Below are 144,179 nucleotides of genomic sequence, written 5' to 3' on the forward strand. Positions count from 1 at the left end.
AGATGTTAGTCATTAGTATTGGTTGAAGCCATGGCTGAAGGTAGAACCTCCCCAAAAGATTATCCAGAGTGAAAAGAAAAGAGGACAGAGTGTGGATTTGTGGCAACAGCAAAAACTAAAGAGGAGGGAAGAGGAGGAGGTACTCGTAAAGGAGATTGAAGAGTTGCCGGATAAGTAGAAGGAAAGAGTTGCCAGATAAGTAGAAGCACCAAGAGGTGCTCTCTCTATGAGTTATATCAAATGCATACATCTGTTGACTGAATAAATGTCCCCGATAAATCCTTGGAAAGTATCCTCTGGAATTTATAATTATTTGCATTTATTTGGTTAAAAATATATAAATTTGCCTTTGTAATACTTGGTAGACATATTAAATGAGTCCAATACAAGACAGGAATGAAACACAAGCGTTGCTTTTCTACTCACACATAGCGGTATATGTGCTACACTTTGACTCACAGCTCAAATGGTTGCTTCATCATTACAGTCCATGTGCCCATCCTATACTGTCTGTTGCCACAAGTAACCACATATTCACAGCATCCACTTATTCTTCCAGTACTTATTTTTTAAATAAAAACTAATTGTAAGCTTTCATATACTGTATTGATATATTATAAAGTACAGCTTCTATCTCCTCCATTCTTATATTTGCTCCCTCTTCTCCATTCAAATTGGCACGTGACGTTGTTGCGCTCATCAAATGAGTCATTTGAAGTGGGAATATGAATTTAACAGGTTAAGCCATCTCAGAAAGAACTGCATTCCACTCTTTTATATTGATGACAAATATAACTGCAGAATGAAGTGTAAATTCACAACGCTTAGTGGTTTGGACTGGTAATACATTTCCACCATCATAATTTTACAAGTAGATTTTTTTTATTTTTGGTGACACTTTGCTTTGTGTTTCTCTTGTAAACATCATTATGTTTCAATGAGATCTATCCAGGTGGTATATCTGTGTCAATTGAAATGTACCCCTAAAAAGATATGAAGTGGAAGTTACTCTACTTTTTAGGATTAGTTAAATGGTTGGATGCACAGCAATATAATGAAAATTACGTAAACTAAGGATGTGTACAAGCCTCATCATGTATAGTGTTGAGGATTTCTTCTTTTACTATTTTCTTTTGACCTTGGATTTTAAATGTATAAACTTTTATTTTTGAGTTAAAATTCTAATATATGTTCACTGTAGAAAACTTGGAAAATACAGAATAGCACAAAGAAGCAAATGAAATCATCTATAATCTCACTATCCTCTTGTCATTTCCTTTATATACATGTATGTAATTGAAACAAAAGATATCACACTGTATATACATAGAGTTTTGATTTTTAAAATTAATATATTATGCACATTTCCCCTTATAATACATATTCTTAGATACCATTTTAGTGGCCTTGTGATTTGCCTTGACATTGACTTACCGTCTTTTATTTTCTCAGATTCTGCTGTGCAAATGAGTATTTTAAATGACAATACAAAGTTACTTAATTGTTCTAGTTGGCATTACAAATGACTGACAGTACTACAGAGGATCAAATGGGGGTAATACACATGGAACACTCTGAAAAGGCATGAAAGCAATTCTGAAAATGTTGTAAGTGAATCAGGAAAGTAAACATATCAAAGGTAAGAAAGGCAAAGTGGAATAAAACTCTGACTCAAGTGAAGTTTTAAAAAGGAATAGTTCTCTATAATGTCCTGTAAGTGGAATAAGCATACACTGAATTTTCTGAGATGATTTTGGCTTTATATATTCTGTCTTGTTGACCACCCACTAACCATCAAATGTCCAAAATTCTCAATATTTAAGCACTCAAACTATCTCTCAGACTGCTCTTTGCACCTGGAAGCAGCACAAACACCAGTGGATTTTAACATGGGGATTAGAAAATATGATTTTCATATAGGCATGAAACAGCCCAAAGTTGACTGTGCTTCTATTTTCCTTAGAAGATTATAATTATAAGATTATAAATACGATTTTCATATAGGCATGAAACAGCCCAAAGTTGACTGTGCTTCTATTTTCCTTAGATTATAATGTTAAAAAGTAATTATTACCGGGCTTCCCTGGTGGCGCAGTGGTTGAGTCTGCCTGCCGATGCAGGGGACATGGGTTCATGCCCCAGTCCAGGAAGATCCCACATGCCGCGGAGCAGCTGGGCCTGTGAGCCATGGCCGCTGAGCCTGCGCGTCCGGAGCCTGTGCTCCACGACGGGAGAGGCCACAACAGTGAGAGTCCCGCGTACCGCAAAAAAAAAAAAAAAAAAGTAATTATTACCTATATGTATTTAAATTTTTTCTACAATGAATACATTATTATTTGTGTAATTTTAAAAAGTTATATATTGTCAGAGACTGTATTTTCCAATGATGGCCATAACAGTATCTCCCATTCTACATTCTCTTGTTAAAATGTACTTTGCCACTCCCTCATTGAGAGGTGAAGTCTATGTTCCCTCCTCCTGAAGCCAGGTGAACTTCTATGGCTATATAGACCAGTAGAATATAGCAGAAGTGAAGCCATATTACTTCCAAGACGAGGTTATAAAAGGCAATAGAGCTTTCATCTGGCTCTTTCTCTCTGGGATACCTGCCCTTGGAACCTAACTGCCATGCTGTGAGGGACTCTAGGCAATATAGAGGGGTCATATGTTCACGTTCTGGCCAACAGTTCCAGCTGAGGTCCCAGTCAACTGCCAGTATCACCACCAGCCATGTGAGTGAGGAAGACTTTGAGATGAGTCCAACTACCTGCATGCAGCTGAACAAGAAACTCTGAGCAAGAAGTGCCCAGCTGAGTTCAGTGAACCTCAGAAATGTGAAGTAATAATAGTAATAATAATAGATGATCCTTGCTGGTTTACACCACTAAGTGTGGAGTGGTTGTTATGCAGTAATGGACAGCCAGAACTTACATAAACAAATAAATTTAAAAGGGGGCCATAAAACATTATCAGTTTGCCTGCATTGATGAAATGCTTGTGCTAATCCAGTCCTACTTTACAGTGGTAGGCAACAGACACTCCAACCCCTATCGAATGGAGAACTGAAGTAACCACAAACTGAGAAGGCAAAGGGACCTTTTAAAAAACACTGTTAATCACAGCTACAAGAGAGGACAACATTGCTGGGCATGGCTGGAGAACACTAGCAGCTGCTGGACAGGGCTGGCAAAAATCTGAAAGGTGCAGGAGAACCCAGTTTGAACGATAGCCTGAAGACAGCAGTGTCTCTGAGAGGCAGGGTAGAGAACCAAGTGACTCTGCAAACAGTGGTCACAGCTGCAAATCAAAGAGCCATTTCACAGTTGGATTTTGGCCATATGATGGTCATTTTTTTCAACACTCATGCATATGATCATGAGGAGACAGCTATCATTGGTTCAAACCAGTACTTGGAATGTTAACATTCCATCAGGCATATTTCTTTAGTAGGGTGGTGCTCTGCATAACCTTATCCACACTTTTTCTTTTTAACCCATTAAACAAAGAGCACAGCCTAAAATGAGGCAAAACTGTTCTTGAAGGATCATACAGGTATGAGGGAGATTCTGGAAACTGGGTCACAAAGGGTATGTCACAGGAATACCAGTCTTCAGTGACAGTAGGCTCTAAGGAGGAGCCTCAGGGTCTATGAAATCAAGGGCAACAACTGAGAGCTGGGAAAGTAGATCTGGAGAGTGTATAAAGTTGGGTCACAGACTACAGAGAGAAAACAAACAAGGGCAATTTGGAAACTACTTGAACATTTGTCCATCTCTTCATCCTTAAATTTGGCACTAAGTCTTTTGTAAGGCTAGGGATTAATTCTTAAAGGGCAAGTCATGATCTCCTGGCTCCCAGAGCCATGCTAGGCTTTCTTTGAGTTCATCCAATGGTAGATTTCACACACTTAAAAGTTTGTTTGAGGTAGAATGAGTAATCAGGTTGATTCTTCTGTCCACACTTTTCCATCTCATGGTTTGTCAGTCTGGGGAACTATCTCAGGAAATTCACTGTGTGCTTATCCTAATTCTAGGACATTGTAGAGGACTATTTCTTTCTAAAACTTCACTTAATTCAGAGCTTTATGCCACTATACCTTTCTTCTCTTTGATGTGTTTGCTTTCCTGATTCACTTAAAAGAGCATTTTCAAGTTTCTTTTATGCCTGTTCAAAGTGTTCCACATGCATTACCCCCTGCACTGAATATTATTAGCCACCTTTTTAATTGCTGGGAACCAAGTGAGAGGTGGGCTTCTATGAGGCCTGGCAACATAGAGAATGTTGAAATACAAAGTGTGTGCATACTTGTGGTGGTGATAAGCTGGACATAGTGAACAATCAGGTTGACTGCCTATGTGACTCAGAGTTACATGTTGGGCTCACTGGGAAGCAGACTCTAAGAGAGACATTAGCTTGCAGGAGGTTTATTGGGGAGTGTTCTACAGATCAAAACCTGGAGGGTAAGGGAAGGAAGTGTACCTGGCAGAGGGAGAATTTGGGTGTTAATACAGTCTTAAAAGAGACTTCAACCAACACCACAGGGAGTACTGAACCCTGATGGGCTGCCCCACATTACAATAAAGGGGCTATGTGTTTATACTTCCCCATTATGCTCATGGGATGCAGGTTGCCCCCGGGAAAGACACATGACCTTAAGCGGAGCAGCTCTTTCCAACTACAATTTTTGGAGAGGGCTGACAGCTGACAACTGTCCCTTGGCTGCATTACCAGAAGCTGAGGGAATGAAGAGGGATCTAGATGGCACAACACAGTATCTACCATACTTAGAATGGATCCGAGGACACATCTTCAAGCTTGTGCCAAATGTGGTTGATGCATTTGGCCTGAGAACAAGTGCTTGGGAGGAAAGGGGAAGAAAGGAAAGCAGTTGCTGCCCTGACTACATTCTCTCAAAGTGGAATCTTTAAATGCTTCTCAAGATATAGCTATAAGTTGAAAAAATATTAGAGGAAACAGTTTGAGATATCTGAGGGAAACACCAGTGTTCAGACCATGAGATGAGTAGAGATGGTAGTCAAAGGGTGGTGCCTCGTATATGAATGGTCTGTAAAGGAAATCCATTAGAAATGGAAGAGGAGAAGCACAGAAGAATTATGTCATGAAAGCCAAAATAAAAGATAGTTTTAAGAAGGAAAGTGTGTTCAGCAGTATCAAATTTCAAGAACTTCCCCCCACCCCCAAATTAAAGGGCTCAGAAAGTAGGCTGATAGTGGTCACTTTGGACAAAATCATTTCAGATGAATGGTTGGGGCAAAAGTCAGACTGCAGTGGATTAAAGTGTGAGTATAAAATTGAGAAGAAATATGAGAGCAAATCACTTTTTTTTTTCAGTATTGCGGAGGGAGAAAATATGGGCTCATCACTTATATTGAGATTTTGGTCTGAGGAAAGTTTGCTTTTGAAAATGGGAATGAAGGGAACATGGGTATAGACTGAGAGGAAGGAGCTAGGGGGAAAGGAAAGTTGAAGATAAAGACAGTTAAGGATAATCGATAAGTTCTAGTCCTGAAGCTGATAGGAGGCAATGGAATCCATGGTGCACGTTTAGGAGTTAGATTTGGATGGTGATCCCCCTCTTCAGAAGCAAAATAAAAAGAGGGAAATATAATTGTTTTAAATATTCATGAATGATACCACTATAACCTCTTATTTATTAAGGAATAAGTAAGAAAGACTACCACACAGCAAGGATGGCCTTAAGCTAATAAGAAACAATATGGCTGCCTCATGGTTCCTTAAGCTCATTTAAGAAGTAGGTGACTTATTTAGGATTATAATACTGCATCAAGCATACACTTGTCATTATCCATGTGCTTGGCTGGGATATTAGTTATTAATAAAATTATACAATTTTAAAGAAGAAAGGGACTATTTTAGACAACTATGACCATCATAAGGTTTATTAAGGAAAATGGCCTAGGCAGTTTCAGATGCTCAGATGACCTTGTTGTGTACCATGTGATTCCCATATGCCTGGCCTCAGCTGCCTGGACTGGGGAAACCATCCAACTCTAAAGCAGCCAAACTATAGGCTATCTAGTGATTTACTGGCCTAGAGGTGCTAAGAGTCCCAGTGGCCTGTGAGAACATTGTCTATCAGGGATGATGATGATGGATTGAATCAATTTAATCTCCTTCAGTTACATTTAAAGATTCTACTTCTCAGCTTCTTATTCCTTCTTGGAATAAGAAACAAAAGGAAAGAACAGGAAAATTGTTAGTGGCAGCAGAATCTGAAAGAAATACAAAGAGAAGGCTGGTAAGAGAGGCCCCAAGGCAACTTGGACTGTGAGGGACTCGTGGATGAGAGGAAGGTAGGAATAAGGAGGAACTAGAAAACATACAGAGAAGAGAGTGAAGTCAATGTAATTCTAAGTGCTTGGCCCAAGGTCACAAACTTAGTGACTAGCAAAATCTGAATCAGAATACTATTTAGCCATTTTTCTTTCTGTTTCTGTAACAAACAAATGCCTTCGACTATCCCACAGTGCCTTCCAAATCTGGCTGTGAATCAGAATCACTGAAAAACTTTTGAAAAAATATTCGATACATTGCTGATCCCTAGGCCTCACTTCTGGTAATTCTTCTCCATGAAGTCTGGCTGTAACCTTTGGGTCTGTACTTTTGACAAGTTCTGCAGGTGATTCTGATGTGAGAGGTCAACTGACCTGTGTCTGGGAATCACTTTCCCAGAACATAGCTCTGTACTGAAGGACTCTTAGGTACTCATTTTAAATTCAGGTCCAGGAAGACTCCATTGTTACTATGGTGACAGAGCAGGCGTTAATAGGAATATTTATATTACTAAATTGGAAATGAAGGGAATTGCATCACTGGCATAGCAATTACTCTTTCCTGGGCTGGCATCAAACCTAGAAGCTCCTGTTTAGAAAGCAGATCATGCATTCCTTCCCCTGAGTCTATAGCAAAATGACTAAGCCTGAGTTTCCACTGCATTTTTGTGATTTTTCACATCTTTGTAAGCATACCTGTACATAGGAAAGTATTTTTCAGGAGAGTCTTCCACAGAATGAAGTCTTAATGGAATTACGTTTGAAATTTATGGCAAATATATGGGCCACATCAGAAGAGAACCTGTGCATATGGAATGGATATTTAAAGAATAGAACCTTTTTTGTTTTAAACACTGTATCCTATATCTTTTGTATCTACATACCTACACAGCACGATCAGAACTCAATAAGTCACTTATTGATTGATTGATTAGGTCCTCAGGTCAAAGTATGGTAGTCTTATTTTCATCTCCTTTCTGCCATTACCATTTACTCTTCTTCCTTCTCCAGATAAAATGGAAATCAAGTGAACCAGTATCTTGTAATTTGGAGGCCTCCAAGTAGTCCTTCAAGTCCTACAAGTCCTCCAAGCAAACCATGCCTTCTCAATGGAGGTGATATCACCTCCAAGGGGGCACAAACTTGTTCTTGGTAGGGCCAAAAAAATCTTAGATATTATAATGATTTGTGGCCATCCAATGGGCCACATACTACATAAACAGATACACAGTGACTCCAGTATTAAAATTTCGTGGTGTGGGGGGGTTATTTGGGCAAATATGTCTAAAAAAGTCTCCTTAGGTGGGGAGTGATAAATCAAAAAAAGGCTGAGGAACACTTTTAAGGACACTACAAAGTCCTGGCCACCTAGCACCTAGGCTTTGTCTCAGTGCACAAACAGATTACTATGAGGAGTTTCACTGGTGGATTGGCTCCCTGGCTGACGATTAAAGACTCCTTGGGCAGCAACACATTAGCAACCAAGCAGCCAAGTGTTCTGTTTGAGGAGTACTTGAAGAGTTAGCACTCTTCAGAGGAGCCTGAAGGATTTAATACAATGAACAGGATTTCAAAGGATGGCTGGGCTTTTATAGATAGAGTTCCCTAATTCACGTCTACAAGAGGAAAAGGGAATCAACTGGAAGCATTAGAGTAGCGGAATAGCCAACTGGTAAATGAGTTATTGAAAACATTATTCATCCAGAGATGCTTCAAGGAATGGAAGAGAGAGACAAAAGCCTAGAAGTAAATTAACCCAAACATGACTTCGTTGAATATGTTGAGTCCAAAAGTTATTAATGCAGCAGAAATAATGCATCTGAATAGTGTCTGGAAGCATTTCTATCTGAAAATCTCCGATGGAGTATTTTTTGCTTTTTTTTGTTGTCTGTAAATGCACCAGTTAATTTTTTTTTATTTTAAAACATCTTTATTGGAAAATAATTGCTTTACAGTGGTGTGTTAGTTTCTGCTTCCTCTAAGTGGGAGGAAGCAGAAATCCTTCCTCCCTCTTGCGTCTCCCTCCCACCCTCCCTATCCCACCCCTCTAGGTGGTCACAAAGCACTGAGCTGATCTCCCTGTGCTATGTGGCTGCTTCCCACTAGCTATCTATTTTACATTTGATAGTGAATATATGTCCATGCCAATCTCTCACATCGTCCCAGCTTACCCTTCCCCCTCCCCGTGTCCTCAAGTCCATTCTCTACATCTGCATCTTTATTCCTGTCCTGCCCCTAGGTTGATCAAAACCTTTTTTTTTTTTTTAGATTCCATATATATGTGTTAGCATACGGTATTTGTTTTTCTCTTTCTGACTCACTTCACTCTGTATGACAGACTCTAGGTCCATTCACCTCACTACAAATAATTCAATTTCATTTCTTTTTATGGCTGAGTAATATTCCATTGTATATATGTGCCACATCTTCTTTATCCATTCATCTGTCGATGGACACTTCGGTTGCTTCCATTTCCTGGCTATTGTAAATAGAGCTGCAATGAACATTGTGGTACATGAGTCTTTTTGAATTATGGTTTTCTCAGGGTATATGCCCAATAGTGGGATTGCTGGGTCATATGGTTGTTCTATTTTTAGTTTTTTAAGGAACTTCCATACTGTTCTCCATAGTGGGTGTATCAATGTACATTCCCACCAACAGGGCAAGAGTGTTCCCTTTTCTCCACATGCTCTCCAGCATTTATTGTTTGTAGATTTTTTGATGATGGCCATTCTGACTGGTGTGAGGTGATACCTCATTGTAGTTCTGATTTGCATTTCTCTAATGCTCAGTGATGTTGAGCATTCTTTCATGTGTTTGTTGGCAATCTGTATATCTTCTGTGGAGAAATGTCTATTTAGGTCTTCTGCCCATTTTTGGATTGGGCTGTTTGTTTTTTTTGTTATTGAGCTGCATGAGCTGCTTGTAAATTTTGGAGATTAATCCTTTGTCAGTTGCTTCATTGGCAAATATTTTCTCCCATTCTGAGGGTTGTCTTTTCATCTTGTTTATGGTTTCCCTTGCTGTGCAAAAGCTTTGAAGTTTCATTAGCTCCCATTTGTTTATTTTTGTTTTTATTTCCATTTCTCTAGGACATGGGTCAAAAAGTATCTTCTTGTGATTTATGTCATACGGTGTTCTGCCTATGTTTTCCTCTAAGAGTTTTATAGTGTCTGGCCTTACATTTAGGTCTTTAATCCATTTTAAGTTTATTCTTGTGTATGGTGTTAGGGAGTGTTCTAGTTTCATTCCTTTACATGTAGCTGTGCAGTTTTCCCAGCACTGCTTATTGAAGAGGCTGTCTTTTCTCTGTTGTATATTCTTGCCTCCTTTATCAAAGATAAGGTGACTATATGTGTGTGGGGTTTATCTCTGGGCTTTCTATCCTGTTCCGTTGATCTATATTTCTGTTTTTGTGCCAGTACCATACTGTCTTGATTACTGTAGCTTTGTAGTATAGTCCGAAGTCTGGGAGCCTGATTCCACCAGCTTTGTTTTTCTTTCTCAAGATTGCTTTGGCTATTCAGGGTCTTTTGTGTTTTCATACAAATTGTGAAATTTTTTGTTCTAGTTCTGTGAAAAATGCCATTGGTAGTTTGATAGGGATTGCATTGAATCTGTAGATTGCTTTGGGTAGTAGAGTCATTTTCACAATGTTGATTCTTCCAATCCAAGAACACGGTATATCTCTCCATCTGTTTGTATCATCTTTAATTTCTTTCATCAGTGTCTTATAGTTTTCTGCATACAGGTCTTTTGTCTCCTTAGGTAGGTTTATTCCTAGGTATTTTATTCTTTTTCTTTCAGTGGTAAATGGGAGTGCTTCCTTAATTTCTCTTTCAGATTTTTCATCATTAGTGTATAGCAATGCAAGAGATTCCTGTGCATTAATTTTGCATCCTGCTACTTTATCAAATTCATTGATTAGCTTTAGTAGTTTTCTGGTAGCATCTTTAGGATTCTCTATGTATAGTATCCGATGCAGTATTTATTTGATTATTCAGGTAACTTCATGATGTAGAGTTAAGTGAATTTTAAGTTATTTTTGTCAGATTATTGACTTTTTGTAATCAAGACTAAACCAGTTGTGTTAATATGAACAATGCATTAAATTAAAGTTATAATTACTATTTACATAGCGACATTTTGGGAAACATAATAAGAAATTAAAGATTAAGTTACAAATATATTTAAGTTTTTCAAAATGTGTTAATGCAGACTCTGAACTGCACATTAATCTCCTAAAACAGATTATTTCACTTCATGCATGTCTAATATGTTGTTGCTAAATACCTGTGATCTATTAAACCAGTATAGTTCTGGGATGCTGAATTTTCTGATAATAGTTTAGCAGTGCATCATAACTGTAGACTACCATATTTACAATACAGTATACTATTTATTATGCAGTTTACTTAAATTGTTATATTCATGGTAGAGTACATGCTGTATTAATCTTGCCTTGCACATTAAGACATGAAGAGGTCTTGGCATTATCATTAATGTCCAGAAACATCCAATGGTGAGGCAGGGCTGCTCGGCTGAATGTCTTACTTGTGCTCTTTTATATCCCATATCCTTGTATTACTCTACCTGCTACTCTGTGCCCAGGGAGGCTGACCTCTGCAGACTGCCTTAGTAAGTTCCCTTGCCCTTTGGCTTCCCATTTGGCCAACAGGAGGCACCTGCAAGAAATAGGAAAGTGGGAGGAATAGAAACGAGGGTATTTATCCCCTGGCTCCTTCTCTGACTAGTCACCAGGAGCTCACTGCTTCCCTCTAACTGCAGGCCATAGCTGTCTCCATATAGATACTCTCCCCAGCTTCTAGTAATGACTCCCTCCCCTTGTTTCTTCAGGCTTCAGATTCCCACACCTTTGTAAATGGTCCAATCCTTAAATTCTCCTCCATTACCCAGTTTGAGTGTGCTATCTCTTTCTTCAGGAACCTGGGACACCACACCATAGTGGACTATAATATTATGTCAGATCATTGACCTTTTACTGTATTATGCTCTCTACAAGCTAAATTGCTAGAAAAGGACATTTGACTTTCTAAGCCCCAGATATCAGTAAATGAATTAGTTATAGCCCAGCTGTGAAAGCTGGAATATTATGCAAAGGTTGGCACTACTGCAGTGCAGAATACTGTTGTATGCCATTTAAGACAAATTGAGGTGCCCATTAATTGTGAAGAAGAGCTGTCGGTAATGCAAATATTTTACCTTCAATTTGAAACAAGCAGAATAAACAATGGACATTTTGGAAGGTACTAGCAAAACACTGGATCCAAAGAGCTTTGCCTTTATTACTAAGTAAGGTAACAAAATTAATTTCCTGTGGAGACTGAATAATTTTTATTACTTCCCTTAAGTCAGAATTAATAATTTAGAGTGGTTCAGAATAGCCTTAAAAATACCTCAAACTTGGTGTGGACTTATATAGCAATATTCATATCTACCTATCAATGTGCAAGTTTTCAAATATAGAAAATACAGGTAAGAGTTTATTTCCATATATAGGTAGCTCTAAAGCTAATAGGCTAGTGCTAATTCAGGTTTGCTCTTTTATCCTGAAAAGTGTACATGGGACTACCACTGACTGTGCCTGCCACTGAGAAATATTAAGCAATAAATTTCAGAGCAAAGGAAACTTAGAAAATTGTCATCACTTTGCATTTGGAAATCCCTTAATTCAGCTTTGTTCCATAGAGAACTGAGAGGACACTGGGTTATCTCTTTATGCCTTCCTTTTTGTAATCAGATTCATCTGAAACTGCCGAATACATTCTAAGTGTCAACATTATTACCCTTCATTTTTTTGCAGAGGAAAATTAAATGTGCATATTTTTTCTATAGTGACGGTTGTGGTTTGTTGACATTCTCTAAACATCTTATTGCAGAGAGCTCTATAAGAAGGTCTTTGGCACAGGCAAAGGCAGATCTATCAGACAGATGTACCTCTTATTCGCACTGGAATTCCTCTAGGGTCATATATGTCTACATAAGGCAGATGGCTTAATAATTACTTCTGAAGAGTTCAGGCAGACCAGCAATTCAAGGTCAGTGGGGGTGCTGGAAATTTCCATATTGATGAATACATTCCACAGTAGTAGTATGGGCAGATAGAGTGATTGTCCTTATTTGGTCCGCTACCCCCAGCTGGGCCTAGCTCACTGTGGACACTTGATGAATATTAACTGAGGTGGAAATTAATTGAAGCAATGTACTCCCATTGAGGGAGAAGGACAAGGACTGAGAGCATGCTATCAATTGACATGTGATGGGTTTTCCTTTTTTCCTGGAACCCTAGAAGAAGTAGATTCAAGACCTAGTCATTTTCCCCTACTGGCGGCTCCATTTGGCATCCACGTAAAGAGGTATGTAATGCAACCTTTTGTTTTGCAGTGATACAGAATCTGGCACTGGGTTTCCATGGGGGTTAGTCAGTGGAGAAGCCCTTCAAGTGGACTCCCACAGCTAGAGTGGCAAAGAGCCTTTGCTAATCTTTTTCGTCTCTATGGGTTTAGCCCTTTGAATTATGGGACCAAGCCATAACTCGGCATGCAAAAGCCATAATAATGATGATTTCATCTCAGGCTGTTTGTAGAACTCTGACTTCCCTCTAGAGCATGAGAGTTAGGGGAAAGACAGGTTACATAACAGGGAGAAGTAAACACAGATTGGCTGGCTGTAGTATCTGGGGTTTTCATTGGTATGAGTAGAAAAATATTTGTTCTGTGAAGAAAAGCAAGAGAGCCTTTTTCATTTATATCATTTTGGCATTTTGTTCTGAGGTCTTTTCTAACACTCAAACTATTATACTGCCAGAGTTTTTTTTTTTCCTCCAAGAGCAAAAAGCACTGTGTACACATTCTCTCTGTCTCTGTCTCTCTCTCCCCCTCTCTCTTGAACTGCTTGGGTGTATTTGTGATATACAGGTTTCCATAGTCTTTTTATTTTATAGTTCAGGTTTTTTGTCCTATTGTTCTATATTTCACATGACAACATTTTGGACAATTCTTAAGCATGTTTTACTGAATTATATTATTCCAGCTGACCTTGTCTGAATGTGTTGAAATATGTAGACTCACCAAACTGCTTGTTTTGTGATGATACCAAGTGAGGCATTTAATGCCTCCATCTCACCCCCATCCTGTGCCATTATCACACAATTAATAATGAAACAAGTTTGACATATAAAAGGTACAGAAAATCTTAATTTAAATATTGTTATCCCAGTTTATTAATAATATACATACTTTATTATTTTCTTAAAAGTGAAAAAAGATGGAAATATTTAAATTCATCCAGTCCCCTGGATCATTAAGTGAAAAACCTCTGTTTAGAGGTGACAAGACACTTTCAGACCACAAGATAATCATCAAAGACGCTGAAATCTTGGTGATTTACCCAGTGAACCTAAGAACACTCAGATTTGTCTTAATGGTTGCTTTACAGACAGCGAGAAGATGGTACCTTAGAATCTGAGAGTTGATTTCATGTTGAGGTTATTTACTATGAGAGAATCAGAACTGAAGTGAGCCTACTCTCAAAGCATCAGATACTTTAATACCTCCTTTTCACCTTCCTCAAGTGCATAGAGCATATTTTTAAAAGGAGACCTCTGGAAAATAAACAAGCAAAGAATCCCACCTCTGCCCATCCCATGATTTGAAATCAAGCACAGCCATACCAGGATAATGCTCCCAATTTCTTTTCTTTTCATTGAGGATGGCTGTGCACTGTGTCATAATTCAGTTCTGAATAGAACATATCGTTTAGCTTTCATGGGAAATCAGTTTGCTTCCTGCTTTGGAATAATATTAAGTTGTGTTTTTCCCATCTGTGCCTGTGAGTACAGACCAATGAAGGATTCAATGGAAAAGTTTTCAGAGATTTGATTCACATAAATCTTCTATAGTTGGGTACACATTTAAAGCTTATATAAGACTTAGTGAATTAGCATATGGCCAAAGTTGTATGTCTCTAATCCTTAAAGATGTGCATAGACAGATATAGTGGATATTTCCCCACAGGTATTTCATGAGCATCTTTAACTCAACATATTTCAAACTGAACTCATTACCCCACCTCCCTCCAAGCAAACCTATATTCCTTAATGCTACCACCAATCATCCAGTTAGCTAATCTGAATGTTGGGAATTACTCTAAGATCTTTTCTTTCCCTCACTGATTATGTTGAGACTTCTAGGTGTTTTCCAAAATCCATTTCTTTTTCTTCCTGGGCATGTAGTTAGACTATATTTCCCAGACTTCAGTAAGATGTGGCCATGGTGCTAAGTACTAGTGAGTGGAATATGTGTGGAAGTGTTATGAGCCATTTCCTAGCCAAAGCTTTTCAAATGAGGGTGTGCCCCTTTCACATTCTCCCTCGCCTTTTGCTGACTATCACGAAGTTCTAATGGATATTGGAACCATAATATGGAAGGAGACTGGATTCTTTTCTTTTTTTTTTTTGAGACTGGATTCTTGAATCATCAAATGAAGGAGAGCCTCCAGCTGACAAGGAACATCTTTCTTAGAGAGTTAGCAAGAAATAAACTTTTATATTGTTTGCACCATTGTATATATTTGGGTCTTTTTTTTTTTTACTGCAACTTAGCCTTCCTAACTAATACGCTGCTATTCCTAAGTTCGTCGGTACTGTCTTGTAGATAGCTCTTGAATTCTTCCCATCACCTCCAGTCCAGCTGTCCTTTCTTTTACCTGTGTTCACACCCTCCTTAGGCTGAGACTCTACAATAGTCCTGAATTCGTTTTCTGGCCTGCCTTTGGCCTTACTTCTCTACAAAGCGTTATCTCAAACTGTCAATAATTACCTATTAAATAGGAATACATTCCCAGCTTGAAAACTGTTCAATGATCCTCATCATCTGTATTACAAATTCTATGCCCTTGGCTCAGCACTGAAGGCTCTTCATTGTCCCCTGCCTTCTCTTCTGGTCATACCTCTTGCCTCATTACCACCCTGTACCCTGGGATCTGTCTTCACTGATCTGCTTCCAGTTCCAAGAAGATGCTTATTCTGCTCCTTCTCTTCTGAATGCCCTTCTTCTCTCTGTTCAGTCCTTTGGTGTGGAGGGGCAGTTCATAGAATATGTCACTGCTTCCACTTCCAAGGAGGAGGAGTATTACTATTGTCACTCAGATCTTTTTTTTTTGGCTGCGCCGAGAGTATTGTGGGATCTTAGTTCCCCAACCAGGGATTGAACCTGCATCCTCAGGAGTGAAAGAGCAGAGTCCTAACCACTGGACCTCCAGGGAATTCCATCACTCAGGTCTTTTTGAGCTCTTCCAAACTGAAACTCCATTCACATAAAATGATTAGTGAATAATGAAAGTTGTATCAAGTATTTCAAAGGGGACTTATAGGAGAGAAGTTTTAGTTCACAACACACAGCAGTCATTGAAATAAGTCTCTATTCGATGCTTTGATTCTTGCTCCAAATCTTTCTTCAGGCACTCTAGCAGTCAGGGGCCTCATCTCCTTGATCCTTCCCCCAGGAAATTCCCAAACTTGTTCTTATTTAATATGCAGTGACCCTCTCTCATTTCTGATGAAACTTGAGCAATCTGAGAATTATTTCTACCCCATGGTGAGCTTATCAAAGCCCCTTTTAATAAAACTGTTCTTTCCCTACAAAATGTTCTTATACCACCTGCTAAAAAAATGAAATGTTTTCTCACATAATTCATATATGTCATTCAAGTTCAAGGATGCAAACTGAGACGTGTTCAGAGAATGGGATTTTAGTGGGAGTGATAGAAATAGAACACTGTTGGGACAAACACTTTTGTTGTTCTTCCTCTTAGGAACACCAAGAGCAGCCCCATCAATTTTTCACTCTTTTTCTTCCAATACTACATCTACTTCTATGGCTTCTATTACTACCATCTAAGTATTAGCAATTGACAACATTTAATGAGCTCTCATAGTGTGCTAGGCATTTTTCTAAGGCATTTACATCTTATAATATATATTTATTGATTTTTTTGATCCTCCTTTAATCCTAATATTTATTTCTGTGGGGAACTGGATAATATGGTAAATTAAACTGAAAACTCTCCTACAGCGTAATAGTTAGAAAATACAGGTAAACTATTATAAACATTATTAGAGTCATAGCTGAGCTTGCGAGTGAGGGAAACCTTTAGACATCAAAAATGAAGGAGAAGTGGAAAACCGGTGGGTGGGCACTCTAAAGTATATAGTATATAACTCTACAGGATAACTGACGTGGTCTCCCAGAAATTCCCAGCAGGATTCTGTCCCAGTTACCCACCATGGTCATTTGCTCAATAATGTACTCTTTATTGGCCTTCGTCCCTTTCCTGTCTCCCCTGGAGCTTCCTGGAGTCACTTCTCAAATAAACTACCTGCACTCAAATCCTCCACTCAGACTCTGTTTCTGAGGGAAACCAAACTAAGACAGGCTTTCACTCATCTGTTCATTTTCAGTATATTGTGATATCTTGTACTTTAAATGTGCTCTAATTATGATCACTATTATATTAATCTAATCATAGTCCAGATGACCCTCACAAAATTGACAAATAGTTTAAAAGATTTCTCTGAAGAATAACAACAACAACAACAATTCAGGCACAAATGAATAAAAAGAAAATGGAAGTGTTCTTTAAGAATTAAATACAGGGAATTCCCTGGCGGTCCAGTGGTTAGGACTCCATGCTTCTACCGCAGGGGGCACAGGTTCAATCCCTGGTTGGGGAACTAATATCCCGCATGCCGAGGGGCATGTCCAAAAGAAAAAAAAAAAAAAGGAAAAGAAAAGAAAAGAATTGAATACAATGATAATTTAATCAGTTTTGGCCGAAGTCAACCCCTAAAATTATTTGATAGACTATTTGAAATATGGATTTAGGTACATGCACTCTGATGATGAAGTATGACTTACCTATATTGTGTGCCTCAAGATACTAATGGTAGCTGGGAATGTATAGTATGTATAAGGAGGTTTGGTAAGGGAAAGTGTGTCAACAGCCAGCCTGCTGAGTGCTACCTCGCTTCTGTATCCTGAAGTGAGGGCTGCCATTTAATGGTGTCCTACTCACAACTAAAAGTTGTTAGCTCTTTGATTATTCAGAGAAGTGGCTTTAGAGCACAATAAATGTGCAACCAAGGACCATCCTATATTTGAGAAAAGCCAACAGCACAAAAGTGAATAAACAAAGCAAATAAGTCTACAGTGGAATCAGATAATTCACAGAAGAGAAGTTTAAAAAAATTTAATGAGTATCATCAGAGACATTTGAGAAGAGGTTTTATACAAAACAAAATTCATCTAAGAAAAAAGTTATCAGAGTACAAATAAGAGCAACATAGAAGTTTGAAATATTATTGTCAAAATTATAAAATGAATAAAAAGACAGGAATAAAATAATCAAAGAAATCTTCTGTAACAGAGGAGAAAGATGAAGAATGTAATAATATGAGAAAAAGGAAAAGAAGATTGATCCATGCTAAATTCCTAGAAATAAGACAGAGGTAATGAGGGGATAAAATTATGGGGAAATAATATAATAATATTTCTAAGAGCTGAAGAAAAATTGTAATGTTCAGATTCAAAGAAACCCCTCTAATGTCCAGCAAGATAAAGTAGACATATTCTTATGCAATTTCAGAATGTCAAAGATAAAGAAAACATAAAATATTTTAGAGAGGAAAAAACATGTTAGCTACAAAAGAATCACAATAAAATTGTATTAGTCAATTATTAGGAGGCAATAGAGAAACACCTTCAGATTTCTAATGGAAATTATTATTACTATTATTATTAGCATTAAAAATTTTTAAATTGTGTAAAATGCACATAACACAAAATTTACCATCATAACCATTTTTAAGTGTATGGATCAGTGATGTTAAGTACATTCACATTATTGTCCAACCAAATTCCGGGACTTTTTAATCTTGAAAAACTGCAACTCTATACCCATTAAACAATAACTCCCCATTTCCCCCTACCACAGCTCCTGGCAAGTACCATTCTACTTTCTGTCTCTATGAATTCAACTAATCTGGGCACTTCATATAAAAGGAATCATACAGCATTTATCTTTTTATGACTGGATTATTTCACTTAATAAAATGCCCTCAAGTTTCATCCATGTTGAAGCCTGTGTCAGAATTTCCTTCCTTTTAAAGGCTGAATAATATTCCATTGTATGTACATCCTCCATTTTGTTTACCCATTTGTCCATTGATGAACAGGTGAGTTGCTTTCACCGTTTGGCTATTGTGAGTAATGCTGTTGTGAACATGGGTGTACAGATATCTTTTTGAGAACTTGCTTTCAATTCTTTTGGAGATATATCCAGAAATGAAATTACTAGATCATATGGCAGTTTTATTTTTAACTTTTTGAGGAACCACCATACTGTTTTCCATGGTGGCTGCACCATTTTATTACATTCCCACCAACAGTGTACAAAGATTGCAATTTATCTACATCCTCACCAACACTTATTATTTTCTTTCTTTTTTGTTTTTTATATTAGTCATTCTAACAGGTACATGGTGATTTCTCATGTGGTTTTGATTTGTATTTCCCTAATGACTAGTGGTGTTGAACATCTTTTCATATGCTTGCAGACCATTTGTGTATCTTCTTTGGATAAATGTCTTTTCAAGTTCTTTGCTCATCTTTTTTTTTTTTTTTTTTTTTTTTTTTTTGGCCATACCACATGACTTGCGGGATCTCAGTTCCCTGACTAGGGATTGAACCCAGGCCATGGCAGTGAAAGTACCAAATTCTAACCACAAGACCACCAGGGAACTCCCCCCTCATCTTTTAATTGGGTTATTTTGTTGTTGTTGAGTTGTAGGAGCGCTTTATATATCTAGATATCAACGCCCTATCAGATATATGATTTGAAAATATTTTCTCCCATTCTGTAGGTTGCCTTAACACTTGGCTGATTGTGTCCTTTGATGCACAGAAGTTTTAAATTTTCAAGTAGCCCTGGAAAATTATTTTCAACCTAGAATTCTATATACACCTAAAATAGCAATCATTTATGAAGGCAAAATAAAGACATTTTCAGATTTGCAAAGGTTCAGATAATTTTCCATTCTGGAAATACTTATTTGAGTTTGCTTTGAAGTAACATGAAGTTGAGAAGAGGGTGCTTCTAAGAAGCAATAGAATAATATAGGGTTATACTAAAAAGAAGCTCCCAGGATGCAGCAGACCCAGAAAGTAGTAGTATGACTAGGAAATTGCATGATCTTAGTGACATAGTAATAAAGGTACATATTTTATGCTCATTAAGATAAAAGAAATTCTCCAGAAAGAAAAATGTGTACAAGGAAGTCACAACTCAAATATAGAGCAAACTAATGCATGATTTGATTTTAAGCAATTCATACAGTGTAAGAAAAGAAAACCAATTTAATCTCAGCAATTGGAGCAGTGGCACAGGTTCTTATAGTGCCGAAGGTTTTGTGACATATATTTAAATGTCTTTATTGTACAGTCATGCACCTTGAGTCACAAGGAAATAAGATTTACATTAATCATAAGAATATAGATATGTTTATTGGCTTTTGGTTGCAGAATCATTTCATAGTAAATTTGATGATAGTAAAGGTAAAGCTGACAGAGAGCTGGGAGGTGGAGAAAGGATGAGAGGTAGACAACAGTAACAGAGGTTAAATTTCTTACCCCATACAGTGAAAGTCAATATATACCATGTAAAGTATCAATAAGTGAAGGTTGCATTATAAAATACTGCTAATAAGTTGATTGGCTAAAATATAGAGATATAAATATATAATTTATAATAACATTTTTCAAAGTTCATCCCATAAACTACCTGAGTCAAAATTACCCACAGTAGTTTTTAAAATTCAGATTCCTTGGCTACACCCCACATGATCTTGGAGTGATGCCCAGGAATCTCCTTTTTAAGCAAGCAACAAGCTTTTCAGGTAATTATTGTGTACACAGAAATTTGAGAACCACTAATTTAGAGTAATGGAAGTAACCACTAGAAAAATTAAACATAAAAACTGCCTGTTACAATTGGAGATTAGGATTAGGGGTGGCACAAAAGTGGGAAGGAGAAACATTTTAAGCTTTCCTTTTATTTACCTCTGTATGGCTTTAATTTTTATTCCCATATGTAAATATTATATTTATAATTTTAAAAAGTGAGGCAGGATGGGCGTCTTTACTGAACCTCTTCATCTCATCCTCAGACTATTAGGAGACACAGGAACCACTTGAGGAGGACCCAGCATATGTTCTTCAGTTCTGACTCTTGAGTCATCTCTGGAATCTGGGTGCTCCCTACTCTTAACGATAATAATATTTGTAACCCCTTAGTTATCTCTTAGTTACGTGTAATGTCTGGGATGGTATGCACACACAGTTCATTGCTAAAAATAAAAAATAAAAGAGAGAGAAAGTGAGAGGGAAAGTTATAAAATTATCTTCAATATACACTGAGTATAGTGGCTGGGATAAAATAATTTTGTACTGATTCCATAAAGTCCTAAGAGTCCACACAAAGTTACCCATATTTTTATGGCTTCTGCCCCTTTTCTCCTCCCCCAAGTCCCCTCAGATCCATCTAGTCCTGTATATCTCTGGAGAAGAACTTTAATTTCTTTCTGTTGTTTAGAGCAAAACACAAGATAAACACAGTTGTTGTTTTTTTTTCTCTGATACTGACCTTGCCTCATCTTGTAATTTCTATGTGTTACCTCAGTAATGCAGTTTCTGCTTCTTTACTCCATTTTACTATAGTTACCATCCTGTCCTACACTGTAGCAATAAGAGGTGCCATGTGTTCTGTTGATTCTATGCCAGGAGCTGTTCCAGATGCTTCACAAGCCTTATTGCCCTTAATCCTCACATCAGCCTTATTTAGTAAAGGTATTAGTTTCATCTTATAGATGAGATAAGTGGGTCTTAGAGAGCTTTAGTGACTTGCACAAAATGACACAGAGAGAAAGTGGCAGATAGCTGATTGAACTTCAAGTCGATCTGTCAACAGAGCCCAAGTTCTTAACTTCAACAACATTCTGTCTCCCTAATTAGTCCCTATCAGGCTGCCATACTTGTAGTCATCCCCATATCTTTTATCCCAACTCAGATTTTATCTCACAGAGGTGTATGTGGCTCAAGACCAGCATCGTTCTGGAACTTGAGATGCCCACATGAAGGCATTAGACTTCCTTTATTAGAGTGAAAGAGCAGGACTCCTTCTTTTTCCCCTTCTCCAAATGGAGTTATAGGACCATATTTCAGCAAATGCTCCAAATTTCAAGGGGTGTAGGTCTGGTGAGGTAGTTTGAGCAGGAGTTTTCAATTCAGACAGACTTCAGTTTAAATTCCAGCTTCACAACTTATTAGCTCTGTGATGCTACACAAATTGTACCAGCTACCTGAGCTCCTTGCACCTCATGGAAAAGTGAGACAATACTGTTGTGTTTAACTTAAGAAAATATTGTGAGGTAAGGTTGTGTAAAGCTCCTAGGATGGTGCTTGCCAAATGGTAGTTGTTGCTCTTGTTAGAATTATCGTCTTTCATCATCATCATCACAGTTACCATTGCTAATTCAGCAGCAACTTTTCTTTCTTTTATAACAGGTTTTTTGAGATATAATTCACACACTGTACAATTCACCCGTTCAATGGTTTTGGTATTTTACATTATTAATATTTTTAAACTGTGGTAAAAATATATTTAACATAAAATTTTACATTTTCATTTCTAAGTGTACAGAATTCAGTATAATTAATTACATTTACTATGTTTTGCAACCTTCGCCACTGTTTCCAAAACTTTTTTATCACTCCAAACAGAAACTCTGAAACCATTAAACAATAACTCTCTGTTCTCCCCTCCCCCATAGCCTGTTAACCTTAATCTATTCTCTGTCTTTATGAATTTTACTATTCTAGATGCCTCGTGTAAGTGGAATCATGCAGTATTTGTCTTTTTGTATCTGGCTTATTTCACTTAGCATAGTGTTTTCAAGGTTCATCCATGTCGTAGCATATGTCAGTACTTCATTCCTTTTTTTTTTAAATTGAAGTATAGTTGATTTACAATGTTGTGTTAGTTTCTGGTGTACAGCAAAGTGATTCACTTATACATATATATGTATTCTTTTTCAGATTCTTTTCCATTATAGGTTATTACAAGGTATTGAATATAGTTCCCTGTGCTATACAGTAGGACTTCGTTGTTTATCTATTTTATATAGTAGTGTGTATCTGTTAATTCCAAGTACTTTATTCCTTTTAAAGACTGTATAAGATTCCATTGTATGGGTATACTACATTTTGTTTATTCATTCATCTGTTGATGGACATTTAGGTTGTTTCACCTTTTGGCTATTGTTGATAATGCTGCAATGAACATTATCATATAAGTATCTCTTTGAGTGTCTGCTTTCAATTCCTTTGGGTATATATACCTAGGAGTGGAATTGCTGGGTCATATGGTAATTCTGTGTTTAGCTTTTGAGGAACCACCAAATTGTTTTCCATAGCATCTGTACCATTTTACATTTCTACCAGCAATGCACAAGTGTTCCAATTTCTCCACTCCTTCCACACTTGTTATTTTATTTTATTTTTTTAAATTATAGCCATCATCATGGCTGTGAAGTGGTTCAGTAGCAGCTTTCTAATCCAGGATTCCTCATGAATGTGATATGTGACCAAGATACTAGATAATGGAGATGGACCACACTTTTGGATACTGTGCTCAATCCTTAGCTCTAAAGGGACTGTTGGTATAATTTTACTATAATCTCTAGACAAAAAAGACAGTCTTCCTGTGTTTACAAGATTCTTGGAGAGTAATTTAATTGCCAAGAAGTTGCCTTAATTTGTAAGGTTTTCGGTAGGTTACATGTATTTGCAGGCAAACAATCACAACAGACAATTAAACAAGCTTTACAGATGAGGTCCAGTATAGTAACACAATAAGCAATCAAATTTTAAAAATTGACTTAAGATACTAGTTAGAGGTTTGTGGAATCGGCACCTAAAACACAATTTCTATAGAGACAAGTTTATGATAATAGTGGCTGGAAGAATACCCGAAACAACATCAAAATGATCCATTACATATTTAATAGGGTTCAAAATCTAGCAAAAAAATTTAAAGTATATTTGTGTGATATCAGGTGGAACATGAGCTTTCTCTTATTTTCTTTTACCTTTAGATATTATACTCTGTTTGTAATGCTGAGAGTGCGTGCCACCCTGGGTGGATATATTGGATTGACTTCATGTCAAATCAATGTTTATCTGCCTTCTGGCACAGAGAAAGTGGAAAAGAGTGATTCAGGGTGTACTTGAGCTGAAACAAAGAATAGTCACTAGGGCCATAAAAGTTGTGACATTTTCTTGTCTGCCGATATGGCAAGAACTGAGGACACTCTTCCCTAGTGATTCTAGTAACATTGGCAAAATATATGTTTTGTGAAGTTAGGTTTTGTTTTGTTTTTTGTGTTTTGTTTTGCTACTGTTAAAGAGACATACACACAAAAGCTAACACACACATAGCTAATCTTTGTAATACTACGTAAAGCCTTGTGAGTGGACCTATCTGACTCAATGAATGGAAATGTTTATATAGAGTTTGCATAGAGTTACTATCTTGATTTGGGAAGTGGTACAGACTAGTTTTTTTGAGCACCAACTTAGGACCTAGGGAAACCTGGCTTTACCACTTAGCTGTATGACTCTGAACACGACTATGGATTTCTTTGAGCCTCAGTTTTCTGATCTGCAATACAAAAATCATGACATCTACCTCATAATATGATTGTGAGTATTTTATGAGTAAGTATCTGTAATGTGCTTAATATTATGCCTCAAAGATCCCCTAAGTGCTCAATAATAATAAAATAACTAATGTTTATGAACTCTTATTATAATGACTCAATAAACAGTATCTATTATCATGATTTTATATGTGGGGGAAATACTTGTCAAATATCTTGTTAGTACAGTAAATACACACTGTGGTATTATTTTGTATAAGTATAAAACAGTAATAAATATAATGATAAAATCTAGTTATGGCAATCTTAGAGTAATACTTTAGTACTATGAAGAGACTGGAAAGGAAGAAATGTTTTGCTCTAATATGATGATGAGCCACCCAAAGATGGAATGAATCAATTTGGAATCCAAGCATTCTCTGGAATGCTTTTAAGTATAGGCAATGACCAGTTGGTAGGAACATTGCAGAACATATTTAAACATAAATGACCTCTGAGTTCTCTTCCAACTTTGAGAGTCAATGCTTTATTCTCATTTCCACTAATCCCTTGATATCAAGAATGGCTTCTCCATCATTCATCAACAAAACAGAAGGTTCAGAAAACTTCACCCCCAAACCTTCCTTTAGAATAACTGCAGAAAGAACTAGACTCAATTTTGTTCTAATTGGTAGAGAATACACTCCCTTGGGCTCCTTGAATATCAGGTATAACTTGATCTGTTTCGTTTCTATTGAAAATAGGTTGTATTTACGTCCTTTTTTAAGCTGAGGTTTCTCAACCCTCGATAGGTAGATGAAATATGGTTCTGCTTCTAAGGAAGTGAAGCAAAAACACCCACACAATAATCATTCCTCTCTTTCTATCCTCGCTGAAATAAGCCAAGAGACAAAGAGCAAAATATCAAGCTGAAAATCTTTCAAGGATAAGCAACCTTGGGGGCTGTGTTATCCTGCCTAATTTTGCCACAGACAGTATGGCTGATGTAATAATAATTTGCAGTTAGATTAAGAAGTGCAGAGATGCATCAAAATATTAACACAAAGCTAATTAAGTTTTAGGAGCTTTATGGTTTCAGAGGAAGGTGTAATTTTCATTTTCATCATAAGCAAAAAAATTAGTTATTGTTTTGGCTAACTTATTCCAATATTTCTTTTTATACCCCATATTAGAACAAATGTTTTTAGAGTATCTTAGTTTCTATTTATTTTCTTTTATCCAAAAGGATAGATGTAGCCCTGTGTCTCAGGACCTTACAAGTACTCTAGTGCTTAGGAATCAAGACATTGTAGGCATACAATTTAGGTTTCAATCTTAAAATGCCACATACTCTCTGTGTAACCTTGCACAATGTCCTTTATTTCTCTGGGCGTCAGTTTTCTCATCTTCAACATGGGGATAATAATACCTTCTTAATAGGGTTGGTGTAAGGATTAAGGGAGATACTGTATGTAAAGATGAGACAGTATGTGAAATCTAAAATGGCCTTTAGGTACTGTTTCATCTCTTAGCTGACAGATTACTTCACCTCTTCTGCCTCAGTTTCCTTGTCTATAAAGTGGTGATAATAATTGTACCAGCTACACAAGGTTATTATAAATTAAGTAATACATGTATAGTGCTTAAAACAGTGCCTCAGGGCTTCCCTGGTGGTGCAGTGTTTAAGAATCCGCCTGCCAATGCAGGGGACACGGGTTCAAGCCCTGGTCTGGGAAGATCCTGCATGCCGTGGAGCAACTAAGCCCGTGTGCCACAACTACTGAGCCTGTGCTCTAGAGCCCGCAAGCCACAACTACTGAGCCCACGCACCACATCTACTGAAGCCCGTGCACTCTAGAGCCCGTGCTCTGCAACAAGGGAAGCCACCGCAGTGAGAAGCTGGCACACCGCAACGTAGAGTAGCCCCTGCTTGCGGCAACTAGAGAAAGCCCGCGCACAGCAACGAAGACCCAACACAGCCAAAACTAATAAATAAATAAATAAGAATAATAAATAGGGCTCCCCTGGTGGCGCAGTGGTTGAGAGTCCGCCTGCCGATGCAGGGGACACGGGTTCGTGCCCCGGTCCGGGAAGATCCCACATGCCGTGGAGTGGCTGGGCCCATGAGCCATGACCGCTGAGCCTGCACGTCTGGAGCCTGTTGCTCTGCAACGGGAGAGGCCACAACAGTGAGAGGCCCGCGTACCGCAAAAAAAAAAAAAAAAAAAAGAATAATAAATAAATTAATTAATTAAAAAAACACAAAACAGTGCCTCAAACATAGTATGTGCTCAATAAGGGCTGGCCATAATTATTGCCATTGTTATTATAATTATCATTACCACTACTACTGGAGTTGCTGAGAAATAAGTTGTCCAAAATGATCAAGAAGTAGGACTTGATACATGTAAATCAATGAAGTTAGAACACTGCCTCATGCCATACACAATAGTAAACACCAAATGGCTTAAAGACTTAAATATAAGACATGACACCATAAAACTCCTAGAAGAGAACATAAGCAAAATGTTCTCTGACATAAATTGTAGCAATGTTTTCTTAGGTCAGTCTCCCAAGGCAATAGAAATAAAAGCAAAAATAAACAAATGGTACCAAGTCAAACTTATAAGCTTTTGCACAGCAAAGGAAACCATAAACAAAACAAAAAGACAACCTATAGAATTGGAGAAAATATTTTAAGATGATGCAACCAGCAAGGGCTTAATTTCCAAAATATACAAACAGCTCAGACAACTCAGAAACAACAACAACAAAAAAACCCAACCCAATCAAAAAATGGGCAGGAAACCTAAATAGACATTTCTCCAAAGAAGACATACAGATGGCCAACAGGCACATGAAAAGATGCTCAACATTACTAATTAGTAGAGAAATGCAAATCAGAACTACAACGAGGTATCACCTCACACTGGTCAGAATGGCCATCATCAAAAAATCTACAGACAATAAATTCTGGAGAGGGTGTGGAGAAAGAGAGCCCTTTTACACTGTTGGTGGGAATGTAAATTGGTACAGCCACTATGGAGAACAGTATGGAGGTTCCTTAAAAAACTAAAAATAGAGTTACAATATGATCTAGCAATCCCACTCCTGGGCATGTATCCAGAGAAAACCATAATTCAAAAAGATACACGCACCCCAGTGTTCATAGAAGCATTGTTTACAGTAGCCAAGACATGGAAGCAAACTACATGTCCACTGACAGATGAATGGATAAAGAAGATGTGGTACATATATACAATGGAATATTACTCAGCCATAAAAATAATGAAATAACGCCATTTGCAGCAACACGGATAGACCTAGAGATGATCATACTAAGTGAAGTAACTCAAACAGAGAAAGACAAATATATGATATCACTTATATGTGGAATCTAAAATATGATACAAATGAACTTATTTACAAAACAGAAACAGTCTCACAGACAAAGAAAACAAACTTATGGTTACCAAAGGGGAAAGGGGGTTGGGAGGGATAAATTAGGAGTTGGGGGTTAGCAGATACAAACTACTATATGTAAAGTAGGTAAACAACAAAGTCCTACTGTATAGCACAGGGAACTATATTCAATATCCTGTAATAAACCATAATGGAAAAAATATGAAAAAGAATATACATATATATGTGTAAGTGAATCACTTCGCTGTATGCCAGAAACTAAGGCAACACTGTAAATCAACTATACTTCAATTTTAAAAGTTTTTAAAGAAGTGGGGCTTGAGGTTGTCCTTGAAAGGTGGGAAAATTTTGATTTCGGTGGAAAGGAGAAGGTAATGGTAGAAAAATGAATAAAAACCCATAGATATAAATGGATATAGCTGTTCTTGGTGGTAGCCAGATTAGAGAAGTCAGGATGTCTTGGTGGGAAGCAATGTTAAGTCATTAATTTTAGACTTGATTCTAGAGGCTTAATTACCAACTGCTGACTCTAATTCTGACTTTACATGTTCTTTCTGTTTAAGTGTCCACTATCCCTAATTGAATTCAACACTCAAGAGTCTTAATTCCCATGCCCAGAAGAGAATTTGACTGGTTGGCCCAGCCTTGGCCATGTGTCCATCTGTGGTCTAATCATCTGTGGCCAGGGGTTTGAGTCATGGGGCATATTAAGTTGAGGAAGTTAAGAAGTAAGGCAATGATTAGCAAAGTAGACATCATTTTGCTTACACATGTGGGTTGGGGGCTGAGGCAGGCCAGCATGAGCTGTGAACAACTTAGGTAGAGACTTTGTCTTATTCATCATGGTCTCCCAGCACATGGTAATCACCTAACCCAATGTTTACTACATTGAACAGACGCTCAAAAAGAAGGAATGTATTTAGAAAATCTCCATCTCCTTACTCAACTTCACAGCATATGTACACAGATCCTCTCCATTGGTGTCACACTCGAAACAGTGTCACAAACTGCTTGAGTGAATAAGAAAGCCCATGCCAAGTCTACAAGTCCTTTACAATTACTCTTCAAAGGAGTGGTCCATATAGTTTGTAAGTTCCAACTTTCAAATTCTTTGTGAAGTATAGTCCTAAAAGTGTATCCACAGTCAAGATTTTTCTATATAGTTGCATTAAGGCTTAAGAAGAGTCTCATTTGCTTAAGCATAAAATCATTTAGTTTGATCATTTCTTAATCCATAAAGTTTTCACTCTTCTGACAATTTGCCTGTTATAGAAATAGCTTATGAATCAGTTAAGAAAAGTCCATTTAGAAGATCAAATAGCAGATGTCAAGACATCAGACATAATGTTTCAAAAAATACAATAAATAAATATTTTTACTTATAAAAGCCTTGCCTATTTTTCTTTAATAACTCCTTCTTCAAATATATTCTAAATTAAAAGCAAGCATCTTTTAAATGGTTTATTTTTACTTCTTTTTTATCTCAATTCTATATGTCACTTGTTGTTCTCCTTTATCTAATTATATGTCTGTGATGGTGTCACCCTTCTATAATGAAGCATATTTTGAGAGGCCCTTTGAATGATGGAGGTATGAAAATTTCAGAGGTCTTCATTAAATCCAGCTAAAGGCAGGGGAAAAATATATGAGCCATGATCCTCAAAGCCCACTTGGTTTCATGTATTCTAAATTTAATTCACATCCCATGACTTCATCACTTTTTACTCATTTAAAAGTATCCTAATCATAGACTCAGTCATCTTATTAAGACCTGAAAAACATTTTTCATACTTTAATTCCACTACTGAAACACTTTCTTTTTGCCTATAAAAACTGGCACCATCTCAGTCCTAAAAAGGAAAATTCATCTCTAAAGAACATTTCAGTGGCAAATTTGACCACTTTAAGTATTATGTTACCAATATTTAAAACTTTTTTTCATTTAAATTGCGTTCTGAATCATTTAAGGCTCTGAATTACTAAGTAGAACAACAGTATAGCATGCTTTTTTCCAAAATAGGTTTTGTATTTGTAGGGCCTTGTGACATTATACGTATATGGAAACCCCTAATTCAATGTTTATTGGCCACGCTGTCATTGACAGTCTTTTGGCCAGGCTGTCATTCGCTGCCCTTGTTCTCGATGGACTTTGGTGAATGACTTAATTGAAATTCTGCCCTTGTATGTGCTCTGCCCTTCAAGCATACTGATAGGAGTGTTCTGGAATGAACCAAATGCACTATCTTACGGCAGGTCTGTAACTTCTTCCCTCTCTTCATAGCTCTACAGAGATAAAGCAACTAATATTTTGAGTGACCTTCTGCACTTACAGTTACCATCTGTTGTGGCCTGAAATTACCATCTAAGTTCTTGCCATGTGAGGATCTGCAGGGTGCCCCTTGATCTGTCGACCAAGCATGAGCAGTTACACAAATAGCACACAATTTCAAAGCCAGACAGGCTGGTAGAATCAGGCTCCATTTGCCCATTCTTTTACCATGTTATAAAACTAAGCTGTTCCCGTCTACTGCTCACAGACAGAGGCCTTTTTAAAATTCTAGCAAACCTGATCCCAGGTACTTGCCAGCAAAGTCTTAGTCTTGTTAACTGATACTGGTAATGAAGTGCATCTGAAACCAAACTTCGTATGAGCAATAGGTATCTCCATTTTCAGATCAAATTCTTTCATTTTTTTAGATTAATTTTTTACCTGATTGTAATCATGACATGTGTCTATGGTGGAAAGTTTGGAAAATACATAAAAGAATAGGGAAGGAAGTAACATTACTCAGAAGCCAATACCTGCAGATAACCAGTGTTAACCTTTAAACATGTTTTCTTTCAAACTTGAGATTTTACTCTGCACATAATTTTTTATAACATTATAAACATTCATTTAAAGGAATATTTTAAAGCATTATTTTAATGAATGCATATTAGCCCATTATCTGAGTACACTGTAATTATTTTATTATGCTATTTTATTTATCCATTCACATAATATTGGACATTGTTCATTTAGGTTTCCAATTATTCAGAATGATAAATAACCCTATCGAAATATTCATTGGTCTCTAATTACTTCCTTAGGATAGGTATACATGTTCATCTTTTAAGTAAGTTCTTAACAGTCTCTCAGATTGCTTTCCAAGAAAGCTGTAATACTCCCACCTATATGCTAATTTTATAGGTAGAAAATTATATCTTACTATTCCACTTCCTTTTAATTAAAATTTGGCTAGTATAGAGACCATTCTGGATGCAAATGAAGAAGAAAAGAGTAGAAGGAGTGGTGACTTTGACTCTTACCATGGTCCAAGTATGGGTGAAAGACAGTGCCCATGGCTTCCACTGCCATCTTCTCTGAGTTCTTGTTTGGCAGCCAAGGAGCTGCAAAGAGAGACCTTTCTGTAGGAAGACTTCTTGTAATAAAACCACAATTCACATTTTATTAACACTCTTCAGCTTATTGTCCTTTCACATCAATTGTCATAGATTCTCAAACAACCCTTCTAAGGATGGTGTTCTTATGGAGATACATGGGTCCCTACGCTCCTGGGTTGCTAGGGTCCTCCATTTTCCCTAGCCTCTCTGACCATGGAAGTATTCTAGGCTGGAAGTAATAGATTAGGGGCTTGATGGCCATCATCAAAAAGTCTACAAACAATAAATGCTGGAGAGGGTGAGAAAAGGGAACCATCCTACACTGTTGGTGGGAATGCAAACTGGTACAGCCACTATGGAGAACAGTATGGAGGTTCCTTAAAAAACTGAAAATAGAGCTACCATATGATCCAGCAATCCCACTCCTGGGCATATATCCAGAGAAAACCATAAGTCAAAAATACACATGCACCCCAATGTTCATTGCAGCACTATCCACAATAGCCAGGACATGGAAACAACCTAAATGTCCATCAACAGAGGAATGGGTAAAGAAGATGTGGTACATATATACAATGGAGTATTACCGAGCCATAAAAAAGAAGAAAATAATGCCATTTGCAGCAACACGGGTGGACCTAGAGATTCTCATACTGAGTGAAGTAAGACAGAGAAAGACAAATATCATATGATAACGCTTATATGTGGAATCTAAAAAAAGGCTACAAGTGAGCTTATCTACAAAACCGAAATAGAGTTACAGATGTAGAAAATAAACTTATGGTTACTGGGGGGGTAAGGATGGGAAGAGGGATAAACTGGAAGATTGGGATTGACACATACACACTACTATTAATATATGTAAAACAGATAACTAATAAGGACCTACTGTATAGCACAGGGAACTCTACTCAATACTCTGTAATGGCCTGTATGGGAAAAGAATCTAAAAAAGAGTGGATATATGTATTTGAATAACAGATCCACTTTGGTGTACACCTGAAACTAACACGACATTGTAAATCAGTTATACCCAATAAAATTTAAAAAATAGATTAGGGGCTCAAAATCTAACTCCAAATATAATACTCTTTCTGTTATTCTTTCTGTTGTACCAAGGTCCCTATTACAAAGGCAGGTGTACTGAAAAGAACTTAAGCTTCCAGACCCCTCAGTTGCATAGGTCCTTTTGAAGGCCCTGCACTTAATTTTCTATTTGTAGTTTTGCAGCCTTTTTCTCAAAAAGGGCCCCCAAAGTGTATAAGCTTCAGGGATCCACAAAACCTGATCCACCCCTACTCCACAGATAGTAGGACACTAAGAGCATAAATATAGCTTCCAGGGGTTCTGGGGTAGGAGAAAGTAGTTAGAAACTTCCAGTTTGGGCCAGAGAGGGAAAACTGTTGCTAGAGTGTGGGCTGTGAAACTGATTTTAAGGAGCCCACACACATCTCTCTCAGTAAACCCCTCTCTCAGGCAACAGAATCATTTTCTTCAGAAAAATCCTGGGTCATTGGCCTTCTCAGGGACAAAGCTTAACTGATCTATCCAAAGCATCAAATCAGGACCCAGGACCTGGGTAGAAGGGAGGCACTTCCTAAGCTGATGACCTCATAGAGAGTGCATAGTTGAGGCCAGATTGAGCTGATGTAAAAGAAAATGGATCTTGCTGTTTATAAGTTTTGGCAGGCACAATACACAGAACAAGGTCCCGTTATCTCAAATTATGAAGACATTGTATTAAAGACTTTAAACCCAACCTATCTTGCCTTGGCTGAATTGCCTTGTTTTCACATCTGACAGGGCTGCCATCTATGGTCAGGTCCATCAGTCAGGAGTTCTCACCTTTTTTTGTGCCATGAGCCCCTTTGACATATGATGATACCTATGAGTTGAACCCCCTTCTCAGAATGTTTTTAAATGTGTAAAATAAATTATGCAGACTTGCAAAGGAAACCAACTATACTGAAATATTGTTATCAAAATACTTATGAAACAAGTCTGTGATATACTGAAATAGTATTTCTTTACTAATCCATTAAAAACCAAGATCCAGTAGTGAATCTGCAAACTGTCATAATTTCAACGTAGTGATGAGCATAAACAATATTTGAGACATCTCCAACAATTGTAATATGTTATGAAAATAGCTGTGATTTTTATTGATGATGAAGTCACAGGTACAGCTAAGGCTAGTGTGGTTTATTGCTTAACATTCATATTTGAAGGAAATCCTAAATTTCACTTAGATGTTTGTGAAAATAAAGATGTGATTTTTTTCCCATTTATGTTCACAAAACCCCTGAATTTTATCCACACATCTCAACTGACCAGTACCGATGTAATCTCAAATTTTTAGTTGCTTGGTGGTAGATATAAAAGCCCCTGTTATGGGCTGAATTCTGTCTCCTTCAAATTCATATGTTGGCATTCTCATCTCCAGTACCTCAGAATGTGACTGTGTTTGGAGATAGGGCTATTAAAGATGTAATTAATGTAAAAAGAAATGATATGGGTGAGCCGTAATCCAACATGTCTAGTATCCTATGTGTGTGTGTGTCCTAAAGAGATTAGGACACACACACACACATAGAGAAAATCATGTGAAGACACAGGGAGAAGATGGCCATCTACAAGCATGGAGAGAGGTCTTAGAAGAAACCAACCCTGCTGACACCTTGATCTCAGACTTCTAGCCTCCAGAAATGTGAAAAAATAACTTTTTGTTGTTAAAACACAAAGACTGTGGTACTTTTTTATGGTAGCCCTAGCAGACTAATACAACCCCTGAGCCAGTCCCCCAAGAGTAGAAGAACTACATCATTCTCCCAGGTGAGGAGGGGGTAGGGAGCACAGAGGGAGGGAGAGCATGTATGAAGACCTAGAGGCAAGAGAGGGCATATGGCTCAATGTAGCTGAAGCATGGAGTGAGAAAGGTAATCTTAAAAGATAGCATCCAGATTAATAAATATCTTGATAGCCTGAAAGATAACATTTAACAGTGGTAATGATGCTGAAATTGTGACTTTGTAAAGCATTTTTTGGCATTCCAAACTTTTTCACATACATTAACTTTCTGACACTAAGTCAACTGTGTGAGGTATGTAGTACAAGCAATCATTATTATACAGATGAGGAAATTGAGGTTCCCTAAAGATAGGTTCCAGAGTGATTCAGAAAATCAGAAAACAGTTTCCATAATAACAGGGTGCAGGAAAACTGGATCGATATCAATAGTAGTTGTTATGAAGTAAAAGTTAGTTTTTATGAAGTAAAAACTAAAATAGCTAATCACAAACTGTCAGTATGAAATGAACTCTAAGATAGTTATCCAAGTTTAGGTTGTGTTAATGGCAGTATAATGTCTAGATCTACACTGTCCAAAAATGGTAGCCACTAACCTCATGTGGCTAATAAATTAAAATAAGTTAAATTAAACTTTCAGGTCCTCAGAAACACCGGCCACATTTCAGGTACTCAATAACCACATGTGGCTAGTGGCTACCATACTAGATAGTGCAGGCATAGAACATTTCTCTCATCACAGAAAGTTCTATTGGACAGCATTAAATCAAAGTACTGTCCAGTGAGTACTCAGATAATATTTGGTGTGCTACATGTAAAAGAATGAAATTAGAACACTCCCTAACACCATACACAAAAATAAACTCAAAATGGATTAAAGACCTAAATGTAAGATAGGATACTATAAAACTCCTAGAGGAAAACATAGGCAGAATACTCTCTGACATAAATCACAGCAATATCTTTTTGGATCTGTCTCCTAGTAATGGAAATAAAAAATAAACAAATTGGACCTAATTAAACCTAAAAGCTTTTGCACAGCAAAGGAAACCATAAACAAAATAAAAAGACAATCTATAGAATGGGAGAAAATATTTGCAAACCATGCAGGTGACAAGGGATTAATCCCCCAAATATACAAACAGCTCATATGGCTCAATATCAAATACACAAACAACCCAGTCAAAAAATGGGCAGAAGATCTAAAAAGACATTTCTCCAAAGAAGACATACAGATGGCCAAAAGGCACATGAAAAGATGCTCAACATCACTAATTATTAGAGAAATGCAAATCAAAACTACAGTGAGGTATCACCTCACACCAGTAAGAATGGCCATCATTAAAACGTCTACAAATGACAAATGCTGGGGAGGAGGTGGAGAAAAGGGAACCCTCATACACTGTTGATGGGAATGTAAGTTGGTGCAGCCACTATGGAGAACAGTATGGAGGTTTCTTAAAAAAACTAAAAATAGAGTTACTGTATGATCCAGCAATCCCACTCCTGGGCATATATCCAGAGAAAACTATAATTCGAAAAGATACACGCACCCCAATGTTTATTGCAGCACTGTTTACAACAGCCAAGACATGGAAGCAACCTAAATATCCATTAACAGATGAATGGATAAAGAAGATGTGGTATATATATGTGATGGAATATTACTCAGCCATAAAAAAGAATGAAATAATGCCATTTGTAGCAACACGGATGAAATTAGGGATTATCATACTAAGTGAAGTAAGGCAGACAGAGAGAGACAAATATCATATGATATTGCTTATAAGTGGAATCTATGATATGATACACATGAACTTATTTACAAAACTGAAATAGACTCACAGACATAGAAAACAAACTTATGGTTACCAAAGGGGAGAGAGGGAGTGGGATAAATTAGAAGTTAGGGATTAACCTACACACTACTATATATAAAATAGATAACCAACAAGGACCTACTGTATAGCATAGGGAACTATACTCAATATCTTATAATAACCTATAATGGAAGAGAATGTAAAAAAAAAAAGAATATATATATATATATATATATATATATATATAACTGAGTCACTTTACTGTGCACCTGAAACTAACACAGCATTGTAAATCAACTATATTTCAAAAAAGTTTTTTTAGAAAAAGATAATATTTGGTGTAATGTATTCTGTATCATGTGACATGGTAACTAAGTGGCATGTATCAAAAAGACAGGATCCAAGACTATGAAAAGCCTGGAGAGCATGTCATATAAAGAATAGTTGGAAGAAATTGGAAGGTTTTGGAGAAAACATGACAAAGGGGAAATATATTATCTTCACATGTAACTTTTAAAAGGTACAATTTATTGGTCTTCTACTATGAGGAACTGGATCTGTTCCTGGTGCTTAATGTATAATCTGTGTAATTGTCTCAACAACTTAGTAAGATGATCTTCTCACTTCATTTTGTGTATGAGAAAAATAAGGTCAGCTAGTTAGTAAGAGATAGAGATAGAACTTGAACCCATGGCTGTTCCACTGTATGCTATTTTCTACTATCACATCATATGGAAAAACAGTTTAATTTATTCCACTATATTTTGGAGGATGGAACTGTTATCAATGGTGGAAGTTACAGGAAGGCTGATTTTAATTCATCTAAGGAAGAACTTTAAAACAATAACAGTGATTCAACAGTGAATTTGGGAACCTTGGGTGAGGGTCTCTGGAAGTATTTGGGCAGAGAACCACAAGCTGTTGGAGAGAAGACTTTTATATTTAGTTTGACGGTTGGACTTGATGACCCTAAGATTCCTTCCAACTCCAACAGTTTTTATAATAGTTTAATTATATTACATAATGAGACTTGTAATCATTTAATGCCACATAGCATCCTCCAATTCACAATGAATAGATTTTTTTGCCAATTAAAAACTATTTTCAAAGCAATATCAAAAAGATTGATTTGTACTTTTTACTTAAATTTTTTATTATCCATTTATCTCCATAGAACATAATATGAAATTGGCTAAATTTTAACATAGTTTTTAGATTGCTGAAAATAAAAAGTGAAAAATGAAGTTGAAACATCAAGGAAACTTAGGTTCACATAAATTATCTTGAGGGAAATACTAAAAATTTTTAGGAGATCTAAAGAATAAGAATAGTTTTAACATATTTTCAACAATTAGAGGCTTCCAATTCTGCAACAGTACAATATAAATGGAATTCAAGAATAGCTATATAGATGTCAAACTTCTCCCACACTTTTGTATATCTCTCAGAGGTAGAAGAATCCCTATGTTGCTTTTATTTTATTTTTTAGTAAACTTTAAAGTATAATTACATACAGAAACGTGCACAAATCACAAGGCCATAAGTGTACAGTTGAATGAATTCTCAGAGTGAACACAGGCATTACATTACCTGCACCACAGAAGGCCCTTCTCCCTTCCAGTTAAAACCTTTTCCCCTCACCTATAATGAATTAGTTTTATCTGTCTATAAACTATATACACGTAATCATACAGTATGTCCTCTTTTGCCTCTGGCTTCCTTCACTCAATATTATGTTGTTGAGAGTCATCCATGTGGCTGTGTGTAGTTTTAGTTTGCTCATTTTCAAAGCTGTATAGTATTTCATTGTGTGAATATACCCCACTGTGTGAATGTATTTATCTATTATACTGATGATGGACATTAGGGTTGTTTCTAATTGAGGATATTAAGACTAGTGTTGTTATAAGCATACTTTTTTCTCTTTTTAAACTAATTGTGGTAAAATAGACATAAAATTTATCATTTTAGCCATTTTTACGTGTATTTTCTTCACAATGTTGCACAAGTATCACCACTATCCATGTCCAGAAGTTTCTCATCATCCCAAACAGAAACTCTGTACATGCATACATTGTTTTATTGCACTTAACTTTATTGCACTTTGCAGACATTGGGTTTTTTTTATATATATATAAATTAAAGGTTTGTAGCAACCCTGTGCTAGGCAAGTCTATTGGTGCCATTTTTCCAACAGCATTATTTTTAAATTAAGGTATGTACATTTTTTTAGACATAATGCTATTGCACGCTTAATAGACTATAGTTTAAACATAACTTTTATATGCACTGGGAAATCAAAAAATTCACATGACTCACGTTATTACGATATTCGCTTTATTGAAAATGAACCCACAGTATCTCTGAGGTATGCCTGTACTCATTAAACAATAACTCCCCATTCCTTCCTCCTCCCAGCCTCTTATAACCTTTACTGTACTTTCTGTCTCTATGAATTTGCCTACTCTAAGTACCTCAGATAAGTGGAGTCATATAATATTTGTCCTTTTGTGACTGGGTTCTTTCACTTAGGTCTTTTTAAAGGTTCATCCATGTGTGGTAGCATGTGTCAGAACTCCATTCCTAAGCATTCTTGTACACATCTTTTGATGAACACATGCATTCATTTCTGTTGGGTTCCACCTAGGAATGGGATTGCTGGGTCATATAGTCCAGCATTTCCCCAAGGCTAGCACAGTCTGCTTTACTTCTCTCGACACTTTCTCTCCATACTCCTTATTCTTCCTTGCCTTCTGTCCACAATCCCTGCAATGCTCCTCCAGTATGAAAAAAAATCTTCCTATTACTCTATTTTCTCTTCAACCTACTGGACCATTGTTGTTGTTGCTGTAGTTGTTCACATGTATATATATATAACAAAAAATAATACAATGAACATTATACACCCATTACCCAGCTCAAGAAATAAAATATTAGTAGTATCTTAGAGCTCCTCCCTAATCACTTCCTCCTCCTCCTCACAGAGATAACTGCTATCCTGAATTTTTTGCTGATCATTCCCTGGCGTTTCTCTATTTTTGGCCACCTATATATCCCTAAACAATCTATTGTTTAGTTTTGCCTATTTTTGAAAAAGGCATGGGAGCTGGAGTATTTATAGTTTTGTATTTGTCAGTCATTACTTAAGGGCTGCCCCTAAGGGACATCAATTTCCAGGCCCTGCCTGCTCTGGAAGCAGGCAACGGGAGGGCTCTGGCAGCCTGGGGGCAGTCCTCAGGCCGAGAGATGCAAGTGCTGGCTGTTGGGAGGGAAAGCACACTGGGGGTCAGCGTGCATGAAAATGGTAAAAGAGTGAAGTGGGTATAGGTGGAGTCTGCTCTATCTGTTGACTGTGATAGCTTCTTAAGTGAGCCTTCCTGCCTTGGTTTCTATCCGATACAACCCATTTTCCAGTCACAGTTATTCACTGAAATACTCAACAAATGTTTATTGAATACTTATGACGTGCCAGGCATGGTCCTTGCCTGGTGAATCTTATAGTTTAGCAGGACGGACAGACTCTAGACAAATAATTAAAACTGGGATGCATGGTATGGAATAGGAAGTAAGATCACGGTATTATGGGGTCATATGTCTAGAGAAAGCCTATCGGAATACTTCAATGGAGTCCTGAAGGAGTTATCTAAACAAAAAAGCAAAGGAAGGGGGCAGGGTGGGGGGTGAGGGATGAGGGATGGAAGGAGAGCATTCTAAGCAGAGGGGACCTTTTGTGCCAAATTTCAGAATTGAAAGAGAGCATTTCAAAGAACAGAAAGTACCAAGCACAATGCCATGGTTGTCTGGAGGAACATTTCTTAAAAATTGTGTCACAAATAAAACTTATTATGAACTGGTTTGTGGCTAGAATGAGGCTTGAGAAACTGGGAAGTTTGAGCCTTCAGAGATCTGAATTAGAAGGGAACAGATGCATCAGCGCGAGCAATATTTCAGAAACTTCCTTGCCTGTTAAATTAGAAAAGGCATAATCGATGGAAGTAGCACCCTGTATTTACTGGGCTGATTTTTATCTATATTTAAATCTGTATGTTTTAGCCAGTGCCTGAAATGTGGCCTGTCTGAAAGCAGGAAAGATGAATTACCAAATTATTTAGGGCTCTGGTCACTATTCTAATCTCTTCTAACCATTTCGTGATGTGAAACCACAACTTCTTCCTCTATTCGAGTCATCATTATCTATCTTTGAATGCATTTGGATTTCAACATGAACGTATGGATTTCACATATTTTATGTGCCAAGTCAGGGATGGAGGCTAGTGTAAATTTTAATATATTAAATTTCATGCCAAAGTAAACAGCCTTGCTTAGATTTCAAATGTGTATCTGTATGTGATCTCAGTAGCACCCCAAAGTTCCTGACTCCCTTGACCTACCACCCAGTCAGTCTGGGCAATCCCCAGCTCTGGGTAAACTTCCTCATCCATTTTCTCACCTTCTCAAAACTCCCAAGTATTGTTTAAGAAAGTCATGTAACCCTAATGATTAGTTACACTTGAAATTCCTTTTATATGATATCAGGTTAAAGCTATTTAATTCCTTTGTTTTGACTCCTTTATTCCCTTCCTTATATTCATTTTTCCAATCCCACCCTTTCACTTTCCTCAAGCTCCCTCCATTACTTTCCCACTATCTATCTCAGCCTCTCTGACCAAAGAAAAAATATTTTCTTCCTTTATTAAAGGAAAAATGTCCTTTTCCTGTCCAGAAAAGTTAACCTTTCTCTCCTTTTGAATACAGACTCCATCTTTTCCAGGACCCCAACCCTCTCACTTTTATCTGCAATTCTCACTTGCCAGGGCCCCCTTTCTCTCAGCTTACAGATGTTCTCATTGTTTTTATCCTTCCAAAGCATTTTCTCAACTTACAGTTGAGAGTGGCTATCGGCCTCCCTTCACCTCCATGGTTATTACTGTATGAATGGTCTACATTCACTTTCCCTGTGTCCACTTCCAATTTACTTTTCGACCCACTTGAAACTCATGTCACTCAAACCTGTTCCTCCTCACTGCACTGTTCCCCTATCAATACCTCACTTCACCACTTGCTGCCTCTGTAGCCTAATTTCCCTCTCTTTCTTCAAACCGTTTCACTCCTCTGCTGAAATAGCACCTACCACAGTGGTTCTCAACCTTGGCTGCATATTGGAACCATCTGGGAAGCTTTTAAAAGTCCTGATCCCCAGGCTGCACCTCAAACCAATTACATCGAAAACTCTGGGGGTGGGATCCAGGCATTATAAGTTTCCATATCTCCATTTATGTTTCCAGTGTGCAGCTGGAGTCGAGAACTCCTGCAGTAAGCCTTATCTTTGGCTTCTGTGTCAAAATCCTTACCTAAAGCTGGTGGCAGGGAGGCAGTGTGATGTTGGAATCAGACAAATCTGAGTTTGAATCCTGGTCACACCACTTATTATTTATGTAACTTTCAGAAAGTTATTTAATTAATGTTTATGCATCTCATTTTTCTCAACTGTAAAGTTAGGATAGCAATACGTAATATTTGTGAAAATTAAATGAGTTAGCTTATGCAAGATGCTTGGCACATGTAGGCCCTCAGGACATGTGCTTTCTATGGCTCTGATTCCTCCTTCCCTTCTCTCAGATGTGCTGAGTGTTCTTGTTCCATCCTCCCTCCAAAACAATGCCATTTCCTTCCTCCCTCTTTTCTCTATCTGTATTTTCTTTCTTTGTTTTAAGTTTCAGTCCTAATCAAATGATTCCCCTATTTTGTTCTCTAGGTAAACTGTCCTCCTATGCTGTATGCTCCTTTTCCAAGTCCTTGTCAGGCATCTTCTGATATATGTCTTTAGCACCCAGGGTTCTTACTTTGCAAACCATAGAAATTGACTCTTATGGATTTAAACAGAAAAACAACCTATTGAAAAGATGTTGGCTATCTCCCAGCATCCCTGGGAAAGCTGGAAAACAGGCAAGATTGTAGAGAGGTTTCATACCTGGGACTCTGGCCAAAATTACTCAGCAGAGCCAGAGTGGTAAAGACAGCACTGCTGAATGCTGGATACTGCAGCTTCTAATGGACACTGGATCCTGCCACTGCCCTCACCTCCAAAAGAAGTCTCCCCTAGCCTTACATTTTTGCATCACTAACTCCAGATTCAAACCCCAAGACGGGCATGTCTGTTTAGCGAAAGCTAGTTTCAGCTGTACCCTAGCTGCAAGAGGAGCTGGGAAGCAAATATTTGGCTTTTTAAACTTCTGTAGTGGGAAGTGGGCCCTACCTTCTAACAAGACTTACACAGTGGGGATATTCCTGGGTGTGGGATGGGCACTCAAAAATGGCAAATGCCGGGCTTCCCTGGTGGCGCAGTGGTTGGGAGTCCGCCTGCCGATGCAGGGGACACGGGTTCGTGCCCCGGTCCGGGAAGATCCCACGTGCCGCGGAGCGGCTGGGCCTGTGAGCCATGGCCGTTGAGCCTGCGCGTCCGGAGCCTGTGCTGCGCAACGGGAGAGGCCACAACAGTGAGAGGCGCACATACCGCAAAAAAAAAAAAAAAAAAAAGGCAAATGCCTATTACAATGCCCTATAAATACCTCAAACTTAACATACCCCAACCAATCTGTATTCCACTCCACCTTCACTCCTCCCACCCCTTGCTCAAACTGGCCTTGCCAATTGGTTTTCTTATTCAGTCAATGATATCACAACTCTGATATTTCTTGAGCAATTTTCAGAATCTGTTGATTTGCTTTTCTTCTTCTTCAGGTTAGATCCTACTCCTTCAACCTTCTACATTTATATCTACTTGTACCAAATGTGCCTGATGAAGCTTTCTCATTTCTTAAGACTCATCTCAAAAATCACCTCCTCCATGGGCCTTCTCTGATCCTTTAATCAGGATGACTTTCTCCTTCCTTTGTGTTCCCACAGCACTAAATTTTGCACTTATTTAGTTGCTTATATGTGACTCTACCTTACTATGCTGTTAACTCTGAAATCAGAGATACATTCTATTTATCTTTGCCTCCCCATCACCTAAACCTAATGCCTTGTACTTAGTAAGTCACTCAAATTATGATTCGTTAGTTGAAATGCTTCATGCTAAAGCTCTTTCTTGTTGTAGATAATTATGTATATCACCAAGTCAGACACGACTGAGTATAAGGCACATTGTTGTTTTATCTGCTAAATGACTAAATTTTAAAAATTGCCAATGAAACCGCAATATGATACATCATTGACTGTAAGATGCATCCTGATTTTTAGATGTAAAAATGTATTAAAAAGTTGCACCTTAGAATTTATGAAATGCAGTAGTTATTATGGTTTAATATATTCTACAAAGCCATTAGTTATGGATACTTTGCAGTATACTAAAAAACAGAAATAATATTTTGGGTTACAGTCTCTCAAAAGCCCATAGCATGGATACTTACACTAATCCACTTATGCTTCATTTATTTTTGATGCTTATGCATTTGACAAACGTATTCTCTGTTGTCAGGGATATTTTCTTTAAGTATTATGATATTTACCGTATTATGGTATTCTTTAGGTGTATGGCTTGGGTCTAAAACTTATGAGGCTGCATTTAAATTACATGATTTGGATGTCAGGGTCCTGACGTATGAGAAGGTGGCTTTTCACTTGTTTTTGTTTCTTCCTGCTCTCTCTTATCTGATGTTCTGGGAGGGTCTTGAGAAAAAAGCGTAGGGCTTATGACTCCCGACCTGGTATGGGGGGCGGGCAGCCATGAAGAGGGGAGTCTCTGTACAAATGGCTAGACACAGGGAAGTTCTGGCATGGGCAAGTTTTGTAGGAGAAATCACCTCACCAAGAGATCCACAGATAGTATACGTAGTGTTTTTTAGGTAAAAAGAAAACGTTGCCCAGAGTGAAATCTGTTACTTCTAACTTGGATTGACTTAGGTTGCTCTCCATCATGCCTCTGACAGCCCCAATTGCACACAGATGATAAGAGCTACACAGGTATTTCAGCTCAATTTATCAAGAGCACTGGGACAGGAAAGAGATGAATAAATGGTGATATATTCATTAAAATGTTTTTTAAAAATATCCTACTGCTTGCTGAGTGGTTTTGCTTCAAAAATTATGGACAAATGGAAATATTTTAAATTTAATGTTCTCTTTTTCCTTTTCCTCCTTCCCTCCTAACCCCAAGGCCAAATCTAATGGATTCCACTTTTTGCTGTGTAAATAAGACAGCGTCGTGCCCAGAGTTCCTCTCCTCCAGAGGTAGGTAAGGGAATTTATCAATCTTGTGTCCATTCCATCCCCCATCCCTCCCACGCAGATACTTAAAATAACTGCGGAGTCATAGTACCAGAGGCTCCCTCAGCCAGCAGAGTTCCATAACAAGGCAAGTGAGGAGCTCTTCTGGGTGAAAATGAACGTTCCCTGCTTATGTTTTGTTTAACCACAGCCATTTTGTCATTTTAAAAAACCTGAGGCTACTTTGAGGCTTGGTTCGCTTGAAGGTTTCTGTGAACGTTCTCAGTGGAAATAATAGCAAAAGCTCATTTTGTCAAAATGCCATATATGTTTGGAAAGCAAAGAAAGCCTTTTTTTAAAGACAAATGTTCCTTGAAAATAATGATATTTTATTTCATTATTTAAATTCAGCTGCAAGTATCTGGACCCTCAGACTGATATTTATTTTGCCTGATTTCCGCTTCACCAGAAAGAGAAAACATTAAAGATCACTCTCCACATTTTCACGAGCAGCTTTCACAAGGGTAATAGCTGTTGAAGTCTGTTTAAATTCGGGAGTAATTTGCTCCTTACGTAACAGAATATTTCAGAAAGCACCAGAGTACAGGAGAGAGTGCGCTTGTCAAAAACAAGGCTTTTAGTATGGAAATAAATTATTTTAATCACATTGCTTTTCGAAGCCCAGAGGACAAAGCTAAGGAAGTGGGGCCCCAGGAGTGAATGAGATTTAAGGTCTCTAGGCTTCAGTTAGAAAACATCTTGGGTGCGGTCTGTTATTTTGAGAGCATTAAACTCTTATTTATGGTTAACATGTAAGAGTCCATGTGACTTGATACTTTCAGTTCTATGATTGCAATGACTTGAAAGAAGTCTGTAGACCAGTTTCTCCAAGTATGGTCCCAGATCAGCAGCATAAGCATCACGTGGGAACTTGTTAGAAATGCAAATTCTCACCCCTACCCAGACCTGATGAATCAAAACTCTGAAGATGGGGCCTGGCCATCTGTGTTTTAACAAGGCTTCCAGGGGATTCTTATGAATGCTAAACTTTGAGAACTACTGGTCTAGGACAATGGTCTTAGCTGAGTAATTTTCCTAAAGAATATATCTTCCTCACCCATACTGATAATTTGAAATTGGCTTACCAATTTCAAATTTAATTACCTTCTTGTCTCACCTTCAATAGACAAGAAGGTAAATAACCTTCTTGTCTTTTCCTATCAAACGCATCTACAAACAAGTACCACTTGAGAGTAGTCAAGCGCACGAAGATTAAAGTGATCCTTATAAGCAGACAGTAGAAAGATAACTTACTGTTTTGTTATACATTATTCTAACACTGGTCCATATCACAAATAAATTATTTGGGAAACTCGAGGCAAGCACACCAGTTGCAATTTTGAGCATCCTGGAGGATGGAGGCCTTCCTAAAATTTAACATTCCCACACATACATACAGTTTATCCTCCAGTGTCTGTGCCTTTGCATATGCTGTTCCCCTTGCCTGGAATACCACTCTCACTTTCTAACCTGTCCTACTCTTGCTCCTTCAGTCTTGAGGAAGCCTTTCCTCGACCCCTAAGCTGGCACCTGGTCCTTCGCTTGTTCGTAACTTGTAACAACATGCGGTTTTATAATTATATTTTTGTCTCTCTGTGCGCTAGCTTAGATACTACTTGAGTGAAGGGTTGTCTTTAATAACTGTATACCTCAGTACCTAGCACAGTACTTGGCTCAGATTGGGGCATAATAACATTCTGAATAAATGAATGAATTAAAAACCCCATGCCCCATATACAGGCAACTTGTCAGTGCTCAGAAAGAAATTAAAATATTTTTTTTCTTTTTAATTAATTTATTTATTTATTTATGGCTGTGTTGGGGCTTCGTTTCTGTGCGAGGGCTTTCTCTAGTTGCGGCGAGCGGGGGGCCACTCTTCATCGCGGTGCGCGGGCCTCTCGCTGTCGCGGCCTCTCCCGTTGCGGAGCACAGGCTCCAGACGCGCAGGCTCAGTAGCTGTGGCGCACGGGCTTAGTTGCTCCGCGGCATGTGGGATCTTCCCAGACCAGGGCTCGAACCCATCTCCCCTGCATTGGCAGGCGGACTCTCAACCACTGCGCCACCAGGGAAGCCCCAAGAAATTAAAACATTAACTATGCTCTCAAGTATCACCCCTGTGGGATAATCTCTCTTCTCCTTCAGTTTTAGTTTTTGTTCATTAAAGAATAAAACAGTCCAGAGATTATATTAGCCGTGTGTTTTATATAGAATATTCAAAAGATATGAATAAGGGGTTAATAGACTCCTAGGAGAGCTAATTTCAAAGGACTTTCTTTTTTTCGAAGAACTGTCACATCCTGTTGTTTCATTTTATAGAACTGTATTCATCTACCTCAGGATAAATGTGCATATCAAGAATAATTCACAATTTTAAACAGCGAGAAATGTAATGAATGTTTCAAAAGGAAGTTGAAGGCAGAGGTATTGTGGCAGTACCTAGTAAGGTAATTGAATGAATGAAGGATTAATGCTGATTGTTTGGAAACTAGGTAAAATGCAGGAAAAACCTCAGTAGTCTAATAGAAGCAAAATGAAAGGAATAAGCAGTTAGATCAAACAAATTAATGAAATCATGTGAATGAGTGTAGAGGGCCAGGTGTCACTGACTGTACTATTCGCCCACTAAATATGTTGGGGAAAACTGCTATGGTGAATACTTAGAAATAATTTGCACAGTGAGTCCCAAAATATTCACAACTTGGTACTGCATCTCCATTTTTTTTTTTCGTCCTTCAGTTCTAGTGCATTAGAAAACATCTTTCTCCCCACCTGATACATGTCCAAATGAGTGTGAACTAATTGGCAAAACGGACAGTTTTTTCAGGACGCTGAACACAAATACTAATGGGTAGGAAGAATTGGCAACCTCATCTCTGAGGTCATTTTGGAAAACTTGCTCTTAAACCCAAGACCAGACGTAGAAGGTTGTCCATCGTCCTTCCCTGAAAGAATAGTGTTGGTTTAAAAGATGGCATACAGAGCTTCCCTGGTGGCGCAGTGGTTGAGAGTCCGCCTGCCATTGCAGGGGACACGGGTTCGTGCCCCGGTCCGGGAATATCCCACATGCCACAGAGTGGCTGGGCCCGTGAGCCATGGCCGCTGAGCCTGCGCGTCCGGAGCCTGTGCTCCGCAACGGGAGAGGCCACGGCGGTGAGAGGCCCGTGTACTGCAAAAAAAAAAAAAAAAGATGGCATACAAATAGGGGCAGTCTGGATGGCATGATGCTAAAACACATAGGGAAGAAAACGATTTGATTTTACTATTTCCAGCTCTTTATTGCCAATATTCTTAGGTGATAAACCTGGGGAAGCAAATGGAGGAAGAAGTGATTGTATTGGAAGGGAAGGGAAAAGTTCTTGCATGAATGCTTAATAGTAAAGCCTGGACTCATACTCAGAAGTCTAAGAATGATTCAAGTAGGGTATTGTGTAGAGCATTGCTCAGGGAACTTGTCCTGTTTATTAGAAGACAGAGTTTTCTTATCCAATCCCTGTTGAGAGGCAAAATAATTTCTTAACTCTTTACACCAGAACTAGAGAAAGGGACAATTTTAGTAAAGATGGGTTACTAATTTGGAAATCAACATGTCAAATTAAGACATTTCATCAGGTAGAAATACCCCAGCCTGCTAAGGCAAATGTTGACTTTAGCTGGATTTCATCGACAGATAAACCGGTCACTGCCACCACGTTTCTTCTCCATTATTTGTGCCCACCTACTCTTGGTAAATCGGGATACAAACCTGCTCATGAAAGTCAAGAGTCACTGTGTGCTCATCACTGTCATCTCCCACACTCTTCCCCACACCCTAACATAGACATACCAAGGGATTAGGGTTAGCACACCATGTTTGACCTGGGTTCTAATATAGTGTTTTGAAAAATAGAAACAAAGACTTACCTACAGAGTTGAGGTCCATGTATTAGTTATCAAAGAAGAGGTGATAGAAAGGGTGGATTCATACTTTCAGGGTTAGAGAGATGAGATTTTATTTACATTTGATTGCCCTAAATGTGATCTCATCAAAAAATTGCTACCAAGAACCTGTAAAATAAAAAGCTTGTTTGTGGGAGTGTGTAAAATCAAATGGGTTTATTATTTAGGATTTGATCTCACCAAAACATGGAAGCTCAATGACTTTAAGGAAATTAGAATTTGACTTATTCTGTAGTCTAACCTGCCTGGTACACTATAAATGCATTTTCTTTGACAGGTTTATTCCTTCAGCTGTTTTGAGTTTAATTGGGGTCCTCTGTATAAACCACAGACAGCTTTGGGAAATGTGGTTGTTATTTATAGAACACCACAAGCCTACACTGTACTTTCAGTAGAGCTTAAATTGGACTGAATCTCTCATGCTATCAGCTCTGGGTTCTTTTTGGAGGAAGGGAAAAAACTCACTGCATTTTTTTTTTTTGCCTCTGTGTTTGTACTATTAGAAAATGAAAAGAAGCTCTAAAATACATTATGATCTAATGAAAGAAGTGGGAGAAAAAGAAAGGAAACAAGATAGAATAATGGAGTTTTGAGCTTCCTTTCCTAAGAAAATGCAGTAGGACTAAATAACACAGAACAAAATTGTTACAACAGACTCTTCTGTGAGATGTTCACAGAGAAAACTGGAGACTAGAGAACAGCCAGACGCCCAGCTGCGAAAGTGCTTCCTTTTGGAGAATTTGGAAGGCCAAGGGGAAAAAATGAGTTATATGAGGATGTAAGATATGTTTGTGGGGGTGGGGGATGAAAGGTCTATGAAGAACAAGGAGACAGTATTAGGCTGCCGGAACATCAGGAAAACAAGACACAGTGGAGTCACAAGTGGGCGAAGAGAAAAAGAGAAGCATGAAGAGGAAAGCACCAAGGGAAGAGGTGGGTGAGTAGAAGGAGGAGGTAATGATGAAACTTACCCACAGACTAAAGTTGTGAATATAAAGCCATTTTCATCATCAGTACAGGGGAACATTCTCTGCGGGGTCAGAGACAAGGTAGCATGTCCTTCACACACACAGATAAGCCTTGGATCACAGCAGGTCTCTACTTAGAAAGTTCTAGTTGGATATCTCCATGTACACCTGGATGGGACTGTCAGGCAGGGCTGGAATGAGCTAAGGAGCAGAAGGGAGCTGAAGACCACCAGGCCTGAAGCCTCAGCTCTGTTATGGGAGAGTTTTCTTTTCTTTTTATTTTTTTAATTTTCATTTATTTATTTATTTTTGGCTGCGTTGGGTCTTCATTGCTACACACGGGCTTTCTCTAGTTGTGGAGAGCAGGGGCTACTCTTTGTTGCGGTGCGTGGGCTTCTCAGTGCGGTGGCTTCTCTTGTTCTGGAGCACAGGCTCTCGGCACGTGGCTCAGTAGTTGTGGCTCACGGGCTCTAGAGCGCAGGCTCAGTAGTTGTGGCACACGGGCTTAGTTACTCCACGGCATGTGGGATCTTCCAAGACCAGAGACAGAACCTGTGTCCCCTGCATTGGCAGGCAGATTCTTATCCACTGAGCCACCAGGGAAGCCCTGGCAGAGTTTTCTTGATCCCCATTGAAAAAATTTTGACAAGCCTCTAAAATATTGCTCCATTTTCCAAGAGTGTCTGGGAAATACTATAACAAGAGCACTGTAACTAATCCATCTGATATGAGGCTCCAGAGAAACCTCAACAAATGTCCATTTGGGAGAGAATTGAAGATTAAAAACTATGCTCAGGGTCTTAATTAAACATTATGTTAATTTTATGAATCCTAGGTTTTAAATATGAAACCACTGGACTCCTAATGATAACTGACTTGGGGAAACACTGTACTTTGCTTTCTATGAAGCAGGATGATTATCATATCCCCTCTTACCTTTACCTCCCCTGACCCCCAAATAGGCATGCTTGTTACATTGAGGAGACTTCTGGCATTTCTGCACAGCCTTATATGTAGGCAGATGAACTTTCAGAGCAGGCTTTGGAGGAGGAAATCTCATAAGCTTGGACCATATATCATTACTAAAAATTGGACCTGGCGTTTATCACAATTATTTGTTCACTTTCTTCTTCCCTCCCTCCCTCTCTCCCTTGATTCCTTCCTCAAACCTACAGATTCAGAATCTCCAGTGGTGCATCCCACGGATTTGTATTTTGTAAACACTCCTGTAATCCTGATGCCATCAGCCCAGCACTGGTTTTGTGAACACCTTAGAGGTTTCAAGACAGGACCTGCTTTCTGTGTAGGTTGCTGAGTAATCATAGGTGATTTTAAGGGTGGGGGAAGAGCACTCCTGCCTCCCAATATCTCACATATATTTGGGTTGATTTTTAAAATGCATTTGGCAGTGGACAAGACCTTTCAATTCACATCAGTGTAAAGAAATTTCTTTCTTTTTTCTTTTAACATGTCTAAGATGTAAATGATTCATACAAGATAATTTAATAAGAACAGGTGAGTGGGGGGAGAGTAAGAAGGCACCTGATGTACAATGATGGAGAAAGGGGGCATCATCTCCTAGAGGGAATGGGCAGATTTCGGTACACTCTTCACAGCCTTGGTAAGGGTTGAGCTTACTTGAAACCCAATAGTTTATTTTTATTTTTTAATTAGATTATTTTATTTATTTGTTTATTTATGGCCACGTTGGATCTTTGTTGCTGCACGCGGGCTTTCTCTAGTTGCGGTGAGCGGGGGCTGCTCTTCGTGCGGTGCATGGGCTTCTCATTGAGGTGTCTTCTCTTGTTACGGAGCACGGGCTCCAGGCGCGCAGGCTTCAGTAGTTGTGGCTCTTGGGCTCTAGATTGCAGGCTCAGTAGTTGTGAGCACGGGCTTAGTTGCTCCACGGCATGTGGGATCTCCCCAGACCAGGGCTCGAACCCATGTTCCCTGCATTGGCAGGTGGATTCTTAACCACTGCTCCACCAGGGAAGTCCCAGTTTATCTATTTTTAAATAGTAGAGGTATGTTAGAATAAGCCTAAGGGACACATACTTGGAAAAGTTAACAGTAAGGACTTTGCTGTTAGGTGAGTTAAGTCCAACAATTTTCTAAGGCCTTAACAGAAAGCCAGGAAAGCAAAATTCTTAAGATGTCCCTCTCCAAAATGACTATCTTGGATATGGCACAAATGCCCAGCGCACAACCGCAGATGAATAAAAGATGAATTCGTTGTAAAAGGCTTAGAGATGGATAGATGACATTTACATAATGATGTAAATTTGTACATAATGATGGAGAGTAGTTCATTTCTTTGAAAGCTGATAATGCCAGCACTCATGAAAGAAGTAGTTTCATGTTAATTTTGAGTTCTTCAAATTTGGACAGTTTTTTTCAAAGGAAAAAGACATACTTTCTACTCTTAGAAAGATCACAGAATTAGACAGCAATCATGTTCCTTTTTTTCCCAAGATCTGGGTGCTTTTCATCATTGCCAAACCCTAAAATTGAAAATTCCATACAAATGAATTTTAATATTTTACTGCAAATTGTCATGCCATAGATGAATTCCAATTAGCCTTCTTTTTCTACTTTATAATTAAGAAATAGGGCTGAGGATGGGGGGAAGGGGGCATAATTCTGGGCAGTGGCCAGGAAAAAAAGTGTAAAAAATTATATTGAGCACAGATTTACATAGTTTTACCATCTGTCTTCAATGACTTAGATCTAGTCTTGCTTCAGGAACTGGGACTATGTCAGATAACTCTTAAAAGTTGTTTCCAGAGTTCTGGTTCCCTCTTAATCAGGTGCTTTACATAAGTAAACATTGAAAAATAATGGAGTAAGGAAGACTTGGGGAGGACTGGATAGCTGTCTTCAGATATGTATAAGGCTGGCAAGTAGAAGAGGAAATACTTTGCCCTAGCTCTAGAAAAGTTTTAAGTTACACAAAAGAGTAGCTCTACTCAATCCAAGTAAGAAATAAGTAGAATCGATTGTCGTGCTGATATTCAGCTCTATTTTCCTGGAATTCTATAAGCAGAGTCTGATGGTTGTCTGTTAGTGATATTGTAGAAAACTGCAGTGGGTGGGAGACTGAACTGGGGGACCTTTCAGGTTACTTCTGAACTAAAGCTGGAAGGGAGAGCAAGGGAATGTGGTATTATCTTAGGCAGGGTTGCAGCAGTAGACTCTCAGGGAAGGATTTGAATGCAAGTCATTTGTTGAGGAGGTGATCCCAGGAAGTATCAGTAGGAGGGTAGGGATGTGAGTCTTACTGGGGACTTCTGGAACACATTTCAGAATTGTCCTACTCAAGGGGTAAGTAAGCAGGGGCATCTATCCTCCATTTTCATCCCTCCTGGCTGGGCACTGCTGTCTGGGACATTAAATCCCCTGTACTCCTGGTCTGCCCTGTGCAGGTGGAAAATCGTGGGTCCTTGCCATGGAATGCCGTGGGCAAGCATGGAGTAGGTGACAAGTGCCAAAGGGATGTGACTGGGGCATGACAGAATCTGCTATAGTTGTAGAGCATTGGCTATGGAGTTAGGCTGATCTTGTTTTGGTGCTTACCTCTCCTTCTTATTAGCTGTATGACTTTAGACAACTTAGGTAGCCTCTCTGGATCTATTCCTTATCAACAAGTCAGAGGTGACATAGATACCACACAGGGTGATTGTCGAAATTCAGTAAAATAACAAACTTAAAGCACTTAACAGAATGATCTAAAAAAGGTAGCTTTTGTTATTGTAAGAATAAATCTTTCTTCTTAGATCTAAAATGAGCTCATTCCCAAAATAGTAAGATATTAAAATCTTACATGCTGCCAAAAGACTTTACAGGTAATACAAATGCTAAAGAAAGAAAATTTTAAACTACTATAGAATTTAGTCAGAAATTATTCTTCTTTCTTCATGTAGCAACTAACAAGTATTTAATATTTATTGACTATCAGGTAAATATCTGGCAGTACTAAATTCACAATGAGCATAAATGCCTATTTATTCAAGACTTGGCTTAAGCAGCATTTTCTCGCTGCGAAGAATAAAATTATTTTACAGCTAGACTGGGACACTGACTGACACTGACTCTTGGCCAAGATAAGGGCAGTGGGCTAACTAATGATGTGTAACATGCTATTTAAAGTTTGAAACTCCCCTAGCAGCACTTAGGACAGGTTTATTTTAACTTTTTTCTTCTAGCTTTATTGAGATATAATTGACATATAGCATCGTATAAGTTTAAGATGTATAACATAATGATTTGACATATGTATATATTGTGAAATGATTACCACAATAAGTTTAGTTAATATCCATCACCTCACATAGTTACAGTTTTTTTTCTTGTAGTAAGAACTTTTAAGATCTCTCTTAACAGTTTTCAAATATGCAATACAGTATTTTTAACTATAGTCACCATGCTGTACATTACATCCCCAGAACAAATTTATTTTATAAGTGAAAGTTTGTACTTTTTACCACCTTCACCCAGGCCGCCTTCCACCTCCCCAACTCCCCACCTCTGGCAACCACCAATCTGTTCTCTGTTTCTATGATACCGGTTTTATTAGATTCTATGTATAGGTGAGATGATACAGTATTTGTCTTTTTCTATTTGACTTATTTTACTTAGCATGATGCCCTCATCCCTGCTGTTCCAAATGGCAAGATTTCCTTTTTTAATGGCTGAATAATATTCATATATATATATCTTAAGACATCTTTATCCATTCATGTGGATGGGCACTTAGGCGTTTTCTTGTCCTGTAAATAATGCTGCAGTGAACACATGGGTGCAGATATCTTTTTGAGACAGTGATTTTATTTCCTCTGGATATATACCCAGAAGTGGAATTGCTGGGTCATAAGGTAGTCTTATTTTTATTTATTTTTAAAAGTTATTTATTTTTTAGAGGAGTCTGTGCCTTTATTGGCCAAGCAGGCTTCATGAAGGGGATGAAGGTGGAGAAGTGGGCGACCCTGATGTCTGAGCAGCTCGTGCTTCACAGGCTTGTAGGTGATTGACAGCTTGCCCATACAGCGGCCAATCATCCCAGGCTTGATTTCCACCTGGTTGAGGATCTTGCCCTTGTAGCCGCCCACTATCTTGGGAACGATGATCATGTCCCACAGGTGCATCTTAACAACCTTAGGCTTCTCTGTGGGTGGCGCCTTGTTCTTGGCCTTGCTCAGGCACTTAAGCGGCGAGTGCTGCTTCCTCCGCAGGCCGGATTCAGCCGCGGTTGCTGCCAGGCGCAGTACAACTGCATGAGCAGCTTGTAGGACTTGTCCAGCAGCTGGTTGAGGTCCACGCCTGAGGTAGGTGGACTTATGGAAGGTCTGCCTCTTTTGCTGCACTTCTGCCACCTTGTCAGTTATTGGAAAATGTTGGTAGTCCTATTTTTAATTTTTTGAGGAACTTCTATACTGTTTTCCATAGTGCTGCATCAATTTAGATTTCTACCAACAGTGTGGAAGGGTTCCCATTCCTCCACTTCCTTGCCAACATTTGTTATCTCTTATCTTTTTGATAATAGCCAGTCTAATGTATGTGAGGTGATATCTCTTTGTGGTTTTAAATTGCATTTCTCTGATGATTAGTAATGTTGAGCACCTTTTCCTGTGCATGTTTGCCATCTGTATGTCTCCTTCGGAAAAATGTATATTTGGGTCCTTCACTCAATTTTTAATTGAATTATTTTGTTTTCGCTACTGAGTTATATGAGTTCCTTATATATTTTGGATATTAACCCATTATCACATGTGTGGTTTGCAAATATTTTCTCCCATTCTGTAAGTTGCCTTTTCATTTTGTTTATTGTTTCCTTTGTTGTGCAGAAGCTTTTTAATTTGATGTGGTCCCACTTGTTTATTTCTTATTTTGCGTGCTTGTGCATATCTAAGAAATGACCAGTGTTAAGGAGCTTTTCCCCTGTGTTTTCTTCTAGGAGTTTTATGGTTTCTGGTCTTACATTGAAGTCTTTAATCTATTTCCAGTTAATTTTTGTGAGTGGTGTAAGGTTGGGATCTAGGTTCATTCTTTTGCATGTGAATATCCAATTTTCCCAGCATTAGTTATTGAAGAGACTGTCTTTCCTCCACTGAGTATTCTTGGCTCCCCTGTCAAATATTGGTTATCTGCATATGCGAAGGTTTATTTCTGGGCTCTCAATTCTGTTCCATTGATATATATCTTTTTGTATACTATTTTGATTATTATAGCATTGTAATGTAGTTTGAAATCAAGAAGTGTGATTCCTCCAGCTTTGTTCTTCTTTCTCAGGATTGCTTTGGCTATTCAGAGTCTTTTGTTGTTCCAAATGAATTTTAGGATTGTTTTTTCTATTTCTGTAAAAAAAAAATGCCATTGGACTCTTGATAGGGATTGCATTCAATCTATAGATAGCTTTGCATAGTATTTTAACAATATGAATTCTTCCAGTCCATGAAGACAGGATATCATCCCATTTGTGTTTTCTTCAATTTCTTTCATCAGTGTCTTATCGTTTTTAGTGTGGAGATCTTTCACCAACTTGGTTAGATTTATTCCTAAGTATTTTATTGTTTCTGATGCTATTGTAAATGGGATTTTCCTTTATTTCTTTTTCAGATAATTCATTTATTAGTGTAGAGAAGCACTAATGATTTTGTATGTTGATTTTGTATCCTGCAATTTTACTCATTTCGTTGATTAGATCTAACAGTTTTTTGGCAGAATCTTTAAGACTTTATATATATAAAATCATGTCATCTGAAAATGGAGAAAATACTACTTCTTCCTTTGTGATTCTGATGCCTTTTATTGCTTTTTCTTGCTTGATTGCTCTGGCATAGGCATGGTGAGAGTGGGTACCCTTGTCTTATTCCTGATCTAGGGCCAGTTTATTGGTGCTTTACAGCTGGTGTAATCAGTTTAACAGTCGGGCTTGGTTATGTGACCAGAAGGTCATGGAAGAATCTGCTGGAAACTTTTAGGGAGTTCTCCCTAAACAGAGACTCATTGGACAAGTCTTTCACCTCCTTGGGTGAATAAGAAGGACCGTGGGGAGCTGTGCTTGGGAGGCTCTTGGGAGTCTTGTGAATATGTTCAATTATCTGGTCCTATTGTAGTCCTTGAGGGAGTACTAATCCTACCAGGTTATTTTTGGCTGTCTACCTATATGTCTTCCCCATAGATGTGAGAGTTTTGGGAGCAAGAACCCTGTGTGCATATTGTTTACTATTGTATCCTTCATACTGAAAACATAGCACAGAACACCATGAATAGGCAAAAATGTTTGTTGGATAAAATGAGTGAATGAAGTAGTAGTTGACATCATGGAAAAGGCTAGATGTTTATTAACTTAAATCCACAAATATTTATTTAATGCCTTTTATGTGCAAAATGTAATAATTGTTTTTTAAAATATTTTCTTTTTAAAAATTCGATATACATTTTTATAGTAAGTATGGTTTATTTATAGTCTGTATTTAATAATTCTAATATATAAAGTCATTATAGTTCTATTTGTGTGCCTTGTTGTCCTTGAGTATTTGCTGTTCATTGTATCTGAAAATTACCTGTAAGAATAATTTAAGTCATAGAATGAAAGTAACTTCCTTTAGAAAGAACTTGGATTTGTTTCTACCAAATGCCTGAAGTTACTACCGGTCTAGGTTCACTTTAATCCAAGTTCAATTTTTAAGTTCCCTGGACCACACAGATGACATGATTCCAGACTGAAAGACGACTTACCCTTCCTTGAGGGTGTAGCCCTTTGAGGTCATAGCTTTTTATGCAGACAGTCTCCTAATAGACTTCCCATCTTCTATGGGCCTTGGGCTTTGTTCTCCATGCTCCTAATCCTGTGAGACCATCACAGTAAACATTTTTATTTTACAGAAATATCCGAGAAATAATAAGGAAGATGGTGAAGGAGTAACACGTGGAGATCACCTTCCTCTCCACAAATACATCAAAAATACATCTACATGTGGAACAACTCCTACAGAGCACCTACTGAATGCTGGCAGAAGACCTCAGACTTCCCAAAAGGCAAGAAACTCCCCACATACCTGGGTAGGGCAAAAGAAAAAAGAAAAACAGAGACAAAAGAATAGGGACAGGACCCGCACCTCTGGCAGGGAGCTGTGAAGGAGGAAAAGTTTCCATGCACTAGGGAGCCCCTTCACTGGCGGGGACAGGGGGTGGGCAGTGGGGGAAGCTTCAGAGCCATGAAGGAGAGCGCAGCAACAGGGATGCAGAGGGCAAAGCGGAGAGATTCCTGCACAGAGAATCTGTGCCAACCAGCGCTCACCAGCATGAGAGGCTTGTCTTCTCTCCTATTAGGGGCTGGGAGCTGAAGCTCGGTCAGACCCCAGGGACAGAACTGGGTTTGGCTGCATGAAGACAGCATGAAGGGGGCTAGTGTGCCAGCCGGGAGGGAGTCTGGGAAAAAGTCTGGACCTGCCAGAGAGGCAAAAGACCTATGTTTCGGGGTACGTGAGGAGAGGGGATTCCTTCCCAGTGTGCCCACAGAAGGCAGAGCACTGCCTAAACAAGCTCCAGAGATGGGCGTGAGCCGCGACTATCAGCTCAGACCCCAGAGATGGGCATGAACCACTAACGCTGCTACCGCTGCCATGAATAATCCTGTGTGCAAGCACAGGTCACTATCCACACCCACCTGGGAGCCTGTGCATGACACCACTGCCAGGGTCCCATGATCCTGGGACAGCTTCCCCGGGAGAACACACAGCAAACCTCAGGCTGTTGCAATGTCACGCCAGCCTCTGCCGCCTCAGGCTCACCCCTCATTCCAATTATGACTACCGTACCCCTCCCTCCCCCCAGCCTGAGTGAGCAAGAGAGCCCTAATAAGCTGCTGTTTTAAGCCCCTCCTGTCTGGGTGGGTAAAAGACGCCTGAGGGTGGCCTACACACAGAGGCGGGGCCAAAACCAAAGCTGAACACCAGGAGCTGTGCGAACAAAGAAGGGAAAGGGAAATTTCTCCCTGCAACCTCAGGAACAGCAGATTAAGTCCCCACAATCAACTTGATAAACCCTGCATCTGAAGATACCTGAATAGACAATGAATGTTCCCAAAATTGAAGTGGTGGACTTTGGGAAGAACTGTAGACTTGGGGTTTGCTTTCTGTGTCTAATATGTTTCTGGTTTTATGTTTATCTTAGTTTAGTATTTAATGCTTATTATCATTGGTGGATTTGTTTATTACTTTGGGTGCTCTCTTCCTTTTTTAAATATATATATATTTTCTTTTGTCTCCTTTTTCTCTTTTTGTAAGTGTGTACGTGTATGCTTCTTGGTGTGATTTTGTCTGTATAGGTTTGCTTTTACCATTTGTCCTAGGTATCTGTCCTTTTTTCTTTCTTTCTTTCTTTCTTCCTGTTCTTCTCAGCCATGTGGCTGGCAGGGTCTTAGTACTCCGGCCAGGTGTCGGGCCTGAGCCTCCGAGGTGGGAGGGCCGAGTCCACGACACTGGACCACCAGAAAGCTCCCAGCCCCACGTAATATCAATTGGCAAGTGCTCTCCCAGAGATCTTCGTCCCAACACTAAGACCCAGCTCCACCCAACGGCCAGCAAGCTCCAGTGCTGGGCACCCCATGCCAAACAAGTAGCAAGACAGGAACACAGCCCCACCCATTAGCAGAGAGGCTGCCTAAAGTCATACTAAGTTCACAGACACTCCAAAACACACCAGCGGACGCAGCCCTGCCCACCAGAAGGACAAGATACAGGCCTACCCGCCAGAACACAGGCACCAGTCCCCTCCACCAGGAAGCCTACACAAGCCACTGAACAAACCTCACCCACTGGGGGAAGACACCAAAAATAACGGGAACTACGAACCTGCAGCCTGTGAAAAGAAGACCCCAAACATAGTAAGTTAAACAAAATGAGAAGACAGAGAAATATGCAGCAGATGAAAGAGCAAGGTAAAAACCCACTGGACCAAGCAAATGAAGAGGAAATAGGCAGTCTACCTGAAAAAGAATTCAGAGTAATGATAGTAAAGATGATCCAAAATCTTGGAAATATAATGGAAAAAATAAAAGTAACGTTTAACAAGGACCTAGAAGAACTAAAGAGCAAACAATGATGAAAAACACAATAAATGAAATTAAAAATACTCTAGAAGGAATCAATAGCAGAATAACTGAGGCAGAAGACCAGATAAGTGACCTGAAAGATAAAATAATGGAAATAACAGCCACAGAGCAGAATAAAGAAAAAAGAATGAAAAGAGTTAACAGTCTCAGAGACCTCTGGAACAACATTAAATGCACCAACATTCGAATTCTAGGGGTCCCAGAAGAAGAAGAGAAAAATAAAGGGTTTGAGAAAATAGTTGAAGAGATTACAGTTGAAAACTTCCTTAACATGGGAAAGGAAAGAGTCAGTCAAGTCCAGGAAGCGCAGAGGTCCCACACAGGATAAATCCAAGGAGAAACACACCAAGACACATATTAATCAAGCTATCAAAAATTAAATTCAAAGAAAAAATATTAAAAGCAGCAAGGGAAAAACAACAAATAACATACAAAGGAATCCCCAAAAGGTTAACAGCTGATCTTTCAGCAGAAACTCTGCAAGCCAGAAGGGACTGGCACGACATATTTAAAGTGATGAAAGGGAAAAACCTATAACCAAGATTATTCTACTCAGCAAGAATTTCATTCAGATTTGACGGAGAAATTAAAACTTTTACAGACAAGCAAAAGCTAAGAGAATTCAGCACCGCCAAACCAGCTTTACAACAAATGCTAAAGAAACTTCTCTAGGCAGGAAACACAAGGGAAGGAAAATACCTACAATAACAAACCCAAAACAATTAAGAAAATGGGAATAGGAACATACATATTGATATTACCTTAAATGTAAATGGATTAAATGCTCCCACCAAAAGACGCAGACTGGCTGAATGGATAGCAAAACAAGACCAATATATGCTGTGTACAAGAGACCCACTTCAGACCTAGGGACTCATACAGACTGAAAGTGAGGGGATGGGAAAAGATATTCCATGCAGTTGGAAAAAGGTATTCCATGCTAATGGAAATCAAAACAAAGCTGGAATACCAATACTCTTATCAGACAAAATATACTTTAAAGACTACAAGAGACAAGGAAGGACACTACATAATGATCAAGGGATCAATCCAAGAAGATATAACAATTGTAAATAGTTATGCACCCAACATAGGAGCACCTCAATACATAAGGCAAATGCTAACAGCAAACAAAGGGGAAATCGACAGTAACACAATAATAGTAGGGGATTTTAACACCCCACTTTCACCAAAGAACGGATCATCCAAAATGAAAATAAAGAAAGAAACACTAGCTTTAATAGACACATTAGACCAGATAGACTTAACTGATATTTATAGGACATTCCATCCAAAACCAACAGAATACAATTTCTTCTCAAGTGCTCATAGAACATCTCGAGGATACATCATGTCTTGGTTCACAAATCAATTCTCGGTAAATTTAAGAAAGTTGAAATCATATCAAGTATCTTTTCCAATCACAATGCTATGAGACTAGATATCAATTACCGGGAAAAAACTGTAAAAAATACAAACACATGGAGGCTAAGCAACACGCTACTAAATAACCAAGAGATCACTGAAGAAATCAAAGAGGAAATCAAAAAATACCTAGAAACAAATGACAATGAAAACACGACAACCCAAAACCTATGCGATGCAGTAAAAGCAGTTCTAAGAGGGAAGTTTATAGCTATTCAACCCTGCCTCAAGAAACAAGAAAAATCTCAAATAAAAAACCTAACCTTAAACCTAAAGCAATTAGAAAAAGAAGAAACAAAAACCCCCAAAGTTAGCAGAAGGAAAGAGATCATAAAGATCAGGTCAGAAATAAATGAAAAGAAATGAAGGGAACAATAGCAAAGATCAATAAAACTAAAATGTGGTTCTTTGAGAAGATAAACAAAATTGATAAACCATTAGCCAGACTGATCAAGAAAAAAAGGGAGAAGACTCAAATCAACAGAATTATAAATGAAAAAAGAAGTAACAAATGACACTGCAGAAATACAAAGGATCATGAGAGACTACTACAAGCAATTATATGCCAGTAAAATGGACAACCTGGAAGAAATGGACAAGTTCTTAGAAGAGTCCAACCTTCCAAGACAGAACCAGGAAGAAATAGAAAATATGAACAGACCAATCACAAGCACTGAAATTGAAACTGTGATTAAAAATCTTCCAATAAACAAAAGCCCAGGACTAGATGGCTTCACAGGCAAATTCTATCAAACATTTAGAGAAGAGCTAACACCTATCCTTCTCAAACTCTTCTGAAGTATAGCAGAGGGAGGAACACTCCCAAACTCATTTTACGAGGCCACCATCACCCTGATGCCAAAACCAGACAAAGATGTCACAAAAAAAGAAAACTACAGGCCAATAACACTGATGAACATAGATGCAAAAATCCTCAACAAAATACTAGCAAACAGAATCCAATAGCACATTAAAAGGATCATACACCATGATCAAGTGGGGTTTATCCCAGGGATGCAAGGATTCTTCAATATATGCAAATCAATCAATGTGATAAACTATATTAACAAACTGAAGGATAAAAACCATATAATAATCTCAATAGATGCAGGAAAAGCTTTTGACACAATTCAACACCCGTTTATGATAAAAAGTCTCCAAAAAGTGGGCATAGAGGGAACCTACCTCAACATAATAAAGGCCATATGTGACAAACCCACAGACAACGTCATTCTCAATGGTTGAAAACTAGAACCATTTCCTCTAAGATCATGAACAAGACAAGGTTGCCCACTCTAACTGCTTTTATTGAACATGGTTTTGGAAGTTTTAGCCACAGCAATCAGAGCAGAAAAAGAAATAAAAGGAATCCAAGTGAGAAAAGAAGAAGTAAAACTGTCACTGTTTGCAGATGACATGATACTATACATAGAGAATCCTTAAGGTGCTACCAGAAAGCCTCTAGAGCTAATCAATGAATTTGGTAAAGTATCAGTATACAAAATTAATGCACAGAAATTTGCATTACTATACACTAATGATGAAAAATCTGAAGGAGAAATTAAGGAAACACTCCCATTTACCATTACAATAAACAGAACAAAATATCTACGAATAAACCTCCCTAAGGAGGCAAAGGACCTGTATGCAGAAAACTATAAGACACTGATGAAATTAAAGATGATAAAAAAAGATGGAGAGATATACCATGTTCTTGGATTGGAAGAATCCACATTGTGAAAATGACTATACTACCCAAAGTGATCTACAGATTCCGTGTAATCCCTATCAAATGACCACTGGCATTTTTCACAGACGAGAACAAAAAAATTCACAATTTGTATGGAAACACAAAAGATCCCGAATAGCCAAAGTTTTTCTTGAGAAAGAAAAACAGAGCTGGAGGAATCAGGCTCCCAGACTTCAGACTATACTACAAAGCTACAGTAATCTAGATAGTATGGTACTGGCACAAAAAGAGAAGTATAGATCAAGGGAACAGGATAGAAAGCCCAGCGATAAACCCATGCACACACGGTCACCTTATCTTTGATAAAGGAGGAATAATATACAATGGAGAAAAGACAGCCTCTTCAGTAACTGGTGCTGGGAAAACTGGACAGCTGCATGTAAAACAATGAAATTAGAACACTCTTTAACACCATACACAAAAATAAACTCAAAATGGATTAAAGACCTAAATGTCAGGCCAGACACTATCAAACTCTTAGAGGAAAACATAGGAAGAACACTCTTTGACCAAAATCACAGCAAGATCCTTTTTGACCCACCTCCTAGAGAAATGGAAATAAAAACAAAAATAAACAAATGGGACCTAATGAAACTTAAAAGCTTTTGCCCAGCAAGGAAACCATAAACAAGACCAAAAGATAACCCTCAGAATGGGAGAAAATATTTGCAAATGAAGCAACTGACAAAAGATTAATCTCCAAAATTTACAAGCAGCTCAATAACAAAAAAACAAACAACCCAATCCAAAAATGTGCAGAAGACATAAATAGACATTTCTCCAAAGAAGATATACAGATTGCCAACAAACACACGAAAGAATGCCCAACATCATTTATCATTAGAGAAATGCAAATCAAAGCTACAATGAGATATCATCTCACACCTGTCAGAATGGCCATCATCAAAAATCTAGAAACAATCAATGCTGGAGAGGGTGTGGAGAAAAGGGAACCCTCTTGCACTGTTGGTGGGAATGTAAATTGATACAGCCACTATGGAGAACAGTATGGAGGTTCCTTAAAAAACTACAAATAGAACTACCATATGACCCAGCAATCCCACTACTGGGCATATACCCTGAGAAAACCATAATTCAAAAAGAGTCATGTACCACAGTGTTCATTGCAGCTCTATTTACAATAGCCAGGACATGGAAGCAACCTAAGTGTCCATCAACAGATGCATGGATAAAGAAGATGTAGCACATATATACAATGGAATATTACTCAGCCATATAAAGAAATAAAATTGAGTTATTTGTAGTGAGGTGGATGGACCTAGAGTCTGTCATACAGAGTGAAGTGAGTCAGAAAGAGAAAAACAAATACCGTATGCTAACACATATATACGGAATCTAAGAAAAAAAAAAGGTCATGAAGAACCTAGGGTAAGACGGGAATAAAGACACAGACCTACTAGAGAATGGACTTGAGGATGTGGGGAGGGGGAAGGGTAAGCTGTGACAAAGCAAGAGAGAGGCATGGACATATATACACTACCAAACGTAAGGTAGATAGCTAGTGGGAAGCAGCCGCATAGCACAGGGATATCAGCTAAGTGATTTGTGACCACCTAGAGGGTTGGGATAGGGAGGGTGGGAGGGAGGAAGATGCAAGAGGGAAGAGATATGGGAACATATGTATATGTATAACTGATTTACTTTGTTATAAAGCAGAAACTAACACACCATTGTAAAGCAATTATACTCCAATAAAGATGTTAAAAATAAATAAATAAACATATGGGACCTAATGAAACTTAAAAGCTTTTGTATAGCAAAGAAACCATAAACAAGACGGAAAGACAAGCCTCAGAATGGGAGAAAATATTTGCAAACAAAGTAACTGACAAAGGATTAATATCCAAAATATACAAGAAGCTCATGCAGCTTAATATCAAAAAAACAAACAACCCAATCCAAAAATGGGCAGAAGACCTAAATAGACATTTCTCCAATGAAGATATACAGATTGCCAACAAACACATGAAAGGATGCTCAGCGTCACTGATCATTAGAGAAATGCAAATGAGAACTACAATGAGGTATCACCTCACACTGGTCAGAATGGCCATCATCAAAAAATCTAGAAACAATAAATGCTGGAGAGGGTGTGGAGAAAAGGGAACCCTCTTGCACTGTTGTTGGGAATGTAAATTGATACAGCCACTATGGAGAACAGTATGGAGGTTCCTTAAAAAACTAAAAATAGAACTACCATATGACCCAGCAATCCCACTACTGGGCCTATACCTTGAGAAACTATAATTCAAAAAGAGACATGTACCACGATGTTTATTGCAGCACTATTTACGATAGCCAGGACATGGTAGCAACCTAAGTGTCCATCGACATATGAATGGATAAAGAAGATGTGGCACATATATACAATGGAATATTACTCAGCCACAAAAAGAAACAAAATTGAGTTATTTGTAGTGAAGTGGATGGACCTAGAGTCTGTCACACAGTGAAGTAAGTCAGAAAGAGAAAAGCACATATCATATGCTAACACAAGTATATGGAATCTAAAAAAAAATGGCTCTGAAGAACCTAGGGGCAGGACAGGAATAAAGACGCAGACGTAGGGAATGGACCTGAGGACACAGGGAGGGAGAAGTGTAAGATGGGACGAAGTGAGAGAGTTACATTGACATATATACATGACCAAATGTAAAATCGATAGCTAGTGAGAAGCAGCCGCATAGCACAGGGAGATCAGCTCGTTGCTTTGTGACCACCTAGAGGGGTGGGATAGGGAGGGTGGAGGGAGACGCAAGAGGGAGGGGCTATGGGAATATATGTATATGAATAGTTGATTCACTTTGTTATACAGCAGAAACTAACACAACATTGTAAAGCAATTATACTCCAATAAAGATATTAAAAAAAAAACATACGCAATGTCCTCAGTGTAGAAGTGGCTTCCTTGTGCACTTCTTGGATTCCTGATTTATTTTGCTTTTGTTATTAGATCTTTTGCTTTGTAAGAGATTTGTAAAAGAAAAAAACAAAACAAAACAAAAAACAAAAGTCCTTCCCTCAGTATTTTTGTTTTCCTCTGGTGGTTTGGTCAGAATAACTGAGTCTCCCATTATTGGAAATTAGAAATCTCGCTCAAATATATTGTAGTTATCAAAGACCTTGCAAATAATTGCAGTGAGAGACAGAGGTGAACCCAAGTAAGTATAGGACAGGGACTGCTAATCTTTCTGCCATCATCTCCTACAATTTTCTGCCTCTCTTATCTCACGCAAGTCCTATGAACCTCTTATTCTTCCTCATACATACTTGCTATTTCTTCTGTCTAGAACCCTCTTCTCCCAGATCTTTTACGCCTGCCTATTCCTGTTGTTGTTCCTCCTTCCTGACACTAGAAGAAGCTTATTTTTTACTGTTTCACATTTATTAGCATCTCTACTACTGAGAGGAAAAAATAAAAGGAGATAAATCTTAAATTAATTCATTTTAGTGAAATTAATAGGGCTGATGAGAAAAAGTAGTAGTAGATGAAATTAAAACTAACGTTTGAAAATATACTTTTTAGATTTTCTATGATTAAGTGAAAACCAAGAGGCGTGGGATTTGGCCCTGGTGCTACCACTGTTCCTTAAGGTGGAGTTAGTTTCTTCTTTTGCAAAATAAGTGAGTTAGATTTCTAAGCACATTTTCAGCTCTAAAATTACTTTATTAAACAATTTATATTATTTTAGTGCTACACGCTGGATAACATCAAGAGTTTTCAGTGGTTTCAGAATCTGAAAATCCATTTCCATAAAAGCTTCTTTCAGGTATTAATGTCTTAGGACTATATAACAATCCTGAGATACTGTGTTCACAGTCTTTAGGACTTGTGGAACATTCTAAGTCAGAGATTTTTAAAGAAGAGTGCATATCTGAATCACCTAAGGAGTATTTTCAAAATGCACATGCTTGCACCCTGCCCATTCCAGGCCTACTGAAGTCAGAACCACAGGAGTGGCTTTTCAAGCCTCTGCTTGCATCAAGTTTGTAACTCTTCATTTGGTCAAAGCATGTCACATGGTCAGGCCCAAAGGCAGTGTGAGAGGGCACTATAAAAGGGCATGGATACAAGGATGCATTAAAAACTGGGACTATTAGTGCAATCGTTCTCCCCCAATCTACCATATATTTATTGAGAACATGCGGTCCAGCACACTATTCCTGCACATAGTATATATGCCATGGGAATCTATTGCTAACAGTATGCTAAATAGTTGAGAAGCATTGCCTTTTGTCGTCCCCATTATTCTCTGATTAATGGTTCCTTGAAGGTACTCTTCTGGAAACCAGCTGTCACTGATAATGGTGTTGGCAGAGACTGTGGTGGCTTCCTGACAACCAGTGCTTTCCCGTCCTCCTTCTCGATGTAGATTCTGTTTTCTCTGACGTGGGCACAGTCTTACACATCTCTTTCATTTTTCAGAGAATAAATTTGGGTGGAAATATTTTTAGACTTTTATAGGAACTAATGAATTCAGCTGCCTTTTTACCACCCCTCCTCTCTCCATCCCTGTCTTCTTTTCATGTGTTTACGTTATGTGAGTTCATACATTTTTCTGTTTGTGTATTCATTATGGAAACATGGATTATTGGGTTAAAATTTGTTAACAAATTTACAATTGTAGTGTCTTCAATTATTTTGAAGTGTGTTTGTTGCATTGCAAGAAAGGCCTTTGCAGAGTCAATCAGTATTAGACAGTTTTGGTAATATACTATGATGGTATCTGAGTACTTGATATTTCTTAAATATTTGTTGCAAATGAAGCTAACTGAATGACGACAAGGATAATATAAAGTTGTTCCATTCAATGAATCAGAAGTATGGAACTTCTCTGAAGGGTTTAGTTTCAATTTCACTTTTATAACAGTTACTATTCTTTTCTGACATGTTTTTTTCTTTAATTGAAGTATAGTTGACTTACAATATGATTAGTTTCAGGTGTACAACATAGTAATTCAATATTTTTACAGATTACACTCCATACAAAGTATGACTATATTCCTTGTGTCGTACAATACATTCTTGTAACTTATTTTTTTTTAATATCTAGTAGTTTGTACCCCTTAATCCCCTTTGCCTATTCTGCCCCTATCCCTACCCCTCTGGTAACCACTAGTTTGTTCTCTGTATCTGTGAGTCTGTTTCTGTTGTGGTATGTTTGTTCATTTTATATTTTAGATTCCACACTTAGTGAAATAAGTCAGACAGAGAAAGACAAATATGGTATGTTTTCACTTATATCTGACATCTTTTTGATCCTTTTTTTCTCAAGTACTCTGTGAAATCATCTTAAAGGTAATTTCATTGAAGTCCTGAGATGGTAATATCTATAGTCAATTCATGAGTGTCACCAAATTCTTGTGCTTTATGACTAGTTTAGTTATAGTGAGGAAAGTGAAATCATTCTGACCACATTCTACCTTCAAATAAGCATTTTTATAGTTAATAAAACTGGTTTTGCTGGTTAAGAGAAAGTATGGGTAAATATTCACTTGTTCTTCAAATGGGGGAAGATTTACAAGAATAAAAGCAATGTGAAAAAATCTTAAAGGAAAAGGCAAACAGATTTGACTGCATGAGAATTCCAAATTTTTGTGCAATGATAACAATGAAAATCCACCATAAATTAAAATTAATGGCAAAATATAAGTGCAAAAAATATAATAAAGAACTAATATGTTTTAATATATAGAGATGCTAATAAAACATTGAGAAAAAACTAACTGCCCAGTAGAAGATACGGGCCATGGTCATGAACAAATCACAAAAGAAAAAGAAATAACCCACAAATGGTCAATATATTTATGTGTGAAATGATAAATTGCATTAAAAAATAAAAGAATGGCAAGGTAATGAGATAATGGTTTTGACCGTGAAATTAGAAAAGAATGATCCAAGATAACACTCCATGTAGTCACTAGTGCTCTTGGAAGGGCATGTTTATACATTGCTCATGGGAAGATATATTGGGACAATCGTTTTGTGAAGCAACTTGGCAATTGTACTAAGAATCTTAAATATGTTCCTACCCTTTCATTGAGGCATTTAACTTCTAAGCATCTATCCTAAGGAAACAATTGGATAGCCAGGCAAAGTTTTACAAAAGAAGATTTGTCCAGATTTTTCCTTCAACAAAGGAGGCAAGAATATACAATGGAGAAAAGATAGTCTCTTCAGCAAGTGGTGTTGGGAAAGCTGGGCAGCCGCATGTCAGTCAATGAAGTTAGAATACTCCCTCACATCATACACAAAAATAAACTCAAAATGGCTTAAAGACTTAAGACATGACACCGTAAAACTCCTAGAAGAGAACATAGGCAAAATATTCTGACATAAATCATAGCAATGTTTTCTTAGGTCAGTCTCCCAAGGCAATAGAAATGAAAGCAAAAATAACAAATGGGACCTAGTCAAACTTACAGGCTTTTGCACAGCAGAGTAAACCATAAACAAAACGAAAAGACAGGGCTTCTCTGGTGGCACAGTGGTTAAGAATCTGCCTTGCAATGCAGAGGACATGGGTTCGAGTCCTGGCCTGGGATGATCCGACATGCCGTGGACCAATAAGCCTGTGCACCACAACTACTGAGCCTGCACTCTGGAGCCTGCAAACCACAACTACTGAAGCCCACGTGCCTAGAGCTCGTGCTCCACAACAAGGGAAGCCACCGCAATGAGAAGCCTGCACACCACAACAAAGAGTAGCGCCCACTCGCTGCAACTAGAGAAAGCCCATGCGCAGCAACAAAGACCCAACACAGCCAAAAATTAATTAATTAATTTTAAACAAACAACGAAAAGACAACCTATGGACTGGGAGAAAATGTTTGCAAATGATGCGACCGACAAGGGCTTAATTTCCAAAATATAGAAACAGCTCATACTACTCAGTAACAAAACAAAACAAACAAAAAATCAAAAATGGGCAAAAGATCTAAATAGATATTTCTTTAAAGAAGACGTACAGATGGCCAAAGGCATGTGAAAAGATGCTGAACATCACCAATTATTAGAGAAATGCAAATCAAAAGTACAACAAGGTATCACCTTACATTGGTCAGAATGGCCATCATCAAAAAGTCTACAAATAAGTGCTGGAAAGGGTGTAGAGAAAAGGGAACCCTCTTACACTGTTGGTGGGAATGTAAATTGGTGCAGCCACTATGGAAAACAGTATGGAAGTTCCTTAAAAAACTAAAGAAAACTAAAGATAAAGTTACCATATGATCCAGCAATCCCACTCTTGGGCATATATCTGGAAAAGATGAAAGCTCTAATTTGAAAAGATATATGCACCCCAATGTTCAAACCACTATTTACAATAGCCAAGACATGGAAGCAACCTAAGTATACATGAACAGATGAATGGATAAAGAAGATGTGGTATGTATATATACAATGGAATACTACTCAGCCATAAAAAAGAATGAAATAATGCCATTTGTAGCAACATGGATGAACCTAGAGATTATCATACTAAGTGAATTAAGTCAGACAAAGACAAATATGATATCACTTATATGTGGAATCTAAAAAATAGTACAAATGAATTTATTTACAAAACAGAAACAGACAGACTTAGAAAACAAACTTATGGTTACCAAAGGGGAAGGCGGGGAGGAGGGATAAATTGGGAGCATGTGATTAACAGATGCATATACTGTATATAAAATAGATAAACAACAAGAATTTATTGTATAGCACTGGGAACTATACTCAATATCTTGCAATAAACTATAATGGAAAAGAATAAAAAAAAGAATATAGGTATATACATATACTTGTATAACCAAATTACTTTGCTGTACATCTGAAACTAACACAATATTGTAAATCAGCTATTCTTCAATTTAAAAAATGATTTGTCACAATATTATTTATAATAGCAAAAATTTGGGAAATATCTTAAATGCCCAAGGATGTTGAAATAGTGACACATTATGGATTATTACATAGGCATTAATAATCATGTTTATAAATAATCCCAGTTATGTTAATTAGAACTAATATAAACAGAGAAAATTGCCCAGAATTTAATATATCAAAATGTTAACTTCTGGTGATTTAATTATGAATAATTTATTTTTTTAATACTCTTCTGTTTTCAGCAAGGAACATATATTATTTTTGTCACCAAAAATGTTATTTAAACTTATGAATACTTTAAAAATCTTGTAAAATTCATTAGAACCAGTCCTGTCAGACTGAGCAAGCTTGTTAGAATTCTGCTCCATGTTTTGCCTTCTCCTCCAACACCCCCCGTTTTTCTTCTCTTTGTGACTCAATCCTACCCCAGAGAGTAGGTTGGTTCTCTTGTTGGGTAGAAAACACAGACCATTCTGTGGAGAGATGGTGGGATGTTAATGAATTACAATGTGGGAAACAGGGGAGCTTTCTTTCTTAAACACAGAAGATCCTGTGATGAGGTTCCTTTGATATCTAGTACTGATTACACTCAAAGTAATATTTCAGTCAGGCTGTGGAAGTACATTCAAAACCTTGTCATTTGTCCCAGTGTAGATTGACTAGTTCAGGTAACTGAAGTATCCCAATTCCTTACTATATTCTATTTCCAGAAGTCCCATGGAAAATAGTCCAAGTTTTCACGTTATCCACTCCATTCCATTTCTAAATGGGTCTGCATTGCCAGCACTTGTTGATCAAGAATTTGTCAAGTTTGTTGTTTCAGTATTCTGTAGCAAAGAGTACCAGTATGTTAGTCTCCAGAGCACCAGCAACTGAATGATAAACAATTCAGGTGTGAGGAAAGGCTTGCTGGTGTGGTAGCTTCTGCTTCTCCTTGGGGAACTCATTAAAAGCCTGAAAATGGCTAACAGTCTCTGAGAGCCTGGCTGTACTAGCACTTTAACAACAATGAAATTTGTTCTCCCAAGGGCCCTTCCTAGATGACTGAGCATTATGTGGAAACCTCCTACTAAGTAGTCTCCCCTTTCCATTGGTGTGTCATAATTTTAACTCTAATTCTTCTAACCAAACTGTTGTGATAGATCTAGTTAGAGGCTGGATGTAACCCCCAAATCACTGTTGAGTTCAAGAAAATAGGCTGGACCCAGACATACCAAATGTAGGATTCTAGGGAAAGCAGAAGCAGCAAGTGTGATAACTACAACAACATTGAGAGCTCACTCTAAACCAGGTACTGTGCTAACAGCTTTACATAGATTATCTCACTGAATTCTCCTGGACATCTTTAGAGAGAGGAGCTATAACAAATCCCTATTTTACATATGATGAAATTTGAACCCTAGTGATTTGATGCCTGAGCCCCAGCTCTTAACCATGAGATGAAAGTGAAATACATTTGAGAATGTAGAACCTGTGCTTGCCAATCTGAGTTCAACAACTTCTGTTTCCAGTCTTCAAAGAGTTTCTGGGAGTGTTATATTTTCAGTTCATAGACCTGAGCAAGCTGTTCACCTTCACTGGCAAGGAGAATCATGTCTAAAAGATTCCAATGCTTGGCTATACCTGTTGGTACTCCTCTACCTGTCATGGCCAGCTGATCACCTCTGTGTCTAACCTGAATGTATCTTACCCAGCAGGGCAGTGGAAGACTCAGAGAGATACAAAGGAAAATCTTTCCCCCACCAACCAAGCTTTCCAATACAAAATAGACCTAACCATTTTTTATTTTGATTTATCTAAGATGATCCCTAACATTCCTTGTGTATCTTTAAAATCATATGAATGTGTGAACAATCCTGCGCTGGATGAAGTCGAGTTCTTTGCCCTTGGGAGCTTGAAACTACATGTTTCAAAAGCCTGGAGATTGTTTTGAGAGTAGTTATAGCCACAATTCATAAAGCACTTGGTATTTGCTCAGCACTCACATCAGTAAGTACTTTACATAGTTTCACATTTAATCCTCACCACAACCCTACTAACTAGATGTGATTATCCCATATTTTACACATGAGGGACCTAAGACTAGGAGATACTAAGTAACTTGCCCAAGGTCCCACAGCTAGTAAATTGAGCTTGGGTCTCTTTGATTCCAAAGTCCCAATTTGGGACATCAATACCTACTTCAAGGCTCCTCGAACTTTAATATGTGTAAGAATCACCAGAGAATCTTGTTAAAATGCAGATTTTGCTTTAGTACATCTGGAGTGGGGCTTGATATTCTGGACTTCTAACAGGCGCCCTGCTGTGGTTGATACTTCTGGTCCTTGGACCACTGTTTGAATAGCAAGGCTTCACAACTTCCCCAAAAAGGGAAAGACCAGACTTTTGGTAATTTAATACTTCAGGTTAAATGTGAAGAAGGGAACTTTTCCTAATTTGTCCTTATGAATAAAAATAAATATTAATATAAAAATAGCAGTAACTGAACAAGCCAAATATTATTCTAAGCACTTTACATGTCATATCTTATTTAATTCATTCAACAACCCTCAGAGGTAGATAATATTACTATCCCCTTTTACAGATGGGGAAAATGGAGTACAGAGTAATCAATGGATAGGTTTTGTTTTCCCCAGCCTCTTCTTGCTCTTCCCCATTCACATATTTTCTCGATTCCTGAACTTCCTTAGAGATTCATTCCCTTGTTTCTATTTAAAAAGCAATCCCCTAGATGAAGGTAATACACTGCTTTGTCATTTATTTATACCTTAGTCTCTATTTTATAATGAAGGTGTAGGGAGGAAACAAAGTACAAAACATATGAGACCTTCAGTTCCTAAAGAAAGGAAAAAAAGAAATGGAAAAGATAGACTGAGTCTCTAATGAAGCTTGGTACTACTTGCTTTGCAAGTTGCACTATGAGCCCTGATGGCTTCACCCACACATATTCCAAAGCTGAAGCCATTGGTGATTTCAAGATAAATAAAATTAAGTTGTAGATTTATTAGCTATGCAGAGATCACCATGGAGACAACCAAAAGAACTCTCACCATGGAGATCTCTCCCTACCCCTCTCTGCCTGAAATGATCAGTACATCATATAAACATCATAAATAAATTTGGGAGGGAAGACTACAAAGCAAGCAGACTAGAGCCCCAGAAGGACTGGTGATGGGGTGAATTAACAATCCAGAGAAAATTTCTAAGGTTGGTCTTCCAAAGTCACATGTTTCTGGGTGCTACGTAGTTTCTTCAGGGAAGAAGAGAAATTTCCAGAGCTTAGTTCATGTTAGCATGGGATGATTGGAGGAAGGTCAACTTAGAAACTAGTACCAACTCTAACCCTGTAGTACAAGGAAAGAACCTCAAATGAGCCTCTTTCCACTATAAGGGAATCACTATGTCAATATGACTCCTGGTCCACTCCCCTGTGACATCAACATAATGATGAAATCAAAATGTACTAGGGAACAGTAACGTTGGCAATGTGGATTTTTGTCAAGTAGCTCTGACCCAGAACAAGTGTCCTCTCAGAGAGTAGACTTCACAAAATGCAGCACTTTTTCTTCAGTGGATACTTACATTTTCAGTATTTTGTATAAGGAGAGCATGGAAATAATATTATCATAGGTAGAGCTCCCCAGGAAGCCGACTTTGAGATGAAGTTTGACATGCAAAATATGTATTAGGGAGTGCCGTTGGGGCATAGGGGAAGGGAGCAGGGCTTGGAAAGAGGGAGAAGTTGAGGTACAAGGTAGGCCTGACAACAGCCATGGCCTACCTTACAGAGAGCTCTGAAACTAGAATGGCTCTTCAGAGTTGTTCCAAGTTGGGTCAAGATGGCCACATCTTTTTACTCTTGCATTGATTGTTCATTGGATGCGGGTCATTGGGTTAGGGGAATTGGGCCAGATGGCTCTTTGCAGCTGAGGCAACCATGAAGGGGCTGACAGCTGAAGGCTGCCTGCCAACAGCACTGCCAGCAGCTGAGGCAACAAACCCTTCACTGAAGGGAGATCAGGATAGCACATCAGTGTCTACCACAGATAGTAGTGATTTCAAGGTACCAAGAGCTCCAAAGTCAGATAAGTGAGATGTGATCTTTACTTTTAAATTAAGAAAAGCTGTCTGAGTCATAAACCACTTCCTGGGGCAAATATTGTGTTGGCCAAAAAGTTCGTTCGGATTTTCTGTAACGTGGAAAACCCCGAACGAACTTCTTTGGCCAGCCCAATATTTAAGTGATTCTGCTAAGTATGAAAAGGCATTTCACTGGTCTTGGTATTCAGAAAATTAATTAAAAGAAATGCATTTTTATCCCTTATTCTGAATAAAAACCAAATAGATTACTCATTCCAGTTTTACAGTGTACATATGTGTTTAAATGTCAATGTGTATTTTTTCCATTCTCTTACTGACTCAGGAAAAGGTGCAAGAAGATTTAAATAATGAATTACCATATGGGTAATATACTCATTCATTCATTTAGCAAATATTTATTGAGCATCCATTATATGTCACAGCACCACACTAGCCATTGGCTCTGTAAAATTAGTAATAACATAGAACCTGACTGAATAACTATGTCAGACAAACTCTGAAATAATAAAGAGTAGCAGGAGGAATAGAGGTGGGTAGAAAACACAGGTAGGAAGAAGCATTTGCTTCTTCCAGTTGTCCTTTTCTACCTACCATTTGGTAAAGAAGAGATGGGCATGAGCAGTCTCAGCAGGTAAGGGTAAGTGAGAAAAATAACTGTTACCAAATTAAGTTGTATGGACCCAGCTCGGGCCCTAGCCTGGCCAAGCCTTCTGCCTCCGTTTGGGTTCTAGTAGGCAAATAACGAAACCAAAGCTGAGATCGGCACAGCACTTTTTTCAGTGGCCAAAGAATGGAGAAGGGGAACTAAGTTCACAGATCATCTTCTTCCCCACGTGGCGAGAGGGACTTGATTTTAAAGAGTGAAGGCAAAGGGAGGAGGAGTGAGGCTAATGATGGGAAGGTATATGCATTATTCTACCGGGGAAAGGGCAGGGCTTTTTCCGAGGGAGTGGGGTGCCACCCACTTTGTATTCTCTCTGGGTCCTATTAATATCTGGTCATGGCTGCTGGTAGGTGTGTCATTTGATATGCTAATGTAGTAAAATCAGCGAATAATGAGACTCAGGGTCTGCAGGAGGTCAGATTCATAGCCATCTTGGTCCCAGCTTGTTCTATCTTGTTTCTTTGTTTGTTTGTAGCTTCCTTTCTTATCTCTGGACACTTTAACTTAAAGATTTACGTTAACTCCTGCTAAAGGTTGCGGGGGTTGGCAGGTTTTGAGCAAAGCAGTCCTGCTAAAGGTGGTGGGGGGTGAGGGTTGATGGGTTTTGAGCAAAAACCTGGAGCAACTTTGGCAACACAACCATCAACTTCATTTTTTTAATCAATTCGTTATTACATTCCTTCTGTCTTTCTGGTTACCTTTTTTAGGTGACTGTCCTTCTCTGGGGTTAATAGACTTCATGAGGTTCTTCCATTGTTTGTGTAATGAACTTCCATAATTAATAAGTTCAAATTTGCCTGTAAAATGACTAATGGTTATTAACGCACTGGATAACTGAAAATGGGCATCTAAAGACGCGAGAAGCAGAGATTGGAGAAAAGTATATCCCTTCTTTCAGTGTGGATATAACAACTTGGAAAGACTAAGTACTCCTTAGCAATCTGAGAATTTTGCTGAAAGAGGTTCCTAAATTGGAAGACAGAGGTCAGACAGCTTCTTGGATTAAAGAGATTAAGGACACCATTGTCTGTTTATGTTTACATTCTTGAGCAAGCAACTAAATTCAATAGGAAGCAAGACATCTAGAGTGAAGAATATTTCTTAGAATCCTAGGGAGAAGATTTCACCCAGAGGTTGTACCAACCAAAACAGAATAGGTCTTTACAAAACAGCCTCTAATAGTATTTTATTTACTCCACTTCTGAATGCCATACAGAATAAATTTGCTTTCTTTCTTTAATTGAATCTCATGTATCTTTGACCCATTCTTACCAGGACGTCTTTCTACTTGGTGTTGACCCCACTTTATTTTTATTGAATTTAAAAAGTTAAAGTAAATCTCCTTACCTTTGTAAAGAGTTGTGAGAAACTGGTTCAGCTGATTCTCACCCCAAGATCTGTTGAGACAGAGGTGGAAGCTGAAAGTTGACTTAAACTTTAGAGTTTTGGACCAGCAGCATCAGCATTATCTGGGAACTTGTTAGAAATGCAGACTCTCAGGCCCTACCCCAGAACTCTTGAGTCATAATCTGCATTTTAATAAGCTCCTAAGGTGAATCCTATGCACGTTAAAGTCTAAGAGGCACTGATTTACAGCATTTGTGGAAAAGTCCTTCCTCTATAGCTAAGTTAAAAACACAGAACAGTGAAATACTTAATTTTCTTTCCCGAGTCTCTGTTCACTGTTCTTAATAACATTGTAACAAGTTTGGAATACAAAAGAATTATCAGACAAGAGACCTTTTATAAATACAGCTCACAGAGATCCAAGGGGCCATCTGAAATGGAGTCAAACTTTTGGAAAAGCTGAAATAGAACTTTTCATTCATTTCTTTTTCATATGGTTTAACTGGGGGAAAATATCTAAGCAATATATTACAGATGCAAAAATCTTTAAAACAGAACCAGAGGAAAACATTTTGGAAATGGTTTTAAAATGACTCTGATAAAAATGTAAGAAACTTGAACTGTTTCCCCATGAAAAGAATACAGCTGGAGGCAGCATTTACAGCTGGCAGGGAAGAAGCTCAGCTAGTCAGGGCGAACTGGCCCAATTTTACATCAATTATTATTACATTATGTTCATTTAGAAAAACATTAAATGTTCCTCTTTGTAACTTTTCTTTGCCATCTCTTTAGATATGAAAGGATATTTAGTATATCTACCAGAACATGAAATAATGCTCACGAAATATAATCACCAAGTTGGTCATCAGCTGCTGGCCTAACCAGTCCTGCTGAAACATTTGAATCTCCTGCCTGCACCCTGAACTCAAGCAGATGGCAGGTCGGCAGCAGTGGTGACAACTGGCTACTGAAGGGGGCATAAGTCCAAAATGAGGAGATCACATTCCTTGCTGTGGAGGACCAGAGGCCTATTGTGCTTTTCCAGCATGATCACAAACAGGCAGTTTTTTGGGTACTGCAGGCAGGTGGAATGAAGGACTCTTAGATGAACCATCACTAACAACAAAAATTCAGATTACATGTAGAAAGAGTAACAAGCAATGCAAGTAAGGCTGAATTCAAACAATAGGTTCCAAAATAGAGCACTCTATTCCAAAGGATCATGCTCTCTAACTCGTGAATCAATTTTATTTTCTGTTTTGCTCCTTAGTAAATTGGACAGAATTGTTATTTTTATTTTATAGACAGGAGAAGGGAGGTTAAATGATTTACCCACATTTGTACAGCTTATCTACAGGAAAGAAAGTTGAATTTGAGCTTTTTGATTGCCTGTCCAGCGGGCTGATATGCTTTATCATGCACAGTAATACATTTGAAGCAACTTGCTCACATTTTATAGTAGCAGTTAATGATCTCTTTGGTATTGTTTATCAGTTGTTTCAAATGTGTTGTTGTTTCACAAGCACTTTCCCCAACTAGGTGCCAAGTATCTTGTGGACAGGCCTGGGCATATTTTATGTGCTCAGTGAATGCTGATTGAATAATTACCAAGGAAAGATGAAACATTTGGAAAAGAAGGGAAAAAAGGAGTGGAACAAAACGGAGCTGGGGAGAAAGACACAGCTCTCAAAAGTTGCATCCTAGTCATTTAAATTTAGGGCATAATATCACAGAATATTATATTTGGAAGGGTCCCCGGAGACGATCTTACCTAACCTTCTACCTATTGAGGAGTATCTTCTTTTATTTTCTTCCAGTTTTATTGAGATATAATTGTCGTACAGCACTGTATAAGTTTAAGGTGTACAGCATAATGGTTTGACTTACATACATTGTGAAATTATTACCATAATAGGTATAGTAAACATCCGTCATCTCATATAGTTACAACATTAAAGAAACAGAAAAAAATGTTTTCCTTGTGACGAGCACTCTCAGTATTTACTCTAACTTTCATATATAACATACAGCAATGTTAATTATATTTAACATGTTGTATATTCCATCCCCGATACTTATTTATCTTAAAACTGGATGTTTGTACCTTTTGACTGCCTTCATCCTATTCCTTCTCCCCCTACCCTAGGTTTACCTTCTATAGAACCCTTCATTGGCATCCCTCTGGTTTTGCTTAAATATCTCCAATGTTGTGGAGCTTATCTCCAATCAGGTCTGCTCTTAGACTGATCTATTCCTTAAGTTTTTCTGTGTCAGTTAAGCAATCATTTATTGAGCAACTGTGTCTCAGATGGCATGCTAGCTGTCAGAATACCAAGAAGAAGAATAAATCAACTTCTCTGTCATGTAAAGCCTAAATGGATGTTGCTGTTCTGCGGGCAGCTCTCTTCCAAGTCTTGTTTTATGGATCCAGCCTCCTTCCATCTTGTGACTCTGGTGTGTTCAACTTAATGCTTCTAAGTTTCCCATGCTCATTTGCTGCAAGCCAGAAGTGAAAGGGCATGAAGGATGTGTGTGGGAGTCGTTAGGAGTCAGGCCTGGAAATGATGCACATATTCTGGAATAATTCTGCTCATATTCCTTCGCTAGATCTCAGTCACAGGCCCACATCTAACACCAACAATTGCCTAGCTGTAGGCCCAGGAAGACGAAAACAAAGGTTTAGTCATTGGCTAGCAGTTTCTGCCACAGTGCTCTCATTATGCAGTTTTTGGATGAGGTGAGGATGGCATGCTCCAAAGATCATGCAGGTATAAATAGTTAGCCAGGATTCACACTTGGGTGATCTGGCACTGCTGCTCTCCCAGTGTCTCTTGATGTGTGGCTCCCAGGCCAGCAGCATCAGCATCACCTGAGAACTTGTTAGAAATGCACATTAATTGACCTCACTCCAGACCTACGAAATCAGAAACTCTGAGCTGGGGCCCAGTAATGTGTTTTAACAAGCCCTCTCCGACTGACTCATACTCACGTTTGAGAACCATTGCACCATACTGTACTACATTTCATTTAAGGGCTTCCAGAGTATTTTTCTAGTTGGCCATCAATATTATCCATTATCTAGAGAAATGTCTGACAGTATTAGTGACCAACTTGAAAAATAAACATTTAAAATTATTTTTACTTCAAATACAAAAATATTATTTGCTCTGCTTTAATTTTAAAATAATGGTATTTCTGTTATAGCATTGCCTTAAGTGTTATTTATGCAATTGTCTATTTTCTCACACTAATTTCTAAGCATCCAAAATGCTCTTGTATCTCCCACAGCCACTAGTAATTTGCTTTCCAAATAGTAGGCATTCAATAACAGTTGGTATAATTGAATGAGAAAAAAATGTTGTACGATAATGTTTCTCATTAAATTGAAGATATATGGAAAGCAGCTTTAGATGATAAAACTTTTCAGTCATATTTTCCATGACTATTAAAAACTTCACAGAAAGGACAGTTTAATATCTTCATTGTCAATCGATAGCAAGATTTGAAAACTGCTGTTATCAGATGTGAAAATTTACAATGAGACGTTTAAAAATTATTAGTTACTTAAAAATCCACAATGTTCTATTTTTCTTCCTGAAATAACTTTCTCAATTAGCTAATTTATAATGCACACACTAACAGACTTTAAAATACAACTTTCATTTATTGGATATTTCACAGGCTCTGATGGAACTTTAGAATATGTCTAAAATAATTTTTAGTGTTTCAAATAATTACTGATTCGGCATAGAACTATTTATCATGCAGGAGACTATCCTTCAAGAGTGATCTTTTCAGAATGTTGTTTACATGGCGGTGTCTCATGTAAATTTTGCTGCTAGATGTGACTATTACCTTGTATATTTCACCACCTCCCTTCTTCCCTTCCTCCCATAAATCAGAATATTGGAAAGATAATCAGAACACATTTTACCATGCATATATGTGACAGCAAATAATATTGTGAGGTTATTTTCCATTATCTCTATCTTCAAGTTGAAAATCAAATTGAAGCATTTATCTATATAGTGTGGATTTCACTGGTGCATCTAAGCATTTCTTTGTAACTGAATCAAACATAATTTGGTATTATTAAATGAGATGGGGTGACTCATGAGCTATTGACCAAGTTCTAATGGTTAATTAGCAGCAGTGCATTATAACCCCTACCCACTCACAGTCACTAGTGCGGCTAAAGGAATTTTAATTAGCTATGTGAGACTTTAGTAAAATACACCTGCAAGCCAGCTCTCTTATTTTTCAAAGCTCTCCTCCTATGTTCTTGCTTTGGAATTTCTATTATCCAAAGGTAGTGATTACAGCTTCCTTGGGATTTTACCACCTTTCTTTCTCTTCCTCCCACTTCTCTACCTACAATTACCTTCTGCAAACTCTGAGATTGATCATAACGAATCTGATAATGGGACCAAAGGCTTTCAGTTTCTGCATGATAACGCAAACATGCCAACCTGGCCCCATGTGAATCGGCTCAGGTTTCCCCACTGGTTTGGCCCTCATTTCCAGTGGAGTTGCTAGAAAGGACCATTTTGGATGTTGACTTGGATTTCCAGTCAGTATGCTATTTACTCGCTCCAATACTGGCTTCAAGGTAACTTCTAATGCTATATATGGCTTAGAACAAAGTATTTGGAATGATCTGGGGAGGACTGGAATAGGAGTGAGAAGACCTTTCCTTTCAGCTTGTACTTCTGACTATTCAAAAATATACCTAAACTGGGGTGGATACATTTGTGGGTGAATAATAAAATTAAAACATTAAAAATAGAATGAGGTCTGGCTTGAGCTTAAGGTGAGTGAGTGAATCATGTGCCTGATTAAATTAGCATTGCACAGAAGTGGAACCAGAAGGGGGGTAGAGTGTAACAGCTCTCTTCCCTCTGGGGTGACTTTTCCATCTGTACACTGCAGGCCTGCTACCAGATAATGAATGGTGAGAGATCCCAAATGACAGGTGGCAGAAGAATACTGAAGAGTCTTATTAGCCAACTCCTACAATATATATTCTGGGCGCTGCTACTTGAGCATTTTTTTCCCTGTAAAAAGTACCTGTTAGCAGAAATTAAATATAGAAATAATATTCTTTACCTCATGACCTCCATATAGGGGGAGAGGTGCATTGGAGGTACTCAAGGGAAGGCATAAAGAAGTGAGGGTACAGGTGTTACTTTTTGGTGGCTGGGCATCTATTCATCCTATCTGTACAGAGATAGGATGAATAGATGCCCAGGGGATTCACTTGTCTCCTTTTTATAGGCCATGAATTTGAGTGGGACACCAGGATGCAAAATATGGCCAAGATTAAGCCTCTAGAGTCTGAATGTTTGTGTCCTCTCAAAATTCACGTGTTAAAATGCTAATGCCCAGTGTGATGGTATTAGGAAGTGAGGCCTTTGGAAGGTCCTTAGATCATGAGGGTGGAGGCCTCATGAGTGGGATTAGTGTTCTTAAAGAGAGACCCCATAGAGATCCCTTGCCCTTTCCACCATGTGAGGACACTGTGAGAAGGCACTGGCTATGAACCAGGAAGAACCCCCTCCCCCAACCCCTGCCAGAACTCAACCATGCTGGTACCTTGATCTTGGATTTCCCAGCCTCCAGAACTGTGAGAAATAAATGTCTTTTGTTTATAAGCTACCCAGTCTGTGGCATTTTGTTATAGCAGCCCAAGCTGACTAAGACAAAGCCAATCAGCATATTGCATTTCTCAGGGTGCAATGGTTGGTTCAGTGATGGTCCCATGATCCTACAAGAGTCTATGAACACTGAGGCTTTCCTAGGGCTTCTGGGGAAAAGACACATTCTTTCCTGCTTTACTTGAACATAAGGGGCTGTAATGGCTGTATTACTTCTCTCATACTGCTACAACATGGAGCCTGAGACTGAAGAAAATAAAATAGGGGGTCAGAGATAATGACATGGAGAGAAAATAAGTTCTTTTTTCCTTCCAGTTTTATTGAGATATAATTGACATACAGCACTGTGTAAATTTAAGGCATATAGCATGATGATTTGACCTACATACATCATGAAATGATGAGCACAGTAAGTTTAGTGAACATCCATCATCTCACATAGGTACAAAATTAAAGAAATAAAAAAAAATTGTTTTCCCTTGCAATAAGAACTCTTAGGATTTACCCTCTTAACAACTTTCAGATATAACATACAGCAGTGTTAATTATATTTATCATGTTGTACATTACATCTCTAGTACTTATTTATCTTATAATGGGAAATTTGTACCTTTTAACCACCTTCAGCCAATTCCCTCTCACCCCCGCCTCTGGTAACCACAAATGTGATGTCTTTTTTTATGGTTTGTTTGTTTGTTTTTGAAGTATAATTGACCTACAATCCTATGTTAGTTCCTTGTATGTAACATAGTAATTTGATATTTCTATACAGTTCAAAATGATCATCATGATAAGTCTATTTACCATCTGTCACCAAAGATATTACATAATTATTGACTATATTCCCCACACTGTACATTTCATACCCATGACTCATTTGTTTTGTAACTGAAAGTTTGTACCTGTTAATCTCCCTCACCTATTTCTCTACTCCCCCACCCTTCTCCCTCTGGCAGCCACCTGTTTTTTCTCTATGTCTATGACTCTGTGTTTGGTTATGTTTGTTCATTTGCTTTGTTTTTTAGATTCCACATATAAGTGAAATCATACAGCATTTGTCTTTCTTTGTCAGAGTTATTTCACTTAGCATAATACCCTCTAGGTCTATTCATGTTGTCGCAGATAGCGAGATTTCATTCTTTGTTATAGCTGTGTAACATTCCATTGTGTATATATGTGTTCATCTATTGATGGATACTAAGGTTGCTTCCATATCATGGCTATTATAAATAATGCTGCAATGAACATAGGGGTGCATATATCTTTTCAAGTTAGTGTTTTGGTTTTCTTCAGATAAATATCCAAAAGTGGAATTGCTGGATCTTATGGTAGTTCTATTTTTTTTTGGGGGGGGGTCTTTGTTGTGGTGCATGGGCTTCTCATTGTGGTTGCTTCTCTTGTTGCAGAGCATGGGCTCTAGGGCACATGGGCTTCAGTAGTTGTGGCTTGCGGTCTCTAGAGTGCAGGCTCAGTAGTTGTGGCACACAGGCTTAGCTGCTCCGCGGCATGTGGGTTCTTCCCAGACCAGGGCTTGAACCCGTGTCCCCTCCATTGGCAGGTGGATTCTTAACCACTGTGCCACGAGGGAAGCCCTGGTAGTTCTGTTTAAAATTTTTTAGGAACCTCCATACTATTTTGCATAGTGGCTGCACCAATTTACATTCCCAGCAATAGTACACGAGGGTTCACTTTTCTCCACATCCTCACCAACACTTGTTATTTGTTGTCTTTTTGATAATAGTCATTCTGATAGGTAGGAGGTGATATCTCATTGTAGTTTTGATTTGCATGTCCCTGATGGTTAGTGATGCTGAGCATCTTTTCATGTTCCTGTTGGCCATCTGTATACCTTCTTTGGGAAAATGTGTATTCAGATCCTCTGCCCATTTTTTAATCAGGTTGTTTGGGTTTCTTTGATGTTGAGTTGTATGAGTTCTTTGTATATTTTGGATATTAACTCCTTATTGGATATATTGTTTGCAAATATCCTCTCCCATTCAGTAACTGGCCTTTTTGTTGATGGTTTTCATTGCTGTACAAAAGCTTTTTAGTTAGATGTAGTCCCATTTATTTATTTTTGCTTCTGTTTTCCTTGCCTGAGGAGACATATCCAAAAAAAATTGCTAAGACCAATGTCAAAGAGTGTACTGCCTATGTTTTCTCCTGGAAGTTTTATGGTTTTACATCTCACATTTTAGTCTTTAATCCACTTTGAGTTTATTTTTGCGTATGGTGTTAGGGGGTGTTCTAATTTCATTCTTTTACATGTAGCTGTCCAGTTTTCCCAGCACCACTTATTGAAGAGGCTATCTTTTCCTCATTGTATATTCTTGCCTCTTTTGTTGTAGATTAATTGCCCATGTAAGTGTGGGTCCATTTCTAGAGAAACAAAGTCTGATGACACATTTGAGCATTGACTGCAACAGTGCCTGTAGCCAGCCCTGCCTCTGGATCAGGCTGCCTCTGGATTTCATTAATATAAATCAATAAATTCCTTTAATTCTTTTTTTGCCTAAATTAGTTTGATTTGGGTATTCTGTTATTTGCAACCAAGATTGCCCTGATTTACACAGATGTGAATACCACTCAAGCATCTCCGCAGTTGAAGATTGATCCACGATTCCACAGGGGCCTACACCTTTGGAGATTTATTTATTTAGTAACCAATCAAAAGTAAGAGGAGCTTTTCAGGAAAGTTTGTTTGGTGGTCAGAATTTTAAATTATTCCAGTGGCAAAGCTCCTAGCAATCCATCTACTAATTGGTTTGTGAATAATTAAAAGATGATCTAAGGTCATCAGCAGACCTCAAGATAAATCCTGGTGTCTAGAGTATGCATCATTCATGTAATTTTATGACATAAATGTTCTCATACTAAGTGAAAAAGCAGAATAATGACATGTATATAATATGGAATAAAATGGAAAATCAGAATGTAGAACCTCATGAGGAATCACTAAAAAAAAAAAAAAAAAAGTAACTGGGAAACCCCAAGCATGAGGTTTTAGAATGTAACAATTTCATTGAGAGAAATGATTTGTAAAACAATTTGGAACTGCTCTAAAAGTTTCAGTCTTTATTAAAATTTTCTGGTGCTTATTTCAACTTTAATCAAATATTACCTTCATATAATAGTTGATATACATGATATATGGATATAAGATATAACTATTGGAGTCATAGTGTTCTTAAAGAAATGAATATTTATTTGATAAATACTACATTTCTGAAAATACTATACTGACTGGTGATTTTTAATATTTTTTATTTTGTCCCATTACTAAAGGAATAACTCTCAGTGGACACATTTCAGAAGCTAGTTGCTATACCTAAAAATAAAGAAATGTTAATGTTGCCTTTCCAAGAGAGACAATACACAACCATCCTAAGATGGATTTCAAAGTGTAAATATCAAAAAAAAAACCCAAGAATCCAAAATTTTGCCAAGATGTCTTTTGAAGCAATTGAAATAAAAGGCCAGACTTAAGTCTATACAGGCCTTTCTTTCAACCTGATGATTAAAAGAGGGAGTTTGACCCTTTTGTTTTTCTTAACACTACTTCAACATTGATGAAAGAATGAGTGGATCTGGTAAATAAACCAGAATACCTCACTCATAATGGATCAGTTATGTCCACAAGAAGTGAATGTATGATTTCTGTAATGCTGTTAGCTCAGTTTAGGTCTGTGAAGACAGTGAAGGCAACAGTGTGTTGCAATGAGCCAGCAGCACACAGAAGTGCTGTGGAATCAAATGATCCAGTTGGGAATCTCAATTCTACTACTTCCTAGCTGTATGGTCTTGGGATGTTTACTTATCTTCTCCAAACCTTAGATTCCTGATATATAAAATGTGTCTGAAAAATGTTAGCTACTATCACCTAAGTTTTTCATATTGTAATAATATTTGTCATTTTTAAAGTATTTCTCTGTGCCATGTGCTACACTACACATAACACACACGTGCGTGTGCGCACATACACACACCCCATACCCTTAAAACTCTATGAGATAGTTATTTTAATTCCAGTTTTATAGATGTAGAGACTGAGGCTCATATAAGTTACATATCTCACTCAGGATCACGTGGCTTGTGTGTAGTCAGTCTTCAATTTGAACAAAAGTCTGTCTGATTCCATAGACAACGATTCTAATCTATAAAACCAAACAACCTGTATATGTTGCAATAAGAAAGACAGTTACTTTGAACCTGTACTTTGACCCATATCACAATTAATCCATAGTGTGGGGAGTGCTTGCTAATTTGGCCTACTTGTAGGTAGTTCGAGAATGTATAAAAAAGAACTTTGTGTAAAAACCATAAACCACATACTGGCTTTGGGATGTAACTGAGACAGACAGATCCTGTAGCTGTGAAACTGGAGGAGGAACAGATTAGGCAGAGCTATGAGCCAACAGGTACTGTAAGATGTGGTCATGGTCAATCACCAGACTACAGAGCAAATCTCTATTCACTGTGGAAAAATCAAAGTCAGAAAACACACCAAACCCCACTGTGACATTAGAATCCTCTTCAACCTAAAACACTGACACTAATTGAGTTTGGCAGATAATATCAAACTGGAGCTCATGGACCCACATAGGCCATAAGGCTCCACTCATATAGCAAATCTTAATGCTGGTGCAAGGCTGTGCTGACTTTATTGATTCTAGGATTTTAGGAGTACAGATGTCTAGGTGGATCCTAAGCTGGTGTCGAATACTGGGAGTAAGACTAGAATTTAGGACAGGAAAGAATTCTGTGATTTCTGGCCAATGGGCTATACATTTTCAGCCAGTTATTCTTTGTGTTTATTTGTCCTTTGTTATCCTTGAGCTTTAAGTGAAATATGATTTAAAGAGCTTGTTCAATTATTCTATGATTTTTTTAATCCACATTTATCTAGGGTGTTAAACTGAGAGCAGCTCACGTGATAGTCTCAGTGAAAGTTACCTAATGCTCTGAAGGAAAGTGGACCAAGGGCAATAATGGTCAAAACTTCAAGGGACAGTGTTTTCTTCCCACATGGAGATGCTTTGTAAATCTAAACAGTACTTTCTTTATACCAGTCACCTCCTAATTATTAAACTAATAACATTTTTCAAATCTAATTTGAGCCCTGTTAAACATTTGATCCTAATGAATTCTTTTTATTTCTTAAAATGCTCTCTTTGCTTGAATTCCTTCTCTCTTAGTTTTCTGCCAAGTCTTTTTCAGGTTCCTTCATGCACTCCTCTTCTTCTATCTAATGTTTAAATGATGGTTTTCTCTCAGGGTTCTACATACCCTGACCACTTCCCTTTTGACTCTATACATACATACTATACATTATACATATCATATCTAAGTGATTCCATAGCTATTATTTTAATCACTTAATATTCAAAAGCTACATATTATCATGAGAAAGACTCACAATATTGGACTTTTACATAATGGCCCTATTGCTGTCATACAGAAGAGGTGAAATGGACCCTCCCTCAAAATTGGTTTGGATATTGAGACTGATGATACCACATATGCATCAAGAGAGTAGGAATGAGATTTATTATTCATATAATGAGACTTTCTGAAGAGAGAAGTGTGAGTTCCCAAGCAGGTTGAAAAATGGATTGAGAGAGCGAGGAGGGGCAGCTGGCTTTGGATTTTATTGTGGCTAGGTTGTGGGGCTGGGATGAGGGTTCCCTTGCATGGGCTAGGGCTTCCATAGTTTGAGCCTCCCCCTGGCACCAAAGTAGGGAGCATCTAGGCCTTCTCATCAGCTTGTGCAGATACAGGGGAAGACAGAGTGGCAGAGCTTGAAAGCTATCAGCAGTCAAAAATCAAAAATGGAGTTAGAGTCTTTATTACGAATCTCCATCATAATTAAGTCATAGTTAATTTAGATTTGACCACTACACAATCCACAACTTCAGTCCATTTGTCTGTTCTGAATTACAGAATTGCCAAATTGATCTTTCTACTTGGATGTCTGACAGAGCCCTCAAGCTCAACATGTTCAAAACTGAGCTCTTTTTACAAGGTAAGTTAATGACCTCTCAATCCACCTAGTTTTCCAAGTTAGAAAGATGACAGATATCCTAGATGTTTCTCTGTTCTTATCAACTCCTGGTCTTTGCTATTGGTCATAATCTCCTACTGATTCTACCTTTGATCACCTTGCTGATACCACCCCCTCCTCTTGTAGATCCCATTGACTACCTCAGTTCAGTCCCTTGTAGTTTCTTGACTGGATTTATTGCAATAGCGAGATCTTAATGGCTGCTCTGTTTCTAGTGTCATCCTCTCTGATAATCACCTCCACACACACACATTTACCAACTTGACCCCAAATGAAAATATGATCCACGTCACTCTCCTACTTAAAACTCTTCTATTAGTCTTGATCAGCCACAGGTTAAAGTATCAATGTCTTATAATGGCATACAAAAGCTTTTGTGTTTTGGCCTCAACCTATTTCTTTGGCCTCATCTACGTACTCTCCTGTCCTGACTCCTATTTTTTCACATTCACCCTGGGTTTCGTTTATACCAAAATACCTTCAGTTCCTCAAACGACCTGAAGTCATTTTTTTTTGTCCCCATACCTTTTTACATGCTGCTCCTTTTGTCCAGAAGACCCTTTATGTCTCTGTCCTCTAGGCAGCCCTATTTATTCTTCTAGTCTGAATGCAGCTAATATCTCTTCTATGAGGCTTTTCTTGACTTTCCCAGGCCTTGTTCCCAGCATAGCACCCTGTATATAATGAGTATAGTAACCATTTATTCTGTGCTTCACACTGTGCTAAGCCCTTTACATATATTATTTTAGGCAATCTATATAGTAATTTTAGGAACTAAGTATGCATATCCCTGTTTTAAACATAATGATATTAAGGTATAGAGAGTTGCAATGACTTATGCAAGACCACACTGCTATCAAGTAGTGGATCTCAAATTTGAACCCAAACTTAGGTCTTATCTAGACCAATGCTCATCATCATGATGTCACTCAGGTGTATTTGTTTAATGACCTATCTCTCCATATAGTCATTTTTGCATTTCCTAGGCCAAACAAATAGTAGTGCCCAATGTGTATATTATATGTTGAAGAGACCAGGATATGTGGGGGTGGGACTGGGCAAATGCCAAAGAACAATACAGTACAGCCATTAAGTCCATAGTAAAAAAGTTCAATCATACCATCATATTTAAAATCTGTAAAAGCTGATTAGGAAAAGACTGAGAATAGATGGTCATTTCTGTTTCCTTTTTCAAATCTAAATGAGGAAAATGGCCAAGTACTTCTTAAAAACCATCAAATGATTGAAGTAAAAACAGTGTAAAAGTTCTATAGCAGTCATATGTCACAGCATCTATGTCCCTCAATTACATCTTGAATGGTCCATAAAGGGAAATGACTTTGGCTTCTGCCAACTGTTCCCTGCATCAAGAATAAGTACCATGGAAGGGACTGAGAATGCATTTTATGCAAGAACTGTCACACAAAGAGCAGACATTAAGATTGAAATTACAGCTCTTAGACTGAGGAGCTGAACAATAGTCAAAGATGGGAGAAATCCTAACAGCTGGCAAGTCAAGGGAAAGGAAGATGGGGAAATGAGTCTCATTGTTTATCTAACTTCCAAAGATGAAGTCTTAAAAACCATATAACCTAATTGCAGTTCTGTTGTCATTCCAGGGATGTCTTTTTGCACCACTCAAATCAAACCATCTGGGTTCCATTCTTCCCTATTGATCTTACTCATCCTACATGATATAGCTCAAATGTTACCTCCTTTGTCACATATCCCCTGGTCCCCCAGTCAGCATTGATAACCCCACCCTTTTTGCTCACAAATAACCCTATTTGTACCTCAATTTAGTAGTTCTTAGCTAGATTCAAGACCAAGTTTGAGCTTCTTAAAAGCAGAGAACTATTCTTTCTTGTATGTTCATGCCAACTGCCTAGCGCAGGGCTGAACTCAAACTAGGCTTTCAGTGAAGGCTTGTTGAATTGAAATAAATCTGTTAAGGTTAAGGAATTACTAAACTGTAAATCTTTCTTGACCAAATGACTTGTTCCTCTAAGGACAAATTTTAAAGAATCAGGAAGCCTCAAATAGTCTCTTGTGTTCTGTTTGCACTTGATAATTTCTTACTGAAATTTTAGCCTCTGAAATGCACACTTTATTAGCACAAAAGATTTCCTCAGACAGAAAACTCAGATGTTACATATAACCTTGGCTGAGTCATGCTTTAATGTCCCTTCAACGTTCCCAATAGTCGACCTTGATTCTTTGTCAGATCTCCTGGAAAGCACCTGCAGCAGCTGCACCTGCCACTACCACTACTCATGTTGGCCAGCCTATGTTTGCTGCAGCTATCAGGGGTCTAGGCAAGTAGGTCTCTGACTGAAGAGAGAGCTATGATTGATAAAGCAGCCAGGAGAGTAGACCTAAAATCCTGCAGTGTGTTGTATTCACTATTATATTATGATTATTATGCACTTTTCTTCTCCTTCTACTAGATCATGAGGTTCATGAGAACAGGAAGAAGATCTAAATCATTTTTGTATTCCTTATTGTATTCGATCAATGCTTTGAAGCTTCAACTTTAGTACCTGCCATAGATAGCCTAAATTGTGGTAGTAACTAAGCCAAGTAAGGTGAATTCATATTAGGCTAAATTCCATCCTAAGGATTGTGAAGCACTTCAAACCCTTTAAGGAAAGAATCAGACCATATGTAAAAGTATAGTTGGATTGGATTCCGATGAGGCTTCATCCCCAGTTTGATTCACTTGGTCAGCACTGGGGCCTAGGCATCATTTTTTAAAAGCTCACCCACCCAGAATTCTAATATGCAGCCAGGGTTGAGATCTAGGGTCACTGACCTAGGATATATAGATATGACAGATAAAGATATCTCACCTTTGAATTAAAGAAAAGAACAAACAGCAAATATATAAACTTTGTGTACTTTTACATTCTATTTCCTAGAGTTAATTATTTACCTACTTTATTTTTTTAATTAATTTTTATTGGAGTATAGTTGCTTTACAATGTTGTATTAGTTTCTACCTAGTTTAAATAACATTTCTTCTTGGCAAAAAACTTAGTGTTTGTATTTAGGAAGTATTATTCTCTTGCGAGTCTTTACTTCTCACTAGGAAGCTTGGTTTTTTCATGAATTGCTTTTAGGTAATTCATGGGGAAGTATAAACAAACACATTCAAGAGAGAATGGTCATTGTTCTTCCCTGCTATGAATATTTATCATGCTAAATATTTGGCTTTGACATTTATTTCAACTTCACTGATACTTTTGCAGTGCCTTGCTTTCTTTTGGCATTGACATTTTAGTACCCTTTGCCATTATACAATATATTTTTGGAGGCATTATTGTTTGTGGAAATTACCAGCCTCGCTTTCACTATTACAAATTTAACTGGATAGGGCCACTGATTTATTGAGCTTCAGTCTGGCCTGAGCTAAGGTGTTTTCTCCTAATAGCTGCTCTCCTGAAATATGTCCTCACCTGATCTGCATGTTTTCCTAGTTTGTAGATCATGAATATACCCCTTTGCTCTATAACCCTCAGTGTTATCGTTTGTTCTATTCTTCATCTTCAGCCTTCCCCAGCTTCTCAGAGTGAATTAACTGGCGCCCCGCAACTCCATAATCATTGCATTCTATTTTTGAGCAAATTTTAGTTATACAGGTAGTGTCAATCATAGCATCAAGTGGAGACGTAATAGTCATAGTAGTGACAGAGCTTGGATTAAAGCCATCTAGTAAGCCAGACCTGAAAGAGAAAAGAGAACTGGGATTCCACATTGTTTCTGAAGGATCCTGACCCTCAGTTGAGCCTAGAATGTAGTTCTCTCAGGAAGAACTGATGTGTGGCTTCCAGTGACCTATGTGGGATTAACTCCAAAACAGACTGGGACTTCAGTCACAGAAAGATGATGAGAGAGGAGTAGGACCAAGGCTGAACCAAATGACTTATGTGTAAAGGTGATCTGCAGTAGAGACTGACAGCCTAAATGACAGCAGTCCTTACCACTGAGTTAGGCACAAGTTTTTATACCATGTCAGGCCTTCCTGGTTGCTCTGCCACCCACAGCCTTCACTTCCCTCTCTAGCATGAATCTCCTTCCAGGTCCTGACTTTTGCCCACCTCTTGTTATCTCCTAAGCTAGTATGCCATAAAGCCAGACAGCTTGTCCTGAAGAACAGGGCGAAAGCCAAGATCTTACAACTTACCTCAATTTGGGATCTCCAGGTCTAACTCAGCAAGAGCAGGGAATTTTGCTCTCCATCTAAATGGAACACCCTCTTCCTGGTTTCTTCTCTCTTACATTTCGACAGTGGTTCTAGAGCACAGAGATTTGCCTTCTCTGACTGATAGACCACATAGAAAAGTTCCAGTGGAATTTAGCTCTTGGGCTCAGAAAACTGATTGTTATGCAATTATAGCTCGAATCAATAAATAAATACAATTTTTTGAGAGATTCATTTCAAATCAGGCATGTAATTAGAAGACAAAGACATGTTATATGGAATAACGAAGCATGTTCACCAAACAGTAATCACACCAAAACTCAAAATTTTATTGCATCAGAAATTGCATTTTAATATGATTGTGTGTGTATGTAATGTAAAAACTTTATTTACGAATGAAACATTAAACAGAGCACTACCGTTAAGAAGTGTTACAGATCTTGGTTAAGGATTTTAACATTTAACTCCACAAAATCACTTTGGGAAACTCTACTGAAGCTAAACACACACCTATCCTATGACCTAGTAATTCCACTCTTTAGCATACCCAGGAAAAATGGGTGCATACGTCCACAAAAAGACATATGTAAGAATATTCATAAGAGCTTTATTCATAATAGTCAAAGCAAGCTGCAAATAAGCCAAATAAAAGGAAAATGGATAAACCAATGGTAGTATACTCATACAATGGAAAACTACACAGCAATAAGAAGAACAAGCTACTGGTGCACATAACAACATGCATGCATCCCACATGTATTATGTTGAGTGAAAGAAGCCAGACACAAAGGAGTACATATGTATGATTCCATTTATATCAAATTTAAAAAGAGGCAAACTAGCTGAGGAAGATAGGAGACAGAATACTCGTTACCTGAGGGTGCGTGTGGATGGGACTGCAGAGTGGAATGAGGAAGGAGGGAGCTTTGGAAGGTACTGGAAATATTCTATATCTATGTGAATGATGGTTACAGGAAGGTGAGAAGGAAGGTTGGGAGGAGGGTTTACTTATGTAGTAAAAATTACCAAGCTGCACACTTAAGATTAGAACATTTACATAGTTTATGCTATATATATTATATCTCAAAGAAAATTAACTCCAACATAGACTGTTACAAAAACATAGAAGCAATTTTTCTTAAGCTATTTACATTCAAATGGTTAAGGCCAGATGTTTCAATGTTCAACACATGTGTGTGTCTAAAATAACACCCTTTGTCATACCTCATTGGTTGGCATAACAAAAATGGCTGGTGATTATACAGTCATTCTTTTGTTCAAGTAGCTCAAAGCCTTTATAAGTTGATCTCACAATGTGGATGTTACGAACACGGTAAGTCTTATTCATAAGGACACTTTCTCTTGCATCCCAGGAGGGTTAGTTTTATTTAAAAATTTGAATTTTAATTCTTAAAATCTGCATATAGACTCCTGTTTTTATTTATCTTATTATTTTACACAGCAGAAATGCAATGAAGATTATCAAAGGCCTTAATGAAATCTTGGGAGGCAGTACAATCTGCTGATTCATAGACTCTTCCATTTCCTTGAAGTATGACCTTGGGCAATGGCCTTCCTTTGGGAATAATAGTTATGAGGATTAAATAAATTAATATGTTTATTGGGCTTACCATACATAGTGCCTGGCACATACTAATAAATGTTAGCTACTTTATCATTTAAAAGAAATCAGATGGCAAGTATGGAAGAAATTCAACTAGCATGGTATCTCCTTTCGAATACAGAAAACTCTTAACTTTAGTGACTTTCCTTTGTAAATAAGGATGCATTTTTCCAAAACAGCAATATTCTCTCATGTCAAAATCCCTTTAAAAACAGAAACTATGGGTACAGTAATATTAGGCGCACATGTATTATGTCAGGCTGAGAAGTGAGCAAAGCTACTCTAGTTGATCTACAGACCTGTGAGTAGGAAAAGAAATGCTTCTTGTTGTATACCACTGAATTTTGGGGTGGTTTGTTATATACCATTGTGTGTCAATAACTGGCTCATACACTAGGTAGCTGAGGTTGGCAAACTATGGCCAGTGGGCCAGTTCTGGCCCACGGCCTATTTTTGTATGGCTTATGAGCTAAGAATGATTTTTATATTTTTAAAAGGTAGTTAAAAAATAAGAAGATTATGCAACAAAGATCTTCTAGGGCCTGAAAAGCCTAAAATACATATTATACAGCCTTTCTCAGAAAAAGTTTGCCTACTCCTAGTCTAGAGTAAAAGGTAAGGAAGAGAAAAGAGAAATTCTCACCATAGCCATGGCAAAAAAAAAGGTATTTTAATGCCCACTACAACCCTGCCTGGATGGCTGTCCGCAACTGGACTTTAAATGTTGTTGAATGAGTAGAAGACTACAGCACTTTTTAGGGAGACTGCGTGTAGAGGGACAGGAGGTTGTAGGGGTGAATACCTCCAGGCCTGGGTTTCTATAGCCCACTGACTAAACAACTGTTGGCCATGAGGAGGCAGCACTGTTCACATGGATAACTCAGGAAAAAACACTGGCAAAAACCTTAAATGGAGATAATTTCTTTAGGTGCAATAGCAATTCCCAGCCTCTCTGTTTCACTACAGTTAGGGAAGAATGATTCCTAAGCCCCTTCCTAGTTCTTTTCCTCCTGCTGAACTATTTATACATTTGGTGTTCCTTGATTTATATTGGTAGTACTGACTTTCATTGGACAGTGGGCTCCTGGGAAAACATGATGAAAAAATGGCTCTATAGTAGACTGGGTATGTGCCGGTATATGCAGCTCCTGGCATTTTAATTTTTTTTTTTTTTTTAGTCAGCTTTGGTAGGCACTGTTGAATGAGCAGGTAAAGGCAGTAAGAAGTGAAGCAGAGACATTTAATAAGCAGCAGCACATTAACAGAGCCACACAACAACTGGCAATGAAAAGTAGCTACTGCCTATATATCCAGATGTCCATGTTAGGTGACAAGATAGTTCTCTATTTACTACCACTCTGTTGGTGGAGAAAAATCCTGGAAGGACACACACCATTAATTCACAGTAGTTACACAATGAAGACCAGCATTGTTTTGCAGACAAAAATTTGGATTCTAAGCTACCTGTGGTACTTCCTCTTAAGATTATGTACAGGGTTCAAGTGAGTGTTGCAACGTTAGGTTGTTTATTTATTAAAAATCGAACCTGGTAACATAACATACTTTGTTTACATGTAGTTTGAAAAGAGCTTGAAAATCGAATTCCTAATTGGGAAAGAGATTCAGCATTGGAGCTATATATATATGTTGTGCTCAGGAAATCAATGTCTTTTACAGAAAAGCCAAAGAGCAAAGTTTGTCTGGGTCATAAATATAGTTGTTTGCCTCTCTCTCCCTAGGAGGTCTCCCATTACTGTTATTTTATACCTCATACTAGCCTTTACTGATACTCTGATGTTGCCAATACAGCACTTGAGCCATAAATTTGTTCTGAACTTTTTTTTAATCTAGAGCTATACACTTGCTATTTGGAATTGCACTGTACTTATTTTGTAAGAACAGAAGGAAACTGCAAAATAGTTACTGACCTGAAAACAATATATATTTTTAAAAACAGAGACTGTGTGGGTATGATAATCTTAAAGCAAAATTGTGTGTTTTGTCAGGTTGAGGCTGATGGCATTTACGTAATGCTTTGAATCGTATTCTAGGCTTGTCTCTCTAGCTCTTGTAACTTCAGTTAAGTCAACTCACTTCTATTTCCTTGTAAGCTCTAACTCAGGCCTTTGTGGGGTGATAAGAAGGATACCAAGGAAAGCCTCATTCACCGAAATATCTCATCAACTGGGTTCTTGAAGGGGAGATAGTATTTGGGAGAAAGGAAGAAACCTCTTTTGGAGGAATGGAGACACCTCAAAGATAAGATTTTTCAGTTTTTCAATTTTGACTGGAATCACTTTCAGAAATTGTGAGGAAAGGACATAAAAACTTGCCTTTGAACTTATTTGGAGAATAATGCATTGTTTGTGAGATGTCTTGAGTTCTCTGGAGAGAAAGTACAATAGGACAGGAAGGAGATTCTCAATACCCAAACACCTTTGACATCAGGATGAAGAGATTTTTGTCCTAGGAGGACAGGGTACAGCTTTCCCCAAATGTAAGGAAATGGGCTTGGTGAACCTCAAGTGGCCATTCTGCTTCTGCAACCTCTGGATGAATGCTGGTGAAGATGTGATGTTTGGGCTCCTAAATGACTCTGTGAAATCAGTTTTCAATGACTATGTGATTACATTGCCATAGTAAAACACTCAATATGTACTTGATTGACTTCTAGGCTTTTTATGTTTTAATCCAGCTTCCCATCCCCAGTCTTCATGTGATTTCATGCCATACTATCCCATCCTATCATATTCTATTCCTTTTCATTCCATCCAATCCCATTTCATTCCACTACTTTCCACAACCAACGAATATCTGCTCTGTGCAAAGAATTGTTGGGTGCTCTGAGATGGAAGGTGAATTAGGTTTTGTAACAACTTAGAATCCCATTGGAGACACCAGCTCATACATATGAAACGAATAGTAAATAACATAAAACCACATGCAACTAAGTGACCTACTGTGAACACACATTCAGTATTTAAGAGGAGGAAAATGGAGGCTCAGGTGATCAGAGATGACTTCAGGGAAAAGATGGCCTTGAACTCAGACTTGAGGGATGAAGAGGTTTTTGTAAAAAAGGGGGGCAAGAAGGAGGGTTTTCTGGTTAAGGGAAGTAATGGGTAAGGAAATGTACAGTTGAGGGGGGAACATTTTGTCTCTCTCTTCACATGCTTGCCTCAGCCTATAGAATGATAACATCTACTCTGTTGGGAGCATTGAAGAGAAGGTTTCAATTCTTGTTTACTCCTGTCACACAGTGTTCTCTGTGGAAAGAGAAATTATTTACCTGAGTGGTGGAATGGTTAGACTATGACACCCTTGAGCCCATTCTCGTCTACAGTACTACACTGATGGACTAAAGATCACCGACATTTTTCTGTTGGCCCATTTGTGAGGAAGGCCAGGTTCCCCTATGTGTCTAGCTAAGGGTCTCCTCTGTAGATCCAGTTCCCCTTGTGTGGGTTGCAAGGTCTGGACTTGGGGTAAAGAAGTAGCAAGTCCATTCGGGCTTCAGACCTGAGCTACATTTTCCAAGGCAGCTTTAATAGAAATCAAGCTGGTATTTTGATCCCTATTACAATCCTATGTCCATTCATCAATTGGTTCAAAATTCAGAAGGACAGAGTATGAATAATTACCAGTTGTGGACCACAGTATAAGGCAGTAATGAACATAGCAAGTTCAAGGTGGGTAGAAGTGAAGGAGACAATGAAAAGACTGGCTAGCCAGAGGGCTTGTGGCAGAAAAAAGTAAGTTATGAGCTGGGATAAGAAGGAAGGGGTAGACTGCAGAAGGCTTTGGTTGCCAAAATATGGATGGGAATGTTCACAGCCTAGCTGCTGTAGGAGAGGTGTAAAATTAATTTCAACACAATGAGCTAAATGCTATTATAAAGATGCTTTCAAAGAATGGAAGAGGCTAATTCTGCTGGAGAAGTGTGTGAGAAGATGCAAGAGGAGAAGGGGAGGATAATAATGGAAGATTTTACAGAGGCGGTACATTCCAAAAGCTGAGGATGGTCCAGTCTGTCAGCAGCATTCCCCCACCCCCATCCCCATCTCCAATAGAGCAGTTGCTTGGGGGGCAGCAAGAGATGAGACTGAAAAATTAGGCAGAAGAGAGTGCTAAGGAATTTGCATTAGGTGCTGGAGGCAGGAGGGGGACCCTGGAGTTTGTTTCCTTGTACACATTTATACATTGCAGCACAGTAGGTTTAAGAACCGTGAGAATGTGTCTCCCAGGGCCAGGAACAAACACACCATTTGAAACCTGACGTGACCTTAGCTGGCAAGAGATCTTTGGAGAGGAAGAGGGGCTGCTTTGCTATGGGTTCTACATGCGGTAAGGATTTCTCCACTAACTGAGGCTTTCCTCGGAGGAGCTTGCTTGCTATTTTCTCAGTGGGTGCCTGCTGCTGGTGCCGGGAGAAACTCTGGAATGAGTGCCATATCTGCAGGGAGGCTACAGTGAAGATGCACTTTTAGCTACACAGGAAGATGGCAGGGATTGGGGAGGGGGGTTGCTTCCTAGCCTCATGACTCCAGCCACAATTGGCTTCCCTTTTCCCTTTCTAGTGTTTTCCTAGCTCTCTTCATCTCATAGCTTAATTCGTGGGAAACATTGCTGAGAGTCCTTGAGCATTAACAAAAGCCTCTTCGTCTGGCATGTTGGATCTGGAATTGATTTCAAAAACCTTCAAACTTGGTGATTATCTTAAAGCATCTTTAAGGGGAGACTGGAGGATAGAACAAGACCCTTGAGCTCTGCTCACATGTCACTTTTCCAGTGACCACTTTATTTAGCAGGGCACTCCCCAGATTCCTTTCCTCACTCTCTACTCTAGTACTCATTCTCTTCCAGTAGACCCTATAGTTTATTTACGCTGTTTCCTGTTTCTCTCACCTGAATATAAATTACAGGAGGATAGGGATTTTCCTGTTTTGTTCACAACTGTATCCTTAGTGCCTAGAACGCTATCTGGCACATAGGAAAAATTCAATTCATTTTTGTTGTATTTGTTTCATTTTGTATGGAAGTCCAGGTAGGAGGTGCAGCAGACACTGTCCACATCTCCCATCCCCTCAGCCCCCACCCCCTCCCAGCACACCAGCCTGACCTCCACCTACCAGAACTTGCATCATCTCTTTGCCTAAGGGATTTCTTTGGTCATCAAAACCTATTCTGCCCTGCAGCACATGATGGGCCAGAAGGGCAGAGAATTAGCAATCTCTATGAGGAGGCCTCAACTACTGGCTGATTGACAGAGTTGATGAATTAAAACCCCAGCATGCTCCCCCCTTAGTTCGTATAACTCTGAGATGCATGTTCTATACTAACTCCCAGAGTTCCTCAGTGCAGTTAAGCTCTAGTTGCCCACAGTGCCACTTGCTTGAAACACATATCTTGTATTAGCTGCCTTCCCTTCCATGGCTCACTTCCCATCCCTCACTCCCCTATTAGTGTTTCCTAAGATCATCTCCCAAATAAACTATTAGTGCTCAAATTCTTGTCTCAAGGGCTATTCCTAGGGGAACCCAAACTAAGATAAGAAGTGTTCGATAAATGTTCAAATTAATTAATGATTATATTCTTATACTACCTTTCATGCCTGTTGGGGTAGGCAGCAAACTAATTGGCTGTGGATAAATTTTGCCTGAAGATGTGTTTTGCTGGGTGGCAATATTTGAATACCTTCATATATGTGGCATGTACTCAACATCCACCTGCTGTTAGGCATTCACATTGAAACTTTTGGGTCTGAAGAGTGTATTCTGAGAGGCAGCACACAGGATTGAAAAGCACAATTAAAAAGGCTTCAATGTTATATTCAAACACTGGAATATTATTCAGCAATGAAAAGAAATGTAGTACAAATAATGTTACAACTTGGGTAAACCTTATGCTAAATGAAAGAATTCAGTCACAGAAGATCACATATTATGATTTCAGTTATATGAAATGTCCAGAATAAGGAAATCTGTACAGATAGAAAGTAGGTTAGTTGTTGCCTAGGGCTTTATGGGGGAAAGGGTGATCTGGGGGTTGATGACTATAGGGAGTGGGATTGCTTTTAGGGGTAATGAAAATGTTCTAAAGGTTGTGGCAATGGATGGACAACTCCATGAATATGTTAAAATCCATTGACTTGCATACTTTAAATTGATGAATTATGTAGCATGTGAATTACATATCATTAAAACTGTTTGAGAAAATATCTGGCAAATTTGGAATCGAGTCCTTACTATGCAGTATACTTGCCATATATGAGCCAAATGAGCTGTACAGGTAAATGAGAAGGTGGGAACAGGGATGAATTTCCCTTTGTCTGGTTTCTCAGTAAAAGATGAATGCGCTTCAAGTGAGGAGAGAGAAGTAAGGGTAGGGGGTACTTCAGTCTGGGGAGCATAGAGAACAAAGTACAGCAATGAATAATAATAGTAAAATTTTTCCCTTATGGAACACTTGCTATGCACCAGGTCTTGTACTAGGCATTTTGGCTTCATTATCTTTTTTTTTTTTTTTTTTTTTTTTGCGGTATGTGGGCCTCTCACTGTTGTGGCCTCTCCCGTTGCGGAGCACAGACTCCTGACGCGCAGGCCCAGCGGCCATGGCCCACGGGCCCAGCCGCTCCTCGGCATGCGGTATCCCCCCGGACTGGGGCACGAACCCGCGCCCCCCGCATCGACAGGCGGACCCCCAACCACTGCGCCACCAGGGAAGCCCGGCTTCATTATCTTTTATTTTGCACTTCTTCATAGTAGTTATTACTGTCTCTTATTTTGAGAAAGAAGAAACCAAGGCTCAGAAGATTACCCATGGTCACCAAGCTAGTTAGTCCAGGTACAGAATCCCAGATCGAGGTCTGTCTTCATCCAAAGATTGCACACTTTCCATTAGTAATTGTATAGTAATCATAGTAAATATTTGAATAGGGCTTGCTGTGTGCTAGGCACGGTTCTAAGCTCTGTGCATGTGTTAGCTCATTTAAACTATACTGAGGGAACGCTGGATGAAAAAAAAAAATTGAAGTGTGTTAGGGCCAGATTAATAAAGGGATATTTGAAGACAGAATTTTAAAAACAGTTTTCTGAGTTTCCTAAAATTGGAAAATCAGATAATGCCATTATCTGTGTGTGAATTAGAATTTTCCTTGGCAGAATGTAATCAGAGTTATTTTCCTTTTGAAAGGTAGCTGGTATGGCTAGGGAGAATTGAAATAATAGGTTGCCTGTAAATTACTGAGGTTAGCCAAGAAGCCATTTTGCAATATGTTTGAACTTTATCTTACAGCCAAAGGGTAATACCAATATTTACAGCAAAGGCCATACTAATGTTTAGGTTTTAGATGGTAGATATGCTTTGGCTCAAAAATGTTTTATGCATCAAAGATAATTTTGATCAGTGCTTAGTTTGAAAAATATGTTTGATTTCTTAAATGTAGCCCCCAAGTAAGATAGAGTAAGCAGTTGAGATCCCCTCTTCCCACATTTCTCTTACTGGGTCTTAGGATAAACTGAGCTAAGAGAGTTGAGTCTTCCTAGTTTTCAATAGCCTTGTGGAAAAAGGACCAGGGAAAAGCTAGCTTTGCACTAATGAACAGGGTTTTGGCAGTTCTGTACACTAAGAGGTCTGAGTCCTTATCATAAACTGGAGTGCAATAGTGAGTTTTGTAGCCTTTCACTTCTAGCCTTTCACTTAGCCTTTCACTTTAAGTCTTAAAACTAACCTCTGGCTCTCCATAGGATGAGAAAGATGGGGGCACATGTGTTACTATCACCTTGATAGCTATAAGCCACATCCACCTCCAGGAGGAACAATGCCAGAACCTAAGTGAATCTTCAACCTTGGAACCAGGGCTCTGGGATTTGGTGCCATTTCTCTTTTCCCATCTGGTCTACACATCCAATATATAGTCCTCCCTCCTTCTTTTTAGTACCTGATATCAAAGAGAACTGCTGGCATGGATAAGGAGAATTAAAATATGATGCTGTCTGTAAATTACATGGCCAAGAAGCTATTTACAATTATTTTGAACTTCATCTTATATCCAAAGGGCAGTCACTGAAGTTTTATAAATATGGGACTGCCACGATAGGTTCTAGAAATGTGAATCTCTGTTCTGTGGGAATAATAAATTGGAAGTGATACAAGAGAATAAATGTAGGAATACCACTGCTGAAGTATTATTACAATGTTTCTCACTTGGTAGTGAACATGGAAAAGAGGGGCAAGATATAAGAGATAATATGAAGGAAGAACTAGTAAAAGGACTTGTTGGGAGAGCCTGATGAGAAGAGGGTATCAAAGATGGCTTTGAAGTTTAGAGCCTGGGGAACCATCCTTCCATTTCCCCCTTCTCCCCACAAACAACCCTGAGGAGTGACAGCTTAACAGGTTAACTTACCATTTTGATGTTTTTTAATGGGTGGAGAAATTGACAAGTAAACTAATTCTTCTGAATTCTAACATTAAAGTAAACGAGCTTTGGAGGCATGCACAATGTCCTGGTCTACAGCCACAAAAGACCTGTGCTCTGGTTTTTCTATTCAGGGTATTCTTACAAAATGCTTTGAATGATAGATCAATCTCAGGAGGTAAGTTCCTTGGTGTCCACATTATAATCCATTTCACTGCGCTTTCTGAAAGTGGTGATGAGAAGAATGCTCATTGTGAAATTTCTAGAACCACATGTTCCCTTTCACTTCTTACAAAGAGGAGGAATTAGTTTATCTTTGCCAATTCTATAACTTTCTGGGGACATAGAGGAAAAGAGAAGAAGTAGTTACTTTTATTTGTCTCTGCTTAAAACTAGATGAGTTTGAGTTTGCCTAGTTTCATCCGACTACTCACACTATCCTAGACCCTTTTTAGAAGTGATGTGCTACCTCTTTATTTTTCCTGTCCTTTAGGATTTGTCACAAGCCCTAAGCTCCACTGCTTCTTCCTATCCTTCTAAGAAGCAAATTATTATCTCCTTTTCCTTCTTAGTTGTCAACTATAATAGAAGAGAGAGTATTAATTTCAACGTAATCTCCCTGAATGGTTGATATCCTTGCATTTTCTTACTTTAAAAAATGTACTTTCCTCCATTTTCAATGTAATTTTTGTGATATTTACAATTTTCTGATGTTGAATTGGGTACTTTTGTCATGTAAATTGCAAATCTTGCAGAAAGGAGGAAATGAGGTCTCACTTAGGAATTTACAATTAGATGAAAGGGAAAGCCTCTAGAAGAAAAGAATGAGAAAAATGTGTACATGAAAAGAATTAGTTTCAGAAGTGAGGGAGTAAATCTTTTAGATGGGGAAGGAAGATAAAATAAATGTTTTATGCCACCCAAAATGTTGGGTCTCCAAGATGCCTGGTATAAAGGATCCTCCTCAGGTGTAAACATCTATCCACATCCATGATGTAAGTTGAAGAGTACCAAAACAATAAGGAGGCTACTACTCCCTCCCATACTGACTCTGGCATTGTGCTAGGTATCTCCACCCTATTCCTACTTGACAGTACTGCAGTGGAGTTGGTTACTACGGTGACCCAGATTCCCTGAAGTCAGGATACTAATAGTTCAGGTTGTGACTGTGGGTGTGGGTGTCAAGTAGAGAAGTCACTAGTATCAAAGATGTCAAGAAATGTATAGGATAGGCTTTTAAATGGATCATCCACAAGGACTCTGGGACCACCCAAGAGGATGATATGATTTGGGAAAGAAAGACTGAGCCAGATGTCAAAGTCTTTAATATATGGGAAGTTATACTCAAAAAATCACTTGTTAGCAGTGATGATGAGGAAGAGATGGTTTTATGAAAGGAGAAAGATGATGACATGAATTGTAAAATGAGGGAACAGAGAGTTAGGGTTCTCCAGATTTCTTTTTTTGGGATTGGCTCATGTGAATGTAGAGTCTGGCAAGTCCTAAATCTGTAAGGCAGGCTGGCAGGCTGGAAACTCAGGCAGGAGTTGATGCTCCAGTCTTGAGACAGAATTTCTTCTCTGAGAAACCTGTTTTTGCTCTAAGACCTTCAACCGATTAGATGAGGCCCACCGACATTATCAAAAGTAATCTCCTTAAAGTCAACTGATTGTAGATGTTAACCATATCTACAAAATACCTACACAGCAGCACCTAGACTAGTGTTTGATTGAATAACTGGGTACTATACCTAGCCAAGGTGACACATAAAACTAACCACCACAGTGAGGATGGAAAAACAAGAACTTAGTCAGCTTTTTCTTAACTCTAAAACTTATTTCTATCTCTAAGCATTTTTTATTCTTTCAGAAACCTTTACTCAAACATCTCTTCTAGTCCATTATGTGCTTCCTATCTATTAAAATCCAATAAGCCCCTTTCCTATTAATTCCACCAAGAGGGATTTATCCCTTGAATTCAATGATAGTTCAAAAATTTGAAATCAATCAGTGTGATAACCCACATGAACAGAATGAAGGATAAAAAAATCACATATCTCAATAGATGCAGTAAAACCATTAAAAAAATTTAACACCCTTTCATGATTAAAAAAAAACTCCCAACAAAGTAGGAATAGAATAGAAAAACGAATAGAAACTACCTCAACATAATAAAGGTCATATATGAAAAGCCCATAGCTAATATCATGCTCATTGGTAGAAAACTGAAAATATTATCCTCTAAGATAAGGAAAAATGCACTCTTACCTCTTCTATTCAACATAGTACTGGAAGGCCTAGCCAGAGCAAATATATAAGAAAAGAAATAAATTGTGTCCAAATTAGAAAAAAAGAAGTAAAATTATCTCTGTTCACAGATGATGTGATCTTATATGTATAAAACTCTAAAAACACTTCAAAAAACTGTTAGAAGTAATAAACTAATTCAGTAATGTTACAGTTTACAAAATCAACATACAAAAATCAATTGCATTTTTATATATTAACAGTGAACAATCAGAAAAGGAAATTAAAAGAACAATTGTATTTACAATAGCAAAAAGGAAGAAAAAAAGAAAATAATTAAGATTAAACTTAACCATAAGGTGAAAGACTTTACAATGAAAACTATAAAACATTGTTGAAAGAAATTAAAGAAGACATGAATAAATGGAAAGACATCCCATGTTCATGGATTGGAAGACTTAATATTGTTAAATGTCCATACCACCTAAACTTATCTACAGATTAAACACAATCTATGTCAAAAACTCAATAGCATTTTTGTACAGAAATAGAAAAAAAATCCTTACATTCATATGGAACCTCAAAGGATCCCAAATAGCCAAGACAATCTTGAGAAAGAATAAAGCTGGAGACATCACACATTCTGATTTCAAAACATATTATAAAGCTACAGTAATCCAAACAATATGGTACTGGCATAAAGACAGACATATATAGACCAATGGAACAAAATAGAGAGCTCAGAAATAAACCTGTGCATATAAGGTGAATTGATCTTTGACAAGGGTACCAAGACTACACAATGGGGAAAAGATCATTTGTTCAACAAATGGTGTTGGGGGAACTAGATATCCACATGGAAAAGAATGAAATTGGACCCTTATCTTACACCATGCATGAAAATCAACTTAAAATGAATTAAAGACTTGAATGTAAGACCTGAAACTGAAACTGTAAAACCCATAGAAGAAAACATAGGGAATTAGCTTCATGAACTTGGAATTGGCAATGATTTCTTGAATACAACACCAAAAGCACAGACAATAAAAGCAAAAATAGACAAGTGGGACTAAATCAAACTAAAAGGCTTCTTTGCAGCAAAGGAAATAATCAACAAAGTGAAAAGGCAACCTATGGAATGGGAGAAAATGATATAAACCAAAATATATATGATAGAGGATTAATATCCAAAAAATATAAGGAACTCCTACAACTCAATAGCAAAGAATACCAAACAACCTGAATAAAAATGAGCAAAGGACTTGATTAGACATTTCTCCAAAGAAGACATACAAATGGCTAACAGGTATATGTAAAGATGCTCAACATCACTAATCATCAGGGAAATGCAAATCAAAATCACAATGAGATATCACTTCATAACTTTTAGGATGGCCATTATCTAAAACAAAACAAAATAAAATAACAACCAAAAGTAAGAAGTGTTATCGAGAATGTGGGAACACTTGTACACTATTGGTAGGAATGTAAAAATGGTGCAGCCACTGTGGAAAACAGTATGGAGGTTCCTTAAAAAATTAAAAATGGAAATACCATATGATCCAGTTACCCCATTTCTGAGTATTTATCCAAAAGAATTGAAAACAGAATCTTGAAGAGGTATTTGGACTTTTATGTTCATTGCAGCATTATTCACAATAGCCATAATGTCGAAGCAACCTAGATGTCCATCACCAGATGAATGGGTAATGTGGTGTATACATACAATGAAATATTATTCAGGCTTAAAAAAGAAGGAAATCTTGTCATATGTGACAACATGGATGGACCTTGAGGACATTGTGCTAAGTGTAATAGTCCAGTCGCAGAAGGAAAAATACTGCACAATTCCACTTATATGAGGTATCTAAAATAGTCCAGGTATGGAAGGCTGGTTCAATGCCTGAAAATCAATCAATGTAATCCACCATATCAAAAGGCTAATGAACAAAAATATTATCATATCAATTGATGCAGAAAGCGCTTTTGAAGAACACCAATACCCATACATGAAAAAGAAGCTTTTCAGCAAGTTAGGAATAAAGGGGAACTACCTTAAATTGATAAAGAGAATCCACAAAAAGTCTACAACTAACTTCATACTTTGTGGTGAGTGAATGGCTGCTTTCCCCCTAAGATCAGGAATGTGGCAAAGATGACCACTCTCACCATTCTCATTCAACATAATACTAGATGTTCTGGCCACTGCAATTAGGCAAGAAAACAAAATAAAAGGCATTCAGATTAGGCAGAAAGAAATACAGCTATCTCTATTTGCAGATGATTTTCTATGTAGGATATCCCAAGGAATCTACAAAAGCACTCAGAGAACTAATAAGTTAATTCAGTAATGTTATAGGATACAAGAATCAACCACATTTCTATCGATTAAGAATAAAGTTGTAGAGACCAAAACAAAATACCATTTATAATTCCTCAGTGAAAATGAAATACTTAAGTATAACCTAAATAAAGGATGTAAAGGACATGTATTCTGAAAAATTATAAAATGTTTATGAAAGAAATCAAAGAAGACCTAAATAAATGGAGAGACATACTGTGTTTATTTATCAAAAGACTCACCACAGCAACTGTCAATTCTCCTTTAATTGATATGTAGGTTTAATGCAATTCACAGTGAGGATTTTTGTAGAAATAAGCAAGCATATTTTAAAATTTATATGGAAATGACAAGTTATGGAATAGCTAAAACAGTCTTGAAAAAGAAGAATTAAGAGGAAAGAATCACTCTACCTAATTTAAGGTTTACTATATAGCTAGAGTAATAAAGAAGTGTAGTATTGGTGGAGGGATAGACACATAGGTCAGTGGAACAGAATACATATCCCAGAAATAGAGCACTACATATATGCCCTACGGATTTTTGACAAAGGTTCAAAAGCAATTCAAAGGAGGAAGAATAGCCTTTTCAACAAACAGTGCTGGAACATTTAGACATCCATGGGGAGGTGAAAGAACCTTGACCCAAACTTCATACTTTACACAGAAATTAACTCCAAATGGATCACAGACTTCTTAAATGTAAAATGTAAAACTAGATATCTTTTAGAAATAAACATAGGAAAAAATCTTTGGCATCTAAGGCTAGGCAAAGTCTTCTTAGACTTGACACCAAAAATATGACCCATAAAAGGAAAAATTGATAAATTGAACTTAATCAAAATAAAAAACTTTTCTCTGTGAAAAGCCATGTGAACAGGATGAAAAGATATGCTAAGGAGTGGGAGAAAAATTTTGAAAACCACACATTTGGAAAAGGACTTGTATCCAGAATGTATGAAGAACTATCAAAAACACAATAGTAAAAAAACCATCCAATTAGAAAACGAGCAAATGATATGAACAGACATTTCACCAAAGAAGATATATAGATAGCATATAAATGTATGAAAGATGTCCAACTTCATTAGCCATTAGAGAAATTTAAATTAAAACCACAATGAGATATTACTACATCATATTAGAATGGCTAAAATAAAATAATAGTGACAACACCAAATGGTGGCAGATATGAGTAGAAACTGGATCAGTCATAAATTGCTGGTGGAAACATGAAATTGTTCAGCCAATCTGGAAAACAGTTCAGCAGTTCTATAAAAAAACTAAACATATATATAGCATACAACCCAGCAATTGTACTCTTGGGCATTTATCCCAGAGAAATGGAAATTTGTTTTTACACAAAAACCTGTACACAAATGTTCACAATAGCCTTATTTGTAATAGCCCCAAACTGAAAACAACTTTGATGTCCTTCAGCGGGTGAATGGTTAAACCAACTATGGTACACCCATACCATGGAATACTACTCAACAATAAAATGGAATGAACTACTGATGCGTCCCGGATGGATCTCCAGACAGTTCTGCTGAGTGAAAAGAAGCCAGTCTCAAAAGGTTACATGCATACTGCATCATTCCATTTATGTAACATTCTTGAAATGACAAAGGAATAAAGAACAGATTAGTGGTTGCCAGCTGTTAGAGACTGGGGCAGAGAATGGGAGGGAAGTAGGTACAGTTATAAAAGGGTATCCTTGTGGTGATCAAACTATTATGTATCTTGACTGTGGTGATGAACCCATGATTCTACACATGTGATATTGCATAGAGGTAAATATATACATATATATCTCTATATATAGATATGCTCACAAATGAGTGCATGTAAAACTAATAAAATCTTAATAAAACAGAAAGATTCTATGAATATCAAGATCCTGGTTGTGATATGGTACTATAGTTATGCAAGGCGTTACTATTGGGGGAAACTGGGAGAAGAGTATATGGAATCTTTCTATATTATTTCTTATAACTTTATTTGAACAAAATGTTAAAAAATAAAGAAGAGATTGGGTAGATTAAACAATGTTAGAAACAAAAATGGGACAAAACATCAGAGATCATACACATCAGAGATTGAAAATGGTAAGAGATTTTATGATCAACTTTATGCTCATATATTTGAAAACTTAGATAAAACAGATAATTCCCCAGAAAATATAACATTAAAACTGACTAAACAGAAAACAGAAAACTTGAATAAACATAGTCATTAAAGAATCTGAGTCAGTAGCTAAAGAGTCCCTCCCACACAAGAACAAAACACTAGGTCTAACTGATTTTATGGATGAATTCTACCAAACATTCAAGAAACATAGAATTCCAATCTTCTGTAGACTCCCCAGGCAATAGAAAATGAGGGAACACTCAATTATTTTATTTAGGCTAATATAATCTTCATACAAACAATAGACCTGGGCATTTTAAGAAAGGGAAATTGCTGGCCAATCTCACTAACTAATACAAATGCAAACATCCTAAATAAAATATTATCAATACTATTTCACTAATTATAAAATATTATCAGGAATATCTTACTTAGGATGTTTGCATTTTAATGTCTTAAAATATGTGACACAACTAGGTTGGGTTTAACTCAGGCATAAAAGTGTAACTAGTAAATTGAATAAGTAGGACTCATGGGATTATAATCAGAAAATAACTTTGATTTCCCTACTGCCAATGTAAGTCTACTCTGTGGGATTAGATCTTTTCTCTTGGATCAAAAGTAAGACAGTTCCATGACTCTTGTGTATTTTGGTCATGTTTTATCACAGAAGAGTCTCAGTTTAATTAAAGTATTGGTTATAATGAAAGCTTTAGTATTTCTTTAAAGTTGTATTTTCTTCCATCTCTCACCCAGGCCTACTGTGGGCTGGGTAGTTGAAATGAGAAAGGAGATGTGGCCAGTACCTTCTTACTTTCTCCACAGAGTGCTTCTAACCTTTCTCTGCTATATTGCTTATGTGGGTTTGTGATCCTTCTAGAACTGTACCATAGAAGGAGATAGGTGAGAAGAGAAAGAAGAATAAGTTCTTTCTTGATTAATTCTTCCATGAACCAGGATCAATATTATTAGAGCCTAGCTGGTGTTTGAAACCAATGTATTTTCTTATGGGGTACTCCTATGGGCTTTTCTGAGACCTTCCTATCCTTCATATTTCTCAAGTGAAGTCGACAACAAGTGTACTGTGTCTTCTCAGATCTGGTTGACATATATCAAACCTTCAAGTAGTTCCATTGAAGCTCCTTTCCCTAGGCTTAAGGTGAATGTGAGCCCAGCTCCCACACCCTTCCACTGGGAGAACTTTAGAGGCACAGAATGTCTACACCTTTTTCCGATTCCTCTCCTAATTTCCAAGCCCTTTTCTTGGCCTCTCCACCTTCTTTTACATGTGGGGATTGGCAGTCAGCTAAGGGTCACAAAACCAGTTTACAACTACCTCCTTTACAAGACCAGCATGGTGGTCTCACACCTCACATTGGAATGTGTTGTTTATTGTTGGGGCCTCAGCCAAAACTGAGACTGAAATTGTTTCATTTTAAGATCTTGTTTCACAATATTGTTATACCATTAGGAAAATCTATTAATGTAATTCAACACAATAAACAAATAAAGGAGAAAAATATATTATTTCAGTAGAAGCAGAAGAATCATTTGATAGAATTTAGTATTTATTTATGACTTAGAAATCTCTTACAAACTAGCAATACAAAAGAATTATTTATTTTTTTGGCTGCGCGGCTTGCAGGATCTTTGTTCTCGAACCAGGGATCAAACCCATGCCCCCTGCAATCCTAACCACTGAACCACCAGGAAATTCCCCAAAAGAATTTCTTAACCTGATTAAGAGTATCTATCAAAAACTTCCATAGTAAACACCATACTTAATGGTTTAATGTTAGGAGGCTTATTTTTAAAATAAGGATCAAGACAAGGATACCATTATCTTTACTTCATTTCAACATTTCACTGGAGATTCTATCCAGCATGGTAAGACAAGAATTTTTTAAAAAGAGAAAAAAAATTATTAGAATAAGAAAAGAATAAAACTACCACTATATATTGAATATGCAGTTGTCTATACAGAAGATCCAAGAAAACCTATAGAAAAATTATTAGAGTTGATAAGAAAGTTTAGCAAATTCACTAAAGATAAGCTCAATATGTGAAAATTGATTTTATTTCTATCCATTAGTAACAAAGTTAGATAGAAATGTGATTTTTTTAAAAGGTACCATTTTCAGCAGCAGTTTAAAAAGAAAACCAGTAACAGATCTAACAAAGGATATACATGACCTCTATGGAGAAAAATTATAAACTGTTATTATAAAACTTTAAGAAAAACCCAAGGAAATGGTGAGAAATACCATGTTTATGGAGAAGACTCCATAATCATAAATATGTTAATTGTCCCAAAATCAATCTGAGAATTCAGTGCAATCCCAATCAGAAGACATTCATGGGAATAATAAACCCAAATTTTGGGGTGGGGGAAATGTGAGAAAGGACATTATTTTACAATATTTCTTAATCTAGGTAATTGATATACAGGTATTCATTATGTTCTTTTCTCATTTTTTTTGGTATTTCTGAAATATTAAGTTTAGGAAAAGGGTGCTGAGTACACAACTTTGGCATTGCACTGGTGTCTACAAGCCAGTCTCACACCAATAATTGATAATTTGGTATGGATTCCTATCTATGTGCATTTACACACTGGATTCTCTATGCTTCACTCCTATGTGACTTGAAGCAGGTAATTGATACTCCTAAACCCTCAGTTTTCCACATCTATGAAATGTGGTTGTCATAAGCAATTTAAAATTTCTAAAAAGTTTAAAATAAGATAAATTATTCTCTCAGTAAATTTTAGTTTGTTTCTCTATAAGAGGAGATTGTCAATCTGGTTCAGAAAGTGAAGCATCTGGGAATCATAGTGCCCTTTGAGAAACACCACGAGATTCTGACATATATAACTCAATCTTGTGAAGTAGGAGTTTTACTCAAAGTAAACGTGGCATATGTTTGCAGTATATGACCACAACCACACATGTAAATAAAAAGTTTCTAAATTACTGCACTAGTCTGCATTTGCTGCCACATCAATAATTTTGTCATCTGCTAGTGCTCCCGGCAGCCAGTATGAGAAAAATTTATGGACGGAATTATAAGATTGAAAAATTCCTGTCTGTTAGTCTAACTGCCCCACCCCACCCCACCCCATGCATTGAGGAAAGAGCACCAGTATTGGAGTTTAGTTGAAAAACCTTTAATTATTCTTATGGGAAAAAAATCCCTGGGATGCAAAGCAAACAGAACATTGAAGAGGAAGGCCTAGTGGCTCCACCCAGCAGAATGAAAACATCTTCAAAGACTCCTATCAGTTAAATCAACATGACAAATCTTTCTTTAAAAGGTTTCTGGCTTATTAGTCTTTATTATCAGATACTAGGTCAGACATTCCTTCATTTAAATTTAGAAGTACTGTTTTAAAATTCAAATCAGAAACTGTTTGAAATACATCATCTGACCTAAGTTTGAAATGATATATGCACAGAGCACATTCAGATAGTGATCTGTATCAAGTGGGAATCATAAAAACTGCTCCTTAAAGTAGGACTGCCCAAGTATTCTAGATTTTGTTGTGTATATATTTTAATTAATTTACAAAGATCCTTGTACATGAAGCCGTGCTGATGCCTAGACCTTCCCATTAGGACTTGAGATGAATCTACATTAGGACTTGAGATGAAAGAAAATAGATGTTCCCATCTATCCTTCCTTCACAGACTGACCAGACCCTATTAAGACAAGAACAGACAATCTTCTTTCACAAGGTTTTTCAGAAAGTTATTGATTAATTAATACAACAGTATTTAGTGAGGACCTCTTAGGTTAAATCATTGTCCTAGACACTGGAGATATAGCAGTGAACAAAAACTTGTGTAGTTTAATGTTAGTTAGTGGTAAGTGTTATGAAAAAGAAATTAATCAGTGCATGAGAATAGAATTATGGGTGATGCCATTTAAGATAGAGTGACATTTGAGTAGAGACCTGAATGAAGTGAGAGAGTTAGTCATGTGAATATATTGAGAAAGACAGTCTCTGAGAGGAGAGAATGTCAAGGCCCTGAGTTGGGAACATGTTTGTTGTGATAGAAGAACAGGAGGCCAGTGTCTGGTTTGAGCTTAGTGAAAAAGAGAGCTAGTGTCAGGATATGAGGACAGAGAAATATTCAGAGGCCATAAAGTGAAAGGCTTTGTAGGCTACAATAAAGACTTTAGATTTTATTCTAAGTGTGTTGGAAAACCACTGGAAGGTTTTGAACATGGGGAAGACATACACTGACATATATTTTTATAAGGGTCATCCTGGAGACTATAGGAGAATGAAATGTAGAGAGATAAGAGTACAAGGTGGAAGGCTACTGCAGTAATCTAGATGAGAGATCATGGTGACCAGGACCTGGAGTATACTGGTGGAAGTGGTAAGATGAATGGTGGTAGAAGCTACAGGATTTGCTAGTGGATTAGATGTAGTGTATAAGAGAAAGAGAGTTAAAGGTGATTGCAACTTTTGTGACTTGAGCAAATGCATGAATAATGGTGCCTGTCTCAGTTTGTTTGGGCTGCTGTAACAGAATACCACAGACTGGTGGTTTATAAACAACGAAAATTTATTTCTCACAGTTCTGGAGGCTGGGAAGTCCAAGATCAAAGTGCTGGCAGATTCAGTATCTGGTGAGGGCCCACTTCCTGGTTCATAAACAGCTGTCTTCTTGCTGTGTCCTCACATGACAGAAGGGGTGAGGGACCTCTCCCGGGTCTCTTTCATAAGTATACTAATCCCATTTACGAAGGTTCCACTCTCATGACCTAATCACCTCCCAAAGGCGCCATCTCCTAATACCATCATATTAGGGGTTAGAATTTCAATATATGAGTGTTGGGGGAGACACAAATATTCAGCCTATAGCCGTGTCATTTACAGAGATGGGAAACACTTGCTGAGATGGGAAACAATGGAGAAGGGGCAGATTTGGGGGAGGGGAAATCTAGGGTTCATTTTTTAACATGTTAATTTTGAGATCTCTAGTAGAAATCCAAGAGCAGGCAATAGATACGAGACTGGAATTCAGAGGACAGTTGGAGCTGGAGACATTTGGGAAGTATCAGTTTATAGTTTGTATTTAAAACAATGAAATCATTTAGAGAGATCGCATAGATCGAGACAAGGTGTATGAGGATTAAGTCTTGGGCATTATGATATGTAGAAATATGGAACAAGAAAATAATAAAGAGACTCAGAAGAGGCAGTCATCAGGGAAGCAAAATCAGTTCTGGAAGCCAAGTGAAGAAAGTGTTTCATGAAGGAGAGAACAATCAACTTTGACAAATGATGCTAAGAACTCAAGGAACATGATAATTGAGGATTGACATTGGATTTGGCAATGTGGAAGGGACTTAAAGAGGCTGACTTCATTGAAGTGTTGATAACAAAAACCATGTTGTACTGGATTCAAGCAACAGTTGGAAGAAAGAAGTGAAGGCTGTATGGGCAACATTTTCAAAGATTTTGGCTGTAAAATGGAGTAATGAAATGGTGAGGGAATGTTGGAACAATGGAGATTTTTAAAAATTTTATTATAGTTGATTTACAATGTTGTGTTTAGTTTCTACTGTATAGCAAAGTGACTCAGTTATACACATATATATATATATATATATATATATTCTTTTTCATATTCTTTTCCATTATGGTTTATAACAGGATATTAAATATAGTTCCCTGTGCTATACAGTAGGACCTTGTTGTTTATCTATTCTATATATAATAGTTTGCATCTGCTAATCCCAAACTCCCCATTCTTCCCTCCCCCACCCCCCTTACCCCATGGCAACCACAAGTCTGTTCTCTATGTCTGTGAGTCTGTTTTTGCTTTGTAGATATGTTCATTTGTGTCATATTTTAGATTCCACATATAAGTGATATCATGTGCTATTTGTCTTTCTCTTTCTGACTTAATTAACCTAGTATGATACTCTCTAGGTCCATTCATGTTGCAGCAAATGGCATTATTTTTAATGGCTGAATAATAGTCCACTGTATTGGACTATATATATATACACCAGGTCTTCTTTATCTATTCATCTTTTGATGGGCATTTAGGTTGTTTCCATGTCTTGGCTATTGTAAATAGTGCTGCTATGAACATAAGGGTGCATGTATCTTTTCGAATTAGAGTTTTGTCTGGGTCTATGCCCAGGAGTGGGATTGTAGGATCTTATGGCAACTCTACTTTTAGTTTTTTGAGGAACCTCCATACTGTTTTCCATAGTGGCTGCACCAATTTACATTCCCACCAACGGTGTAAGAGGGTTCCCTTTTCTCCACAACCTCTCCAGCATTTGTTACTTGTAGACTTTTTAATAATGGCCATTCTGTCTGGTGTGAGGTGGTGCCTGATTGTGAAACAATGGAGATTTTTATGACTGGACTTACTACAGCATGTTTGTGTGCTGATGAAAATGACAGAAGAATAGATGCTGCAGGAGAAAAGAGGGACAGTTACAGAGCTATTGTTCTTGAAGTGGTGAGAAGGATATGGGTGACAATACATCAAGATAGGAGCTAGACAGTTTATCTGTTATAACTGGAGAGAAGGCAGAGTATCTGGGTGCAAATGCAATTTTTACCCAAAAAACTAGGTTTGCCTCTTGGTGGGTGTTGAGCCAAAAGAGACAACGAAGCTAAAGAGTGGGAGGAGGAAGGATTTATTACTTGCAGCAAGTAAGGAGAACACTGGAGATCTTTCCCAAAGCCAGTGTCTCCCAAACAGCAAAACTGGGGAAGTTTTAAGCTAAGGGTACATGCATATTCATGAAGGGGCTTGTGTGGCTCACAGAGTCCAAGCTTTAGTTGATTGAAGTCAGGAGGGTCAGAAAAGGTCAACAACGTCATCCCTTAGGTTCCGGTTGATCTGGTGGTTGAGTGCTTCAGGCTAGTCATTACCATTGAAACAGAACTGGGGGTCTTTACAACTGATTTATTATCTTTCCTATTGTTACTGCTCTTGCCTTACAACCATTTGTTTGTCATTTGTTTCTGCATTCTTTTGTCTCCTTAAGATCATTAATTACTGAAACCTGTTTAAGGACAAGCATCCGGATCCCAAAATGGCTTAAGCCAAAAACGGCTTCTCTCCTGTCAAGAAAGCCATGCCTGGTTCTTTTTCTCTCAGGACCCCCTACCCTGCCTGCTTACACAATAAGATTGGAAGATGCGGTGGTGAAGGATGTGGAAGTTAGAACTCTTTCTGATTGAGTTTTTAGTGAAACAGGAAACAAAGTCATCAGCTAAAAGTGAGGAGTGGGGACAAGTTATTGCAGTTTTAAGGCAGGAGACAATAGCATGACATAGCATCTTAGATAATGGGAGAATGATTTGACCTTTGGTAAGTATAATAAGACTGCCAGCAGCACTGAAGATCTATGTGTGGCTCATGGTCATAAATCTAAAATGAGCCCCCCTGCATACCTTTTACCAATCATGGGGTGTGTGTGTGTGTGTGTGAGAGAGAGAGAGACAGAGAGAGAGGGAGAAAGAGAGAGGGATAGCAGGCATAGATTCCAGCAGAGGCAGCTGTTGGCAATAGGTTGTGGCATATAACTCTGCAAACTGCCCTACACCCCCTCAGCACGGCTCTCTGTGAATTCTCCAGAAAACACTCTGTGTGTGATAGGCTCCCTTTGTCAGACTCTGCACATTGGCAGCTGTGTTGTTGAGTTTTGTAATTATACAAATGATGACAGCAGCCCAAACAGCTTCCCATGTTTTCCAGTTCTTCCTTAGGGAAAATGGGCGAGCATTTCCTGTTACATAGAATCATACATAGAATCTAGGCTCTTAGTGGTGATTTTCAGGGTCTGTATTATAAGGAACCATGTTATGATGGACCTTAGTAACCAAATTAATGAACCTGGATCTTATCCTAAAAGTAACAGTAAGAGGGCAAACAATGGAAGTCTTTTTTTATTTTTGGCTTAAAATATTGACCTATTATTTGTCACGATTCTCTGGGTTGATTGGGCTGTTCTTCTGGACTCACTTCTGAAGTGGCATTCTGTTGTAAGGTTGGCTGGACAGGAAGGTCTGAGATGGCTTCAGTCATATGCCTGGCAGTTGGTGCTGGCCTGTTACCGTCCATGTGGGTTCTCGTCCTCTAGTAGGCTAAACTGGTTTCCTTCGGAAGCCTCAGGGCAGTGTTCAAGATGGGGAAGGTGCAAGTTGCATGGCCTCTTAAAGCTGAGGCTTTGGAATTCATAAAAAAATCACTTCTGCCACATTCCATTGGTCAAAGCAAGTCCCAAGTCCAGCTCAGATTTAAAGGGGTAGATAAATATACCGAATCTCTGTGTAGGAGGATGGGCAAAGTCACATTGCAAAGGGGCAGGCATACCGCAAAGGGAGAATTTTGTGACCGTTAAAAAAACTGACCACACCAAAAAACACTACTGGAATTCCAGGAAACCCACTTTGGGAAATGTCATTCTAGGCTGAATGACTGTTCCCCCCTAAAAAAGCTATTCCCCCAATAGAGTACATATCAATACATGTGATTGTTTAATTTCATTTTATAATCATATTGTGGTCCTAGGTGACATTCACTGGAATTACAAGTGTTCTTTAATTTAGTTATCTTACTTTACTAATTGCCAATGTTTTCCTGGGGGTAACTCCAATAATTCCTTGCTTATTTTTGTAAGCCAAGAACAAAAAAAGTCTTAAACTGAAAAAAAAAATTTGTGCTTATTTTCTTTTCCAAAGTATTAGCAGCAGAATCAGAGCTATGCTGGTCACATGTAGCACAACTGGGGGAGACATCTTCATGCAAAGTAGTTAACAGTCTGTCTCCTATGCTGCACAGACCTGCATGAATGCATAGTCCAGATCCAGGTCCTGAAACTATCTCCCTGTTAGTGGGTGTGCTAAGGTATTTTGCTTTAGGATGCTTTCTAGCATCAGAAATGGAGGCAGAGACTACACTGTTTAGAAAGATTGCATTCATGAAGATCCTTACACTTGATATCTTTAAGAAGATGATTTTCATGTGACTTCTTCTGAGGTTTGCAATCTACCCCTGTCCTTTAGTTTATGGACTCTTTCATTAATTATAAGCTTCAATCTGTAGTTGTGCTTCTCCCAGACTTCTCGGATGCCAAAGAAAGGCCATGCTGGATACTGCTTGAGCTTGATGGCATACTGTAGCAGACGCTAAGGAGTGGCTCACTCTTCTATTCCAGCCTTTTTCTAGTGTGCCTGTTTGTACTTCAAAGACTGTAAAACTCCCTTGCAGCTAGGATTCTGAATATGATTTGCACTCCACCAATTAAATACGCTTGTGTGAAACCTGAATTGGGAAATGAGTTAAGTGGGAAGAGAGGCAGCATGTAAGGCATCCCTGTGGATTGTGACATGGGCTATAGGATATAGCTGTGATTTCCTGATTCTGCAGCAGCTCCTATGGTAGCCCAGTCCTGTGGGGCTTTGGGGAGCTGTCCCTTGAATCTCAATCTAGAATTTTTCCTCAGTGTTGATGTCTTCCATAGAGTTATGGGTTCTACTGCATGAGAAGAGAGAAGACACCAATGAGATAAGGCAGAATGACCCCTAACCCAAGAGGTCTTTAGCTGTTCTCCAGGGCATTACTTCAGTTTCTGTTCCCTTGGGGCACAGAGCTGGGTGGCGAAGGGGTAAAAGGGATTTGGAGAGGCAAATGGAAGATACTAGCACAATAATTAGGTCGAATGATCCAGCCAATCCTTGGGTTTTAGCTGGTTTTACACCTGCTTTCACTGGCATTCAGTGTAGGAGGTTTGCTCTGAAATATTCCTTTGTAAAACATGCTGGATACTATGCTGTAATATTTACATACCTGTTTCAGTTAAGTAAATCATTAAGGTGACTTTATAAAATGGGTATCATTATCACAGACTTACAGATGAGCAAATTCCCTGAGAGGAAATGGAATTGATGGGATTTGAACTTAGGTTTGTGTGGTTTTAAAGCCAAAGATTTTCTAGAAAGTCATGCCACCTTAGAGAGAGTGAGAGCGAGACAGAGACACACACACAGAGAGGGAGACTCTGAAAAGGTACCAGGCAAGCCCTTTTGTCCTAGCAAACACAGATTTCACAAGACATTGCCTCTGTTTCCTCGGTATCGTCCACCATGAATAACACAGCCAGCTATCATTTTACATGTTGCAGGCTCTGGATTACTTCAAAGAACGTCTCGGGCATATTTCCTGAGGATTTTAAAGTAGCCACACTCTGGGTTTTTTTGAACTACGTAATGATTCCCTTGGATTAGAGCAATTTTCTACATTTCACATCAGCTTTTCCAATGTAGTTGATATAAAATACTTTTTTTCCTCAGTTCAGCAGGACCATTGCAATTGGTCTTTAGATAAGGCTGGGTTTTAGGTGAAAAAGGTGCCCTCCCTTGTCATAATACAATAAAAATTAGGATATATTATGCCAATTGACTTTAATGTTTATGTCTTGACATAATAATTTCATTTATAGGCATATAAACCAAGAAAATAACCTGAACTAAAGAAAAGCTTTATGCTCATATACATTTGTTATAACATTATTTGTAATGGTGAAAAACTAGAAACAACCTATGTAGCTAACACTAGAAGGATAGTTCAATCAACCATTAAGATTATGCTTATGATGAGATTATGATAGAATTGAAAAGTACTTGCTATATTATTAAGAGGAAAAGGACTTATAAAAGTCATATATGTAGTCTAATCAAACCATTTTTAAAGAAAAATACACAAAAATCTATACACAGGAAAATATCTGGCAATATACTACAGTAATGGCTCCCAACTTTTCATGTATGAGAACCCTTGTCAAAAACTCATCATAGGGCTTCCCTGGTGGCGCAGTGGTTGAGAGTCCGCCTGCCGATGCAGGGGACACGGGTTCGTGCCCCGGTCCAGGAAGATCCCACATGCCGTGGAGCGGCTGGGCCCGTGAGCCATGGCCGCTGAGCCTTGCGCGTCCAGAGCCTGTGCTCCGCAACGGGAGAGGCCACAGCGGTGAGAGGCCCACATACCGCAAAAACAAAAACAAAAACAAAAAAAACTCATCATAGATTTCTGGTTGCACTCAAGATGGAATAGTCCCATTCCTCCCAGGTCCTCTCTTTTATACCTAAAAATCCCTGGACATAACATAACAAACAAGCTTAGGAAGACTGAAAGGTGGAAAAAAGAAGACAGACTGCCTAAGGACCTTGGGGCTGCAAGTAAGACACAGTGGTGAAGTTCCCTGGGTTTTCTTATTGTCTCCCATGGGCCAAAGGTGAATTCATGACTAAGTTATCTTCAGCCTTAGAATGTGTTCTGATAATGCATCAAAGAGTGGATTGTTTTGGAGTTACACAAATTTGGTATGAGGATCACTGGTGATCCATAATGGTCCTTATAGTCCTATAGTATGAATATTCTATAAATTAACAATGACCATGTTTTTATTTCCTTAGAAAATCATTGGTCTCTTTAAGGGACAGTGATGTGCCAGCTACCACCCCCCCACTCCTTGCCCACACATAACAGTCATGGCTAATTTAACAATCACTGGGCAACCAGTATTAATTGATTAGTGTCATATGACAAGGTGACCATACATCCCAATTTGCCCAGAACAGTACCTGTTGTCTTGGCTTAATTATTAACAGTGCCTCTTTCACTCTCATATAAGTGTCCTGGATTGGATGATGCCTAACTGTGCATAACTAATCTATTGTAATTAGCTCTGCTCAAAGATTGAGTATATTAGATTTTCACTCTCCACCATTTGAACTGAAAAATGAAATTAGATTCCTATGATTAATGGTGAAGGCTGAAACTGAAAATTCATGAAGTAGAGAGAAGTGGGAGGGTCATGATAGGCCATGAGTGAGTCAACATTATGAGTAATTCAAATTTATGAATAAGTAGGAACTCTGAAGTTGAGGAAAGATCTACAGAAGGGAGGGTGAGAAATTAGTTTGGAGGGGAGAGGAGAAGAGGCTCACAAAGAAAACCAACATGTTTTATGTGATGATGGAACCTTATAGTGAATACTCATGAGTTCCCAATGCCAAACCCATTTTCCATGAGACTGAGTCTCATTTCAGTGCCAGTTCTTGGATTCCTATAAGGTCATTTCTTCCTTACTGATTATCTTAGTTTAAGTTTCCCCTGGAAGCAGACCTTAGGACAAGAATTTCAGTGAAGGTGATTTATTTGGGAAGTGGTCCCACGAAGCACTGGTTGTGGGATGCGGAACTGAGACAGAGAAGGGAAGAAAGCCAATACAGGCATTTTCACGAGCATATTACTGCTGTAGACAAGTGGGACTTATTCATGCTGGGGGCTCCCAGAAGACAGCATGAAGGACAATTCGGTTGTTCACTCAAGGGGAAATGAAGCAAAGATATTTATTCACCACACTCAGTCACCATTGGTAGATGGCTACTCCCAGGACTGATAATTCCTTGGCACTTCTGGCATGCTCCTTGCATGGGCTGGGCATGCTCCTGTGGCCAGAGGAAACTCTCAGGTAGATAATCCCACATGCTTGAAATAAGAACCATTAATGGGAACACTGAGTACCAGTGTTTCTGGTAGTCTGAATGTGTTTCTGTTTATCATTACAGAAATTGCCTAAGACAGTCTCCAATCATTTATTTATTTTATTCTTGTACTTCCAAAATATGAACTGAGCAGTATCTGCCATACTGTTAGATTTTATGAGTTTAATTGGGATAACGGAAATAAGTAGTACAGATCACTTTGTAGGGATATTTGACCCCACAATAGTGGCCTCTTAGTTTGTACAATATGTGAAAAATACTGATTTATTAGGATGAACAATAGTGATGTTTATCCTTTAAATATATATCTATTTATTCAGTGCTGATGAGAATAATTTTCTTTCTTTTTTAAACATTCTATTCTAGAACGTTTTTTCTCAAACACTCAGTGAAATCTGTCTACAAATAATAGTAGAAAATTGACTACCTTACATTACATTATTGTTTGTAACTAAAAAAATGTTAAGAAAAAATGGAGATTTAGATCCACAACGGGGGTGGCAGATTATGATCAGTTAAGCTACAAACCTAACACTGGACCACTAAATTCCACCCTTGGGGTCAGATGGCAAAAATTTTCCATCATTGAGGCCTGCCTTTATTCAGCCTTTCATTTTTCTTTAGCATACCATAACAGATTTCCTTATCAGTGTTAATAGGAATTCTATACAACATTCACTGTTATAGAATCAACTGAACTACAGCACACTTTATTATATAGAAATGTTCCACCTACATTCCTACCCTGCAATCTGCCAACGTGGCTTAGAAAAAATCTTGGTGTATAACAAGAGATGGTTAACTCTATGCATGAGTTTATTGGCAATGTGCTGGAGCCAGTGCTTTGAGATTCAATTTTGCACATCTTTCCCCCACTCTGTGTTCAGTAACATCATGTTAGTAGCATACAATTGACCATAGTGGGACCATTTACACCATGGGAATTAGAAAAACACCATGAGTCAGGCATCTTTTTTTTCTAATGGCTGGTTAAAAATTTACCAGCCTACCACTGGTTTTCCTTTCTCTTTCCTTTTCTTTTTTTTTTTCTCTAGCTTTGTTCAGATATTATTCATATATAACTTATGTAAGTTTAAGGTGTACAATATCATTATTTGCTACACATATATATTGTGAAGTGATTAGCACAATAAGCTTAGTTAACACGTCCATCATCTCACATAATTACCACTTTTGTAGTGATAACATTTAAGATCTACTCTATTAATAACATTCAAGTAGATAATAAAGTATTGTTGACTGTAGTTACCATACTGCACATTAGGTCCCCAGAACTTCTTCGACCCTTAGCTGAAAGTTTATATCATTTGACCAGCCCCTAGCAACCACCATTCTACTCTCTGTTTTTAAGAGTTTCACTTTTTTAGATTCCACATATAAGTGAGAACATACAGTATTTGTCTTTTTCTATCTGATTTATTTCATTTAGCATAACGTCCTCAAGATCCATACACGTTGTCACAAAAGGCAGGATTTCCTTCTTTTTTATGGCTGATTAATATTCCACTGTATATACATATAACCACATTTTCTTTTTTTTTAAACCCTTTTATTTTTTATTGGAGTATAGTTGATTAACAATGTTGTGATAGTTTCAGGTGTAGAGCAAAGTGATTCAGTTATACATATACATGTATCTATTCTTTTTCAAATTCTTTTCCCATTTAGGTTGTTACATAATATTGAGCAGAGGTCCCTGTGCTATACAGTAGGTCCTTGTTGGTTACCCATTTTAAATATAGCAGTATAACCACATTTTCTTTATCCGTTTATCCATCAATGGAAACTTAGGTTGTTTCCATGTCTTATCTATTGTTAATAATGCTGCAATGAACATAGAGGTGCAGATATTTCTTCAGGATAGTAATTTCATTTCCATTGAATATATATCCAAAAGTGGGATTGCTGGATCATATGGTAGCTCTATTTTTTTCCAGTTTTATTGAGATATAATTGACATGCAGCGCAATGTAAATTTAAGGTGTACAGCATAATGGTTTGACTTACATATATTGTGAAATGATTACCACAATAAATTTACTTAACGTCAACCATTTCATATAGATACAAAAGAAGAAAAAAATGTTTGTTCCTTGTGATGAGAACTCTTGGGATTTACTCTCTTAACAACTTTCAAATACACCATGTGGCAGTGTTAACTATAGTCATCATATTGTACATTACATCCCTAGTACTTATTTATTTCACAACTGGAAGATTGTACATTTTCACCACCTTCATCCAATTCCCCATCCCTCCACCTTCTGCGTCTGGTAACTCCAAACCTGATCTCTTTTTCTGTGAGTTAGAAAAAAGAATTTTTTTTAATTATTAGGTTCCATGTATAAGTAAGATCATAGAGTATTTGTCTTTATCTTATTTCACTTAGCATAATGCCCTCAAGGTATATCCACATTATTGCAAGTGGCAGGATTTCCTTCTTTTTGGCTGAATAATATTCCATTGTAGTGTGTATACACACACACACACACAGTACAACTTCTTTATCCATTCATTCGTCAGTGGGCACTTAATTTGTTTCCATGTCTTGGCTATTGTAGATAACACTGCTATGAACATGTGGGTACAGATATCTTTTCAACATAGTGTTTTCAATTCCTTTAGATATATTCCCAGAATTGGGATTGCTGGATTATTTGGTAGTTCTTTTTTTCAGTTTTTTGAGGAGCCTCCATACTGTTTTCCATAGTGGCTGCACCAATGTACGTTCCTACCAAGCGTGCACAAGGGTTACCTTTTCTCTTCTTTCTCGCCAGTGCTTGTTATCTCTTGACTTTTTGATAATAGCCATCTAACAGGTATAAGGTGATATTTCATTGTGGTTTCGATTTGCATTTCCCTGATGATGAGTGAGGTTGAACACCTTTTTGTGTACCTGTGAGCCATCTGTATGTCTTCTTTGGAAAAATGTCTATTCAAGTCCTCTTCTCATTTTTTAATCAGATTATTTGTTTTTTGCTATTGAGTTCCTTGTATATTTTGGATATTAGCCCCGTATTAGATAGATAGTTTGCAAATATTTTCTCCCATTCCATAGGTTGCCTTATCATTTCGTTGATTGTTTCTTTCACTGTGAAGTAGCTTTTTATTTTGATGTAGTCCCACTTATTGATTTTCGCTATTGTTGCCTGTACTTTTGGTGTCATATAGAAAAAAATCATTGCCAATCAATGTCAAGGAGCTTTTTCCCTGTTTTCTTCTAGTGCTTTTACAGTTTCAGGTCTTACATTTAATGCTTTAATCCATTTCAACTTAATTTTTGTGAGTGGTATAAGATAGGGGTCATTGTATTCTTCAACTCTAGGGTTTCTGTTTGATTTGTTTTAAGATTTCTATTTCTTTGTTAAACTTCTCATTTTGTTCATGCATTGTTTTCCTAATTTCATTTAGTTGTTTATCTGTGTATTTTTGTAGTTCACTGAATTTCTTTAAGAGGATTTTTCTGAATTCTTTGTCAGATAGTTCATAGATCTCCAGTTTTTTAGGGTTAGTCATTGGAGTTTATTAGTTTCCTTTGGTGGGGTCATGTTTCCTTGATTATTCATGATCACTGAGGCCTTGTGTTGGTGTCCACACATTTGAAGTAGTCACTTCTTGCAATCTTTATAGACTGGCTTCGGCAGGCAAGCCCTTCACCCGTTAGCCCAGTCCAGAGATTCTATATGGGTTCTCTGGTAGTGTCCATGGGCAAGCTTGCTGCTGGAGTCCTTGGGTGGGCAGATCTGGTGCCTTGGGTGGGAAGACCTAGTGCTTGGATACATAGAGGCCATCCTGGTACCTGGGTCAGTGGGTGAGGGGCCTGGAGTTGGATTCACTAGTGTGGGCCTGACACTTGAGTCTCTGATGGATGAGCCTGGGACTTGGGTCGATGTGGGTGAACCTGGATCCTGGGTCTACAGGGGCCAACCAGGCACTGAGGACCACTGGGGCAGGCCAAGAATCTTGGTCTCTGGCAGTGAGTCTGATACTGAATCAGTCTCGGAGCCTGGTTTCACAGTAGCTGGCCTGGAGGCTGGGACCACAGGGGTGAGCTGGGAACCTGGGTCCACAGGAGAAAGTCTGGACTGGTGCGGAGTCCAGCCTGGTGCTGGGGTTGGATAAAAGCCTGGATCTGTGGTAGTCGGCTTGATGCTGAGACTAGCTGGGAGACCTAGTGTGTGGGTGTCCACCTGGAGCCTGTGTTTATGGGGGTTGATTGGGAGTCTGGGGCCACAGGAGCCACCTGGGCCTTGGGAGCCAGCTGGCACTGGGATGTGCCCAGAGCCTTGGTTCATGGGAGCTCTCTGGGAACCTGGTGCCATAAGAGATGGCTGGTGCTAGGGTGGACTGGGAGCCTGGGTTTGTGGGAGACCTCTGGGAGTCTGGTATCAAAGGAGCTGCCTGGGTTTGCTGCAGCCAGCAGGCACTTGGGTGGGTCAAGGACCTAAGTTCCTGGGAGTTCACAGGGAGCCACCTAACATTGTGGGAATTGGCCTGTTGCTGAGATGGGCTGGTGCTGGCATCTATGGTGAAATTGGGCACTCACTTGACTTTCCTTCTCTCATGGGGAGGGTGTCTCTCTCCATGCTGGACTGCCTGGGCTTGGGGGAGAGGTGATGGGGTAATGTGAATATATCTGTCCTTTCTTCTTCAGTGCGTCTTTTCTTATTTCTAGTTTCACCCAGGTGCTGTAAACACTCACCTGGAATCCTTAGCTCTTGTGAAGGTATTTTCCTATCTCGATGTTTTTCTAATTGTTGTTTCTGGGAGGGGATATGCACTAGAAATTCATCACTCCCTCTCTCTCTGAGAGTCCTTTTCAAAAATTCAGCATATCACAGAATCATGGAGTTGAAAAAGCTCTTAGGAATTATCTAGTGCAGCCTCTGTCTAGTGCAAAGATTTGTTTTACATCAATAGATGGACATCCCTTTTTGGCTTTAAGTAGCTAAAAATATTTCAGTGGAGTATTCTTTTCTGAGCAGGAGATAAGTTGGAATTTATTTCAAGTGACATACTTTGGTTAGGGATGAGATTTATGAAACTCCAAGTCAAGCTATTAAAATGCATTAATATGTTCATCCAATTTTGATCATTTTTTGACCCCAACATAGTTTATTATTTTCACCTAATTCAGAAAATAATATGAATGTGGACATAAATATGATTTAAATAAGTAGCCACTTGTCTTCTGAATAGGATGGTTGAAATCTATTATTAAAATAATGGAACTTTAGGAATAATTAACCGTTTAAAATCAAAGCTCTCTTTAGAATTAATTTTCCTACATGATGAGCTAACAGCTACAACCATTTAAATAAACAAAGCCATTTAACCGATATAACACAATAAAATATGCTTGCAGTAGATGTTTATAAGCTAAAGCAGTTCCAGTGATTGATTAAGGCTTTTCAAGTTAAAAAAAAAAGGAAACTCTTTTCCTGAATCTCAGCTGTTGGGTTTTCTTCCCGCAGGTGTTCACTGAAAATATGGTTCACCTTTTTAAAAAAATCATGGTAGGCGGAGCTTCAAGATGGTGGAAGAGTAAGACGTGGAGATCACCTTCCTCCCTACAAATACATCAGAAATACATTTACGTATGGAACAACTCCTACAGAACACCTACTGAACGCTGGTAGAAGACCTCAGACCTCCCAAAAGGTAAGAAACTCCCCACGTACCTGGGTAGGGCAAAAGAAAAAAGAAAAAACAGAGTCAAAGGAATAGGGACGGGACCTGCACCAGTGGGAGGGAGCTGTGAAGGAAGAAAGGTTTCCACACACTAGGAAGCCCCTTCGCGGGCAGAGACTGTGGGTGGCGGAGGGGGGGAGCTTCGGTGCCGCGGAGGAGAGCACAGCCACAGGGGTGCGGAGGGCAAAGCGGAGAGATTCCCGCACAGAGGATCGGTGCCGACCAGCACTCACCAGCCCGAGAAGCTTGTCTGCTCACCCGCCGGGGCGGGCGGGGCTGCGAGCTGAGGCTCGGGCTTCAGTCAGAGCGCAGGGAGAGGACTGGGGTTGGCGGCGTGAACACAGCCTGCAGGGGGTTAGTGCGCCACAGCTAGCCGGGAGGGAGTCCGGCAAAAAGTCTGGAGCTGCCGAAGAGGCCAGAGACTTTTTCTTGCCTCTTTGTTTCCTGGTGCGTGAGGAGAGGAGATTAAGAGCGCCGCTTAAAGGAGCTCCAGAGACGGGCGCGAGCCGCGGCTAACAGCGCGGACCCCGGAGACGGGCATGAGACGCTAAGGCTGCTGCTGCCGCCACCAAGAAGCCTGTGTGCGAGCACAGGTCCTATCCACACCCCCCTTCTGGGGAGACTGTGCAGCCCGCCACTACCAGGGTCCCGGGTTCCAGGGACAGCTTCCCCAGGAAAACACACGGCGCGCCTCAAGCTGGTGCGACGTCACGCCGGCCTCTGCCTCCACAGGCTTGCCCCGCACTCTGTACCCGTCCCCTCTCCTCACCCCGGCCTGAGTGAGCCAGAGTCCCTGAAGCAGCTGCTCCTTTAACCCCGTCCTGTCTGAGCAAAGAACAGACGCCCTCAGGCAACCTACACGCAGAGGTGGGTCCAAATGCAAAGCTGAACCCCGGGAGCTGTGCAAACAAAGAAGAGAAAGGGAAACCTCTCCCAGCAGCCTCAGGAGCAGCGGATTAAATCTCCACAATCAATTTGATGTACCCTGCATCTGTGGAATACCTGAATAGACAACGAATCATCCCAAATTGAGTAGGTGGGCTTTGGGAGCAACGATATACATATTTTTTTCCCTTTTTCTTTTTTTGTGAGTGTATATGTATATGCTTCTGTGGGAGATTTTGTCTGTATAGCTTTGCTTTTACCATTTGTCCTAGGGTTCTGTCTGTCCGTTTTCTGGTTTTTTTTTTTTTTTGTATAGATTTTAGCACTTGTTATCATTGGTGGTTTTGTTTTTTGGTTTGGTTGCTCTCTTCTTTCTTTTTTTTATTACTTGAAAAAAGTTTTTTTCATAATTATTCTTTATTTTAATAACTTTTTATTTTATTTTACTTTATTTTATCTTCTTTTTTCTTTCTTTATTTCTCCCTTTTATTCTGAGCCGTGTGGAGGACAGGCTCTTGGTGCTCCAGCCAGGTGTCAGGGCTGTGCCTCTGAGGTGGGTGAGACAAGTTCAGGACACTGGTCCACAAGAGACCTTCCAGCTCCACGTGATATCAAACAGTGAAATTCTCCCAGAGATTTCCATCTCAACACCAAGACCCAGCTGCACTCAACGACCAGCAAGCTACAGTGCTGGACACCCTATGCCAAAAAACTAGCAAGACGGGAACACAGCCCTGTCCATTAGCAGAGAGGCTGCCTAAAATCATAATAAGGCCACAGACACCCCAAAACTCACCAGCAGACGTGGACTTGCCCACCAGAAAGGCAAGATCCAGCCACATCCACCAGAACACAGGTACTAGTACCCTCCACCAGGAAGCCTACACAACCCACTGAACCAACCTTAGCCACTGGGGACAGACACCAAAAACAACAGGAACTACAAACCTGCAGCCTGCAAAAAGGAGAACCCAAACACAGTAAGTTAAACAAAATGAGAAGACAGAGAAACACAGCAGATGAAGGAGCAAGGCAAAAACCCACCAGACCTAACAAATGAAGAGGAAATAGGCAGTCTACCTGAAAAAGAATTCAGAATAATGAGAGTAAAGGTGATCCAAAATCTTGGAAATAGAATGGAGAAAATACAAGAAACGTTTAACAAGGACCTAGAAGAACTAAAGAGAAAACAGGCAATGATGAACAACACAATAAATCAAATTAAAAATTCTCTAGAAGGTATCAATAGCAGAATAACTGAGGCAGAAGAATGAATAAGTGACCTGGAAGATAAAATATGGGAAAAACTACTGCAGAGCATAATAAAGAAAAAATAATGAAAAGAATTGAGGACAGTCTCAGAGACCTCTGGGACAACATTAAATGCACCAACATTCGCACCAATATTCCATGCAAATGGAAAGCAGAAGAAAGCTGGAGTAGCAATTCTCATATCAGACAAAATAGACTTTAAAACAAAGACTATTACAAGATACAAAGAAGGACACTACATAATGATCAAGGGATCAATCCAAGAAGAAGATATAACAGTTGTAAATATTTATGCACCCAACAGAGGGGCACCTCAATACATAAGGCAAATACAGCCATTAAAGGGGAAATCGACAGTAACACAATCATAGTAGGGGAATTTAACACCCCACTTTCACCAACGGACAGATGATCCAAAATGAAAATAAATAAGGAAACACAAGCTTTAAATGATACATTAAACAAGATGGACTTAATTGATATTTATAGGACATTCCATCCAAAAAGAACAGAATACACATTCTTTTCAATTGCTCATGGAACATTCTGCAGGATAGATCATATCTTGGGTCACAAATCAAGCCTTGGTAAGTTTAAGAAAATTGAAATCATATCAAGTATCTTTTCCGACCACAATGCTGTGAGACTAGATACCAATTACAGGAAAAAATCTGTTTAAAATACAAACTTATGGAGGCTAAACAATACACTACTTAATAACCAAGAAATCACTGAAGAAATCAAAGAGGAAATCAAAAAATACCCAGAAACAAATGACAATGAAAACACAATCATCCAAAACCTATGGGATTCAGCGGAAGCAGTTCTAAGAGGGAAGTTTATAGCAATACAATCCTACCTTAAGAAACAGGAAACATCTCAAATAAACAACCTAATCTTGCACCTAAAGCAATTAGAGAAAGAAGAACAAAAAAAACCCGAAGTTAGCAGAAGGAAAGAAATCATAAAGATCACATCAGAAATAAATGAAAAAGAAATGAAGGAAATGATAGCACAGACCAATAAAACTAAAAGCTGGTTCTTTGAAAAGATAAACTAAATTGGTAAACCATTAGCCAGACTCATCAAGAAAAAAGGGAGAAGACTCAAATCAATAGAATTAGAAATGAAAAAGGAGAAGTAACAAATGACACTGCAGAAATACAAAGGATCATGAGAGATTACTACAAGCAACTCTATGCCAATAAAATGGACAACCTGGAAGAAATGGACAAATCTTTAGAAATACACAACCTTCTGAGACTGAACCAGGAAGAAATAGAAAATATGAATAGACCAATCACAGGCACTGAAATTGAAACTGTGATTAAAAATCTTCCAACAAACAAAAGCCTAGGACCAGATGGCTTCACAGGTGAATTCTATCAAACATTTAGAGAAGAGCTAACACCTATCCTTCTCAAACTCTTCCAAAATATAGCAGAGGGAGGGACACTCCCAAACTTATTCTATGAGGCCACCATCCCCCTGATACCAAAACCAGACCCAGATGTCACAAAGAAAGAAAACTACAGGCCAATATCACTGATGAACATAGATGCAAAAATCCTCAACAAAATACTAGCAAACAGAATCCAGCAGAACATTAAAAGCATCACACACCATGATCAAGTGGGGTTTATCCCAGGAATGCAAGGATTCTTCAATATACGCAAATCAATCAATGTGATACACCATATTAACAAATTGAAGGAGAAAAGCCATAAGGTCATCTCAATAGATGCAGAGAAAGCTTTCGACAAAATTCAACACCCATTTACGATAAAAACTCTCCAGAAAGTAGACATAGAGGGAACTTTCCTCCACATAATAAAGGCCATATATGACAAACCCACAGCCAACATCATCGTCAATGGTGAAAAACTGAAACCGTTTCCACTAAGATCAGGAACAAGACAAGGTTGCACACTCTCACCGCTATTATTATTATAGTTTTGGAAGTTTTAGACACAGCAATCAGAGAAGAAAAAGAACTAAAAGGAATCCAAACTGGAAAGGAAGAGTAAAGCTGTCACTGTTTGCAGATGAAATGATACTATACATAGAGAATCCTAAAGATGCTACCAGAAAACTACTAGAGCTAATCAATGAATTTGGTAAAGTAGCGGGATACAAAATTAATGCACAGAAATCTCTTGCATTCCTATACATTAATGATGAAAAATCTGAAAGTGAAATTAAGAAAACACTCCCATTTACCACTGCAACAAAAAGAATAAAATATCTAGGAATAAACCTACCTAAGGAGCCCAAAGACCTGTATGCAGAAAATTATAAGACACTGATGAAAGAAATTAAAGATGATACAAATAGATGGAGAGATATACCATGTTCTTGGATTGGAAGAACCCACATTGTGAAAATGACTCTACTACCCAAAGTGATCTACAGATTCAATGCAATCCCTATCAAACTACCAATGGCATTTTTCACAGAACTAGAATAAAAAATTTTGCAATTTGTATGGAAACACAAAAGACCCCGAATAGCCAAAGCAATCTTGAAGAAGAAAAACGGAGCTGGAGGAATCAGGCTCCCTGACTTCAGACTATATTACAAACATACAGTAACCAAGACAGTATGGTACTGGCACGAAAACAGAAATACAGATCAATGGAACAGGATAGAAAGCCCAGAGATAAACCCACACACATATAGTCACCTTATCTTTGATAAAGGAGGCAAGAATATACAATGGAGAAAAGACAGCCTCTTCAATAAGTGGTGCTGGGAAAACTGGACAGCTACAAGTAAAAGAATGAATTTAGAACACAATACACAAAAATAAACTCAAAATGGATTAAAGACCTAGATGTAAGGCCAGACACTATCAAATTCTTAGAGGAAGACATGGGCAGAACACTCTATGACGTAAATCACAGCAAGATCCTTTTTGACCCACCTCCTAGAGAAATGGAAATAAAAACAAAAATAAACAAATGGGACCTAATGAAACTTAAAACTTTTTGCACAGCAAAGGAAACCATAAACAAGATGAAAAGCAACCCTCAGTTTGGGGGAAAATATTTGCAAATGAAGCAACTGACAAAGGATTAATCTCCAAAGTTTGTAAGCAGCTCATGCAGCTCAATATCAAAAAACCAAACAACCCAATCCAAAAATGGGCAGAAGCCCTAAGTAGACATTTCTCCAAAGAAGATATACAGGTTGCCAACAAACACATGAAAGAATGCTCAACATCATTTATCATTGGAGAAATGAAAATCAAAACTACAATGAGATATCATCTCACACTGTTCAGAATGGCCATCATCAATAAATCTACAAACAGTAAATGCTGGAGAGCATGTGGAGAAAAGGGAACCCTCTTGCACTGTTGGTGGGAATGTAAATTGATACAGCCACTATGGAGAACAGTATGGAGGTTCCTTAAAAACTAAAAATAGAGCTGCCATATGACCCAGCAATCCCACTACTAGGCATATACCCTGAGAAAACCATAATTCAAAAAGAGTCATGTACCACAATGTTCATTGCAGCTCTATATACAATAGCCAGGACATGGAAGCAACCTAAGTGTCCATCAACAGATGAATGGATAAAGAAGATGTGGCACATATATACAATGGAATATTACTCAGCCATAAAAAGAAATGAAAATGAGTTATTTGAAGTGAGGTGGATGGACCTAGAGTCTGTCATACAGAGTGAAATGAGTCAGAAAGAGAAAAACAAATACTGTATGTTAACCCATATATATGGAATCTAAAAAAAAAAAAAAGTCATGGTGAACCTAGGGGTAAGACGGGAATAATGACACAGACCTACTAGAGAATGGACTTGAGGATATGGGGAGGGGTAAGGGTAAGCTGGGACAAAGTGAGTGGCATGGACATATATACACTACCAAACATAAAATAGATAGCTAGTGGGAAGCAGCCGCGTAGCACAGGGAGATCAGCTCATTGCTCTGTTACCATCTAGAGGGGTGGGATAGGGAGGGTTGGAGGGAGGGAGACACAAGAGGAAAGAGATATGGGGACACATGTATATGTATAACTGATTCACTTTGTTATAAAGCATAAACTAACACACCATTGTAAAGCAATTATACTCCAATAGGGATGTTAAAAAAAAATAGAATGGAAAGTGAAAAAAAATTATGGTAAAACATACATAAGATAAAATTTACCATATTTACCATTTTTAAGTGTATACTTCAGTGACATTAAGTACATTCACACTGTTTTGCAGCCATCAACACCATCCATCCAAAGAACTCTTTCTATCTTGCAAAACAGAAACTCTGTACCCCTTAAACAGTAACTGCCCATCACCCTCCCCCAGCCCCTGGCAACTACCATTCTCCTTTCTGTCTCTATGAGCTTGACTATTCTAGGTACCTCATATACTAGAATCATACACTGTTTGTCCTTTTGTGACTGGCTTATTTGAAAATGTACTTCTTAACTTTTCCTTCTGAATTCAGTAAAATTGGTGCAGGGTGTCAGGTGCTGCTGCTTTCCGCTGAACTCAAGCTCTGGTGAAAGTACATGTATATCTAATGCATAGAAGGCTCACTGATGGCTAGAAAACAACACCACATATTTCACCTCCTGGCAAAAAAAAAAGTCATTTCATTGTCCTTGCAAGAAGATTCACAGAAGGCCCATCCAGGTGATTTATATAAAAATAACAGTTCCCTCCAGCTACCTAACCTAGATTTTAAATTATGTAAAATTAGTTACTTGGAAGAAAAAAGCTGAATAAACTCATTCTAGGGTGTGGCAATATTGTTACCCTGTTTTTTTTCAGGGGTAGGTCCATCCTGCAAAAGATTCATGAGCAAATTTTGAGTGTTTTCTACAAATTGAGGCCATCTCATTCCCCTGCCAGTGATTGGTTTGGAGGGAGGTGTGAGCCGAAGTTCTGGCCAGTGACTGAAGAGAGGTCAGCCAGAGGGCTTCTAGGAAAGGGTATCTTGCTCTTAAAAAAGATTCACCCAGGAAGTAGCAGTTCTTTTCCTTTTGCAGGACATTTTCACACCTGTATGTGATCCATTTTGTAAGTGTGAAGAATGCAAGGCTGAGGTACCAAGCTACCATGCTGAGGATGGCAGAACAGAAAGAAAGAAACCTAGGGGACTGTATGGTTTTTGTGAGCCACTGGATTAACTAACCCTGGAACAACCCCACCTCAGGACTTCAGGTAATGTGAGAAAGCATTATTTCCTTATCGTTTAAGCCAGTTGAGATGGACTTGTATATTACTTGCAGACACTTTACTGATAAAGATAGATCACATGATGCCACAGAGTGGTTTCCCTTGGAAGCAGATTCTGAGATGGAGTTTACTTTGCAGGAGATTTCTTAAGCAGTGTCTTATGGAAGGGAGTGCAAAAAAGCAGAACTAGGCAGGCAACGTGAAGCTGTGAGGTAGGCAATGACAGCCATGGGTGACCTCATCGAGAGGTTCTACTTGGGCTTAGATAGCCAGGCCTTATACCCCTATCTCCATTAGTCATTGAAATGCATCCCTCCTCAGAAGGCCGTGAGCTGGGACCTAGAGGCTTTTAGCAACTAAGGCAATCCCTGAGGGGGCAATTGAAAGCGTATTGCACTCTCACCGTCTGGGGCAACAAATTCTTCATTGAAGAATGATAATCTCTAGGTCCATCCACGTTGCTGCAAATGGCATTATTTCATTCCTTTATTTTTTGGCTGAGTAACATTCTCTCTCTCTCTCTCTCTCTCTCTCTCTATATATATATATATACACACACACACACATATATACATATATATACACATATATATGTGTGTATATATATGTATATATATGTGTATATATATGTATATATATATGTATATATATATGTATACGTGCCACATGTTTATCCATTCATCTGTCGATGGACGTTTAGGTTGCTTCCATGGCTTCACTATTGTAAATAGTGCTGCAGTGAACACTGGGGTACATGTATCTTTTCGAATTAGAGTTTTCGTCTCTCTTGGATATACGCCCAGGAGTGGGATTGCTGGATCATACGGTAACTTTATTTTGAGTTTTTTAAGGAACCTCCATACTGTTCTCCATAATGGTTGTACCAATTTACATTCCCACCAACAGTGTAGGAGGGTTCCCTTTTCTCCACACCCTCTCCAACATTTCTTATTTGTAGACTTTTTAATGATTGCCATTCTGACCAGTGTGAGGTGGTACCTCATTGTAGTTTTGCTTTGCATTTCTCTAATAATTAGCGACGTTGAGCATCTTTTTATGTTACTGTTGGCCATCTGTATGTTTTCTTTGGAGAAATGGCTTTTTGAATCTTCTGCCCATTTTTTAATTGGGTTGTTTGTTTTTTTGATATTGAGCTGTGTGAGCTGTTTGTATGTTTTGGAGATTAATCCCTTGTCAGTTTCATCATTTACAAATATTTTCTCCCATTTCATTTTGTTTATGGGTTCCTTTGCTGGGAAAAAGCTTATAAGTTTGATTAGGTCCCATTTGTTTATTTTTACTTTTGTTTCCATTATTCTAGGAGATGGATCCAAAAAGATATTGCAGCAATTTATGTCAAAGAGTGTTCTGCCTATGTTTTACTCTAGGAGTTTTGTAGTGTCTGGTCTTACATATAGGTCTTTAATCCACTTTGAGTTTATTTTTGTATATGATGTTAGAGAACGTTCTAATTTCATTCTTTTACATGTAGTTGTGCAGTTTTCCTAGCACCACTTATTTGAAGAGATTGTCTTTTCTCCATTGTATATTCTTGCATCCTTTATCAAAGATAAGGTGACCATATGTGCGTGGCTTTATCTCTGGGCTTTCTATCCTGTTCCATTGATCTATGTATCTGTTTTTGTGCCAGTACCGTACTGTCTTGATTACTGTAGCTTTGTAGTATAGTCCAGAGTCAGGGAGCATGATTCCTCCAGCTCCATTTTTCTTTCTCAAGCTTGTTTTGGCTATTCTGAGTCTTTTGTGTTTCCATACAAATTAAAAATTTTTTTGCTCTAGTTCTGTGGAAAATGCTATTGGTAATATGAAAGGGATTGCATTGAATCTGTAGATTGATTTGAGTAGTATAATCATTTTAACAAAATTGATTTTTCCAACCCAAGAACACAGTATATCTCTCCATCTATTTGTGTCATCTTCAGTTTCTTTCATCAGCATCTTATAGTTTTTGGAGTACAGGTCTTTTGCCTCCTTAGGTAGGTTTATTCCTACTATGTCATCTTTTTCTCCTCTTGATTTTTAGTCACAGATGCTCTCTGAAGCATCATTCTTGGCACCAACTTGATTCTTTCATCAATATTTTACTTACTGAACGTGCCCTGCTCCTGACTCTCATTCTCCTCCAAGGCTCCCAAATTCTCAGATGAGTTCCAGCCCTGGTCTTCAGACCAAACGCCAGCCCTTTGTCTTCACAGACCTCCTAGACACATTTGCAGGTCCTAACCACTTCCAACTTAATATAATCTAGAAATAACTAGTTTTCATTCATTGTGAAACAAGCTCATCTTCCCAACTTCCTGGGTCTATAAATTCTATCATTTCTCAGTCACCCTCATTCAAAATTTTAGAGTCACATTTGGATGCTGAATGTGAGGGATGGGAGAGATATTAATTCACCTAATTTGACTGGTTAGTCTTTAGAATCGCTTTTGTTTTTTGCTCTCTTTTTCTGGGCACTTGCTTTTATTTTGATAACATTCTAAATATTACCTCTGTGATAATAGTTAGCAAACTGCATTTTAATTACTGTATTTATTTTTTACTTTCTTTTTCTAATAGATTGAAAGTTCCTTGAAAGCAGGAACTGTATCATTCTTTGAATTCCCCATGTTTAGAACATGCTTACCATTGTTGATATAAATAAAAATGCACAACGTAAGAGTTGTGAGTTTAGGTTTTATTCAGGGGCCTAACTGAGGACTATAGTCTGGGAGACAGCCTCTCAGTTGCTCTGAGAGAACTCCTCCAAAGAAGTAGGGGCAAAACCTGCTTATAAATGATATTTGGCCACAGAATATGTTCAGTCAGGCATACATCTCAGTAAAAGAGTACTGCTAGTCACAAAGAACAGGTATCTCAAGTTAATGATTTTAGTGTTTTCTGTGCATTGGAAGATGCAAGAATCTGGGGTCATTAAAATTCTTCTTGAGATATATATATATTTAACTCACGAAGGGGCCTGTTTTTCTAAAGCACAGAGTGCCTCATCCTGTTTTTCATCCTGAATTTCATCCTGTTGGTCAACAACTGCAGTGGCTAATGACTTAATCCTTGTAGAATTGGGTGGTGAACAATGCTCTTTTTTCTTCTTGGTTTATACCATATAATAGGTACTAAATAAGTGTTTTTGGAACAAATGTATAACTCATCCAAGACTTCATCATTTCTGCATTAGTGGCCTCTTTGTAGTCTCTGTAGATATTTTGGGTGTCTGACATCACATCCCCTCCATTCTCCTCTTATTTCAGGTGCAGCTGTTCTAGACAGTTAGTGTAGGATCAGACTACTGCCGACACAGCCCACCACAGGTGCCCTAAACTGCTCCAAGCCTTACTACATCCAACTTTCTCTGAAGCTTTTGGAAACTGCTCATCCCAAGGGGGTATGCATCCCAGATGTGTAGGGGAGTTAAGACCTCAGTAGGGGTAGAAAAAACTTTTTCCTCTACCCTCTTAGTTTAGTGTCTGGGGCCTGCAAACTAAATTGAAAAAGACAGATTGATAGGAGAAAAGACATATAAATTTTATTTGATGTTAATATTTTTACATAGTATGGGGGTCTCAGAAAATGAAGTAAAAACCCCAAAGAGACACTCGGTCCTGGAGGCTTATATACCATTTTAGCAAAGGGCAACATATTTTTGAAAAAGTGGTAAGACAAAAAAAAGGGTGTGTGTGAACTTCTAGGGGTAGTAAATTGTGGGAAGATAAATATATGGGGGAAACTAATGGAAGGTAAGGGTTATTTAGTAAGGTTTATTATACAGATTCCTCTTGGTGTTGTTTCTGAGATTGTAAGAGTCTCGAGTCATCTCCAGTGATTAAGAGTAGTTCTGCCCCTCTTGTTACGAGAGAAGTGGGGGGAACTCCTTCACAAAGGGAAATTTATGCCCTTCTTTTAGGGTAGAGAGCTTTTTTCTGTGTCTGCTGATTTTCAGTTGCCTTTACTGAAAATAATCCTTATGCCAAAGTGGAATATTTTGGGGTGATATATTCTGATCCCTCTCATCCTGCAGGGGAAACCCTTAATCAATAGGGGTCTGGGAGCTAGTGAGTGAATACCCTAGCCTCCCTCCTAAGAGGAATTGTATAGGCTTTTCATTGAAACCAGTGAAATCCAGACCCCACTGCCTACAACAATGACTTATGCACCCTTAGAGTGGCTCTCACTTTCCTCTATTCCTCACCAAATTTCCTGGCCTCACCTCCCATATAAATTACTGCCCTTAAATCTCCTTTTAGGCTCTCTTTTTAGGGGAACCCAAACCAGAGTGGTCTCCTTGCTTCCACTACTTCATGATCCCCATATATCCACAATAGTCTTGAACCATTACTTTCAGACGTCACTTGCTACCCTACACAGAAATCTCTCAATTATTAGGGTTGCCTGATTTAGTAAAAGAAAAAAAACAAAAATACCCAATAAAATTTAAATTTCACATAAACAACAGATAATTTGTTAGCTTAAGTATGTCTTGTGCAATATTTGGGACATATTTATACTAAGAAATTATCTGTTGTTTATCTGAAATTCAAATTCGACTGGACATCCTGTATTTTATTTGAAAATTCTACCAATTGTACTCTGTTTTTAAAAAGCCATCTAAACTCACATCTTGTCATTTATGAGTCTCCATAATTTGGCCCCCATTCCACCAAGAGAATTCACTCTTTCCAAATGCAAGCTCTCCCTTCCAACTAGAATTGAGAGCAAGAGGACTTAATCATCATTACCATTATTGTAATTCCTTTGCTTCTCTGAAGTGCTTCACTGTTTTCAAAGTACTTGCCTATACATTATCATCTTAGTTTCTTTCAACACCTCTGTGATATAGCTTGGGCAGGAATTTTAAATTTAAATTTAGAATTTGTGAAAACTGAACAAGAGTTATGTACTTGCCTGAGATCAATGGGTGGGCATTAGAGATGGAAGCTCAAACCCAGGCTGTCATCTCCAAGTGAAGCGTCTCTTCTGTGATATCAAGTTGCTTCCTATTCCTTTATTTTACCAAGTCGGAAACTGAGGCACCTAGAAGTTAAATGAATGAAGCACATTACAGTCCTAGTTCTCCATTATTTGTTTGATCATTGGCAAGTCATTTACTATGGATGAAACTTCATGTCCTCATCTATAATATGATGCTCTCAGATTAGAAAACCTCTATTTTCTGTGGTTTCTAACTCTCTATAGTTTGCCCAGGTTCATGCAGCTAAACAATTGAGAACTGAGATTAGAGCACGGCCCACTGAGAGCTCGTCAAAGACAGTCTCTTAGACAGTTCTGCCCTTCTTTACATATTTTTCCTTCAAATTATATACTTGTCCAGCCTTCATAAGGAACTGAAGTGTTTAATATTATTTGTTCTTATGAAAAAATGTTCTGTTCTCTGCACTTGAATTTAAATGTGGGCAATTTGTTTTGTACTCTAAGGGAAGCCACACTAAATTAAGTTGCTGTTGGTTCTTGATTAATTTGGCTTTTTTCACCTTTTCTCTAGGAAAAAATTGATTCTTTGTCCAGGGTTAAGCAAAGAAAAATTATCTGATAGTCAAATATTCATTATAAATTGTGCTTATTGATCTTATTTTTAAATAAATTTTAAAATAAATTAAATAAATTATCAAAGAACATGACCTATTTTCCTTTCCCCAGGCTAAATGAGAGAATGCTTTCTTAGAACTTAGAAAAAAAATCTTTGTAATAGCAAAGGGAAGGAAATTCTGTAACATAGTTTTGTTTCCACCATGAATTTGGTTATCACCATAAACTTTCCTACATCCTCCTAACTTCCTATCAGAGAGGTAATGAGAAAACATTCGAAGAGGATTAGGTTTGAACCCAGACATATATGGGTTCAGTTGTAGCACCACCACCTGTGTGGCCTTGGGCAAGTTACTGTACCCCTAGGAACCTTAATGTCGTCTTCCTCATGAGGTTGTATTAAGGCTCAAACGAGACGTTATGACTGTCCATGGTGAAAGGAGAGAATCTGTGTGCTGTGCTCCCTAGATACCTCATTAGTGTGAATTCATTCATGGGTATTGGTAACTAATGATATTTTAATTATGGAATAAGGCTTTTAGTGAAGAGATAAGTGACAGGGCATTCCCTGGTTATTTTGAGGGACTGTCATCCTTCTCTTGGTGTTGAGTGCTTCCTACCCCTGCATGTGGAAAAGCGTAGCCTTTAGTTGGCCAGTTGCTCCACACTTGCAAACAGATTTGACACATAGTAGAAAATATATCATATATAGAAGTGCAATTCACAGAAGACAATATCTTTTCCCATCTTCATTGTCTCTCAGTTCTTTGGTATCACCCTCTTCTGGATGCTGTGCTTGCTGCTTCCTAACGTAGGTGCTCTGCTCACTAACATAGGTACTGCTCTCTGCTACTAACATAGGTACTGCTCTCTGCTCACTAACATAGGTACTGCTGGGCTGCCTCTTAGAGGGATCCCTGTTATGATTCTTCCAGGCGTTCGAGGTGCCCTTCCCCAGTGAACCTTCCTTTCCTTCACAGGGCGTCACCATTTTCCTTTCCTCTTTCCCCTGAAGATCAATGAAAATAACCAAGAAAAAGATATACCCACTTCACTGTGAACAAACATGCCACTTTCCAGGAAAATAAAATTATACCCTTGTCTCCCCCGGAGTGTGTTTTCTCAGTTTCATTTTATGACCAAGCATCTCACAGTCCCCCTCAACCCCTATGGCAACGTTTTACTCTAGATAAAGATGTGTTCCTCTATACAAGAACCAGAGTCATTCCTGGCAAACAGAGACATCCAATCGTCACTGTGAGCTAAATGCCTCATCTTTCCTTTGAATCCAGATCTATAAGTCACAGTAATGTCTTTGCCAAGCGATTATTCAACCCCTATTTGAACATCTCTTATTCCCTTCTCTGGTTACTCATAAGAGACATTTGATTAATATTGTCGATAGCTGTTTGGTGAGTGGACTGACTGAACTAATATGTTGTCCAAGGGCAGCTTCCTCTTGTACCAAATGACTTGTACTGTTCTTTGTTCCGCTGTATTATAGTCTGTGATACCTGGAGAATACTATCCCTGTGACCCCCTTACGCACAGGAACCTCTTGGCCTGTGTGTGAGTATGCATGCGTATACAAACAAACAAACAAAGGTGAACCTCGAAGAATACCATGAGTAAAACAAGAAATCTTTGGGGGAACATCTTCCCACTTTATATATATATATATATATATATATAAAAGAACACTACGGGGTGGGGCTTCTCTGGTGGCGCAGTGGTTGAGAGTCCTCCTGCCGATGCAGGGGACACGGGTTCGTGCCCCGGTCCAGGAAGATCCCACATGCCACAGAGCGGCTGGGCCCGTGAGCCATGGCCACTGAGCCTGTGCGTCCGGAGCCTGTGCTCCGCAACAGGAGAGGCCACAACAGTGAGAGGCCTGCGTACCGAAAGAAAAAAAAAAAAAAAGAACACTATGGGAAGTAAAAAATGAATTGAAACTTATCTCTGTTCAGGCTTCCAAGCAGTTATACCTAATAGAAAAAATATGAGGCTATAAATCCTCTGGGTGGTTAAAAAATTAGAAAAAAGAGTGAACAAACCCTTCTTTGAAAGTCATTCCTATTACCTCTGATTAAGAAAATGATCCTTTTGGAAGAAAGTGAAAGTGAATATATTTTGTTTGGCCAAGGGCCATCATCAAATCATCAAATGATCATCTTGTCAAAACCTAATCCATTTTTTTGTGAGAAAGTAAGCAGCAGTGGCCCAGACACCTTCTTTCACTTTCTGATGAATTGACCTCACTTGCCTATGAATAATCCATTTCTGCCATAGCATTTCTGAATCTGTAATTAAGGCAATGTAGTTAAAGATGTACAATGATTTTTTTAAATTAATCATTCAATTGTGGGATAAATTACATGTAAAGTCAATTAGTTATAAATGGACAAAGGCTATTGCTGGGATGGTGTCAGAGGAAAAAGCAGACCCTAGCACAATGGTTTTTGAACTTTTTTTTATAAAGCCAAGAAATAGTATGTGGAATCCCAGTAGGTAAAACAGTTAAGAGTGTCTGGGTTATATTCGGGCTGGGGGCAGGGGGGGTGGGGAGTAAGGGGGGTTATGAGTGGGACAGAGAAGACGTGGACAGGGATAGAGGTGACCTTGTGGCCTCTCTCTCTTCTCTTCCCCCACCAATCCCCAAGCCCCTCGACAGTCTTGAACATCTTGAGAGGATACTTAGGATTTCTTGGAACATAATTTGAAAATTAATGGCAGAGTGTAAAACAGATGGACTGAAGCAATTGGTGAAGTCTTATTCTAATTCTGGCTCCAAAATATAAGCTGTATGAATCAGTGCAAATTACCAGAACTCTCTGAACTTTTTTTGCATCTGTGGAATGGAGATGAAACTAGAATTGGGGTAAACAAGATATTACTTATAAAGAGCTAGTCGGCATGCCTGGCATATAATAGTTGCTCAGTAAATGGCAGCTACTGTTATTATCTAGGGGAAGCACTTAAGTTTGCACTGTTGCTCCTCTGCTCCCCCCAAGGAGCTTTGTGCTGGGGGTTTCTGCAGAATTGCATTGTTCAACACTATGGTTTACTTTGGGCGTGGTGATGGCCAAGGAGACAACCTCTCTATCTTTTATGACTTCTGTCTGTCACGTGCTTTAACGATCCCAGTTTTAACAACCCAAAACATGAGAGTATTTGGGGGGCTTTTTCCTCTGCTGACTTAGGAATCTACCTTAACATGGAGGAAGAGAGAATAAATAAAAGTGCAGTTTGAGGGAAAATGTGGATGGAGGTTAGAAGGCACTTTCATTGCCAGGAAGTATGTCTTGCCCCAGGGGCCAGTGTTATTTGGGCCAAGGCTGAGAATCCCCAGAAACAGCAGCTCTGACGACTTCCCTGCTTAGAAAGGATTTAGAAATCAATTAGTTCTAACTCCCCATTTTATTGGGCAGTAAGTAGGGAGTGCCAGGAGGGGAGGAGGAAGAGTGTGGGGGTGGATTCTGAAATGTAAATTCTTCTGAGTAGGCAGACCTATTAGTCCTTAACCCCTTATTGTTAACTACTCTGGTCTTTCCCGTATAGGGTAGGGGAAGGATCTACTGTCTGTTGTGGACCAAGGCACTGCCAAGGTGGGCAGGGAGTTATCTTGACAGTGAAGCCCAGTCTCAGGCCTTCAGGGTGGGGGAGCTGAAAATGAAAAGCTGGGAAAAGGAGTCCTTATAAAGTGATTTTTGCCATCTTTGTATCCTCAGTGGAGCTGACTGCGCTGAGCATGCTGAGGGCCTCAGCAAACTCAGTGAGGGATTGATTGAAGCTCCTGCCTTCACTTATCTCTTTCCCCCGAATCTCTTTAAGCACCTCCTCTAGCCTGAAGGGGAAGAAAGTAGCTGGATCTCATCAAAGCCACACTTCTGTCATCTACTGAGAATGGAGGAATTGGGTATTAGTGGTAAAAAGAGGATAGGGAAGTTTAAAATTAAACAAGGTTCAGAAAGTTTGGGATATCCCTCCAAAATGCTAAACGTCACCCCTCTCTTCTTCATGCTCTTCCCTGCACCCTCATTCCCAACACAGGGCAAGGCTGAGATGGGCCAGGAGTGTGGCATATGGAATCTCATTCTTTTGTTAGAGAGTGGTGGTGCAGTTTAGGAGCTGAGTAGATTGTCACTCCAGAAAGCCTTTGTCTGCTTCCTGAGAGTTTGATCTGGAGCTGGGTTGGACATCTACCTCAAGAAGGAAGGACCTTCCCAGTTGGGAAGACCCCAACAAAATTAAAAGCTCGGTGGAGGTCCAAACCAACCTTCCAGTGCTGTCCAACAGGACTTTCTGGGATGATAGAAAAGTTCTATTCTGTGCTGT

The 144,179-nt window shown here is 38.4% G+C and overlaps 1 pseudogene; it reads right to left on the minus strand.

Annotated features, from left to right (window-relative positions):
- Positions 1-53,592: 53,592 nt before the first annotated feature.
- Positions 53,593-116,760, minus strand: LOC132513220 (small ribosomal subunit protein uS19-like; annotated as a pseudogene).
- Between the last annotated feature and the right edge of the window lie 27,419 nt (positions 116,761-144,179).

The sequence above is a fragment of the Lagenorhynchus albirostris genome, chromosome X, assembly GCF_949774975.1.
Source record: "Lagenorhynchus albirostris chromosome X, mLagAlb1.1, whole genome shotgun sequence".
Classification (NCBI taxonomy): Eukaryota; Metazoa; Chordata; class Mammalia; order Artiodactyla; family Delphinidae; genus Lagenorhynchus; species Lagenorhynchus albirostris.